The sequence below is a fragment of the Helianthus annuus genome, chromosome 11 (genome assembly GCF_002127325.2).
Source record: "Helianthus annuus cultivar XRQ/B chromosome 11, HanXRQr2.0-SUNRISE, whole genome shotgun sequence".
NCBI classification, from domain to species: domain Eukaryota; kingdom Viridiplantae; phylum Streptophyta; class Magnoliopsida; order Asterales; family Asteraceae; genus Helianthus; species Helianthus annuus.
The window spans coordinates 4,868,611-5,012,789 of NC_035443.2; the positions used below are offsets into that span (position 1 = coordinate 4,868,611).

At 38.6% G+C, this 144,179-nt stretch overlaps 9 protein-coding genes and 6 long non-coding RNA genes across 25 annotated transcripts in view; 9 read left to right on the plus strand and 6 right to left on the minus strand.

Annotated features, from left to right (window-relative positions):
* Positions 1 to 9,183: 9,183 nt before the first annotated feature.
* LOC110891649 lies at positions 9,184 to 16,189 on the plus strand. The gene is made up of 3 exons (XR_002565448.2): positions 9,184 to 9,317; positions 10,101 to 10,185; positions 16,019 to 16,189. It is a non-coding gene; the product is annotated as an uncharacterized LOC110891649 (long non-coding RNA).
* A 174-nt stretch (positions 16,190 to 16,363) lies between these two features.
* Positions 16,364 to 21,588, minus strand: LOC110889266. Its single transcript, XR_002563497.2, has 3 exons — positions 21,175 to 21,588; positions 17,652 to 17,779; positions 16,364 to 17,057 (listed from the first exon to the last, which is right to left on the minus strand). It is a non-coding gene; the product is annotated as an uncharacterized LOC110889266 (long non-coding RNA).
* Positions 21,589 to 26,751: 5,163 nt separating this feature from the next.
* LOC110889265 lies at positions 26,752 to 27,963 on the minus strand. Its single transcript, XR_004871904.1, has 2 exons — positions 27,774 to 27,963; positions 26,752 to 27,678 (listed from the first exon to the last, which is right to left on the minus strand). It is a non-coding gene; the product is annotated as an uncharacterized LOC110889265 (long non-coding RNA).
* A 2,361-nt stretch (positions 27,964 to 30,324) lies between these two features.
* On the minus strand, positions 30,325 to 33,257 carry LOC110889264. 11 transcript variants are annotated; one of them, XR_004871911.1, is made up of 8 exons: positions 33,099 to 33,257; positions 32,802 to 33,005; positions 32,609 to 32,712; positions 32,405 to 32,502; positions 32,156 to 32,341; positions 31,901 to 31,954; positions 31,344 to 31,521; positions 30,325 to 31,031 (listed from the first exon to the last, which is right to left on the minus strand). It is a non-coding gene; the product is annotated as an uncharacterized LOC110889264 (long non-coding RNA). The 11 variants fall into 11 exon arrangements; XR_002563489.2 differs by having other exon boundaries at positions 30,325 to 30,580; positions 30,962 to 31,031; positions 32,156 to 32,496; positions 33,099 to 33,256; XR_004871913.1 differs by having other exon boundaries at positions 32,156 to 32,292; positions 33,099 to 33,256.
* Positions 33,258 to 33,879: 622 nt separating this feature from the next.
* LOC110889263 (BTB/POZ domain-containing protein At3g49900) lies at positions 33,880 to 38,543 on the plus strand. Its single transcript, XM_022136769.2, has 5 exons — positions 33,880 to 34,140; positions 34,739 to 34,808; positions 35,971 to 36,486; positions 37,137 to 37,802; positions 38,399 to 38,543. Exons 1-4 carry the CDS (start codon positions 33,980 to 33,982, stop codon positions 37,779 to 37,781), a joined length of 1,392 nt encoding a protein of 463 aa, XP_021992461.1. The 5' UTR covers positions 33,880 to 33,979; the 3' UTR covers positions 37,782 to 37,802; positions 38,399 to 38,543.
* Positions 38,544 to 41,339: 2,796 nt separating this feature from the next.
* On the plus strand, positions 41,340 to 45,587 carry LOC110889262 (ADP-ribosylation factor-like protein 8a). Its single transcript, XM_022136767.2, has 6 exons — positions 41,340 to 41,647; positions 42,263 to 42,344; positions 43,434 to 43,466; positions 43,843 to 43,964; positions 45,081 to 45,242; positions 45,323 to 45,587. The coding sequence occupies exons 1-6, from the start codon at positions 41,610 to 41,612 to the stop codon at positions 45,438 to 45,440; spliced, it is 555 nt and encodes a 184-aa protein (XP_021992459.1). The 5' UTR covers positions 41,340 to 41,609; the 3' UTR covers positions 45,441 to 45,587.
* A 2,223-nt stretch (positions 45,588 to 47,810) lies between these two features.
* On the plus strand, positions 47,811 to 52,320 carry LOC110889261 (NADH dehydrogenase [ubiquinone] iron-sulfur protein 4, mitochondrial). The gene is made up of 5 exons (XM_022136766.2): positions 47,811 to 48,044; positions 50,417 to 50,505; positions 50,707 to 50,836; positions 51,519 to 51,548; positions 52,043 to 52,320. The coding sequence occupies exons 1-5, from the start codon at positions 47,880 to 47,882 to the stop codon at positions 52,100 to 52,102; spliced, it is 474 nt and encodes a 157-aa protein (XP_021992458.1). The 5' UTR covers positions 47,811 to 47,879; the 3' UTR covers positions 52,103 to 52,320.
* Positions 52,321 to 53,786: 1,466 nt separating this feature from the next.
* On the plus strand, positions 53,787 to 55,279 carry LOC110887594 (putative glycosyltransferase 7). Its single transcript, XM_022135172.2, has one exon. It carries the CDS (start codon positions 53,787 to 53,789, stop codon positions 55,125 to 55,127), a length of 1,341 nt encoding a protein of 446 aa, XP_021990864.1. The 3' UTR covers positions 55,128 to 55,279.
* A 19,240-nt stretch (positions 55,280 to 74,519) lies between these two features.
* Positions 74,520 to 75,296, plus strand: LOC110887593. The gene has a single exon (XM_022135171.1). It carries the CDS (start codon positions 74,520 to 74,522, stop codon positions 75,294 to 75,296), a length of 777 nt encoding a protein of 258 aa, XP_021990863.1.
* Positions 75,297 to 77,450: 2,154 nt separating this feature from the next.
* Positions 77,451 to 78,087, minus strand: LOC110891648. Its single transcript, XM_022139307.2, has one exon. The coding sequence runs from the start codon at positions 78,052 to 78,054 to the stop codon at positions 77,611 to 77,613; it is 444 nt and encodes a 147-aa protein (XP_021994999.1). The 5' UTR covers positions 78,055 to 78,087; the 3' UTR covers positions 77,451 to 77,610.
* An 18,756-nt stretch (positions 78,088 to 96,843) lies between these two features.
* Positions 96,844 to 98,472, minus strand: LOC118483854. The gene is made up of 2 exons (XM_035979500.1): positions 97,175 to 98,472; positions 96,844 to 97,091 (listed from the first exon to the last, which is right to left on the minus strand). The coding sequence occupies exons 1-2, from the start codon at positions 98,384 to 98,386 to the stop codon at positions 96,891 to 96,893; spliced, it is 1,413 nt and encodes a 470-aa protein (XP_035835393.1). The 5' UTR covers positions 98,387 to 98,472; the 3' UTR covers positions 96,844 to 96,890.
* An 85-nt stretch (positions 98,473 to 98,557) lies between these two features.
* Positions 98,558 to 99,768, minus strand: LOC110887592. Its single transcript, XM_035979501.1, has 2 exons — positions 99,105 to 99,768; positions 98,558 to 99,034 (listed from the first exon to the last, which is right to left on the minus strand). Exons 1-2 carry the CDS (start codon positions 99,715 to 99,717, stop codon positions 98,817 to 98,819), a joined length of 831 nt encoding a protein of 276 aa, XP_035835394.1. The 5' UTR covers positions 99,718 to 99,768; the 3' UTR covers positions 98,558 to 98,816.
* Positions 99,769 to 115,900: 16,132 nt separating this feature from the next.
* LOC110889260 (U-box domain-containing protein 30) lies at positions 115,901 to 117,898 on the plus strand. Its single transcript, XM_035979502.1, has 2 exons — positions 115,901 to 116,316; positions 116,390 to 117,898. The coding sequence occupies exon 2, from the start codon at positions 116,402 to 116,404 to the stop codon at positions 117,731 to 117,733; it is 1,332 nt and encodes a 443-aa protein (XP_035835395.1). The 5' UTR covers positions 115,901 to 116,316; positions 116,390 to 116,401; the 3' UTR covers positions 117,734 to 117,898.
* A 17,064-nt stretch (positions 117,899 to 134,962) lies between these two features.
* On the plus strand, positions 134,963 to 136,180 carry LOC110889259. Its single transcript, XR_002563488.2, has 3 exons — positions 134,963 to 135,432; positions 135,517 to 135,635; positions 135,710 to 136,180. It is a non-coding gene; the product is annotated as an uncharacterized LOC110889259 (long non-coding RNA).
* Positions 136,181 to 144,031: 7,851 nt separating this feature from the next.
* The window catches only part of LOC110891647, a 3,688-nt gene continuing 3,540 nt past the window's right edge, over positions 144,032 to 144,179 (plus strand). The window contains exon 1 of the long non-coding RNA XR_004871914.1: positions 144,032 to 144,179. This exon is cut by the window's right edge and continues 274 nt beyond it. This is a non-coding gene — a long non-coding RNA (uncharacterized LOC110891647).

Sequence of the window (144,179 nt, forward strand, 5' to 3'; positions counted from 1 at the left end):
TGTTTGGTCGAACAATGTGAATAGTGGAGGTGAACTATGGTCAAATAAACATGGTCATAGGCATGCTTGTGCCCACCATTGTTTATTCTATGCGGTCAATTGGTAGGTAAACAAAGTCACATGGTATTACATGATAAATAAATGAAGAAGTGTTGTGCATATTAAGCTCACCATTCATAAGATGAAATGAAGCCTTTGATACCAAAACAACAATCCTCAACTTCTGTAATCATAAAAGGTATGATCAATAACTTCACTAACTTGTAACTATCAATATAAAATCACTTACAGTAGCTGGTATGAATTACTACAGATGACAGTCAAAATACAGATTTTGACCCCAAAAAAGCCCAACTACATAAAAATAGGGATTTGGGTCCCATTAAAAAATATTATATGTATAATGTGAAACTACATGTACTTTGAATCATTAACAACACTAATGTGATTGTAGTCTGATGGTAACAATCTTAGAATCCCAGCAGTCTTAAGCTTTTTATTTATACTATGAAAAAGAACATTGGGTTTGGAGGTTACGGGTTCAAGTGCTACAAGAAACACGATTTAAAGAAATTTGCCGTTATGAAAAGCTGCAGATTTAAGGTTTTATTCTTATATTTTAGACACATGTTTATGCATTCATATGGCTTGGGAACCAGAAAATATGGAATTAGCCAAATAACAAAACCAAAAGCATTGTTTTATTCTTATATTTTAGACACATGTTTATGCATTCATATGGCTTGGGGAACCAGAAAAATATGGAATTGCCCAAATAACAAAACCAAAAGCATTGTTTTTAGCAGTGATGTAGTAATCGCTAGTTGCTAGTCAGGCGGAGAGGTGAGGACTCGCGATTAACTGGATTAATCAGAAGTTATTTGAATTAATTGGGATTAATTGTGATTAATCATCGACGCCTAGTCGGTATTTTTACAACCATGGTTTTACAAACATTAATACTTGTGTTGTGTTTAATTTGATATGCATTTTTTACTTTTGCAATTTCCATGCTAAACAGAAACAGAAAATACAAGTAAAAAAAATAAAAATTCGAAAAGCGCTCCCAAATTTTTATTATTTTGCTTTGCCCACCGAAATGATTTAGGGGTTGTTTGTCTAGCTCTTAATGGGGCTCTTAATGGTTCATGATCTCTTACTGGTTCATCACCAGACTGTTTGTTCACGAGCAGGATGTCAGAATGATTCAGACATTTCTCTATATGGTTAAGCATCATACTGACTCTAAATGGTTAAGACCTATAATCTGAATTGGTTAGACATTTGCCTCTGAACGATTAAGCATTATACCGGCTTTTAATGGTTCACCTATTACTGGCTCAAGTGAGTACAAGCAAGCAATTGTCTAATATTGAATTGTTAACCTGATTAGTACGGGCGCATAGCGGCAGCTTCATTCCGCTTCTCAATATTAGCAGTGAAGCGAAACCTTCGTTTTGGGTTCTTCACAAAACCACAGGCGTCTCTCCATCTCTTCAACGCCTCATCCGACGAATGCTTTGGCTTCACTCCACCGAAATTCTCATTAAAATAGTCACTCATCCTTAACGTCTCCTTACAGATACTACTTCACTAAACCAAAACCAAGTACTATAGTATAACACAACTGTTTCTTCTTCTTCTTCTTTGTTTTAGTATTATTATTGATTCTTCTTCTTCAAACACATGAACTGGGTGTGTATATATAATAAATAATCAAATTCAGTAGCCGACAAGATTCAAAAAGTTACATCCTCATATTGATAGATTGATGAACGATCAAGGAAGCTTTGTAGCAATATTGTATAGAAATCACACATCATAGATGATATATCATAAAGAAGTTTTGAAGATGAAAGGGTACCGGATTATCAAGGAAATTGATGCAAAGGATCGGATTGCTGACTTGCGAATATTAAAAGTCATGGGGTCGTGTTAAGCGTGTGGGAGTGAGAGGGAGGTAAAAGACGCGCGAAAACCGTGTGGAATGGCGTGTCTTTTTTGGAATGGTTCCAAGTGTCAAATACTTTAATCAATAAAGTGTTAAAAAGTTTCTAGCACTACTTCAATGTAGGGGCCTTGTAAAAAACTACAAAATTGGCATTGTTTTCAGAACCGGACCGGAGGTCGACCCAGTCGCCTTACGGGGTCGAAGGTCGGACCGGTCCTACTAGTCGAACCGGATCATAGAACCGGATATATATTATATATAATACATACTTAAATCGACCCAGTCGCCTTACGGGGTCGAAGGTCGGACCGGTCCGACCAGTCGAACCGGATCATAGAACCGGATATATATTATATATAATACTACATACTTAAATCGTACTCTCCTTCTCCTTCTGTGATTATACAGCTATAATGCCGTTAGAAATGGATTTATTGCCATTAAAATCGGTTTCAACTATATATATAACTTACACCTTCCAACATAACTTATACCTACTCCAAAAATACTTAACTTACACCTTCTAATATATATCTTCAAAGCTCGTTATGGCGTGCAGCGATGAGGTTGTTATGGTTTTAGAAACCAAGATAAACCCCCAAGTTTGGAAGCACTTTGATTTCTGCTTAATGAGCGATAGCCACGAGATGGCACGGTGCAAAGCTTGTGGCAAGTTCATGAAGGATACGACCAACTCGCCGTTAAAAAAACACACCGATCATTACTGTCTGGTTACAAAGGCGAAGAAAAATGAAGCAGGTGAAGCATCCGGAACCGGTTCTTCGAATGTTTAGTGTGTTATGTAATGTAGGATTTGTAGGATTTAGTGTGTTTTATGTTAAATAAATGTTTAGTGTTATCATGTAATGTAACCGGTTTTAATAAAAACTTAGTGTTGTATGAAAAACTTGGTTGAAACGGCTAGGAATCGATTCCAATGATAACATCATCAAGAATTTAATGCACAGTGTAGGAATTGGTTACGGAGGAACCGGTTCCAGGTAGGAACCGGGTACGGACCAATTTTTTTATAAAAAGTGGAACCAGTTAAGAACCTACGGGTTTTTTAAACTCAGAACCGGTTCTTCAATAAAGCGGGTAGGAACTGAAACCGGTTTCAGGTCGGTCTACCGGGTCTTGTTTGGAACCGGTTATTATGTCCATCTCTAGTTAGTGTAAATCCTATCTCCCCTTAAAATAGTTAAACTCTTGGACTAGTGATTAAGCCCATTATGCTACCTTTGTCTAAGGACCTTAGGTTGGTCCATAAAGTGATACCTAAAGTTTGGTAATACAAATATTTCTCTTTAATTTATATTTATATTAGAATCTTCATCTTCATTCATCTAATTTAGTAAAAGACACTTTAATTTTTAAAAATAGTTACCTTTTGAAATTCTCTCTTATCGTATTTCTCATGTTTATCTTTATTTAATTAAATAATAGTTATTTATTCTATTTTAATATTTTTTTTTCTTTTTCTTTCACTCACCGAAATATAGGTAATAAAATTTAAGAGTTAATAGTAAATCCCAATATATAAAGAATCACTTTTCATTCTCTATTTGAGAGGAATCAAATGGAATGGAGTGTAAATTTGATGAACACCTTGGACATTTTTTTAAATTGTTAGAATGAGATGATACAGGGATATCATTATGAATGCTTTAATCATATTTTTTATTGGACTTATAAAAGAATAAATGATTTTTGAAAGTCAAAACATGCTAATCAGATCAAGGAATAAACGGATAATGAAGCACACTCCTCCCAAAAATAGTGAATCTTGAACACTAATCAGAACATCTGTTTGAAGTTGGCAAAGATCTGTTCGAAGACTTGAAAGCTCTGTTGAATAAGAAAGAACATATGTTTAATGACCAAAGCCCTGCTGAAAACAAAGTACTAATGGAGAAGACCAAACATCTGTTAGACCTAAACAGATGTTTTGAACATATCTACAACGGTTTGAAGAACATACCTTTCAATGTAACAGTGTTAGTCTAGAACATATGTTAACTTTATTAGAATAGCTGTAAATTCTATAGAAACATTTGTGGAACATATGTGGAATCTTTTTTGTTAGAATGTTAGATGTCACTATCAGGGTGACGTCAGCTTGATTGCAAACAGACTTTTTGTACTTAGTATAAATAAATCTCACCTGTTAGAGATCTATTTCATCACGTCACTTAACATCCTTTTTTAAGAACAGGTTGTGAGTGATCAGACTGAGGGGGGGTTTGTATAACCATTATTGTAATTGTAATCTTTTGATTATCAATAGAAAACAGTTTTGATATAACGTTCCACTCTTGTGGGCTCATATAATTCCGCTGAAATTCCATTTTATTATATCATTCATCAATAACTGTTCACCTAAAGCACACAAGTGAAAACGTAGATCCTAACATTTTTCTTAATTTTCATCCTACCTCATTTTTGAAAACATCAAATCAATGAGTTATTTTAGTTTCAAGAACGAAATTTCTTAATATGACAATGTAGCTAAATGCAATTGGGTTGTAATTTTTGTTATTAATTTATTATTATAACATTCTAACTCCTTTTCACATATAAAAATTGGTATTTATAAGGGCGGAAGGGACACACATCTAAGATCTCAATTCCGTTCCACTTCATCAAATAATATGATTATGCCACTTCATTTAATCCAATATAACTCACTCCAGCTTAAATAGGTTGCGGTCGTCCACCCACTACTACCCAAAACTACTCGGCCAACAACTAGTAGACCTAACTCCATTCTCTTTATCCGAGATCACCAACCCGCTCAACATGCTAACACCAACTACCAGGGTAGGTTGCGGTAGTGTACCCGCTCTACCCGGAGCTACTCGCAAGAACTCAGTTACCAACAGATAAGGCGGCCCAACCACGATAATATCAAACATATTTTGAATAGATAATCATATTGAGACGATTAGTTATATTTTGGTTATGAGCAATTGTTAGATTTTCAAGTTTATGTTCCGTCATATGTGTTATTTTACATATATGAATTTTATTTTATTTTGGACATCATAATTTCATTTGATTGGAAATATGACATTGGTCATAAAATAATTGAAAGTATAAAATGTTGGATATTTTAGTGTAATCGGGATTGATTTGGCGACCAAAGTGAATTGTAATACACATTAAACAAGTTAGGATGCACGGGAGTGCATGTTTGTTTGAGTTATTATAATTCAAAATGTTCGTGCGGAGCTCCTAGTCAATGGGGGTTCCAAGGGGCAACGCCCCCTTGGCGGGGTTCAGGGACAGCGCCCCTAGGAGTAGGGTCCAAGGGGCAGCAATCCCTGGCTGGGATCAATTAAACTGCTTTATCAAAAATGCCTTAGAAAAATAATTTTCCGAAATTGCACTTATTTTTTTTTAAATAGGGCATTACTGGAGGCATTTACCAATGTTTTTGCACCCATGATTCGAAATCAGTGTTATTGGTCACATTACTAGTTCTGACGAATTCTCACAAAACATACTAGTTCTTGTTCTCAATAATCTGAGTTGTATCCAATTGGATTTTTCGGGTGAACCGCCAAAATAATTTGACCTGAAAGTGATCACACGCCTCTCAGATCATCCGTTGCAAATCTCTAATTTCCCTAACATAAAGCACCATGCAATAGCAATATTGGTGTTGAATATCTACAAACAGAGAGGTAATACAAGATAACTATTAAAATCTAACAAAAGAACAATAATATGTGTTTTGTCTTACAAGTGACGTCAATCTAGAGTAAAGAAATCCCCAGCGACATGCACCATATACCTCATCCCCGATATGCACCATATACATCCTTCCTCTACGATGGCAAATAACAGGATTGTCACACCCCAACCGATGGCGGAATCATCGGGGCATGGCACTGAGCGAAACAGATTGTCCAGAAGTTTCCATAACAATTATTATTACTATTAAATTTATATAATACGTCCCATGCCGTACCTTAAATAGCAAACAAATTATTACAAATAACATCAAGTCAAATATTCTGTTTCGACAACTCAGATTTCAAATATAAAAATTGTTCAAATGCTTCTAGAGACTCGATCTGCAAGATCTACAGACAACTATGCTCTAGACGCTTATTCTAAGCTCGCCTTCCTAGCAGATAAGCATCCTAATTGCCTGTCACATACGTTAAAATAAAGTCAATACATAAAATGTAAAGGTGAGCATACAAGTTTGATAATAGCATATAGAGTTCGAAATAGTTTACGCATAACCAGCACGTACACTGAGGAAAACAAAGCATGTTAACTATCAACATGGATCTATCGATACCAATGACTGCAGGTTGACTGCCCGAGGCAGTTCGCAATACATGATTACCACCGTAATCCATGCAAGTAATTGTCCTTAACAACCCCCGTGTGAACGGGTGCTGAGTCCAAACTATAGTACTATCGTCGTTAAGGCAGGTAGACAACATTCCACGTGTAAACATAACAACAAGCATTCATTTAGTCACGTAATACATGCGGTAACGGTTAGCGTTTAAAGTAATTGAGTAGTGTGTTCGATTGTGATTTAGAATAAGTAACGTATGTAACACCCAAAAGTGCTGAAAGCAAAAAGGGTTCGAGTATACTCACATTGATTGATGGATTGAAGGGAGCACTTGAGAGTAGGGTTAGCTTGAATAGTTCGATAGCATAACGATAAGCAACGCGTAAAACGTAAACAAGTGTTGGAGGATCAGACAGCCTAGTCGATCGGACGGTAGGTCCGATCGGACGACTTGATCGTTCGGCTAACCTGTCCGTTCGGACAGTCTGTCCAGTTGGTCAGTAGGCCGATCGGATGGACTGTTCGAGTGGATTGTTTCCTCCTTTGGGAATGATGTGTTTGTGTATGATGGTTTGACCTTTTAAGGTTTTCGTTGTAGTATTTGAAAACATTGAAGTATCCTTACCTTTCAAGTCGATCGATCGAACAGACCGTTCGATTGGTCGGCTTAACCGATCGGTTAGGTTCTTCAACAGCAAGTCCTTATCAGGGTGTCACCTGGTCGGACGGCTCCACCGATCGGGTGGCACTCCAACGTGTTGAACAAGCTGAAAATCGATTAAGTGTTGAAGCATAGTATCTCATGATCCGAAGAGTAATTCAAATCAGACCGTAGCCCGATCGATCAGCACTTTGTTCAATACTAGACTTCATGAAACTGTTAAAGTGTGGGGCCATGTGCTAGCCGATCGGTTGGCTTATCCGATCGGCTGGGCTGTCCGTTCGGCAGTCAGCCCGATCGGTCAGCTTCCTGACTTGGTCGACTTGTTCGTCTAACACTTGGTTGTTTTGAGTGTTTGACGTTATATCGAGGTACTTTGACAACGAGTGGAACCATAAAACCCTCGTTCTTACTTGTTTCTCTTGCTCGGACAGGAATCACCCAAATCCGGCCAGTGAGCGATTCGGAACGGAGTTTAACGTTTAACCCGAAGTCGGTGAACCTCGTGGATAGAACCTGAATCTTGAACCGCACAACTACTAGCATGATAAGTGAGTCGGTTCAAACTCCGTTTCTACCGGTTTGAAGGCATTGAGTGTAAAAGAGTTGAAAGAAAGTTGGAAAACATTCTTTCAATCCTTTTCACCGTGTAAATGTTTAGATCTATGATAGATCTTTGTTTATTTACGTGGAAATCGGCTAGATCCAAGTGGTTCTTGATGGATTAAAGCCAAAACAAGAAGTTCTTTAAGAACACCATGATGACATCATCCTTGAACACTTGAATCTTGATGATTTCACGGTTAAAAAGTAAGATTTGAAAGATAGAAAGGTGTAGGAGTGTGTATAAATCAAGAAAGTACAAGATTTAGGATGAAATCTTACCGGAATCGTAAGGAATCTGAGAAAAGGAGGGGAGCACGAGCTGGTCGGTCAGAGGTTTCCAAAAGTAGAAAGTTTGAAAGCGACAAGGGGTATTTATAGGCTTCCAAAAGAGGAAAGGGCCGGCCGATCGGTCAGGCACCCCGACTGGACAGCCTGTCCGATCGGACAGCAGTCCGATCGGCTGGCCTGTTCGATCGGCTGAGAGCCTGATCGTTCAGCTGCCTGATTTCGAACGTTCGGTGCGACGATTTTCGATATTTCGATTTCGATTGCGATTGATGAGAATTACGATAGAGTTTCCTATTCAAATTACTTTTAATCCCAACCACTATATCTAACATACAATCACCTATGTCTCGCGCTGTCTTTTCGCCACCAATTATCATAATTCGATTTTGATTGAGTTTGATTGAGTTTCGAGTTTCGATTTAAGTTTCGATTGATTACCACACATAACATAAAGTAAACATGCACAAGTAACACATAAAGCACACACACACGTATACTAACACCAGAATTCGCATAATTCGAGTCTCGAGTTCGATGATGATTAGATTAGCTCGATTATTGATTAATTGACTTTATCGCATTGTTACTTCCTATTATTCACAGTCGCTTAGCGTTTCGCATCGATTTGAACATTCGATTACTTTGATTAACAACACTTACTCCACATAATACAACTAACGTAATCGCAAACATAAAATAGACTAACTATGGTAAAAGGAGTCAATCTTGACTTTGACTTTGACTTTGACATTCGGTAACACGGGGTGTTACAAGGATCCTTTTCGCTAAACCCTGCACACACCAACACCAATTAGACCCATCACACAGAGTGGGGTCTCTCTGTGACCATCCTCCGGCGTAAGAAGTAACACATGTTCTTTTATAATATACGTGTAATCAGTGAATAAGTGTTCATTATATGTTCATATCTCGGTAACCTATATATGTACCTTGGGATTATGCTGACACAACCTATGGGCCATTATCTGCACTGAATATTGTTACACCATCATTGTTAGTAGGTTAGTTTGTTATTTGTGTTGGTCCAGATAAACAACCTTTGACTTAAAACTATGGCAAGTGTGTAACACCCTGAAAACGGGTTTGGTATTTTAAACCCGGTAAATATAAGGAAACGGGTAAAGTACCGTTAGTGGTAAAAACTAGCCCGTAAGCAAAAAAAAAATAATAATAACTAGGAATATATTTACCTAGTTATTAACATGTAGATAAGTAATAGAATATGGAATTGTAGTCCTAAAAATGTTACAACTAAACTTGAGGGGCCAAAATTGTAACAAAGGAAACTTAATAATTATAAAAAAAAAACAAACACACAACACACACATGGTGTGTGTGTGGGGATCGATCTACAGGCGACCAAAAGGGGGTAAACCCTAGCTCATCAAACATCTTCAAATCTGAAAGGAAATTGGAGCTCAAACTCTTGAATAAACATGAATTAACGATCACCCAAGCTAGGGGATCGTAAGGTATGTCAAATTTTTTATGTTAATGAAGTTGTGAATTTTGGTTTACATTGCCATGTTTCGATTTAGGTATGAATCGTAGAGGCTATGGTCAAATTAGTGAAGTATGATTGCTTAGGAACAAACCCTAAGTAGAAATGAAGTAAATCGTTATGATTTAGGTGTTTGGGTGAATTACCACACCTAGCTAAGTGGGGTTTTGACTATATAGTGAAGATAATGATATATGTGTGCTTAGAATTATCATAATTGGTAGTTTAAGCGAGCAAATTGAATAAATTGTAAGTTCGAGTGAAAGCTCATGCATGACTTGAAATGGGGTTTTGAAAGTTGTGACGAAATTCTTGACATTGAAGTCCTTGCATGAACTGTAAGGATTTAAAGATAGATAAAGATAGAATAGAGATCTAGAATCATCCTATTTGTTATATTCAAGAAGAAAATTCTTGAATAAGTGTTAAGATTGGATTAGTATATGTGTGTGAAATGGGTTTTTAATAAAAGTGTGAACTTTATGGAACTAGATGATTATATGATGTTTATAAACTATGTGGATGAATGTAGTTAGTGGCCTAAAAATAGCGCCTACCGAATAGTCAAAGAAATGCCTAAGTGAGTTCATCGAACTCAATTGTGCATTTCATACATTAAAAAGGGATCGTTGACTTTTGAAAGTGAAACTGACCGTAAAACATGACCGAATGATAATTTGATAGAAAATGCGTAAGGTGGAATAGTCGAGATTAATAATGACTAATCTAACCATCTTACGAATTATGATGATAGTTTGACGCTTGACAAGCTAGGTGGAGCTTGGGAAGGAAGCGGATCATACAAGCTAAGCATGAAGAAAAGCAGAACCGAATGCAAGGTAAGTAAAGCTTACACCTATTTGTAGAATACGTATTTATTTTATAGGTGATAAATACGACAACGGAATATATCCGTAATATGGGTCCGACATGAAACGAAATGAGTCAGAACGAATAAAACAATTAAAACCATGTATAATGGTGAAAAGGGCGGAATGGTAATTTAGTCATGAAATGACATTGGTAAAACGAGTTTTTTAAGGACTAATTTATAAGTAAGCCTAACGAATAAAGGATGTTTAGTAATTTTTATAGATTTTTATAAAGTTGTTTGACGAGGTTTTCGCTGATGTTTTGTCAATAAATTAGTTGTTGACAGCAACAGTTTCGCTACTTGCAGAAATTATTTCGAGGTCTTAACCATCGAGTTTTGACACGATATTTGACCAGAAGTTGGTTTTAGGGCTGGCAATTTTGACACGAACACGATAACACGACACGAACCTACACGAAGTTAACAGGTTTCGTGTTTGACCTTAACAGGTTTCGTGTCTAAACAGGTCGACACGATAAGACCTGTTTAAATTTCGTGTCTAAACAGGTTAAAACCCGCTAACATGTTAAGACCCGTTAGTGACCTGTTTATAATTTTAAATTAAAAAAATATATCAAATATACTATATGTGATGGGGACCTGTTTAACCAATATTTTGAAATCACGCTCCACCATACGACCAAGACCAAACCCTAAATTTTCTTCACTCGCCATCCGCCGCTCATCTCTTCAATCTCGCCTGATTCGCCGCCGGACATCACTTCAATCGCCGGTCAAGTAGTTCCGGCTTCACTTTCAAGTTGTTCCGGCATCGCTTTCAAGTATTTCCGGTATCACTTTCAAGTTCCGGCGCCGCTTTCAAGTCGTTCCCGCATCACGAAGTAAGAAACACATATTAGGTATTTTTTCATGTAGTTCACGAAGTCAGATTAGAATGTATTCATCAAGATGCTAGGTTACAATTATATAATGCAGATTAGAAACACAGATTAGGGCTTAATGGTGTGATTCGAACAAAGGTCCTATTATTCTTTCATCTTTGTTCTATCTACATTGCAAAAATAGGCAAACACTACATTTTGTTTCTTCTGCTAAAAAACACCTCACCTTTGACCTTTCTTTATCATGTGATAAAAACAAGTAAGTTTTAGTAACGATTATAACACATAACTTAAGATTTAAGGAAAAAAAAGCTTGTACTAAATATAAACCACGAAGAGAAGTACCACTCGTGCTGGTTGAACAGCACTTGAAAACTATCTGGCCCTTGATAAGGTGTGCCATGAAAAGAAGATCCATCAGAGATCTCGATAGGATGTGTGGGCGTACCACGAGCAGGTTCTATGGGATCTGTGTCCTCATCCATATGGTCTTCTGAGAAGTGATCCTGTGGTCCTAACGGGACAAAACCTGCAGGTTCCTGAATGTAATCTGCTGGGTTAAACTGACCTCTGAAGTAAGGAGTGGGATCATCAAAAGCACGGTGCGATTCAGATCGCTGTAAAGGTAAAAAGGATGGTTGAGAGTTATTGGGATTATTTTCCGAGTCTGGTCCAAACGAATGGCGGTATGAGGGTGTTGAGCTATGCGAGGTAGAATGTCTCGCAGGTTCAAAAAGGTTTCTTCGTCTCTGTGGTTCTTCACTCCTTGTACTGGAAGGAGCTCGCGTGTTCGAAGGTCCAGCTTCGTGATCATTGTGAGTAATGATCGTTCCTCTGCCTCTTCCTCCTCTTCCTCGTCTGATTGCAGGTGGCATTTTTCCTGCTTTTAAAACTTTAAATAACAATAACAATAAAAAGACAAACTGGAAAAACAAATTCGAATTTGTCCTATGTTCTTGTCTAGACTCAAGTATGTGCAATTGTGTAACTGAGATCAAACACAAAAGGCTAGTGTTTAATTCACTCAGTGTTGGCTCTGATACCAACCTGTCACACCCCGATTTCCACGTGTCTCACCGGTGGGCCCGGTGGGGGATTACCGTGACGTAGTTGGCAACATTATAGTCAAACCACACAATATAAGAATGCACAGCGGAAGCATAAAGATAATATATTTCAACTTTAAGTGTAATATCAATGTATCACCATTGTTGAAATAATAATCCACAGGGGATCAAATAAAAATAACAAAAGTATTGTTCAACAGACTTCAGGCATCTTAAGTTTGCAAGACTTCTAGTGATGCTAAGGAGAAATGTCAGCCAATTTCGCCTAGTACCTGCATTTAGTCTTTTTGGGGAAAATACGTCAGTTTACACTGGTAAATACGTTCAACTGACACTTTTGTAAAAATGTTTAATAAAATTGGTTTAAATGCTCAAGGCACAAACTCTTTATAACTTGGGATAATTTATAATCAAATCTTGTAAAGGATCACATGTTACTATGCGTTCGGTCGCCCGAGTCGTATCGGGTTAAAGTTTAATAGACACACCACATAGTATAAAACCGTGGCGGGTAACCAACGGCTACACTTTTATAAATTATAGACATAATGTCGGGTGTACGCCTACACCGGGATATCAAGGTCGTGGCCATTCGTAAATGCTGCCAAGGATATCCGGGACATGGTCATTAAGCCCCCAAAGGCGTCAAGCCAACAAAACAAGTTTTCAAACGTGTCACATTGATAATACCTAACTACTAATGAGTTGGGGTCAATTGCCCGACCAAGCGGTATTTTAGATACCGTAACCCAAGCCCGTATAACGGAAAATAAGTTAAAAGTATTTACCTTTGCAAGTATAATCCTTAATTGAATAAATCACAGATAGCCTTTACTGGTCTCCTATTCTGGAACGAAGGTTTAAAAATAACCTATTAGAATCCTAACGGGTCTTTATATTTGCCGTAGCTTAGACCGGTCGATTTCAAAGGATAGTTACAGTTTAATCGCGTGAAAGGCGAAAACCGTGAATGGAGTGTGATTTTGACCCAACAAGTTTGAAGACTTGTTTTATATGGGTATAATAATCATACTCTGGATTTTGGGGTCAAAACAATATGGTTTGACCCGTTTCGGCTAATTTATGTAAACTAGTTACATAAGCTGAACCGTGCGCGCAAAAGGCGCAACGGGTAACCGTAAGAGTCCTACACTGTTTTCCTAAGTCAACATGCTTTAAAGAGGTTGTGGTATCAGTAGGATACCTTTCGTATTGCCCGTAACGAGTTTAAGTTCATTATACGCCCCGTAGGGGTTTTTCGGTCATTTTAAAGGCTTTTTAAAGAGCTTTCTGAGTTCTACAGGAAATCTGAGTTTCCCGGACAGTTTATAAAGTCTAAAATACTTTATTTATTATTTAAAATCAGTAGCAACTGGAATCGGGTCAAAAGACCTTGTAGAACTCAAATTGTGGCCAAAAAGGGCATATTCGGTATTTACCGAACCGATGCCATAACCGCAGGTTATGAGTGGGTCAAAAAATAATTAAAAATCTTTAAAAATCCCAAAATATTATTTTACATCAGTGTGTAAAAGGTTTGGTGTCGAAATCTTGGTTTAGATAGGCGTTATGCTAATTGCGCCGTTTATTACAAAAGTTTTCTTTAATTGCGCTATTTAGCATGACTTCTATTCTAGACCTCGGATTGACGTGAAACTTTAGGGACATGCTTAGAATTCAGTAACCAAGGTTATGGTCCTTTCACATGTCCAAAATTCTCGTTTTAATTTGAAAAGGGCGTTACGGTCAACTTTTAAGCACTTAACGGAAAGGTGTAAAAGACTTGGACAAACGACGAACCGGTCACAGAGGGTTATACCATCTTGTAACCTGGTCCTAAGAGAGTCCTAAGGCATATCTACATTACACTAAAACGGGTCAGAACTGAAGTCAAAGCAAAAGTCAAAGTTTTGCGACTTTCGGCTCCGAACCGGGTCAATATAAAAAATGGCCGAATCAAACAAGCTTAGACTTGTTAATATACTTATTATAATGTTTTATGAGTGTTTAAACAGGTTGCATACCGTCTACATTACAGATTATGCATAAATCGCAAAATAGTATTTATGTTGCTTTTTCTAAGCACGTTTGACTCGACACTTGAACTAGTTAGAGTGGTGATCAGGGGGAACCCTTTTAGGGGTTTATTACCCACATAAATACCAACTTATAACTACTTTTGATTCGGTTAATCACTGGACCATTTGTGATTAACCGCTATGTCAACCGTTAATTACGACGGTTTGACTTTTAAGCTAAAACTAAGGAAAAACTAAACCATAAAGGGTTGAACCAACTTACAGAAGTTCTATGCACGAAATGTGAAGCTTAGATAGAAGTCTTGAGCTCCAGGGATGATCAGAGGTGCAAGAGAAGGTGTGAGGAACATTGTTGCATCCTTATGGCCTTTTATAGGCAATGAGGATCACTAAGATCATCACACAAGGGTCTACAAGGCTCCCTTGATGATCAACAACTGTCCCTCAATGCTAAAATATGATTAGGGGTCGCCCATATCTCTGGAAGATCTTGGCATTTAAGTTTTACCGCTTAAAACAGCCAACAGCCAACTTTCTGTCGCTGGGCGTCTCTTACGGACCGTATGGCTTGGGCCTTGCGGTCCGTAAGCTTGTGGCGGAAACACTTTTACCCCTTCACCCCCTTACGATCCGTAAAGCATTACCCTTACGGTCCGTAAGCGATCATCAGTGGCAAAAAAATTAACCTTTCATGATTTGAATGGTCAACTTGAACTTAAATATTTTTGATGGATTGCCTTTAACCCATACTTGCCCAGATGTCTACCCCATTATGCAATATGGGTTTGTAAGAAGGATGGGTTCATGGCTAGTTATTTGTCTTGCATCATTTTCTTAAGACCCAAATTAATATCTTGGATACTTTTAATTATTATTAATGACCCGATTAAGATTAGGTGCTTATAAATTTGCTTGGGGTCTCGGGATTTATAATAACGGAGTCGCTCAGAGGTATAAAATTAACATGTCGACATATCCGAAAATCCTACCGCATATCTTAATTAAATCCGGGTTTATATTATTTTTGTCGTATTTGACACGTGTCATTTATTTATTAGACACAAAAATTCGAGGTGTTACATAAGCCTTTTTGGGTCAAGTGCCTATAAACGGGTCTTTTCCGTAAAACAACCAACCGAAGTGTAGAATCCGGGAAAATCGGTCAAATATACTAAATCCACCACGAGTATAGTTGTGGTGAAATGTAAGTAGATAATTCAAATTTGGGAAAATGATGGGTGAAAAGAATGAGCGAAATTTAAACTTTAAAGTTTAAATTCTTTAAACGGGTCAAAACGAATTACGCGCATAACTTGGGTATTGGTTGCGTAATCCACAAAAGTTAAAAATCTGAAATAAAGATTTTGAATTAAATACTTTGGTGTATGATTTATGATTAACTAGAAACAAGTGTGTGATGTTATAGTCAAACGTGTCGAATAATCATATAAAGGATTTATAAGCTAATAGCTTATAATTCAGATTTTTATGCAAACCGAGGTGATAAACGGATCCGTAATTTAATTACGGACGCATGAGAAAAAAATCACGCAATATGGACTTGTAGATAAAAAGCTATGGCAATTTAAAGATTGTTGTTTTTGTAAAAATGGAGCCGGGCAATTATGCAGGTCCAGAGAATGGACCCGCTGGAAAACAGACTTCCCCGCGACACGTGACAGAATCCCTTAATTTGGGCGCGACACGCGAAAAATTAAAGGACGCCTTCCGCGACACGCGGGAGGCATGAATTTGGACTTTTATTTTTATTCTCATTATTTGATATCGGAACTTGATTATACTTGTTTATATGTTGTCAAAACTAACCTTTAAGTTGGTTTTTATGTTAGGTAATGTTGGCGATACTCCGGACGACGGTCAAGCAACATGTCAAAGAACCAAACACAACACTTTTGAAGCTTCCGCGTTAATATATTTTGTTTTAACTAAATGTGAATATGTAACTCTTGATGTCACTTTTGTACGTTTTAAACTAGTGGGGATGTTAATCCTAAATACTCTAATCGTGTATGAATATTAAGTTAACACTTTATTTTTGTTAACACGTATTTTACGCAAACTAAATGCCTATTTAGTAGTAAATTCATATTAAATTAATATGGGTGTTACAAAGTGATTTCAACATGCATTGAAAATAATGTGCAGAGTCAGAAATCAAACTTTCAAGAAACGAAAGTACGGAATTTTTCAAGTTTATATCTCTTTGAAAAGATTGCAAGGTGATTGGTTACTTATCGGCTAATACAACACAATACTTAAAAGATTTCGAGTGAGAATCAATGAAGGGCGGTGGAGCATGTAAGATATTGATCTTAAATGCTTGGCTCATTTACTCTTCGTTGATTTAGTTCTCTATTTATAGAGAATGTTTGGCATGAATAAACATTTGTTTATTCATGTAGTTGACTTCTGGAAAGTAATCGTTTGGCATATTCATTGAATCCGAAATCTTCCATTTGCCAACTTGAAGTCTGCCATCCTTATCATGTCAGGCAGGTGGGGTCATCAGATATTTGATGATCTGTCTGATCCGGGTCAGATTGTAATCATCATATTATCATCAGATAGATCAGATTTCGTCTTTTCCTAGTCTGTTCTTCTTCCTTTTGTGGAAAGATCTCTTGATCTTTCTCTGATGCAAATAATCGAAGTCGAATCATCTCATTGTCATTTTATCATCATTGGTTTTAACCTTTCTTGACTTGTTATTCATTTGTTCTGATTAAGCATCAGATCTTCTTCATTTTACTTCAACACTTGCAAATTCAAATAAGAGGCCCTAACAATTTGTATTCCCGTATTTGTAATGGGATGATAATTTTACTAATGATGACCTGGACCTGTTCGGAATGTGCCCGTAGTATGCATCTGCATAAAATTTGTTCCATAGTATATACAAACACATATCAGTAATATGCCTCTCAAGCTACATGTTGATTTTGATTTGATATATAGCTCTAAACACATAACATAAATGAAACATAAATTTTAAATTAAAGACTTCCACGTTTATTTTTGCCTTATTGCATATAAGATTTTTTTTCTCTAATTCGATCTTGTACTTTTGACTTCACTCTATATATTTGTTGCAACGTTTACTTACAGTCTAAAATTTCAATGTTAGTGTCCAATTAATAATTTGTTCTGATTTTGACTATTCAGGATCAAAGCCCGATTTGAATTTCTCTTGGTTATTAAAATTCAAGGTTGGTGTCTAATGAATAAAGACCCAGTTCAAATATTCGAAACTTGAATTCAAATTCAATATTTAAATTTAGTTTGGTTGAGCTTAACATGTTAGTGTTTGAGCTTAACATATTTTGTGTCTTACACATGTCAACACATTTAAAACACAATTATATTTGTGTCTAAACTAGTTAAACACCTTAACTTGTTAATTACCTAATTAAAGGTATTTATATTATAATTTGAAAAAAGTAAAATATAAGGCATTTGCCTTACCGCTTACGCCTTGAGCTATACCTCCTAAACCAAACCCTGGTTTTACTTTTGAATCTTCAGCAAATAATTCTTCACGAATCCAGAACCCTAGCCTTCACCTCGTCCTCCAATACCTCTAAATTTTTGGGCTAGCACGAAATGTTTTAGAAGTGTTAAAGCATGACTGAATTTGGAATTGAATAATATAATTGTTTGCATGTTAAAGTTATAGTTCGGATTTGGGAAAAGAACTCATGTGAGTTCGTTACTTTTGTCCAAAGTCTGCTCTAATAAGAAGAAACAAAAAATCATATAAAGTCAATGATAATTTGAATTGATTTTTTTTTTTTTTGTTAAAACTATATGTGATTCTTGTTCTTTCTCTCTTTAGACATTAAAGCTGAATTGGACCCGTAAGTGGTCCAAAAATAAGGATGAACAATTGAACAACATTAAAATTTGAATTGAACCGTAAGTGGTCCACGATTTTTACATAACATGGATTTTTAATGTGTATAGTTTTAAGGACACCAATGTTTTAAAATTCGGTTTTATACCATACTGGATTTGGCTCAGAAACGGTTTATTCAGATGTATCGGGTGGTTTAATCGGTTTTACCGAACGGTTTAAACCGGTTTTTAAAACATTGAATTGGACACTAAAAATTAGTCAAAGAGAGATATCGTATTCGCGTTTAATTGGGTAAAAGACAATGATAATTGATAAAATGGACCCTCATAAGTAAACTATAATTATTATCTATGGATTGCAAAGTAATCATACTTATAAGACCAGACGGTATGGGGTCGGCTGAGGCCTGGCTTGGCCCGGCGCCGGTCCCCCACACCGCCCCCCACTTCTCCGGCTCGTCCCATCCGTCTCCCACCAGTCGTTCACGACGTGCCTCTCTCCTCTCTCCTCACACACACACAACTATACATTACCTTATATCTTAAAACAAAAGTTCGGCTGTTACATACATTGTTAGGAAGTTTGACTTGGTGGTGGTTGTGTTTCAAACTGAAGGAGAGGTTACCTGTTTGACTTTTCCTTCTGTGCTCCTTAAATGGATTTAAAGATTTCCTTTTTTCTACCTTTTCAAATGCACTTTTAATTTCCTTTTTTCTTAATTGAAGTTTAAATTTTTTACTGCAGCTTAAATTTCCTTTTTCTTAAGATTCCTTTTTTCCAGTTACAATTTTTCCCCTTTTCAAATGCAGTTTAAATTTCCTTTTTTTTATTGGAATAAATTTTTTTAAATAGAGTTTAAATTTCCTTTTTCTTAATTGACACCTATAATTTAAACATTTAGTTCTAATTTTGGTAATTGATAACTTTAACCTGTCAACCTTTCTTCTTAATAACTTGGCCTCTCATTTTATTTGAATTGCTTTTACGACTTTACATCGTAGCGTCACACATTAATATGTTTTTTTTTATCTATGCTTAACTATGTGAATGTCTAAATAACTTTTACGATTTTACATGGTTGTCTAAGTTACCATCACAGCTTTACACCGCAACGATGGAGAAATTCTCTTTTTTTTTTTATCTATGTCAAATGACGTTAATCTCACAAACATGTCGTGTGTAACAATGTAAAAACGCGTAATTTCACGTACGGGCATTACACGTGTTTTTCTATGATTAACACACCACATAAAAACATATACATTGTAACCGCAATACTTATATAGGTTACACTGAGGTAGATCGGATACGCCGAAACACATGTTTTTCTATGATTAACACACCACATAACGTACCACCAACTATAAACAACTAAGGTTCCGCAGCCGTAACACACGACGTGTAGCGTACCTGTCGGTTTAAATTCGTCTTTCAATGGAAACGACTAACGTTTGACATAAACTTTTTCCTAAAATAAGCATACTCAGATATAATATGTTTTTATCCTTATTTTGTGACCGAAAGCGAGTCGAGTCAAATATAATAGTTTTTCATTCAACGGTGATGTAATATTTTTCAAATTGGATTAAATATACAGTATAAATTCGAGTTACCTTAACTTTCGACGTCGCCGCAACGCGCGGCGGGTCAAAGTCCTAGTACATACATATATATAAAGGGGTTCATCCCCACCCCCTAGGTCTATCCCCTTCAAGCCCCTCCTACGTGGCGGTGACGTGACGACCCATCCCCTTGGGGATGAGGCTCTCCATACCCTCCAGTCTAAGTAAACTATAATTATTATCTTTGTATTGCAAAGTAATCATACTTAAATTGGTGATTTTAATAAACAAAAGGAACAAAGTATCTGACTTATAATAAAAGATTTCAAATAATATCACATGTCATTCTCTCCTTCAACCTCATAAATTTTATTTATATTTGTTTAATAAATTTCTTTTAATATTAATATTAATTAATAACCAATATATAGATATCACTTATTTTTATATTTATATTTATCTAAAATTAATAAATAATTTCAATTTTGTAATTTAGGCCCTTTGTTTTTTTACTTTTAAACCCAAAGTTTTTCTTCTTTTGCAATTTAATCCTAACTCTTTTTTATTTTCAATTTTCGTCCACCACACTTTTCATCTTTCTCAAGTTTTTCGTTTCGTTCTAAATTTTGTGAGTTAATTCACCGCAACATGCGTGTGGGCTTCAACATTTTTCGTATATTTTTTTCCGTTTGACTGGCCCGTCGCGTCACATCAATTTTTTTTGCGTGTGACAAGTTCGTCCAACACGCGGGTCCTGGATGGACTTAGTTATTTTTTCTATGTTTTATGTTTCGGTTAATTTCTCAGCAACGAGCGTGCGTGATTCAAAGATTTTACGTCTGCTTTTCGCTCGGCGTTATTTTTTCCCGTTTTTATTTATTTTGTTTTTACGAGCTTTTCTGGTGTTGGTGGTCGCTGACAATGGTATAGTATTGCTATTGCTTAACACAGTTTTATGACAACCACTGCAACACAGTGGCTTAATACTAGTGGAATTTTATAAAATCGTTAAACTATGGTCAAAGCAAGTCCACATGGATAACAAGAGAAGATTTATGTCATAGAATGGATATTATTAAGAGTGAAATGTCCATATAAGTCATTGGTTGTGAGATGTTGATCGTATAAAGTATAAACATAGTAATGAATAATTATTGGTGGGTGACTAAGGTGTAGCTGATGAAAACAGCATAAGATATTTATATGTGAGTATGTGACTAAGATGAGTATAAAGATTTATTTTATGAATTATGATCCACACATTAAAATGTGTCCTTATATTATAGTTTGTATAAAATGATCAAAGTGATAAACTTAAATTATTATATAGCTAGCACAAAGTTAAATCCGAGTCGATCAAGCATTTTGGGTGTTTGTAATTTTTTGAGTTGTCACAACTGATCTTGACGATTTCTTTAAATTGAATTTAAACCATAAATTAAGTACTATTCTAGCAAAATAACATTCGGTACGAATTCATCTTACTATACCAACTCTCTTATCCCTAACTGATCTAACTACCAAAGCTTGTAGCCTACCAGTACCAATCTATAAAAAACGGATTGCTAACCTGAGTCGTACACGCATGGCAACAGCTTCGTTGCGCTTCTGGTGTTTAGGGTTTCTTCACAAGACCATACATTTTACGTCTAACAGATCATAACTTTCAACCACTTGAGGGGGAACGTACACATGTACAACACTACTTAATACCGCTCCATATTTGTAACCCCCCACCCGATGAATGCTTCGGCTTCACTCCACCGGAATCTTCCTTCCAATAATCCTCCATACTAACCACAATACTCCACATTCCCCTCCCCAAAAACTATTTCTATAGACCAAATTCAAGTCCTAGAACTAGATGTATATTTATACATCACATGCATAGAAATCACTAAGAAATTACCAAAATTAAGTAGGCCACATGAGTCAGAAATTTACATGCTCAAATTGATAGCTTTTTTTTTATTTGTGTAGGATCAAGGAAGCTTCGTACCATTATTGTCCATATGAAATAGTACCCATTTGGGTCCTTGTCAAAGTGTTCGCTAAAACGCGTGAAAGACCGTGTGGATAAATGAGTTTTTTTTACTTTTTTTAATATAACTAGGAATAAGCCCCGCACGCGTTGCGGCGCGGGTACATCGTAAATATTGAATGGATTAGTTCAAATATCATGTGATGCGTGAATCATATGAAAACGTGCATTTCGACGTATCATAGAAAACCTAAAGGGTATAACAGAAAAGTTGACACGTATAATCAAAAGTGATTAATTAGAACTTTTGAAAAAAGGGAAAAAAACCACAATTTAACTCCACTCGATTCGAAACAAAATTAACGAAACATTTATAAAATAAACACGGAAACATATTATATTTGACCTCATTCATTTCCCAAAAAAGTTTACGTTGAAATATACACCAACTCGAATTATACCGAAACGTACATAGAAGTAAGCACGTAAAGAATGTTTTTTTTAGACAAAAAAAATATTATATTTGATCTGACTCGTTTCCAGAAAAATTTTACATCAAATAGAGCAAATCGAATTTATACCGACACGAAAATAAAAATATGCACGTAAAAATAGTTTATTTTAAGTAAAGATGGAATAGGGGTAAAATCGAAACAAATAATTTTTAGTAAAAAATTTAATAGGTGAAAAACGTTTATAAAATCGTGCCAAGTAGCCCCAATGCCACACCACCAACAACAGAAGAGCTCGTAAAACAAAACAAATAAAAAAGAAAAAATAACACTGACCGAAAAACAGACTTAAAATCGTTGAATCACGCACCCGTTGCGACGTGTTAATGTGAAGAAATTAGACCGAAACGTAAAACGTAGAAATAAGAAACCAAGTCGATTTAGGACCCGCGCATTAGAACGAACTTGTAAAAAGGCGACCGGCATGTCAAACGGGAAAAGAGACAAAAAAACGTTGAACCACATACACACGTTGCGGCGTGTTAACTCATAAAATTTTGAACGAAACGTAAAACTTACGAAAGATGAAAATTATAGGGGACTAAAGTTGAAAATAAAAAAAAAGTTTTAGGGTTAAATTGTAAAACATGAAAAATTTTGGGTTAAAAGTGAAAAAGTTAATAAGGCTAAAATGAAAAGATTAAACTTATATGAAAAATTGAAAACCAAATTTTTTTTGAAAAGCACCCTATGCACATTGTACAACAAACAAAGCAACAAAATGTTTCTTATTTATAATATGAAAATGCTTTTGTTTGGCTGGCCAAAAAAAAGTGTCAAATACTTTATTGGATAACAATATTAAAAACAATAAGATATCATAATTAATAAGGTAACTAAGTTGTTTGATGTTAAATTATTGTAAAAGTGAAGTGGTTACTATTTTCATTGTTTATTTTTTTTAAAATAAACTTTTATATACGAAGTTTAATAAAATTTTGAATATGCTGTTACGACATGCTTTTTATCGACATCTCGATATAAATTATTCCATATATAAATAAGTAACATTTTCATGCATAAACACTTGTAACTTGTGCTTTAGGGATTTTTCAAAAAAAAAAAACTTTATTTTTTAGTTTTAACCCCAAAGGTTTTTACCTTTTTCAATTTTAACCCTACAAAATTTACTTTTTTAACTTTAACTCAAAACTTTTCATTATTTGCAATTTAACTTCCCAACTTTTGTAAATTATACTTTTCGTATTTGGTTTAACGTTTTTACGTTTCGTTACGTATAGTTCTAAATTTTTCGAGTTAATACGACGCAACGTACGAGTGTGGTTCTACTTTTTTATGTTTTGTTTCAAATTTTGCAAGTTAACACGGCGCAACGTTCATATGTGATTCAACGTTTTTACCTTTATTTTTTCATGTTTGACAGGTTCATCGCAACACGCAGATCCTAGGTCGAGTCAGTGTTGGTGGTCGATCACGGTCGTGTGACATCAGTACTATTTGACACCGTTTTATGCCCCGCCGCAACGCGGGGTGTGCTTTGGGGGTTTTTCCAAAGAAAAAATGGTTATGCATATGGTTGTCGTAACCTTGACTTTAGGGGTTTTCCAAAAAAAAATGTTTTTTTCACTTTTCACCAAAAAGTATTTCATAAATTACTTTTAACCAAAAACTATTTATTTTTTTTACTTTTAACACAAAACTTTTTATCTTTTGCAATATATCCTCACAACTTTTTTTACTTTCAACTTTGATCCTTTATAGTTTTCATTTTCCGCAAATTTTCCGCTTTATGCTTGGTTCTAAATTTTGCGACTTAACACATCGCAACGTGCGTCTTTGGTTTAACGTTTTTATGTTTCGTTCTAAATTTTGCGAGTTAACACGACGCAACGTGCGTGTATGGGTGAACGTTTTTACATCGTCTATTTTTCTCCTGTTTGACAGGTTTAACATAACGTGCGGGTCCTAGGTCGACTTAGTTATAACTAAAGAATCCCCGCCGCATTGCGGCGGGTCTCAATTCTAGTTTTACTTAAAATCAAGTTGTAAATAGTATTCTACAAATGACACAGTTTACCATTTTTGTTATATTAACAATGTACATTTGCGCGACGCTTATTTTAATCAAAGTTTTTTCTATTTTTATTTTAAAAAACAAACGTGTCAATTATAATTGATTTTTTTTGTTTGTTGTGACAAAATAAATGGATTCTGACCGAATAACATCGATAGCGATAAAAGAGTTGTTGGTTGCTACTATTCATAACTGGTAAGAAGAAATTGGTTGATATTGGGCCTAACACATAGTTACTAACTGGGCCGACCCAGCATGCTTGGGCTTAATACAGGTTAATTTGCTTTCACTTTGCTATCACAGGATTCTAAACTTGTTCGGTTTATTAAGATTGGCGAATTTATTTTTAGCAAAAAGGGTTTTCATGTTATAACTCGCTTTAGACCAAAAAAATTGATTGAGCCGGCTCTAAATTTACTTAGGCCATGTCTGGTAAAATTAACTAAAACTTTATCTGACTAAAGTTTATTTACTTATTGTGAACGATAGGTTGCACGGCCGGTCATGGGGAGGGGCATAGTGAGCGACTGCATGCTAGGGCCCACTTTCCCGGGCCCAAAAATATATTTTATGTATTTTATATGTAATTATATTAATACAAATAACCTATAATTGAATTAGTATCGGACCAATACTATGGGGAATAAAATATTGTTATTCAAATTTTGATGCAAAAATAATGTTATTGAGTATTGGTTAATTAAATTAGTTTATGCCCAATATTGTGATGAATTAAATTGAGATTGCTAAATGATGGTGGGCTGAACAAGGAATAATGTTAAGGCCCTGGCCCACCTAAACTCATTAAAGTTTTAAATTATTTATTCTTATCACAATTATCATTGTATTACAACTTTTTATATATGTTTATAGTTTTCAGGGTCCATTTTTCCTAAGCGCACAGGACCCTTAAATTTTCAAGGAAAACCGTTATAGTTATAATATAGGTTTGGTTGTGCTATCACTTTGATTCGGCTATCAAATAACATATAACCGAAATTGTTGTTACAACTAAATTCGTGTCAGGTATTGTTGTCGGATTGGACCACATCTTGCACTCGCGTGCTTAGATCTAAGCTATAACATGTTAGCTCATTAGAAATTGGTTGTCATAGAAATATTAAGAGTAAATGAGGATAACCAACTGGGGTAGCCCAGTTGGCCACCGACACCCACCTCTTTCCAGAGGTACCGGGTTCGAGTCTTGGGAGTGACATATGTCGCCCAGGGTAAGAACTCGGCATGGGGAAGTCACCGCGGAGCTAGCTTGGTCGGGTAGCGGCTCCCAGAGTGAGATCACTCCGGCGGTTGGGAGGACCGTGCACTGTCCCCCCCCCCCCCCCCCCACCCCAAAGAGTAAATGAGGATATTATTTAATCATGTAAACCACTTTCCTGTTGTATATGTTGAATTTAATCAATTTATCCTTTGTTGCATGATTCTTGTGTTCTAGTCCGACCATATGTGCATTATTTTGCATGTACTTACATGAATAAAGTAGTTTAAAGAATATGACCATTGGCCAGAGCTCTTTGTCCTACTGGAACATGATAGCAAAGTGATTTATTGTCGAAAATTGTATGATGCGACCTTTCAATATAAGTGAAGTTATATGTGGTTTTTATTATTGTAGTACTGTGTGGGTACATTTGATTTTCCCTAATATGCATTATATGGAGTGTGATAGTAATGATAAAAGGCACGTTGTTTAGGCGCCATCAAGGCATGGGGTGCCCCCTCTCATTATCACTAACATATATTATGGAATGGTCTGATTGGTCTCCCTCACACTCACACTCACCAAAATTGCTTCACTCACGAGTGTCAGGGCAACCACACGTCCACACCCACCCGCTCAACACCACTCAGTTGGGTGTGACGTGATGTTTGTGTGATAGTAATGCATACGTGTTGGCCCACCTCTCACGGACATGTAACATATATATATGTAACATGTGGTATAATATGAACCTTGCATTTTACTTAATTAGTAGTTTCATATATCTTATTATAAAATTTCAACATAAGAAGCTTTGACCCTAGAAAGTAAGGTGAAAGTTAATTTCTTTTTGTCACAAACCACTTATTTAGCATCTTATGGAAACCACTCTGTTAGAAAGAAAAAAATGACAAGAAAGAACTTATATTAACTATTATAAAGATTAAAAAAATAATAAAACAATGACAATACGAATCTGTATAAATTCAATCACCGTGAGTTAAGTTGGATAGGTTTGGTCGGGATCTTTCGAATTTATGTTATTTAACATCAATCTTTTGATGTTACATCATTATAATCATACGATAGTACGATACATTACATTGATGTGCTTTTGCTATCATGTAGGTTTAAGGTGAAATGGTGTTTAAACGCTATGCTTAAAAGCAAATATGAGAGAATATGCAAATAAGGGAGGCAAACCTTAATAATATACGATGATTCGAACAATTTAAGTTTGTTATGTTGATCAATATGATGTAACCATTGGCGGACCTAAGTGAGGTGGTGGGTGGGCATGCGCCCCCCCTTAAAAAATCTTTTTCGTGTATTTTATAGGTAAAATTCTCGATACACCTCTTGAGAGTTTGGTTGAACTCCTCGTGTGCACCCTTAGAAAATAATTTATGGGTCCACCATCATGTAACTAGTATTCAAAACATTCATAGAATTAAGTTAGTTATGTTGATCACATATATAGACATATACATACTATCATCATCCTTACCGGTATTATGTTCCCCATCTTCTTGATTAGTATTAACATCCACATCATTCTCACTTCGATTCACAACCACATCATTCAAGTTCTGTTGAACACTATCACTTTGATTCACAGCCCCATCATTCAAGTTATGTTGCACATTATCACTTTGATTCACAGGATTCTCACCAAAGAATGGGTCAAACTCAAGATCATCAATTGTAACATCAATTTCATAATGAACGCTACTTTTTCCTACTTCATTTTGAGCATGACTATGTCCTGTTTCTAGTTGAACACTATCTTCTATGTCATTGTCATTGTCAGTTCCATTCCCAAAAGGTTGAGCACTACTATGTCCTGTTTCATAATGAACACTACTCTGTCCTACTTCATTCTCATTTCCATTCCATCCTAACAATAACCTATTCTTACTGGCTTGATGTTTTCCATTGCCATGATCTCCTCATCAGTTATTTCTTACACCCTAAGCTTGGTTGGGGAGCAGAAAAACGTATGCATAGTTGTTATAGCATACTGACAATACACATTCATAACCCTAGACTCAGGAACAACTTTGAGAAAAGCTAAAACATCTGCATCACTCCCCAAAGCCCTTAGTCCAAATCAAGATTCTCACCGGGAACAAGAAAGTGATAATACCTTTCAACGTTCTTTAAAAGGCCAAATTTGTCCACGATACAATCCAGTTTATGCACAGAGAACTTATCTTCATCTTGCAAGTCAATAAAATTGCAGTTTTCTTCAACATAAGCCATATCTAGAAATCGGGTGAATCTGCTACTGTGATGAAGCTTAATGGTGAATAGATTAGAGAACCCCACTGCATTAAGCAATGATCATTTACTATTAGTCATAATTTCAATAAACAAAACGTAAAAACATTAGGTTATCAAATCTCAAAACCCTAAAAATTACTGTAGAAGGCAACGACTTCAGCTTGTGATAAGTGTTGTCGGATCATGAATTGTCTAACATTGTTGTATAGATTGATGTTTATCGTGGAATAAAGTGAAGAAATTAGAAGGATGAATGAGGGAAGGAGTGAAATACGAAGGTTAGAATGTGAATGGTGAAGAATACAAAGGGACGACGACTGCAATCAACGGTGTAATACCAATAATACATTTGCCTTAAATAAACCCTAACTGAGTAATTTAACTCAGTTTGGTGTAAAGGATGTAAAGTGTTATATAACATGCGTTTTTTGGACATAAAATGGAATTAAATTATTTAAAGGACACGTTTCAAAATTCAGATAATACATAAAGGACACAAAGTGTAATTTACTCTCTAGTTTTATATAGCCAAACATTCCTCAACCAACATACGTATAGCACAAGAAAACAAGTTAGTATAACAAAAAAAATAATATACTTCCGACGATGGACTCAAAATTTATTTTCTGATGTCAATTGAGTGGTTTAACCAAACTTTTAAGAGGCGATACGTATTTTTTCCTAAAAATTACACTAATTTTACACTTAAAAACTTTTTATGGCAATTTGGAATATTAAAGTATTTGAAAATTTTCTAAACTACACCTACTTGGAAATAATAAAAAAAAAAACATAAGTTCTTAACTTATAAACCACCAAAAATTTAAACAGTGATCCACTGTAAACAACTAGTTTAATACCTGTCCGTTGGACGGGTTACGCTAACAACGTAACAAACAAAGATAATGTATATTGATGGTGTTTCGGTTTGCTTCTCCTTTTCTTCTTTTCCATCTCCTATTTGAAAAAGTTACAACCATCTAACTTTTACTTTTTTTCTTTTTAAACCACTAAAACTCATTCTCAAAACACATTCCGGACTGCCAAGTCGCACATCCTGTCTCCAACATTCACATTCCGAACTGCCAAGGTCGCAACAGTTGGAATGCTCCCGCTGTAGGGCCTCCAAACGAAGTAAACCTTCGGGATTGCGATTTTACTCCATAAAAACGTTGGAGCCTTAAACTCCAAACACCTCTCTTTATGAAAAATTTCAACCTCCTTCATAAACGCACTTGATTAGTCTGGAACAGAGGATTAAATCTCAGCCCTTCAATCATCAATTTTGCAGTGTTAGATTGCAGATGTGGAAGTTATTAGATAAAATATATACATTATCAAGAAGATTGACGAAGCCGATATGGATTTCCGCAAGCAACTGACGAACCAATGAACATGGGTATGTCTCCACTTAAAGAATTTGTGGAGAGGTGAAGATACCTTAATTTAGTCATAGAGCCATTCAACATAGAAATGGTTCCATTAAATGAATTCCAATGAAGGTCTAAATGACTCAAGTAACTTAAGTTAAGCAATGAAGGGCTAATTTTACCTTCAAGATCTCCAGAGCTCAAGTCAAGGCTTGTGACGTGCCCTGGTCGGCTGTTGCAAGTGACTCCACCCCATTTACAACAATCCCTGGTTGTTTCTTCATCAACCGCCATGTAGACAGAAGGTCGTAAGGGTCTAAGGGTCTTGATCAATGTATGATTTGAAATGAAGAAGAGCATTCCTCTCCTTGTCGATGCACTGAGGAGGTGCTCCTTTTGTTGCTGCCACCAGAATGATGGTTGTCGCCTTTAACCATAGCAACAAAAGTAGCAAAACAAACAAAATAAGACGCATAAGCTTATGGAAAATATTATTTCTCATAATGTTCTTTCAAAGTGTGTTGATATCAGTTCCCATAGCAAGCTTTATATAAACTCGAGTTTGAAGCATTAAGCACGCAACCTCAATCGGATGTGTGAAATGTCTTGGTCAATATGTGTGACATTAACTTCCTGGGCCATTGGTCCAATTAGTTAGTAATGTAGTTGGGAGTACATATGAAGAGGAAAATACACACAACTTCTAGTGCTTATGTTAATAGTAAAGTTAAAGCATTATAACCACAATTAATTACTTAAATATTCAATCTTTTTCACTGATCCCTTTACATTATATCAAAACTAAAAAGTGTGGTTTTACCAGAATACATGTAAAATATGGCTGTTTATAGGAAACACAATACTCACACTACTCCACTGTGTAATTAATATCAGTAAAAATGGCAACACAACCAACACTACTAGAAAAAAAAAAAGATGCTTTCAACGCACTTTTCCGTTACAAATTCGTCACAAATTCAAATTTTCTACGGATTTGCAACAAAACCTTGATGTTGGAAAAAGCCTAGTTGCAAATTATTTACTACACATTTACAACACAGTTTTCAACGCATTTCCGACAAAAATATGGTGTTGGAAATTTGTAACGCGTTTCCTACGCATTTTCTAATTATCATTAGTAGAGTTTTGTAACACAATTGCAACGGAATATCCAAAAAAATGCAACTCATTTGTAACGGAATATCTAAAAAAATTGCAACACAATTGTAACGGAATATTAAAAAAAGTTGCAATGCATTTGTGACATAATATTTAAAAAAAAACTGAAAATTCAGATTTTTTGCTTAAAAATTGCAGGAAAAACAGAAAAAAACCACAAAAACTGTTTGAAATTCAACTTGCTTCAAACATTCTAACCTATCCCTTTCAGCAATTAATAAATTAAAAGGCTTCAATATAATTTAAACATGACAACTTAAATCTACAAGGTTGTTCCTATTGCAAATAACAAATAATACTTTCGTCGACAAAACTTTGGTTGACGCCAATATTGCCTGCTTTGCTCCGGTTCCTAGGGTTTCAGAAGTTCACCACAACAACCTTTGGTTGACGTTAACTACAAAAAGATCACAAAAATAAAGATTAGCATAAGAAAAAAACAAAGAAAAGAACTCGCATGAAAAAGTGTCAACATAAGTCTTTGGTGTGTTTACAAGTGTCAACAAAGAAATAAACTTTGCAGAGTTGATGTACAAATCCTTCACGTCACACTTTAGCTCTTGGTGTGTTTTCAAAAAAGTGTCAACATAGGTATAATCAAAACGACTCACTTCGACTCAAAATGCATTTTGACCAATTACCCAACATTCTAGACTAATTTCTGAGCCATATGTAGAACTTGTTGAAGCTAAAAGAGCAGCCTTTATAACACATTTACACATGGGCAATAACACAATTAGAAAAAAAAAACTGTAAATAAATTAAGATCCACTCAAACCCGATCACGGAGTAGATGATGACACTGTAAACCACTGTTTGCGGCAACACGTTGGGATTTCCACTAAAACCTGAGCAAAAGCATATGATTTCAATTATTTTGAACAATATGATTTATGAGATTTTATGCATTGAAACTACACATTGGGTGGTTTCAAACGGTTTGAGCAATTTGACTTGTTACTTTCAAGCTATTGTATTTTTTTCACCCTTTTGATCCGTTTTGAAAGAAAAATAAAGATGACCTGAATCAACCCATTCATTAGTTAATGGGTCGAGATAACGTCTTATAGTCGAGATAAACTCAACTCAAATGATCAACCGCCTACTTTTTTTCAAAAAAAAAAAAAAAATTAAAGCCATTAGTTAGAATGGAAGCAGACCTTGGAACACTCCACCCCTTTGCGTTTTAAGGCACAATATGGTGATCTCTCACGCGTATGTGTCAGCACACACTCACATCCACAGCTTCATCTTGACCGCAAACTCGTTCTTTTAACCGTTCATCAAGTCCCACCAATAGCATTCTTTCATAAACAATCAACTGCTGAATTGGAATTCCTGACCATAACGAAGCAACTTCTGTTATTTCACCAGCCAGGGGCGGACCTTTAGTTATGTGGGGCGTAGCCCGGGCTACGGCTCAAGTTTTTACTAGTAGTGTTAATTTTTTAATTTTTTTCGATTTTTATGCATATGACACCCCTGAACAAGTACGAGGAACCCCTCAAAATTTTTTTTACAAAATAATAAGATGTTGGTAAGCCCAAATAAGTAAATAATAACACATTAGGTAAGCCCAAATAAGTAAATAATACACATTTGCTAAGCCCAAATAAGTAAATAATAGCCCAAAATTGAATGATTATTGATTTGGGCAATTGGGCGGCATGTTTTTTTAATATTGTATGATTGCACGATAAAAAAAAATTTGGGATACCCCTGAATTGATGTTCTAGTTCCGCCACTGTCACCAGCTCCCACTATTGTAGGCCTAAATGTAAAACAACAATTATTTATTATAAAAAAAATCCAAGATGAAATTGGTGTAATAATTAAGTATAAGCATAAAAAATACCCTTTTGGTAGCTATTGAATTGACTGGTTTCCTTTTAAGATCTTTTTTTTTTTTTTACATTTTATACTTTCAATAGAACATGATCAGGCACTTAAAAATAACAAAATTTGTGCTTACCCGACTCTTTAACCTCCCTAATTAGGGAAGTTACACGTCCCTCTAATTCACCCCTCTTTTGCACCAGAAATTAAATCTCCATGAAACTTTGGAGGCTTAAACTCCAAACTCCTCTCTTTATGAAAAATTTCAACCTCCTTCATAAACGCACTTGATTAGTCTGGAACAGAGGATTAAATCTCAGCCCTTCAATCATCAATTTTGCAGTGTTAGATTGCAGATGTGGAAGTTATTAGATAAAATATATACATTATCAAGAAGATTGACGAAGCCGATATGGATTTCCGCAAGCGACTGACGACCAACTTAGGAAAGAGCACGAAAGTGGGGGTGTAAAACATCTGCAACTTGAAAGGGATTAGGAATTTAGGGACAAATCAAATCGGGTGGGTTAGTAACACAAATACAAAATTTATAATCATAAGAAACCCTAACTAAAATCTAGATGCTTACCAGGATGTGATTGAATGAAGGTTTAGATAGCCATTGATGAAAGCTATGTTATGTGTATGTGTATATACCAGATGTGTACAAGGGGAAGGGTGTATGAAGGCTACCTGCGACGTGAGGAGGAAGGGTGTATATCAGATGTCCCCTAATCGTGATTTATGCTACCAATGACTGTTTTGAATCAAGAATTGCGTACCTTGTGATCAATTTCAGAAATTTTGTGGCGTCAGTGTGTGTTAAGCAACGAAAGGGTGTAGAACGGAGGCGGCGCTGGTGTCAGACTCAAACAACAGCGGCGACGAGTAGAGGAGAAAGGCTTACCGACGGCAATTGTGTGAAGCAAACCATTAATACTGTCATTTAACTTCAATAACCACCCACCACTGTCAATGAAAACGCCCTGTATATAAAAGATTAAAAGGAGGAGTTATGAGGTGTAAAGCAAACATTTGTTTAAACAGATATAAATAGAGGAAGGGTATATTACAGTTACCTGCAACAACGTGGGGAGGAAAAAAAGGAGACATGGAGGTTTACCGGAACCTGTGCAAAAAAAGTGGAGCTGCTGAAAACTTAAATGAACCGCCCTAAACTGCTAGAGTAGCAGTTATTTTGGTGAGTTTAAGTGGCTGAGATTTAATCTCAGCATGATCCGACGGTGGAGATTGATTTCAAAGGTAACTTCCACTTAATGGGTTCCATATATATATATATATATATATATAATATAGTTCTATGTTTATCATATAATATTTTTTTTAACGACAAATATTTTTTATTGTTGTCTATAGGACTTGAACCTAAGACCTCCCACTTCCAATGTGTTTAAATGTTTTGTCTGTATCAATAGACCACCACCTCATTGGTTATCATATATTATTGTAAAAATTGATATTCAATGCGGTCGAAAACAATTAAGAGGGGTTGCAAAAAAAATTACATGACATATTTATAAATATAAATATGGCAAGTTAGCCTCAAATATCTTATAACTGTGCTAGTAACCGACATTTTTTCTTCATGTTATAGATCTTGTGTATATACCACGATATTAGATAGACTTTTTGTACGAAACACATATTGTTTTAAATTTTAACTGCACTAAAAATATATAATCTAACTCCATTTTCACTTCCAAAATTATAATAAATATACCGCCCAAAATCAAACTACCGAAATTCAAAAAAACAAAAACTTAAAGGACAAAAAACGGTACAGTAGGAAGGTGTAAGGGCATTTAAGATTCATCACATGCAACGCCATGAATGGGCCAAACCTGTAGCTTATCAACCCCCCCAAATATCCAAAGAGTTAATATTAAATCTCATTTATAAATGCAAATAAATTAATACTTGTATTCTATTTCTCTCCACCATGAAGTCCATCGTTTCTCAATCGGAGGATTGGCAGAATCTTAGGGTGGTGGAAACAATCTATGAGGAGGATTCGGGCGAAGACTCGTCTACCGCACCGTCTTCGCCGCTGCCTCCCTCCTCCCCGTCCGCCACCTCTCTTTTCTCCCGAGTTAAACAATGGTAAGTTATTCGGTTCAAAAGTTCAAATTCAGAAAAAGGTTGCGACACAGCTTGTTGCCTATTTGCCTGTCATTTTATTGTAAAATTTGTAGTATTTTTATATGAAAGTTATGCTAGATAAGTGTAGTCTAATTTAATAATTCTATATCTTAGTCTATGAAATGCTCGTCTAGCAATATGGTGTTTGCCCGTGAGTTTAAATTTTTGCAAATACAAGGTTAAGTCGTATTTAGAGATGTAAAAAATTGGCATATTTTAGTCTATGATCAGCTAGTCTAGCAGTATGGTGTTTACCTATTAAAAATAGTGTGAGTTTAAATCTTTGCAAATACAAGGTTAAGTCGTTTTTTTTTAAATCTTAGTATGTTAGAATTGTTTGTTTTTATATCAATTCCTTGAGAAAATTTTAATTTTTTTTGAAAGATTGGAAAGATTTTGAAGTTAGAAAGTAACGTATATGAAAGTTGAAACCAACAATTAAGTTGAAATTAAATTTTAATTAAGCGTTATTTTAAAGATTTTGATAAATAATTAACTGTTTATAAAATTTTAAGAGACATATACAGTTTATTCTAACATTTTTATGTCATATGTTTAGGTCCCAAAATAATGGAGTTGAAACCGATGTGATCATACATGTTCAAGGTTCTAGTTTTCGTTTACACAAGGTATGTATGTATGTATGTTTTTTTTTTTTTTTTTAGAAATTGAAAAAAGAACACTTATTAATCTTGAATTGTAATCAGTAGATAATTATATTTTTATTTATTCTTTTGTTTGTTGATAAAGTTCAAATTAATATATCCTTTTATTTGTTGGTATATGTTTATAAAAAGGTTTAGGTTACTTTTATAAAATTATCAACGTTCACAACATGTTTTATATAAAACACTTCTAACTTTTTCAACCTCTATGCTTAAAAGGTTAGAAGTTAAAAAGTTAAGAAACTTGATATTAAATTACATATGAAACTGTAGTTACGTTTTATTTCTCTGAATGCTATAAACATGTACACAAAAAGATCTTCAAAATCACTTTTCAAAAATCGTAACAAAACTTGAAAATTTTAAAAGAAAATTTGAAGTCTTTGAATGTGTTGATTTTAAATGAATTGTTTTCATGTATTATATATAAGGGTCCTAATAATCTCACACCTTAAAATCTTAATTTCACACTTGTATACGGGCCGTATAACGTTATACGACCCGTATAAAATAATGTAACATGACAAATATTTGGCCGTATAATGTTATACGGGTCGTATACATAGAAAAAATTTTAGGTCGTATAACATTCTATACGGGTCGTATAATGTTATAAGGTCCGTATACATGGACAAAAAACCATTCCCTGATTTTTTTTATTTGTGCAACAATCAGTTATGTGGCCCGTATAACTTTATACAGGCTGTATACATGTTGGGGTGTGAAAATAAGATTTTAGGGATATGAGAATAGTGAGACCCATTATATAAAGCGCGTTACTTGCATTATTTTAAACTATGAAAACTACATAATCATTTTTTTTTAAATTATATTCTGTCAAATTTAATTACATTTGATTTTAGGATTTTTGTACTTCTGTAATTAAAATTAATAAAAGAAATATTCCAACCTAAGAAGCTAAAAAGATATAAACAAATTAATTGCTATAGCTTGGAACACTACGCTTTTGCCAATCTCATTCACGAATTAAATGATGAAAATTAATAACCTAACAAACACATTATTCCAAATTTATTAGACTACACAAAAAGTCAGTACAAAAAATCAATACAAACCACATTAAATGATTATAACAACATTAAATTAAATCTTATGTTCCACCTAGGATCCTCTAGCACGATGCAGCGGATATCTCAAACGGCAGTTAACAGAAACTACCAACGTTACAATCTCTCCACCGTTAAACATAACGGCCCACACATTCACTCTAGTAGTTGATCATTGTTATGGAGGCCACTTGTTCATAACACCTTTCAATGTGGCTTCTTTATTGCTAGCAGCCGAGTTGCTAGAATTAACGCGCGATTCAAATGTTTGCGTAAGTCTAAGGGAAAAGGCGGATGCGTACTTGTGTCGTACGGTTTTGGGGGACAGGAATTATGCCGCGGTGGTGCTAAAGTCGTGTATGGGGCTTTTGCCTGATGTGGAGACGCGAACGGGTGTTGTGAGTAGGTGTATAGAGGCTATGAAGTTGAATTGTGATGTTGGGGATGATATGGCTTTGTTTGATGGTGTTCAAGAGGTTTCGGGTGAGGAGTTTCGGTTGGTGATCGAGTGTTTGCATCGGCGGTTGAATGGTAGTCATGATTTACTCTATAGAATCATTGACTTCTATTTCAAGGTAATTGTTGTAAAATTATTGAGTAAAATTAGGGTGTGTATGAGTCAGTTTTAGCTGTATTAAAAACGAAAAATCTAGTTTTTGAATTCTGGTTAAAATTAGGGTGTGTATGAGTCGGTTTTAGCTTTATTAAAAGTTAATAACCAAAAATTAGGTTTTTGGATTTTTAAAAATTGTTCGTCTTCGGTATTTTTGGTTTTCACTATTAGTTCACCTTTTGATATTTTTGATTTTATAATTTTGGTTTAGACAATGAAACTGTTTTTTAAGCTTCAAACTAATGAATTGAATATTCAATCTATTTGAAATCTTGGGTCTAAATTTTTTTTGTTAGTCTTTTTAACGAATTTTTTACACCTAAATACGTAATTATAAGTATTTTAACTTACATCTTGTATGAGACAATCACGGTATCATTAGATTGCTAGGTTATAATTAGGGTCCTAATAATCCCACACCCTAAAATCTTAATCTCACACACTGTATACGGGCCGTATAACGTTATACGGCCCGTATGGAATAATTTAACATGACAAATATTTGACCGTATAATGTTATATGGCTCATATACAGAGAGAAAATATTAGGCAGTATAATATTCTGTACGGGTCGTATAACATTATATGTCAATTAATTAATTTTACGTACAGGCAGAAAGCGGGAAGATGACAGAAGAAGAAGGAAGCAAAATATGCAACTACATCGACTGTTCGAATCTCTCCCCTCAAACGCTAATGCACGCAGTTCAAAACCCCAGGATGCCACTAAGATTCGTGGTACAAGCCATGTTCATTGAGCAACTCAACACTCGTCGATCCATTTTCAGCGCCGCACAAACCTTTAAAACCACCAACCACCGCCCGACCAAACAACCCGCCGCCGCCACCTCCGTCACCCTCGGAGCAATCCTCCAACGTGACGCCGCGCTCCGCCAAGTGGCACACCTAAGAGACACCATGGACTACACGAGCTCACGGATACAAAGTTTGGAAGATGAGATAAATGGGCTTAGAAAGATTTTGAACAAATCGGATTCGGGTCAAGTTACGGGTCAGGTTAAGTCCGAGAGTTTTCGGCTTAGTTCGGAGAGGCGGGTTGAGAGGGGGCAAAGAGGGTCGGTTTCTTCGGGTAGTTTGCGGACCGCGGATATGGGAAACGAGTCGGACTATTTGGGTGATCAAGGGAGTCCGAAACGGTTCGGGAAGCGGGTCATGAATGGGTTAAAAAGTGTGTTTCGTAAATCGGGTTTGGGTCGTAATAGGGGTGAGGTTAAATTGGAAAAAGGGACCAATTAGTGGTTTGAGTGTATTTTTGTGTTTTGACTAGGGCTGTTCATTTTTATCTAAAACCCGAAACCCGACCCGAATTCAAAGCCACCCGAACCCGAATTAGCGAATACCCGAGAAACCCAAACCCGAGAAACCCGACCCCGACCAACCCGAACTTTAAATGGTTCGGTTATCGGGTCACTTTTTTCCAGGCCAAAAACCCGAACAACCCGACCCGAAAAACCCGAATCACGAAACCCGAAAAAAACCCGAACATTTATTGTTTTTTTCGTATAAAAGTGTTTAGATTTTGAGTCTTTAATAGATGGAACACTAAGTTTTGGGTTTTTTAAATATTATAATAGCAAGTTGTCAATTTATCTTTGAACTTTGATGATATTTATAAAATAACAATATGAATTTTGATGATATTATGTAAGAAAAAAACATTTATTTTCATTTTACATCTAAACCCGAAAACCGAATAAACCGACCCGAACTAACCCGAACCCGAATAACCCAAACCCGACTAATCCGAACTTTAAATGGATTGGTTATCGGGTCAAATTTTCCCAGAGAAAAACCCGAACAACCCGACCCGAAAAACCCGAAACCCGAAGAAAAAACACGATGAACACCCCTAGTTTTGACCATTTTGTTGATGAAATTGGCTGCCAGTTTTGTAAAATGTTTATGTTTTGTAGATGAGGGTGACAAGTGGTTTGTGGTCATTTGGAGATTAAAATGGATAATTTTATATAATTTGTAATTTTATAGATGGATTATGGTGACCTATATTACCTACCAACATTGTTTGAACTTTTTAAATAGCTATAAAAGTAATAATTGAGCAAAATGTTTTTTGTTAATTTTAAAAGAGTTTAAAATCAAATTAATCTATTAGAATTGGTTATATTTATAAAAAGTTAAAAGAGTTTAAAAACAAATTAGTTTATTAGAATTGGTTATATTTATAAAAAGTTAAAAGAGTTTAAAAACAAATTAGTCTATTAGAATTGGTTATATTTATAAAAAGTAGTTTTGAAAACCGACTCTATAAGTTTAAGCGCTTATGATATTATCCTTCTTTTATCTGATTACTATAAGACCATAGGAGATGTTACATGTATCTAAAAACTGAAGGAGACAATGTCCGCTACTACCAACCAGAGCCGGTTCAAAATATTGTAGGCCCAAAGCGGATTAAAAAATTGAGACCCTTTTCATAAAAAATAAAAAATAAAATTTGTTTTAGATCCTATTATTCATATATCATCTCTGTGTATACATAATTATAGATGATAAATCTTAATATCAACAATCTTAAATCCAAAATCACCTACACATAATATGGTATTTTTAGAATTTGAGGCCCTATGGAAATGGTGGCCCAAAGCGCTTGCTTTATTTCACTCCCTCTTGAGCGCCCGACCTTGCTACCAACTAGAAGGAGTACAACAAACGTAAAGTACTCCATTGTCATTATTACATTAGAGAACCAGACTAAACCTATCAGTTATTATTCCTTTAACGTAAGATGACGCTACTATAACCCAACCTTTGGTTGTCATGTATGATTCTTAATCAATATTTGCATGCTATATGATGATGTTTCTAATCATTATCACCACTCTTCACGTCATTCTCACATCACTCCATCTTCTACCACCATACTCCATCACCACCCTATATGGTGTGGTGATGGTCCTCCCCATCAACCACCAACCTATCACATGCCTCAAATTTGGGAAAGGTGGACTATGGTGAGCGTGGATATATCCATGCTTTCTACACAAGGAGGAGGAAGGGAGTGGTGTACCATCATCACGATGGCATTCCATGACCCCCACACCTATTAGCCTAAGTAGTTACAAGCTCATAAACACCACACACAATGCATCACTGACCTAGTGTAGAGCGTTAACAACTCACACTTTAATACATTTTAGTTATTATCTTTGGGATATCTTTTAGTAAGAGCACTCACCTTGGAGTCTAAGGAGAACCACATGAGACTCTAGTTAAGACTACCTATTGTGGTCTAGGTGAGCACCCGGATTTATCCTCTAATATTGCGACACATTGCGCTGACTAGACGCCTACTCATCACCTTGCCCAGTCACGCCCCTCACTTGAGCCTGTTGTGGTAAGTTCACCAATAGCGCCCCAAAACACCCCCATTTTTTTCCCATCCGTGCCAGCTACCATACTCACTTCGGCTCGCATGACACCGTTGTGGTGTTCGCGAGCCAGGTTGGCAGCCGCGTGGCTAGCGCCACCCGGTCGCTTGACCACAACGGCCAGTCTAGGTAATAGTAGTAAATATTAAGACAAATGGGTAAATGTGACCTAAGTGGATGGTAGCATAGGTGATAGTAAGGGGTTGGATAAAATGATACAAAGTTCAATAGTAGGGACCCATCACCATCTAGCCTAAAATAAATTAAGTGACATAAAACAAACCAGAAACAATTGTCTGAAAGATATTTACAATGAATCCGGCCCATGCTCATGATGCTAATCAAACAAGAGTTACATTTAAGCTGACATGGATCATGATAAGTTGCTTTCATTGTCTAACACAATCATAATTCGCATGTTGCTGGTTACTCCTACAACAAAAGCCAAAGACGTCTAGGTGATGTGCCGCTAACCTAAACCAATAAGTATTTGAATTTCCACACGTGTGGAAACTGCCACGTGTTCCCACACAGTCTTCATTGCTTCTCCACCTTAGGGAGGCGTGGAACAACGCCAAATCATCTTCTCACCAAGTTTCATGCGAGCAAGCGTAGTGGAATGACTAAAAACTGCAAAAGTAACTATCACGTCACTGCCGCAGAGGCAGTGCGGATTTAAACCAACCCACCATTTTCCAAGGGTGTATTGCTTTAACTAAAAATAAATAAAAAAAGAGGTGATTGGTTAGTATGTAACGAGTAGTGGACTCCACCCCTTGCATCTTTCACACACGTTATTCTCTTGGCTTTGGTTGTATTTGAGGTAGGGATGAGCTCGGTACCGTCCGGTTCCGAACAGGTACCGAAAAAACCGGTATCGAAAATCCCCAAAAGTGGGTACCGGTACCGAATATACCCGGTTCGGTACTGGTACGGTACCGGTATTTGAGTGTAAAAATCGGTAAATACGGGTACCGAACCGGTACCGAAAATGTCAAAAGTCGGTACCGAATCGGTACCAAAAAAGTACCGGTTCGGTAAATTCGGTACGAGTACCGGGTCTGATTTGCTCATCCCTATTTTGAGGTCAGTGGTGGACCCAAGATTCTTTTTTTTTTGTCATCAGAGGTAGGGCTGTAAACGAACCAAACCTTCAGCAAACAGTTCGTCAACCGTTTGACGTGAAGTTCGTTTATGTTTTTTCGTTCATTTAGTTAATAAACGAACACGAACAAAATATCCCGTTCGATTAACTACATAAACGAACACGAACAAAAGTCACGTTTTTTCAACTTCGTAAACGTTCGGTAACATGTTCGTTTGTTTATGTTAGCTTGTTAAATGTTTCAATGTTTTTTTTTTAAATTTAACGAATAAAAGAATTTTAACCCTTGAAACATAGAACTGAGAACACAAAAGAGTTACCGGCACCAATCATTTTGGATGAAACCACATCCGTCGATAACAAATCGCAGTGAAATCAATCAATTCTTTGTTTCCGCATTCCCAATTTCAAAACCGGATTCCCTTAATTTCGATTCAACATTCTTTGGATACAGAGAAAGGAGAAACATACATAACTCTTCATTACCAATCAAACCCATCTCTTCCAATCAACAGATCTCATAATATTTTATTCCAATTCATTTTCTTTCAATTTTTTGTTCGAATCGTTATGGGCATATGGGAAGTTTTCCTCAATTGGCTGCGAAGGTACGTTATCTTTTCATTTCTGCATCCAATTCGATTTAATATTGTTTGATTTTTTTCTTTTTGGATGTGGGTTTGGATTCATGTTAATGGATGTGAAACAAAATTTGAGATTTTCAGGGTTTGAAACAAGAATGTCTATATATATATATATATATATATATATATAGGGAGCCGCTAGAATGAGAACCACCCCGAGTAGTAAGAACCGCGAGAACTACACCCCATGGAGCGCCGTTCGCCGCGATTTTTTTTTACAAGTAGATGTGTGCATTATAAACACGGCCGTAAAAAATCACGGCGAACGGCGCTCCGTGGGGTGTACCCTTTTACACCTCAAGTTTGGTGAAAAAAAAAGAAAAAAGAAAAAAAATTAAAAAACACCAAACTTGAGGTGTAAAAAAGTACACCCCACGGAGCGCCGTTCGCCGTGATTTTTTACGGCCGTGTTTATAATGCACACATCTACTTGTAAAAAAAAAATCGCGGCGAACGGCGCTCCGTGGGGTGTAGTTCTCGCGGTTCTTACAACTCGGGGTGGTTCTCATTCTAGCAGCCCCTATATATATATATATATATGAATGTATAAACTAATATTGAAATGACATGTTGATACAGCCTCTTTTTTAAGCAAGAAATGGAGCTTTCTTTGATTGGTCTTCAGAATGCTGGCAAAACTTCACTTGTTAATGTTGTTGCTGTAAGTAATTTAAGACAGATGTTCAATACAGAACCAATTATACATAGAGACAGTGGCGGATCTTGTCCGTTGAACGTGCCAGGGCCGGAAGACACGGGCACTAAAAAAAACCCGAGGAAGCCCGTGCCAAACATAGTATATATAAAAAAATTTGATCGAAATGCGGAAAAATTAGCACTACGGCCGAAAAACTTGCCTGGGTCGTGGCCCTGCCAGAGCCCTTCTGAGAACCGCCCCTGCATAGAGATACGTAGAGAATTGCGAGAACCAGATACACACTTGTACCCGTAGTTGTCAATAGCGAGCGTAGCGTAGCGTATAGGTCTAGGCTCGCTATTAGGGTTGTAGCGATAGATAGCGATAATTTATTTATTTATTTTAATATAAATAGCAATTAAATATAGCTATAAAAGCTGTATTTTAGGTTTTTGTTAAATATACATGTAAAATAGCATATATACCAGGGTATTTTGATATAATCTACAAGGTTTCAAAAAATGGAAACGAGTTTCGAGGCGTTTTCCCTTCACCTCACGAGGAAGCCTCGAGGCGAACCGAGGCGGAATAAAAAAATAAATACAAAAATTATATATCTTATAAAAATAATAATACTAACTAAATTCATCATCAAAAACACACATAAAAAGACATAAATTGTTTGAAATTGACACAAAAAGTCAAAAACAAATATCAAAAACCCCTGAGGCGCACCTGAGGCACAGCCTTTTTAGCGCCTCAGCCCCTCTGAGGTGCACGTACAATAGAAACCCCCTGAGGCGCGCCTCGGAATCGTTTTTGGGTGTTTCGCCTCGAGGCGCATGCCTCAACCGTTTTTTAAAACCACGATAATATACATATAAATTTTTATTTTTTTTTCTAGTGTATCTCTATCTATAAAATAGCCGCCCGCTATTTATTGTTATTCGCTATGTAGCATACTAGCATATAGGTACCTTATCGCTATTTGTCGCTATTCGCCATTAACAACTATGCTTGTACCTATTGCGCATTTCTATCGTATGATCAGATCCTAGTTTGGTTTCTTTAAAATCATCTACTAACTTGATTAAAACCGTCTTTTGTTTGTAGACCGGTGGATACAGTGAAGACATGATCCCGACAGTGAGTTCTCTTCAAATATTACACCATTTATCTCTAGAAACTTTCTAATTATACATTTTGCATCTTACAAACATTTTTGAGTAAATTACGTTTTTGGCCCCTGTGGTTATATCACTTTTACTATATTAGCCCAAAATAAGAATTTTTAACATATCTGCCCCCATGGTCTCTTTAACTAACCATTTTGGCCCCTAAGTCTAGAGATCATGGGGGCCAAAATGGTTAGTTATAGAGACCATGGGGGCCAAAATGGTTAGTTATAGAGACCATAGGGGCAGATATGTTAAAAATTTCTTATTTTGGGCTTATATAGTAAAAGTGATATAAACACAGGGGCCAAAAACGTAATTTACTCAACATTTTTTCTTGTTTCCAGGTGGGATTCAATATGCGCAAGGTCACCAAAGGAAATGTAACGATAAAGCTATGGGATCTTGGAGGTCAACCGCGTTTTCGCAGCATGTGGGAGCGATACTGCCGAGCAGTTTCAGCCATTGTGTATGCAACTTTGACTAAAACACTTATTTTGAACGCATTTGACTTGTGATCTATGCCGTTAATATCGCCATATATCGGTTATCGCCCCCCTATTGAGATATCGGTGAAAAATATCGGTCAGAATATCGGTACCGATATTATCGGCGATATTGACCGATATATCACCGATTTTTCAAATTTCAGTACCTTTCTTTCTAGTTTTACCATTCGTCTTTCTTGTTTTTGCTGCTATTGGTGTTTTAAGTCTTAACTGTTAATTGTTAGTGTTTTATGTAGGGATGGCAATCGAACCCGAACCCTATGGGTAAACCCGAAACCCGACACATCTGGGACGGGTTTGGGGTCGGTTAATCGGGTTTGGGACGGGTTTGGAACTAGTTTTTATTTTTTTCGTGGGTTTGGGATGGGTTTGGGATTTGGTGATATACCCGTTTACCCGACCCAATTACCCGATAAAGTAAACCCGTTTACCCGATTGTATACCCGATATAATTTCTTTTATATTTTTAAATATGTAAATATATAATACATCCTTTATTCTATACACATAGGTATTTTGTCTCGTATACATTATAGTTATTTGATATATTTCTTTAGTGATAATACTAAATGTAACTGATTAGTAGTTACCCGATAGGTTTTGGGTCGGGTATACCCAACGAGTAAACTTTTTAAAATTAATGGGTTACCCGAAACCCGTGGGTATACCCGATACCCGATGGGTATTTACCTGCTAGAAACCCGACGGGTTTTGGGACGGGTTTGGGACAAACTTATCTGATCGGGTTTGGGGTTGGGATTACATAAACCCGTCCCAAACCCGACCCATTGCTATGTTGGTGTTTTAAGTCTTAATCAGTTCATACTTGCTACAATTGTTAGTGTTTTGCAAGTCCCGAAAGGTTAATTTGTTAGTGGTAGGAGAGTATACTGAATTGTTAGTGTTAAATGGCTATATATATATTAATTCTGCATGATATTAAAACTACCGATATCCCACCGCGATGACCAATATCTCAAATATCGGTGACCAATATCCGATTTTTTACCGCATTAATTGCTTAGCTTGTGATTTTGATTGTCTTGATGTTTTAAACATAACGTGTGCGGGCGCAGTTACGTTGTGGACGCTGCAGATCATGATAACTTGAGCATCTCAAAGGGTGAACTTCATGACCTTCTGAGCAAACCAGCGTTGACCGGTATTCCTTTGCTCGTTTTGGGCAACAAAATTGACAAAGCCGGGGCCCTCTCTAAGCAAGCTTTGACCGATCAAATGTAAGACTATTCCGATCATAATCATTTTTTGTATAATTGCTATATCCTTTAATTTGTGTTTTGTTGATAATCGTGTGTAGGGATTTGAAGTCTATCGAAGATAGAGAAGTGTGTTGCTTTATGATCTCGTGCAAGAACTCGACAAACATTGATTCGGTCATCAATTGGCTTGTGAAGCATTCGAAATCGCAAAGTTAAGAACATGACCGAACCAAATTAGCAAGAACCATGATCGCCATTTTTGTGTGCTTATTCTTTTTGTCGAGTTTGTCAAACTTTATGCAGACTATAGGGCTGTTTCGAGTGAATTTCCATATTGTTTTGTGTCATGCATTTTTTCTGCTTGTTGTGTTGTATATTCCTTTTCGGTTAGGCTGACATTTAAGCTCCACATAACGTAGCGATTTAGAGGGTCGTTCAATACATAACGAATCAAGGAGAATATTGTAAGACTGTAGAAAAAAACACTTACTATAATGATACTAATATTGTAAATAGACAAAATACAAATTGTATGTGGCTCTTACCGTCACCGAAGGTGAAGACCTTTATTGTCCCGACGCCTCGATTTCCTTTGATGGTCTCGACGGACTTGATATACTGAGGGTTTACCTTTGGTACGATATGGTCTAAATCGACTAGAAGGTTGAAAAGTTTATCGGCGGGTTAATGAGAAGCAACTCTAACTTTGAGTGTAACGGATGTCATGATGAATTAATTTGAAAGAAGTTACATAACAAACTGAGGTATTGTTCGTCTCACATAATGAAATGGAATCTTGATGGAATTGGAATGTTGATTTCACTCTTTATTTTGTTGGTTTCAACAAGAACATGAATTGTAATTGAACAACATAAGGAAAAGAATCTACATTCCAATTCCATCCAAATTTCATTGTATTTTCCAAATCAAATTTCAATTTCTACGCGAATTCTCATTCTAATTCCATTACAATCCATGAAACGAACACTAATTATAGAGATGATTTTTGTTACAATGAAATGTGCATCAACTTATTTATAGATATATAGGTTGAAAAGAAAGCCATCAACTTTGAGCAACAACTCTTGGGAAGATATTATATACTTTTGTAACCTTTCGATTCTTTGAGCAACCCGTATTTATTAATAAAGTTAGTTATGCCAACGTGGCTTAATGGATAAAAAAATATATCTAGCTTGAATAAGAGATATCGATACCCTTAACTAATGCAAAGATGAAGCATTGTGATCTCCAAGTTACAAGGAAAATGGAAACCAAAATTCCTCACCTCAATATTTAAATTCTTATTCGCTCTTAAATAGACGATACTAATTCTCACGCCAAATAGTGGTCATAGTGAGAACCCCCTTCTTGTGGCGAGGCTGACAATGTTTGTTTGGCAGAAATCGTTCGCTTAGAAATCAAGAAAAACATGTTTGCAACCCATTCATGTATTTGTTTCTTTATTGGCTCCTCCATCACTGACACCCAAAAGCTAGAATTGTAACTACTATTTGAATCATCCATGGGTGACACTTGTGTCGTTACTACCAGTGTCACTAATACAACGGCTACCGTTACAAGCAACCCAATAGCCACCACCATAACGGAGTACCAAAGATTTGTTGAAGGCCCTATTTTCATGATGACGTCGCCAATCATAACCATGGGGCACATCATAGGGTTCGGGACTAAAGAAGTTGACCATGATAATTCGAGTCTTTTTGGGATTGCTTATTTTGGTGACGTATTACCTTATTGACTTTTTGAAAAATTAAAAAGTGTTTGGGTGAAACTATTTTGTGAAGGGAAACGTCAATAAGTCACTCCATTGTGACTTAATAACTTTTCCAAAAAGTTATAAGTTGTTTTGAAAAGCCAAGCCAAATGGCCTTAGAGTGGGGACAAAGACCTTCCGCGTTGGGGGGGGGGGACTCGGTTGTGAGCCAAACCACCACTACACTTCCCTTCATACCTCATATATCAAGTCAACGCCACCAACAACCATACCACCTGTTTCGACTTACTTGTACACCCCAACACACCAGACACTCTAATGTATGGCTGCATCCCACCACCACCAGTTCCAAGACAAGTGTACCCTTACCCGTATTCGTTCCAACCACCGTATGCCTCATCCGTGCCAGTAACGGGACCGAATGATTGATGGACAAAGCAACAAATGGCTTGCAACCAATAGCACCAAGAATCATGATGAGAGGCGCTACAGACTCATTTAACATATGACCTTCACTTCAAAGAATTACTAACACATAAAAACAAAACAAAATCTTCGTAATTAGTTGTTTTTTCGTTGCTATGTAATTATTTTTACCGACATACCTACATTATTTTTTAGTAGTCTAACCAACGCATGGATTGGCCACGGTTTTGTTTAAATTTGTATATAAAGTTTTGAATGTTATCAACAAAATAATGGTTTCATTTTTCTTATATATTAACTTACATATGTTTAATAATGTGTGGCCTTCGGTAACGTTTCAATGTCATTAATTTTTATCACAATTTTACGCCTCCGCCGAAGCACGGGTGGATTCCCACTAGTTTAAAAACAATTACCTTGTGTTTTCACTTTTCAGGGTATAATTTCCTCATATCTCCATCACGCCCCCAAACCTTAAACGGAGAACAAAAATGGCGACTTCTCTCCGTCGTATCGGAATCCACACAACCAATGTTCACCGATCACTGATTCCTCAACTCATCAATCGATTCTCCACAGATGCTTTATCCGTCGAGTACAAAGCCGGAGAAATCGGCACCGTTTCCGGCATTCCAGACGAACATCTTCAACGGAGAGTAAGATCCGATCTATCCTTCAATTCATTCAATTCGTTCGATTATCACTTACTTTCTCTAATTGATTCCATTCAGAACTTGAATTATTACTCGTTTTTGTTACTCGATTGACCGGATTTCGAATCTAGGGTTTCGTTATTCACGTTTTCATTTTATATTACTCTAGGTATGCATATCGGTTATAAAATGGCCTTATTATTACTCAGCTTGTGTATATTGAGTTGATTGTTAATTGTATGCGATTGTAGGCTGTATGTATTGTTGATTTTCTGTTTTCTGGTTGATCTGTTTTGATCCTATTGTTTATTAATATGTGCATTGGAGTTGAAGTTGTGGTTCGTTAAGTGTTTAAGCTTATTTTAACTGAACATGAGTTAAACATTTGATATTCTAAGGGTGAGCGGAGTGGTGCGGTAAACACCATCGGTAAGCGGTTTACCAATCGGTAACACCGCCGCCGATGGTGTTTACCGATCGGTGAGGGGAAGGAAGCGGTGAAGGTTTACCGATGAGGGGAAGGTGAAGGTTTACCGATGATTGGATGGTTTCATTTGTTATGTTTTTTTTTTGTTTTTAAAATAATAGTTTACCTAATCCAAGATAGGTAAACCACCGCCAACGTCTTTGAGCATTAGGTAAATTGACGTGGCACTGTCTGATTGGGTGAATGGGGAGTTTACCTATTCCAAATAGGTAACCACTCCCTTCACCCTAATGGAGGAGTTTTCATGATGTTTGAAACTATTTTTATTTTTTATGAGAGAAAGTCGTTTGAGTTATATAATGTGATGCTGGATTAAAAAAGTTAGTCACAAGTTAAAGTGACACTCTGAATTTGGATGTGATTGTCTTGGTTCTAAAAAGCGTGCCTTAAGCGCGCTTAAGCGCAAAGCGACCCTAGGCGCAAAGAGCTGCGCCTTATGTGACATAAGGCGAGCTCTGTACAAAAAGCGCACAAAAAGCGAGCTTTTTTGGAAAAAAATCCCACTGAGGCACACGCGTCTTGTACAGAAGGTGTTTTTGTGCTTTAAACTGTTATACATGTAGCTAAAATGGTTGTACATTTAAGTGATTTATACAATAAATCATATTTAAACCTTTTTTATTACTGTATTTTGGGTAAGGGATGCTAAAAACCTATAGGACATATAAAAAAATATATAACCACCTTGCGCCTCTCGTACAAAAGCCCTCCATTTTTGTGATTTACGTTTTGATTTTAGACCTTGCCGCTTTTGTGCGCTTCACACTTTTTAAACCAAGGTGATAGTTTGAATATTCTATGCTAGCTTATCATGTTTGTGACTAGTGGCTTGGTGTTTTGTTACCTTGTTATGAAGTATTTAAAATCATATTGATATTTGTTTCAATAGTATGAAACTCATTGAGGAATAATGGTTGGAATAATGTTGTTTTTTAAGATTGATATCAACGTCTATTTAGTTTGTAGTTTATACATTGTTTTGAGCATGCTGTTCATGGTGTAAAGTGTGTCGTATTGAGATTGATGGCACTTTACTAACATATGGTAGATGTTAAGTTTATGTTTTAATTCATGGGTGACGGTGTTAGTCTTGAAGGTTGAGATTTGTGAGTGTAGTATACTAGTATATAGAGTGTTGATAAAACTCAACGAACTAGTTGTTCTTTCGAGCATTAGTAGTGTTAGTTGTGTTGAATGTCAGGAATATAAGCAGCGACATAGTTGTAGCCTGTAGGAACATTGATGCTTGGTTTTAAATTGCGTGATGCGCTTCTATGCGTTTAGTCCAAAAATCTGACGCGTGATGCGTGATGCATGATGCGAGCGCATCACATAGCGCATCACGTATGTGATGCGTTCTTTATAAAAAAATAGTTAAAAATTATTTATACATAAAAACTTATAAAAACATACTTAAAGTAAAACAACTGACGTAATTAGAAGATAAGAGTTGTGTTTTTTGGTTCAAATCAAGCATACTAAGATGTTAATTATGGAAAAAACCGAACACAGTTCATAAAATCTGGAAAAAAAGCATAAGAAACAATGTTGCGTGCATCAGAGCGCATTATGCGAAATGCGCGCAATATTCTCGCATCACGTAAACGCATCGCATCAGCTGTTGGGATGCGCTCTCATTAGTGCATCAGGCGCATCACGCATTATGCGCGCATTTTATAACCAAGCATTGATATACTAAGTCTTGAAGTGTATTTACGTGTAATTATTCAGCCTTTGCTGTCCTATTTGTTTCATGTGCTATATTATAGTTTTTTAGCTAGATAGATTCAGATTTGTTCGCTTTTGGGGAAAAAAATTTGAATTGACGTAACATGTTTAATTTGCGTTGATAAAATACTAATAATAATATAACCTCCATGAATGTCAGGTTATTATCTATTCGCCTGCTCGAACAGCTTCACAGCAAGGAGCCGGAAAAGTCGGAAAGTGGAAAATCAATTTTATGTCCACACAGAAGTATAATCCGTTCTTCTCTACTTATTATTCTCGCATACACTTCAAGTCTATGAAGTAGCTTCATTCGTTCAGATATCTATCTGCTTGAACAAGCATGTCGATAGCAGAATTGTTCATCAGATCGATACAAAAATATTTCACAGTTGTCATTTTACAATTCCGAATTGATTTAAATGCTTATTGTTGTTCTGTTTTATGTAGATGGGAAAATCCCTTGATGGGTTGGACATCCACAGGGGATCCGTATGCCAATGTTGGTGACTCAGCGCTTAGTTTCAAAAGCGAAGCAGATGCAAAAGCGTTTGCGGAAAGGCATGGTTGGAACTATACGGTGAGAACTATATTGTTATATTGTTATAATTCCATGTTTGTTATTATATATGTTCAAGTCTGTTAAGCAGATTTAATTAGTTTCATATGTAAATATTTAGATCGTCTTTTTCTATGGTTTTTAAAAGTTTCATCCTTCATATTCTTGCTTTTGGATGTATCTCGGTTAACTGTTGTTCTATGCAGTTAAAGCGGTCCAAAATCGAATAGCGGTCAAGGTCTGCTATATGATATATAGGTTATTGCGGTGATATAGCGGTAATTTTTATACCATGCATAATTTATGTATTTATATATATATACATATATATATATATATATAAATATATCTTTGAAAAATATTAATAGTAGTATCAAAATTCATAGTAATATCATTCCATTATCAAAAACCTGTTGCAAATCAAATACTAATAGTAACTTTGAAGTATTTAATTTAAGAATTAACACAATCAAACACCGTTACTGCTATAACTGCTATAGGCCACCGCTATAGTACCGCTATAGCGGTATTTAGCGCCGCTAATAGCGGAACCGCTATAGGCCACCGCTATTTGGACCGCTACACACCCTTAGGTCTGCTAACCGCTATAGCACCGCTATTGACTGCTTAGCTGTTGTTTTATTCTCGTAAAATCATTCAATGTTGTTTGTTACTTAATTGTTTAAGTGGCTCTTATGTGCAGGTCAAGAAGCACCAGACACCCCTATTGAAGGTTTGTCGGTCAACACTAAGTCTATGTACTTGTTTAGTTATTTCACATGTAAAAGAGTTGATTTGTTTTTTTATGCATAATTAGTTACATGGTATCCTTAATACAAAAACGCGTAAAACAGAAAAAAACTTAGGGGCTGTTTGGCAACATCTGAATGGTTAAGCGCTGAACCAGTAAGAGGTCTGAACCATTAAGAGCCTGTATAATGCTTAACCATTCAGAGGCAAATGTCTGACCAATTCAGATTAGAGGTCTTAACCATCCAGACTCTGTATAAATCTTAACCATTCAGATGCAAATGTCTGAACCATTCAGACATCTGCTCGTGAAACAAACAGTCTGACGCATTAAGTGCTGAACCAGTAAGAGGTCTGAACCGTTAAGAGGTAAACAAACAGCCCCTTAGCTGTAAAGAAAATTAGACCAAAAATATGTATTTATATTCATATTTAATGCATCAATTATTTTTATTTATAGCCCGTTTCAAAATGCAGGCAAAGGCATATGCAGACAACTTCAAATGGAAGGGGCTTCCGAAAACAACCGAGAATTAGTGGATAAATCAAATCTGAAGCTGTTGTTTTTTTTTTGTTTGAATAAATCAGAGTGTTTGGTGTTCTCTCTCATTTATTTCCGCTGCTTTGTATGATTAACCGCACCCTCGGGTGTTTCTACTTCCAAAATTGGCTCTCCAAGCCTTTGAAGAAAATATTTGTGGTGCGTCACCCGCAAAACCTAATGTTTTTAAAGCTCCAGGGTCGGTTATTTATCGTTTGCTAATTTTGATTTTGCCATCAACATGGCATAATGCAGACGTGAACCCCAACAAGTAGCGTAGTGATCTGATTCTTGCAACTGGTTTGAGTCTTGCATGCTTCGTCATACATGCCCGTATGTAATGTGACTGTGAGTGCGGCATGACTAGTGAAATTGCGACGGATCATGAGTTTAAAAAAAAACCGTTGTATTTAAGATTTAAAAAAAAAATGCATGATAAAGTTTTTGCATAGAAAATTAAATTAAGAGTAAATTACAAAAATCGTCCTTTATGTGTGTCACTTATTGCAAGCTGTCCTTTATCTTCAATAATGGCAGAAAATGTATTCGATGTTTGCAAACCCTTGCAAGTTATGTCCTTTAGCCCCAACTCAGTTAATTTTTTGTGCTTAAATGTGACCAAATGGACCCTACATGAGGGTATTTTGGTCATTTTGATCTCATGTGGAGTCCATTTAGTCAGATTTAACCACAAAAATACCCTCATGTGGGGTCAATTTGGTCAAATTTAACCACAAAAATTAACTGAGTTGGTTCAAAGAAAAGAATACTAACAAACAATCTGCAAATTTTGATCAGTCGATGTTGGTTCGAATTTTGATCAGTTTTGCGACTGCACTGCTGCTTCTACTTGTTTGAAAATCAAAATTATGATCAGTTCTGCGTGACTGCTTGTTCGATTTTTTATCAGTCTCATACAGGTTGCACTTTGTCGAATTTTGATCAGTTTCTGCACTTTGTCGCTGCTGATGTTATAAAGTTCAGATGCTTGTGCCTTATACGACGTTTGGTTTCCACAAATCTGTTGTCGCGCCCCTGCCCCATATTCAAAGGGTTATTATTTGTTTGGGCTAAAATATTAGTTGGGTTGGGATTTGGGCTTACATAACAATTGGGTTTACATTCAAAAGTTTATTATTTCTTTTAGGTTAAAGTATCTTTTTTTTTTTTTTTTTTTTTTGTCATGGGTATTTTCGTAGTTATTTAGGGGTATCCTCTGTATAAAACCGACAAAAAACAAAAATACACTACGGATACGAAGTTGAGCCATAGCCCGTGCTATGGCTCGTTGAATGCTAGTTCCGCCCCTGATTTGGGGCATACTATACTGATATACTCACACCCTCGCTTTATAATCTCACACCGTTCCATGTAATACTGGCCAGCTATATGCCAACGTCACCATGCAATCAACCTTCTAAAAACAGTATTGAGTACATGACCATGCACACACAAAGGACCCCAAAAGCTTTAAAGTCACAAGTCCACAACTACAAATGTATATCACCACCGTCGCTATTAATATCATCAATCACCGTATCCAGCCGATCACTCCTTAATTTAGTAAATTCACACCCTTGTGTTCAGATTTTCTTCAAAGCTGACCTCATACTCCTTAATATAGAAAGCCCTTACAATAAAAATGCCACCCATTAACAATTTTCAACTCAAATCACCACCATGCAGAACCACCACCGGAAATCGTCATCGTTCGTCTCCACCGGAATCCCCATCGTCGGCGGAGCCATTGTAGCCCTCTCACTTCTTTGGGCTTTTTGGCCCATGATCAGTTTCAGTTTCACTTCCCCAAACCCCAATAATTTCAAAACTGGAGTAGACAGTGCTACTCCAGGTGGACTGAGTGGGCCAGGTGGGTCAGGTAGGTCAGGTGGTCAGGGTTTTAACTTTAACCTGACCCACGACCCACCCGAGTCCACATTCTACGACGACCCAAATCTGACCTACACGATCGAAAAGCCCATAACAAATTGGGACCAAAAACGGCGGGAATGGCTATGGCTACACCCGTCTTTCATACCCGGGTTAGAAACCCGGGTCTTGTTAGTAACCGGGTCACAATCTACCCCATGCCAGAACCCGATAGGGGATCATCTACTACTAAGGTTCTTCAAAAACAAAGTGGACTATTGTCGTATCCACGGGTACGATATTTTCTACAATAACGTACTCCTCCACCCGGAAATGTTTACCTACTGGGCCAAGATTCCCGCGGTACGCGCGGCAATGTTGGCCCACCCGGAAGCCGAGTGGATCTGGTGGGTCGACTCGGATGCCGCGTTTACCGATATGGATTTTAAATTACCGTTACACCGGTATAAAAATTACAATTTTGTTGTACATGGGTGGCCCGAGTTGATTTATAAAAAGAAAAGTTGGACCAGTTTAAATGCTGGGGTTTTCTTGATTAGAAATAGTCAATGGGCTCTTGATTTTATGGATGTTTGGGCCGGTATGGGCCCCCAAACTCCGAATTATGAAAAATGGGGCGAGTTGTTGAGAAAAACATGTAAAGACAAGTTTTTCCCTGAATCCGATGATCAAACGGGTTTGGTTTATTTATTATTAAAAGAAAAGGAAAAATGGGGGAATAAAATCTATGTGGAAGATGGGTATTATTTTGAAGGGTATTGGATGGAAATAGTGGGGAGGTTGGAGAACATAACGGAGAAATATAACGGCGTTGAGAAGAGGGTGAGTAAGTTAAGGAGGCGACACGCGGAGAAGGTGAGAGGGGCGTATGTTACGACGTGGGAGGAGTATTTGAAAGGCGCGGGATATGGGAGGGAGGGGTGGAGACGACCGTTTATGACGCATTTTACTGGGTGTCAGCCGTGTAGTGGTACGCATAATGAGGAGTATTCTAGGCAAGGTTGTTGGGACGCTATGCAGAAGGTGTTGAACTTTGGGGATAATCAGGTGTTGCGTAATTATGGGTTCGTGCACCCGAGTTTAGGGGATTCGGGCTCGGTTGTGCCTCTACCGTTTGATTATCCTGCTTGAGTAGTAAATTTAGTGGTTGTTACATGCATAGAGTTTTAATTAAAAGGGGTATGATTGAAAGTGTAATTGGTGAAATTTACTATATATGTTATAGTGTTTTTTATGGTGATATTTAGTTTAAAATAAAAAACTCAGGAAGATGATATGTATCATATTGTTTGTTTATTAAAAGTCTATTAAATAAATTAAAAAAATAACCAAAAACAAATAAGAAAATTAGTCCTTAAAAACATTTTGAAGAAAATAAATAAATGTTAAGAAAAAAGTAAAATGCAATTTATAAAAGTTCTTGAAAATTGATATTGAGGCCCAGTGAAAGTTGGGTACTCCTTTGCCTTCTTCATAAGGGTATTCTTACGGGTGATGAGCCAACTGTGTTAGAAAAAAACTATTGAAAATGTGATTTTTACCAACTTTAAATAGAAAAAATTATGTGTAATTATTGTTAATGTAGTTATTAATTACCGGGTTTGTGATCTACTAAATAAGAGTTTCGCGACAAACCAAACACCGTCTAAAATAAACGAGATATTAATTCTCGAAGTAGCGAGCTCAATGTGTATGCACCTCAAGGAGTTGTAGCTAAACAAGCATTGTGGGAGGATATTAAGGTTATTACGGTTGTAAATAGGGGAGGTTGGGTTGCTTTTGGAGATTTTAACGCAGTAAGAAAAATAGAGGAAAGGCGAAATGCTAAGTTTGATCACACAAGCGCTAAAGACATTAATGATTTTATTTACTTGGCGGGTCACTCCGAATTTGTTATGAAAGGTAAAATTTTCACATTTTGTAAAGGTAAAAGTGCCAAAGTTAAATTAAGCAAAATAGATAGCTTCCTTGTAGGCAATAGTTTTGTTGAACCTTTTGTAGCCACTGAACCTTTTGATTTCGGATCGATTACCAATATGTCTTTTTGAAGGGGAGAAATATTATCGATGGCCCGTTGATTATAAATGAGTTAATTTCGTGGGTGGGTGAAGAAAAAAATTGAATAAAAACTTACTTTTTAAATTAGATTTTGAGAAGGCGTTTGATCATCTCAATTGGGGTTTCATTGACTCGATTATGTATCAAATGAATTTTCCGGTTAAATGGCATGGTTGGATTCACGGTGTTCTAAGTTCGGCAAGATCCTCTATATTGGTAAATGGGTCTCTATCATTTGAATTCCAATTTCATAGAGGGATTAGTCAAGGCGATCCTATTTCGGTGGTTATTTTTATTACTAGAATAAAGGCTTTGTCATATATGATTTCAAAGGTGGTTGAATTAGATATTTTCAAAGGACTGCGCACTCCAAACTCCAGGCCTATTGTTTCGCATTTTGTATGAGGATGACGCTCTCTTGGTGGGGGAATGGTCAGAAGAAAACATTCTTAATATGACAATAATCTTAAGGTGCTTTCATTTAGTGTCGGGCCTTCAAATAAATTATACAAAATCAATTTTTTTTCTAGAGTGGGAGTTGAAACGAATGAAGCTTCAATGTTGGCTAAGGCTATTGGTTGTAAGTTGGGATCTCTTCCGTGTCAATATTTGGGTCTCATCATTGGGGCTAACATGAATAGGGCGACGTATTGGAGTTTGATATTTGAGTTATTTGATAAAAGGCTTACTTTATGAGAAGCGTCGACCTTATTTATAGGGGGCGTTTGACATTATTAAAGTCGGTAATGGAAACGTTACCAACATATTTTTTCGCACTCTTTAAAGCGCTAGTAAGATAATTGATTACCTTGAAGCTAGGAGGTTTTTTTTGGGGGTGGAAATGAAGATAAACATAAAATCAATTGGGCGTGTTGGAGCAAAATAACATCTCACATTGAAGAGGGAGGTCTCGGCCTCACGCCTCTTCGTGATGCAAATATTGTGGTGGGCGATAAGATACGTTTTTGGCTTGATTCTTGGGTTTTGAATCAACCTCTAAGGCGGTTAATGAATTTTTTTTAGACTAGAAGGGTAAAAGTGATATAACCACAGGGTCAAAATCGTAATTTACTCTATTGCTAAATTTTATGAACTTTGAAACATAGCAACTCAGAATATTATTAGAAAGGACTAAGGAGTGTCCTATTTTTTTCACAGACAAATAAAATACCAAAAAGCGTGGTACTATATCCCGCTTAAAAGGAGTTATAAACTTTTCATAAGATTCTATAATAACAAAACTATACTAAAAAGCGCGGTACTATATCATGCTTAAAAGAGTTATAAACTTTTCATAAGATCCTATATTTGAACTTTTCATAAGGCTCAAACTACCTACACACCAAGTGTGTAGATAGCCAACCTAAAAAGGTGTTTTTTGTCCTATGTGCATACGCTACAGTGTCGAGCTGTGACCAAAGTGTGGCGTTTTGGTCCGGTCAACCAGACAAAGACTGACGGGTGTCTGACGGGTCTGTTGACCGGACCATCCGACAAAGTCAATACAGAATCCGGCTGGGTCGGAGAATGGAAACAACGAAGACGAAAAGGTTGGAAGCCAAAACGACAAAGGTGACGAAGTCTCGGTGGGAAACGATCAGTCAAACGAAGCATTTATTTTCTGTGAGAATTGGGAAAGTCATTTTGAAAACAGAAAAGAGTACACGAATGCAAACAAGAATGTCGGCTTGGGCCATGCTGACAAGGAGCCCATAGATGTGGAAAATATTGGGTCAATTAATGAAGAACAAAGCTAGGATTAATAAAAAGAGTAAGCCCACAAATAAGTCAAAAGATATATTGGGCCAGGCATTTAGTAAAATAAAAATACCAGACCTGAATATGGGTGTAACTGATCCATCGGATCCTTTTCAATTAGAAGACCTAATTTGGAAAATAAACCCATTAACAAAGTCAATCAAAAGGAGGATTGAGAGTGTCGAGGTAGAGAGCATCAAAAGACATAAAGGGGAAAAATACAAAGTTCCGGATCTGAATACAGTAAGAGGTATCGATCAACAGATAAATACAATAGAGAAGCAGGTTCGGGAGGGTCAGACACATGAAGATGAAGCTAATCGAGAACGGGAAGAAACAAATAACCAGGATGAAATAAAGAAAGAGACGGAAGAAACAATAAAAATAAGGGAGATCCTAAAAATCAAGGTAAGTGATTTCCAGACTCAGCTAAGAAGGGTAGTGGAGGGGGAAAGGGTGTCAGAAGATAACCAATGAATATCTTGTCAATAAATATTAGAAGGGTGGGTGGGGAGGATAAGGCAGTTTGGATTAGGAATTTAGTAAAAAAACATGAAGTCGGTTGTGTTTGTATACAAGAAACGCAAGTAGCAGATATAGACGAAGACATGGCCAAAAGATTCTGGCCTTTTGAAGAAATGAGTATGGAATCGGTAAACGCACAGGGGAGATCAGGCGGGTTGTTAATTATGTGGGATCCAAAGATCTTTAAGTTAAGTGAGAAAGTAAAAAGTGAGAATTGCTTATTGATATCAGGGTATTTAGAAGGGGTAGAGGAAATGTTAAACGTATATAACATTTATGCACCAAACGATGTACAGAAGAAAAGAAGGCTGTGGGGGGAACTAATGTCTATGAAACAGAGTTTACAAGGAATATGTTTAATGGCTGGGGATTTCAATGAAGTAAGGGTAGAGGAAGAGAGAATGTTTTCAAAATTTGATGCGAATAGTGCAATGGTATTTAACAAGTTTATTGCCGAGGCGGGGTTATTGGAATATCATATGAATGGATCAAGATTCACGTTTATGACTGATGTGGAAAAAGTAGTTCAACTAAATAAACTAAATTACCCTAAATTAAGACTCAAGTAATAAAAATCTAGACTCTTTAACCTGACTAAACTACTCACCGGCAAGTGTACCGGTCGACTCTAGCACAGAAAAGTAAGTCCGGATGTCGAACCCACAAGGACTCTAATGAATTACGTTAACGATTAAACTTAGACTAGACACTGACACGACTAAACAAAAATTGTGTTTGAGGGGGTTTTACTAAAATCCTAAAATTATGATTAAATTGAAATTAACTAAAACACGAACGAAAACTAAGGTTTTGTTTCAGATGCGATTAAGGGCTACCTAGACTTAAATCCAGTTTAACTACGAATGGACTTCTAACGGTTTTATTGTTGTATGGAGCCGGGATCGTTAAATACTAAACCTTAAGGTATTTCAATGCTAAGACTTCCCGACCCTTCTCAGGAAGAAACCTAGGAAACCCTACAAGGCTGTTATGATTACCGACTGTTAGATTTCCTCTCAGTCCTCTAACGTCTCTAAAAGTGCCCTAATATGACTATCTACCTCTCAGCGCGATAATCTAAGGCAATTCTAGGTTCTGATTTGGTTTACTAGACACAACTGCAATTAGGGAACTAACTTCGACTTCTCTCAAAATCTAAATTGGCTATAAATTGCACCGCGACCTAATAACTAACCCGAGCCTCTCAGCGACAAGTTAAGCAGAATATTTACTTCTAATTGTATTTTAATTACTGTTTCTAAGGCTATCGGCCGATTTACCCAACGATCACCCGAACCCGCAAGGATGCAAATAATCAACACAGATCTATTATGTGATAAAGACCGTCACTAAAATCTATGTGAAACAGCAAACAATCCACAATCAAAAGTAAATACGCATATGCACCAAATCAGAAAATCTAGAACACTTTACTTTCAAAGTCAATCCATAATCAAACAATAAAAACCGTTAAAAGATCCAAACATAAATTAAACCTTCATCAAATCTAGGTAGTATCTAAGTTTAGCCAAGAAACATGTTGTTCAAATCAAACAAAACAAGTTCAAAACAAGAATTCATCATAAAGTATTGAAAACACGAAAATAAGGAACACCGGGAGATAAAACCCGAAAGATCTTCACTCTCACGATCCAAGCTTCAACCGGATGATTCCCTTTAGCCAAAATACTCCGAAAAGCTCAAAATCTCCTCTGAAATTCGTCCTAGGGTTTCTTGGTTCGCAATTAGGGTTTTCAGTTAAGTTTTTTGGTAATATTAAGTCAAACCCTAAACCCAGAAACCAAAATCATCCAAATAGGGACCCTCGCGTGGCGCGAGGGTGGCTAGGCGTCACGCGGCGCCTCTAAACTCAATTTCTTGATTTTTTAATTCTTTTCCGAATTCCAGCTTCTCCGACGCGCGTACAAATCCCGTTTTTCTTCCGAACTGCTCGTTTTTACTCGTTTTTCAACACTTTAAGCAACGGGACCTGAAATCAAAGCTTAACGTCAGCAGTATCATAGTTCTAACCTAAAACAGACTCAAAACGACTGAAAACTGACCAAAATATACACTATAAACATATGTATTTTTCAGTACATCAAACATCCCCACACTTACTCTTTTTTCGTCCTCGAAAAAGAATTATGCAACGGAATCAGAAACGAACAATTACTCGGGTCAAAAGTATAGGTACAATTAATTAAAACCAAAGCTTGCGTTAGCTGCGATTGCGAATATACTTTATCCACTCTAAACCCGAATCCAATCCCAAACCCTTATCATGTGAATTTAATTTAAGTGCGGTCAATCCACCTAGGGTCTCACACTAGAATCAACAGTCCACCTACTCCCAACTCAAGCTTATAGGACTAAAAGAACGATCATTTGACCAATTCCTAACCGTTTTATACCAAGATAAAGAGAGTTTGAAATCAAATCTATATATATTTTTTTCTTTTTTTTTTTCAGCTTGCTCTTTTTTTTTTTCAAGTTTATATTCGTGAGACTAGACGATGCTTTCCCTAACCCAGCGGTATTTGGACTGTAGAGTCGCTATCCCCAATCACAGATTACATAGGTTTCGGTACTTTTATTCGGCAAGTCGATTTCACACATCCCAGAGGCATTCCGGCTGTAGAGTCGCTATCCCCAACCACAGATTACATAGGCCTGTGTTACTTTCATTTAGTTTCTAGCTCACTTTTATTTATTTTTTTTTCTTTTTTCAGCGAGATATGATAAAAAACTCTAACTATCTTAGCTTATAACGGCATCCCTTATACTATTTTTGCCAGTTTTAGTTTCCCATATTTCCCAGGCGAGAACCCACTAGCAGACCGACAATTAAGGTATATTAACTCAAAGGGACTTAGAACCAAACCCGGGCCTATCCACATATCCCAAACTAGACGCAAACTTGGTTTATTTAGATCTCATATTATAATTATTTGAACCCGAGCAAAAATTCATTTTTTCTATCATTTTCCGCTTTATTTTGCAAACTTCTTTTTATTTCGAAAGACATTTTCTGATTTTTCATTTTTTTTTAAATTCATAATAAAGACTCAATATTTACATGTATCCCATCCCCACACTTAGAGATTTGCATTGTCCCTAATGCAAGAACGAAAATACGACTCAACAACTACCTAAAAAAAATAAAAACTAAATAACGAACTAACGAACTAGACTCGACGACGAAATAAAAATACAACAACAACAAAAAGAAGGAAAACGACTTAACTCAATATGTGAGACTGTCAAAGTGCCAGTCGTTTCCACATAGCCCTCCAATACCGAACGTGCTCAGCAAACAGTACCACACTCCCTCACACACGAACGGAAAGCGGCTCCAAATCATCAACCTAAAACCAACATAGCATACCAAACCAACTACTACAAACGTTCAACGTACCAACATCCCAAGTTCAAACAGAAAATAAAAATAAGTCAGCTAGTACAACCATATCGAATCTACCAAAACAGCATAAACAAAAAAAAAATTAAAGATATCAAAGGATATATGTTGCTTCAGTCCATCTGCTCCATCACTCCTCATCATCCCCAGAATCCTCCTCCATCTGCTGAATACCTGAACCGCCGGCCTGCTGCCAACCGAACTGACCACTGTAGGCATATCCACTCTGACCTCCCCACTGGTCATACCCCGGGTACTGACCATACACATACGGGGCCTGCTGGTCGCCTCCGTAAACCGGTGGAGGTAATAGTCCGGCAAAAGGCTGTGGTACCGGTGCATTAAGTGCCATACCTGACATCATGTATCGGAGCATATCATCCTGCCTATGGTGGCTCTGCATCACCCACTGCTGGTCCACCCGCATCCTACTGTCCATCTGATCCAACCTCTCCTGTGTGTAGTCAAAAGCAGCCTCGGGAGTGAACGGGTTGGGTCTCGGCGGTCTAACCGGCCGTGGTGGAGGGACCGCACGCCTCTCTCGAGGTACCGGCTGTCTCTGTGGGGGAGCTCCAACCTCATGGTTCCACTCTGGTGGATCAGATTGGGTAAGAATACCCGCCAACTGAAGGTCCAAAACACCCCAACGAACTGTAGGCATACCCACATTCATCTCAGTAAGTTTGTACTTTGTGAGGGCCCGAATGTTCCTTGCCAACCCAGTGATGTAAGGGCCCATATCCAAAGCAGCCCTTTTACCTCCCCGACGAGGCCTATTGAATGACCACGCGAAGAAGCTAGCCAAATTCCAGTTCCGCTTCTCCACCATACACATCAAGGCGAAGATATCTAGCCAATTTGCCTTGTTCTCCCCCGACTTTCTTGCCACCACAGTCGTCGCTAACATCTTTAAAATATACCTGTAAATCGGGTCACGAACCGATGAGATAAGGTTCGTGTGCGCGAACGACTGTGTCGAGATCGAACCCCAAAATTCACCCAACTCTGTCGGGCCCAAACTCTTCGGCCTATTATAGTTAAACACACCCCGAAGCCCATTCACGAACTCTTCCGTCACTACCTCTTCCGACGAATACAAACCCAGTGCCACCCCAAATTGGGGTATAGTCATCTCGTACAAATTCCTCCCCAACGAAAATGATACCGCATTAGCTTTAGAAAATGCACCCTCCTTGTGACGGAAGGTACAATGGAACTCTATAGTAAGCTCGGTATATTGCGTCTCTTCACACGCATCCATAACCATCCGCAACCTTGGTCCTAGCAACTCATTGACCCGTTCACTCGCCCCCATACTCTCCAACCATTCCCAATCTATGATCCGATGTTCCAAAGTTTGGGTTACCACATACTTTTTCATCTTAACCCTTTCTTCAGTGTCTTCATCAAAGTCCAACATCGGATGATCACTCAACTTGTCAATCTTGGCGTACACTCTCCTATCGTTCCCACGATACTTGATTCTTCTCTTCCTTGGGTTGGACGAGGATCCTGCACCTGACATGATCTGCAAAACAAGACATATTTGACAAGAAAACAATGCAGATTATTAGTACCACGAGCTATTTTTGGTCTTTTTAATTTTTTTAATTTTTTTTATATTTTTTAAAGAAAAAGAAAAACAATAAAGAACTAGCCGTATAGCATTTCGTTCGCGGCTAATTTCGAAAAAAGAATGGGTTACCGTTTACAAAGGCGTAAGTTACACATCCTTTCGCCCGAATGGAGATTGAGTACGGGCAAAAAGTTGTGAACTTGTACATGCATATAAGTAAACCCGACACTAGACTCAAACTACTATCCTAAAAACACTTCTAGACTCACGACTCGAACGAACTACGACTCAATGTACACTATCTCCTCCCGGCACTTTAATTGTCCTCAATTAAGCATAAGTGCCAAAATATCCCCACACTTGAGGCGAAAACACGTGAGAGTTGGACATTTTAAGCCCTAACATAACATTTGAAGCAACAAAATCTGTTAAGGAAACTAAATTCGTTTGCAAAAATCAGTTCAAAAACTTATTTTTTTTTGCAAAAATCCATAGTTACACCCAAACAAACCCGCAAAGCTTAAACATGATGCATAGTGGTCCAAACATACCCCAAACGTGCCAAACAACCTCAAGCAAACCAACCCGAACCATCCGCAGACCCGATTTGTATGTAACATCCAAACCTTACCACCTACATACCACTAACATGACAAAGAGGAGCAAAAATTCTAACTTTAAGACCCTACACAAACCCTAACACCAAGACAAGACTGACCCGACACTAAACAAGGCAATAAAGCTACCTACTAGTGAGAAATTACAAGAAACATACCTTGGAATCGGATTGAACAAAAAAATTGAGGTCTTGAACTTTTTGCACACGGATTTGCCCAAAATCGTGAAAATGGGGTGAGAAATCGGGTGAAATAGATGGCTAAGATTGTGGGGAACGTGATTGTGGTGATTTTGGAAGAAAAATGGAGCGATTTGGTGAAAAAACGAGTGAGATATGGTGAAAATGGCGAAATTCGCGTTTTAGGGTTTGGAAAGGGGAAAGGAAGGGTTTCAGCGAACAGGTTCAAGTTAAAACTGATTTTAAAAGGGCCAAGGGGGCGTCGCGTGACGCGACAGGGGGTCACCCAGGCCTCACGTAACGCGGCGGTTCTGAAAACAATTAATTTGAACCCTTAAACCATCGCGTGACGCGAAGGAGCTAGGCGTCGCGCGAGGGTCTGTTTTTGGCAGAATGTTGCGTGAAAAAATCTTGTTCATGCCTTAGAAAAATTTTCAACTCTTTCCCAACCCAACCAAAAACCTCAAAATTTTTTCTAAGTGTTTAAAACACTTACCTGGGATCTCTTTTCTCGTGCATTCTCCGTTCCGTAGCGATGATGAAACCTGCAAAATTCTCAACGACACAAAACACAGACCGAAAAACTACAAAAAACACGAAAAAATAAAGAAATTTACAAACGGTACATACTCTACACGCGAAGCTTTTCGCGCTCACTGTTCGGCAAAGGTAGGTGGGTCCTCTAGAGGAATTTCTTCCTCTTCAGTAGTATCAATAGGACCTCCCAAGTAATGTTTCAGTCTATGGCCGTTTACCTTCCACACACCTTTGTCGACCTCATCGTATAGCTCAACCGTGCCATATGGAAACACTTCTTTCACCACATACGGCCCACTCCACCTCGATTTCAATTTTCCTGCTATCAATTTCAACCGTGAGTTGAACAAAAGTACTTTATCACCTACCTTAAAATCTTTCAAACCTCTCAACCGCCTATCATGCAATGCCTTAGTTTTCTCCTTGATACTCCATGATCTTTCATAAGCGGCATCTCTCAATGCTTCCAACTCATGAATCTGGAAGAATCTCCTCCTTGCGGCTTCGGTAAGGTCAAGGTTTACGGTTTTTAATGCCCACAACGCCCTATGCTCTAATTCTACCGGAAGATGGCAAGCTTTGCCATACACGATCATAAAGGGTGTTGTGCCTAACGGTGTCTTATAGGCGGTACGGAATGCCCACAAAGCGTCGTCGAACTTTTCCGACCAATCCTTTCTACTTTTTCCTACCGTTTTCTCTAAGATTCTCTTCACCCCTCGGTTAGCATTCTCTACTTGGCCACTAGTTTGCGGGTGGTACGCGGTAGAAAGACGATGAGTGACACCGTAGCGTGCAAGTGCCTTTTCCATGGCGGAATTGCAAAAATGCGTGCCACGGTCACTTATGATAGCTTTAGGGACTCCGAAACGCGTAAACAACTTCTTAAGGAATCTCACCACCACTCGGGCATCATTGGTGGGCAAAGGTTGAGCTTCGACCCACTTCGAAACGTAGTCAATGGCCACGAGGATGTACCTATTCCCACTAGAGGATGGGAAAGGTCCCATGAAGTCAATGCCCCATACGTCAAAAATTTCTAAGACTTGGATGGGATTTTGAGGCATTTCATCCTTGGATGAGATGTTGCCGGTACGTTGGCAACGGTCACAAGTCCTAACAAACTCTACGGCATCCTTAACTACCGTTGGCCAATAAAACCCACTATCGAAAACCTTTTGTGCTGTCACATTCGCTCCGTGATGGCCCCCCGTTAAACCCTCGTGCACATGTCTAAGGATGTCTAAACCATCCTCCTTTGAAACGCATCTCCTAAGCACTCTATCTCCACCTATCCTAAAGAGGTAAGGGTCGTCCCAAATATACTTCCTAGCCTCCCTAAGAAGCTTTTTCTTTTGTTGGTAAGACATACCCCTCACAAGATCTCCGGTTGCCAAATAGTTTGCCAAATCCGAAAACCATGGCAAACCCTCTACCTCGGCACTTACAAAATCTATGGTTTCGTGGGGAAAGGTATCTCCTATGGAATCCTCACGAACCTCCTCTCTCTTTGGATCCTCTAATCGTGACAAGTGGTCGGCGGCCACGTTTTCTGCTCCCTTTTTATCCTTAATTTCTATATCGAACTCGGAGAGCAAAAGAATCCATGTAATAAGACGCGGCTTTGCGTCTTTCTTTTGAAACAGAAATCGCAAAGCGGAATGGTCGGTGAACACGGTGGTTTTAGAAAGCACGAGATATGAGCGAAACTTGTCAAACGCAAACACTACGGCTAAGAGTTCCTTTTCCGTCGTGGTATAGTTCTCTTGAGCATCGTTTAGAGTTTTGCTCGCGTAGTAGATCGGATGAAAGTGTTTATCGACTCTTTGACCTAGGACCGCACCTACGGCATAATCGCTTGCGTCACACATGAGCTCGAAAGGTAAGCTCCAATTGGGCGAAACAAGTATCGGGGCACTAACAAGTTTTTCTTTCAAGAAGTCGAACGCCTTGATGCACTCCTTGTCGAAGAAAAAAGGTACATCCTTCTCTAAAAGCCTAGTCATCGGGCGTGTGATTTTGGAAAAATCCTTTATAAAACGCCTATAAAAGCCCGCATGACCCAAAAAGCTCCTAACGGACTTAACACTAGTAGGTGGAGGCAATCTACTTATTGTATCTATCTTGGCCCTATCCACCTCTATGCCTTCTCTCGACACCTTGTGTCCTAACACTATCCCCTCCGTCACCATAAAGTGACACTTCTCCCAATTCAACATAAGATTTGTCTCTATGCACCTCTTAAGCATCCTATTAAGATTAGAAAGACATTGGTCGAAAGTGGTGCCATAAACCGAGAAGTCATCCATGAAAACCTCCATGGAAGTCTCGAGCATGTCTTGGAATATGGCTACCATGCACCTTTGGAAAGTTGCCGGAGCGTTGCATAACCCGAAAGGCATGCGGCGATACGCATAAGTGCCGTAAGGGCATGTGAATGTCGTTTTATCTTGATCCTCCGGGGCGATGGGGATCTGAAAATAACCCGAAAATCCATCGAGAAAACAATAGAATTGTTGACCCGCTAGACGCTCCAACATTTGGTCAATGAATGGTAAGGGGAAGTGGTCTTTCCGGGTGGCGTCGTTTAACTTTCGATAATCTATGCATACACGCCAACCGGTAACGGTACGGGAAGGGATTAACTCGTTCTTTTCATTCATGATCACCGTCATCCCACCCTTTTTTGGGACGACTTGGGTCGGGCTAACCCATGGTGAATCGGAAATGGGGTAAATTACCCCGACATCTAACAACTTAAGAACCTCTTTCTTAACAACCTCTTGCATGTTCGGATTAAGGCGCCTTTGAGGTTGCACCACCGGCTTATAGTCATCTTCCATGAGTATTCGGTGGGTACAATAGGCGGGGCTTATGCCCTTGATATCCGAAAGGCGCCATGCAATAGCTTCCCTATTCACTCTCAACACCTCTAATAACCTACCCTTCTCTCCCTCCTCTAACTTAGACGAAATAATGACGGGATTCTCGGAACCCTCACCTAAAAAAAGCATACTCTAAGTGGGATGGGAGGACCTTGAGTTCTAAAGGGGCGGGTTTCTCTATAGGAGTACTTTCACTCTCACTCTTAATTTCACTTAATTCTAGCACTTCGGGGACCCACTCGTCCTCGTCTAACTCTTCACTCTCACTAGCTACCTCTTCTACCTTATCAACTACTTCCTCGATCCTACTCTCGACTAGGTCGGCTCCACTAATGTAGTCAAAGCAATGGTCAACACAAGATAAGAAAGACTCTATGAAATAGACCGAATGACAAGGACTACTGAGATCGTCGGAACCACTAGGGTGTTCCATGGAGCGTGCTATCTTGAAAGTCACCCTCTTCTCGCCGACTTGAAGTGTGATTTTCCCGTCGAAGACATCGATGATGGCCTTGGCGGTACACAAGAATGGGCGTCCTAGAATGATGGGAACCTTTTCGTCGGCTTCCATATCAAGAACGACAAAGTCTACGGGGAAGACGAACTTATCCACTTTGACTAGAAGGTTTTCAATAATGCCTCGTGGATACTTAACGGACCTATCGGCTAGCGACAAAGACATGCGTGTAGGTGACAACTCTCCTAGACCTAACCTCTCATACAAAGAATATGGCATTAGGTTTATACTCGCTCCTAGGTCGGCTAGGGCCCTACACTCGGTATCGCACCCAAACAAGCACGGGATGGTAAAAAGGCCCGGATCCGTCAATTTTTCCGGAACCTTGTTCAACACTACGGCGGAACATCCTCCACTAAGGGGGATGTTAGAAACCTCTCCTAACCTATCCTTGCGTTTTAGAAGGTCTTTTAGGAATTTTGCATATTTCGGCATTGATTGAAGAGCTTCTATAAAAGGAAGGTTGATCCTAAGCTGCTTAAAGATCTCTAAAAATTTCCCGTACTCTTTGGAATAAGTTTGATTTTTAAGGCGGGAAGGAAACGGAGCACGGGAAGTATCAACATTGGGTGAAGGAACAACCTGAACGGGTTTCTTTCCTACACTCTTCTCACTCGAAGGCCCCCCGGTGTGTGCGGTACTTTCTAGGATTAACCTAGGTTGCACTTTACCGGGCGCCTCCATTTCAATCTCCTCATCTACGGGGTCCTCATCTTCTATCTCAACACTCTCGGGTCTCACTACCTCTCCTAAGGTCCTACCACTACGGGTCGAAATTGCCTTCAAAGAGCCAGATGGGTTGGGCCTTGTGTTGCCCGAAAATTAACCGGGAGGTCGTTCTTGCAACTGGCGTGCAATATCCCCAACTTGCCTTTGAAGGTCTAAGAAGCTTGAATGATTATTCTTTAGGAGCGTAGCATGATCCTCTAAGGTACGTTGGGTAGCCTGATCCTTAACCAATAATTGGGAAAGAAGGTCCTCTGTCCTAGACAAACTACCACCTGACCCCTCACTCTTAGGTTGAACCTCTTGGTTTGACCCCTCACCTCTAAACTGCCCCCCTGAACCTGAACTAGCAAATTGACCTGTTTGACCCGACCCCCCACTAGAATAAAAACCTGGCCCCCTACTTTGGTATTGACCTGACGGAAAACCAGGGGGGTTACCTGAGGAGCGATAATTATTAGCACGCCAATTAGAGTTACTATTGTTGAACGGGTTAGTTGGACCCCTATTTTGACCTGCTAAATACTCGACCTGCTCTAGGGTGATGGTTGGGCAATCTATGGTGTCATGTCCCCCTCTACAAACCTCACATCTATCTACCTTCTTCTTAATTTCTAGCAACTCTTTGGTGATATAGTCAAGCTGAGTTATTACCTTTGAGTCTGAAACGACTTGATTCACTCCTCGAGAGGATGAGGAGGTAATCACAGGATTGGAATTCCTGCCGGTAGCACTATGATCTATATCAGCATGAGCGAAGCTCTCAAAGAGGTCGTTCCAGTCAGCCACAGTTTTCTTTCCCATTAGGTGGCCTCCTGCGGATGTGTCGAATCGGGCCTTGCACTCAGGGGTAAGACCATTATAAAATTTTTCTACTAAGGCCCAATCCGACAGTCCATGTTGGGAACAACGCGAGAGCAATGTTTGAAACCTCTCCCATGCTAAGTGATAAGGTTCGTCAGGCTCCATTCTGAAGGAATGGATCTGATCTCGAAGACGGGATGCCTTCGCAGGTGGGAAATACTTAGCAAGGAAGGCATCTCTAAGTCCAGCCCAAGTGGTGTAAGTACCTGCCGGCTGCGAATCAAGCCAGGTGGCTGCGCGGCCAGCAAGCGAAAAGGGGAAGACTTGGAGATAGCGGGCATCAAGATTCACACCTTCGATACCGAAGGTGCTACACAGACGGGTGAGACGGTTGATATGTGCTGGCGCGTCTTCATCATCACGACCGTGAAACTGACAAGAGTTGTTAATGGCAGTCATGATGTATGAAGGAATTTGCCAAGACTTATCATTGGTGATTTCAGGGAGGGTGATGGGTGAGTTTGCGGTAAAACCCGCGGTGGAACGCTGGTGGACAGTTTGATTTTCGGCTATTTGGTGAACTGGTGGTGGACTAGGGTGACGGGAGGGTGGTGGGGAATTGTGGGGTGATGACTTAGGGGTAAAGTCGAAGTTCGGCGGTTTAGATGGAAGTGTAGAGTCAGAAAGGGCTGAAGATGAAGTTGGGGGTTTTCGAACCTGAGGGATTGGTGTGGAGAGGGAAGACTTGTCAATTGGTGGCTTCACTGGTCCCTGCGAACGCGTGTGGGGCATGAACTGCAAAACCAAGAATAAAACAAGTAAGTCAACTCCAATAAAAGACTCAAAGAAATACGAAAAAGACACTAAAATTACTTGGACTCCTACGACTCACAAACACACAAAAAGCACGTAACGATATCAGTTGAAATCCAAACAAAGCAGTTAACGCAATTGCCAAGAGTCCCCGGCAACGGCGCCAAAAACTTGATGTGGAAAAAGTAGTTCAACTAAATAAACTAAATTACCCTAAATTAAGACTCAAGTAATAAAAATCTAGACTCTTTAACCTGACTAAACTACTCACCGGCAAGTGTACCGGTCGACTCTAGCACAGAAAAGTAAGTCCGGATGTCGAACCCACAAGGACTCTAATGAATTACGTTAACGATTAAACTTAGACTAGACACTGACACGACTAAACAAAAATTGTGTTTGAGGGGGTTTTACTAAAATCCTAAAATTATGATTAAATTGAAATTAACTAAAACACGAACGAAAACTAAGGTTTTGTTTCAGATGAGATTAAGGGCTACCTAGACTTAAATCCAGTTTAACTACGAATGGACTTCTAACGGTTTTATTGTTGTATGGAGCCGGGATCGTTAAATACTAAACCTTAAGGTATTTCAATGCTAAGACTTCCCGACCCTTCTCAGGAAGAAACCTAGGAAACCCTACAAGGCTGTTATGATTACCGACTGTTAGATTTCCTCTCAGTCCTCTAACGTCTCTAAAAGTGCCCTAATATGACTATCTACCTCTCAGCGCGATAATCTAAGGCAATTCTAGGTTCTGATTTGGTTTACTAGACACAACTGCAATTAGGGAACTAACTTCGACTTCTCTCAAAATCTAAATTGGCTATAAATTGCACCGCGACCTAATAACTAACCCGAGCCTCTCAGCGACAAGTTAAGCAGAATATTTACTTCTAATTGTATTTTAATTACTGTTTCTAAGGCTATCGGCCGATTTACCCAACGATCACCCGAACCCGCAAGGATGCAAATAATCAACACAGATCTATTATGTGATAAAGACCGTCACTAAAATCTATGTGAAACAGCAAACAATCCACAATCAAAAGTAAATACGCATATGCACCAAATCAGAAAATCTAGAACACTTTACTTTCAAAGTCAATCCATAATCAAACAATAAAAACCGTTAAAAGATCCAAACATAAATTAAACCTTCATCAAATCTAGGTAGTATCTAAGTTTAGCCAAGAAACATGTTGTTCAAATCAAACAAAACAAGTTCAAAACAAGAATTCATCATAAAGTATTGAAAACGCGAAAATAAGGAACACCGGGAGATAAAACCCGAAAGATCTTCACTCTCACGATCCAAGCTTCAACCGGATGATTCCCGTTAGCCAAAATACTCCGAAAAGCTCAAAATCTCCTCTGAAATTCGTCCTAGGGTTTCTTGGTTCGCAATTAGGGTTTTCAGTTAAGTTTTTTGGTAATATTAAGTCAAACCCTAAACCCAGAAACCAAAATCATCCAAATAGGGACCCTCGCGTGGCGCGAGGGTGGCTAGGCGTCACGCGGCGCCTCTAAACTCAATTTCTTGATTTTTTAATTCTTTTCCGAATTCCAGCTTCTCCGACGCGCGTACGAATCCCGTTTTTCTTCCGAACTGCTCGTTTTTACTCGTTTTTCAACACTTTAAGCAACGGGACCTGAAATCAAAGCTTAACGTCAGCAGTATCATAGTTCTAACCTAAAACAGACTCAAAACGACTGAAAACTGACCAAAATATACACTATAAACATATGTACTTTTCAGTACATCAATGACTGAAAGTGGATCTAGTATGAGCAAGATAGACAAGATTTTTGTGTGCGATGATTTTATGAATAGATGGCCGAGTGCAAAGTTGGAAACTTTATCGAGACATTTGTCAGATCATAATCCGTTGCTGTTGTCGTGCTCAATAAAAGACTATGGACCTATCCCTTTCAGGTTCTACAACTCATGGTTGCCGATAGAAGGTTGTGAAGAAATAGTCATTAATACCATAGAAAAGCAAGTAAAGTAAATGGGGAGGATTGGATAAAAAATATGGGAGCTGTACTGAAGAATTTAAAAGCTAAAATAAAGGAGTGGAGGAAAACAACAAAAGAAAAGGAGGAAAAAGATGTCCTTAAAGCAAAGAGGAGGGTGGAAGAGATAGAGCAAATGGCGGAAAAGCGAAAACTAAAAGAAAAGGAAAAGGAAGAAAGAATCAAAGGGAGGTTGACTATAAGGAATCACGAAAAAAAAGATAAAAGACCTAAAGCAAAAAGCGAAAGTAAACTGCGCGAAGTTGGGGGACGAAAATTATGGATTTTTCCATAGAATGATCAACTGCCGCAAGTCAAGAAATCGGATAAATAAAGTGCAGATAGAAGGAAGGATATTCGGTGATCCGAAAGAAGTTAAAGAAGGATTAAGGATGGCTTTTAAAAAAATGTTTGAAGAACCGATGAAGAAAATGCCATCAATGGATTGGAGAGGTTTCAAAAGACTAACAGAGGTACAAGCTAAGCAATTGGTAGGAGAATTCACAAGTAAGGAGGTGAAGGAAGCGATGTGGGCATGTGGTGAAGATAAGACGCCGGGACCAGACGGGTTAACGTTCAAGTTTTGAAAAAATATTGGAAACAATTAGAAACTCATGTGATGAAGATGGTGAAGCAATTTCATGATCAGCCAAATATACCAACGGGATGCAATGCGTCCTTCATAGCATTGATTCCTAAGGTACGTGATCCGATTTCTTTGAAGCACTTTAGACCTATTTCTTTAATAGGTATGATCTATAAAATTATTGCGAAGGTTCTTGCTAGAAGGATTAAACCGGCCATACCGGACTTAGTAAGTAATATTCAAACGAGGTTCATAGAAGGTAGGTCCATTTTGGATGGACCGCTAATTGTTAATGAAGTATTAGCCTGTGCCAAAAGTTGCAAAAAGAAGATTTTTATTTTCAAAGTGGACTTTGAAAAGGCCTATGATTCTATAAATTGGAAATTTATTTTGTCAAATCTAAAAGCCGTGAACTTTCCACTATTATGGAGAAAATGGATCGGGGCAGGGTTAAAATCGGGAAGAGCATCGGTTTTGGTACATGGGTCACCCTCATCAGAATTTGGGTTGTCTCGTGGATTGAGACAAGGAGATCCATTGTCACCATTTCTATTTATTCTAGCATTAGAGGCTTTAGATGTTATTATGAAGAGGGCAATAGAGAAAGGATTGTTTAAAGGGGTGAAATTACCAAAGGATGGGCCGACAATTTCACACTTATGTTATGCGGATGATGCAATCTTCTTAGGAGAGTGGTCGGAGGCAAATATTAAGAACTTGAATAGAATATTGAGATGTTTTTATTTGTGTTCGGGTTTGAAAGTCAATTTAGGAAAATGTAACCTTTTTGGGGTAGGGGTACAAGACGATGAAATAGAAGACATGGCAAAAAATCTGAATTGTAAAGCGGGGAAGACGCCTTTTAATTTCTTGGGTATCCCAATCGGTGCCAATATGAAAAGGGTTAAAAATTGGAAACCGATTGTGGATAAATTCAATTCAAAACTCTCGTCGTGGAAGGCTAGATGGTTATCAATGGCAGGAAGAATTGTCTTAGCAAAGGTTGTGCTAGGTGCACTACCAAACTATTTTTTCTCTATTTTCTTAGCACCAAAGAAAGTCTTCGCGGAACTAGAAACAATAAGAAGGGATTTCGTATGGGGTAAAAAGAATGGAAGAAGTAAAATGAGATGGGTAGCTTGGGAAAAAATTGTAAAGGCGAGAGGATATGGGGGGTTAGGGATCGGAGACATTCGGAGTGCTAATTTAGCACTTATAGCAAAATGGTGGTGGAAATACAAAGAAAATCCTGGAGCATTGTGGGTCAAAGTGGTAGACAGTATTCATTGGAAGCAGAACTCAACTTCGGTCATTCCTACAAAAAATAATTTTGCTGGAACTTGGAAAGACATATGCAGTATCGAAAAAGAATTGACGGCAATGAACTTATCTCTGAATAATAACCTGGTGGCGGCAATAGGCAACGGGAAATGAACGAGGTTTTGGCTGGACATTTGGATCGGAGAACAGCCTTTGAAGGTCCGATTCCCTGCTTTGTACACAATGGCAAAAGACAAAGAAGTAAAAGTAAGTCAATGTTTAAAAGAGGATAGAAGCAGCAGGACTTGGACATGGGAATGGAACCGAGAAAAGAGAAACGAACAGGAGCAGCAACAACACTTGGAACTGGAAAGAATTTTGGCTGATTGCAAGACAGAAAATAAGGAAGACACATGGAGATGGAGGACGAGACGGAGTGAAGAGATCTCAGTGGCATTATTAAGAGACGAAATTAGTAAAAACTCCTTAGACGAAAGAGATACTCCATGGAAACATTGGAACAAGTGGGTACCCCCAAAAGTTAAGCTTTTTATTTGGAGAGCGATAAAACGTGGTATAGTGGTTAAAGTGGAACTTGCACGTAGGGGAATACAATTGGAAGATCGGTTATGTGCACGGTGTAAAAGTGAAGAGGAGTCGGTCGACCATTTGTTAATAAATTGTTTAAAGACCCGGGCAGTGTGGTGGAGTATCATGATATGGCTAAAATTACCAATACTAGAAAATATAACTTCAAGTGAAGAAATATTTGATAAGATAGAAGCATACAGTGGGTCGAAGGAATGGAAGAAGTTAATAAAGGCTATCGCAATGACAACTTTGTGGCAAATTTGGAAATCTAGAAATGACGTTGAGTTCAATAGAAAGGAAGGAATGGTAACAAACTTGGTAGATGAAGTAAAAGAACTGTCGTTCCTTTGGATCAAAGAACGATCAAAATTGAAGACTTTGGTTTGGGAAAGGTGGAAGGATTTCAATATTAGAGATGTCACAAAGTGAGTGTGTTTTCTTGTTTAGCTTAGTCTCTTTTTTCTTATTTGTATCTTGTACTTTCGGGTTTTACAGCTTGCTGACCCTCGTTCTATAATCATAGAATTCTCGCCGTTCAAAAAATTTTTTTGGCCCCCATGATCTCTAGACTTAGGAGCCAAAATGGTTAGTTATAGAAACCATGGGGGCAGATATGTTAAAAATTCTTATTTTAGGCTAATATTGTAAAAGTAATATAACCACAAGGGCCAAAAACGTAATTTACTCTAACTTTAACGTATATGTTGTACTTAGTGAAAAAAAGGTTATATATTCTCTACATATACCAAAAGGAAGTGGGGGAATAGTCCCACGCAGCTGCGTGACACTCCCCTATTGGACCAACAGTTTTATTGTTTTATATTCGTTTTAAAATTGTTTTATATTCGTTTTAAAATTACGGTTTTGTCTTTAGTGGGGGAATAGTGCCACGCAGCTGCGTGGCACTCCCCTATTGGACCAACAGTTTTATTGTTTTATATTCGTTTTAAAATTGTTTTATATTCGTTTTAAAATTACTGTTTTGTCTTTAATTTAAAATAAAATTACGTTTTTGCCTCCAGCTAAAAATAAAATTATGTTTTATCACTCGCTCAAAATTACGATTTTGCCCTCGGTTCAAAATTATGATTTTTTCCCCATATTACAATTACAATTTTGGTCCCAGTTCAAAATAATTTTTGCTTTTGCCCCAAACTAAAAATAACGACTTTGCATTTTCGCCCCGTTTCAAAAATTATGATTTCACCTCCAGTTTAAAATTATGTTTTTACCCGGTTCAAAATAAAACTATGCTTTTGCCCCTATTCAAAATTACGAATTTGCCCTCAGTTCAAAATTTTGATTTTGCCCCAACTCAAATTAAAAATATAGTTTTGTCCCCAGCTTGAAATTACGATTTTGTCCTTAGTGCAAAGTTATATTACGATTTTGTCTCCGGTTCAAATTTATAGTATTGCCATCACTTTAACTTTTGCCAAATTAAGATTTTACCCAACTCAACAAATACAACTTTACCCTCAGTTCAAATTACAGTATTGCTATCGTTTTAGTTTTTTTAGCAAAACTATAAAAGTGTTTTTTTATTAGTTGACTGGATTTAATTTTTTCCATGTCAAGGAGCTTCCTAAAACTCGCTCATTAATCCTTACAAACTACAGTTTTGCCCTGAGCTCAGAACTACGATCTTGTCATTGTTTAGTTTTTTTTTTCCCTAAGAAAGCTATAATAGTGTTTTTTTAATTGATTGAGAATTATTCGGCCATCGCCCCGCAACGCGGGCGGTGGCATTAACTAGTTTTCATACATACCCCACAAAAAATATATTGAAATTCAAACAAATTGGTTTTAAATTCCTACTTGCCCACAATTTCCCTAGTCCCACCATCATATTTTACTAATTACATGTTACATCAACATTTAATACAAGCTTTTAATGCCAAAAGTTTAAAGAGTTAAGACCAAGTCCAATAACATTTCAATTATAAAATTATGATTAGTTGTATAAACGTACCTACTCTCAAAATTTTAATCGCAATCTTTAGTTAAAACATCAAATCAATTAGGGTTTTTTTGTCGTGTAAAATTGAAAATATTACTAATATAGTAAGTTGAAAGAGAATATACAACAAATAAAAAAAAACAAAAAGAAAAAAACCGAAGGCGTTTAATTTTTTTTTGACAAAGCAGGGGTGTTAAACGGGTCGTATTCGCAGGTTGGTGGGTTCAACTTGACCCGAACCCAAAAAATTTTTAGGAACCCGAACGCGACCCATTCAACCCGATTCCCCCCCCCCCCCCCCCGGGCAAATTAGTATATTAAAAGTAAAATTTACCAAAAAAACACAAATGTATATAATACAATTACATTTAAATTATAAAATCTTATGTGATTTTCTCTTTTTAAGTTATAATTACGGCATAAAATACACACACAACCCGTCAACCCAACCGGGTTAACCCGACCCGTTTAGCTAAACGGGTTCATGAGTTCAATTTGAACCTAACCCGAACCCGTTTAAACTAAACCCAAACCCACAAATTTCGTGTTAGGTTCGTTTTGGATTCTTGGGTCGTGTCAGATGTTTACACCTATGAAAATAGGCATATATTAGCCGGTAAACATAGAAAAAACCGATTTTTGTTATGTATTGAATCAAAAACCGATTACAATCAATTATCTTTGATATATACAATGAAATTAAAAACACAACAAGGGTTCATTAAAATTCAAATTAAAATCAGCAATTAGACAAAAGAAAAATAAAATTAAACCTACATATTCTCATGCATGTACTCTTGAAACTGCATGACTTTTGCTCCTAAGAAACATCGGATCACTACTTAATCTAAAATCATCCGTGTAATGAAAACTCCCCTCTTCATCGATCCGACCGATCGCCACGCTTTGACTACGTGGCACTTGCGTAGTCGTTGACTGTTGGGTCTGTTGCCGGCCAATACGATCAGGAATATGATCCAACTTATTACCCAAACTTTTGGTGGAAGCAATCCTCACCAGCTCGGCGTAATCCTCGCTGGCTCTTGACGAAGTCGTGCTGTAGCTTTTCGGCAGGGCCGACGTGTAAGGGCCCGTCGAGCCGCTCATGCCGGATGCACATGAGTACATGCCAGAGATGTACAAGTCTCGGATCTTGTACACAACTTTTACTGGTGCCTTTAGAACCCTAATTGCAATTGAGGGTTTTTGGGTCTTTTTTGTATCCATTAATTTTTGATGAAAAATAAGATGAAGGAGGTGATGATTAATGTGGAAGAACGCTTTTTTATAGATGTTTGAAACTCTTGCATATTAAAAAATAAAAAAAAAGGTAATTTAATTTATTCATTGCCGTGATCATGGAGTATATATGGAAAAGGTCAAACAAATGAATTATTGATGAAAAAAAGACTTATATAATTCTAAAGGCATGCATAATTTTTTTTAGATGTCATTGTATAATGTATGCAGATGATTTAATTATTTGGTGAGAAGATTATACAATCTAATTATGAATATATTTTTTTTGTCGCCATTCAATCCAAGTTTATGTAGGTTTTGTTTTGTCTTACAATTTAATTGTTTCATAATGTTTCATAATACTATTATGTGACATTCCGGCCGACTTTATTTGTCCATTCAAGTTACAAATAAGATAAAACTTGTAATACGCATCTTGGTTGTAAGACTGTTGTGTGGAGGTGGTTTATCAGTTGGTGATGGTCTGCTATGTAAGTAGTTACGTCATCGGGGGTCTATCACCTCATTATGTAACGAGAACGCTTTTAAATATTGTTGTTCTTTGCTTGCCGGAACATAATTATCGTTAACCTCATCTTCGTCATAATTACATTGTTTGATTTTTTTAAAGAGTTTGTGATCTTTTAGAGAGTGTGGGTGAGTATATTTTAAAAAAATGAGGGTTTGATTGGTTAATATAATAAATAACTTTTTTTTTTTTTTTTGTAAAATAGTCGTTGTAACGGCTAAATTGACCAAGAGGGGCTCGTCCAGTGGCGGAACTAGAAGAAATATTCAGGGGTATCCCAAATTTTTTTACCATACATTTATAGAACCGAATTTTTTTTTACCTGCATTACGGGGCGGGGCCGATCCTGAAAATTTAAGTGCCCTGGTGAAGGGGTATGGTCCCAGATCTCGCGTCAGCATCGACCGCGAGTGACCATTACCCTTATCAAAACCCCCACTAGCTAACAACCCACTTGTGCCCATGCGGTAACGCATCAACACAAGGGTTGAATCCAATCTATCTAGTAGCAAAGGAGGACTTACATGGAACAGGAGAACGGTAGAGTGATGCGACATAGCATCACATCTGGTGTACGAAAACGGAAGTATTCACAGCGACGCGACATCGCACCACGTCCAGTGAACACTTCTATCAATACAGGAAAGCCTTACCTTAGGCATAGAAGAAGATGAACGTAGTGGTACGGCTGACACCGCACCATACGGACATTTTCGTCACGACAAGGGATGCAGGCAAGACGACGATGCGGCTAGCACCGCATCTCGCGTATTCCTTGATCACAAGTAAGAGACGCGGTAACTTCAGATGTTACCGCACGTAGCGATGCGGCTTGCACCGCATCCTATGTACTCAAGCAAGTGGTACTGACACCACAGTGCAAGTGGCACCAATGACAGTTACCTGTCAGAGCTACGTAAGCAATGGACTGACGTGGCGTAACCTCCATAACCGACGAGCCTGACACACCTGAAAAGGGGCAGCACGTCGTCAGTCCATCCATCATCATCCTCCTCCACTCCTCGGCTATAAATACCAACCCCAAACCAGGTTTGAGGTATCTTCTCACAACTCTCTCACTATTACTACTATCTTACTTTGCTTCCCAAGCAAACTACTGATTCTCACGCCGGAGAGTGGTAACAAGGAGCACCCCCCACCCCATCCTCCTTGTTACGAGTCACGGCTTGTTTCCTTGTGCAGGAGATCAACCACCGGTGATCCAGCCAGCGATCCTCGAGAGGAAGGGATTAACCCTTCTTGACGAGACCAGTGAGTTAACCCTGCCCGGTTAACCATTGTTTCATCATTGGCGCCCACCGCTACTCTTAGCATTTTCTAAATCATCCTTTTTCCTCTCTCACGATCATGACTGATCACCAAAACAACACTGCGGATAACCAAAATCCTCCAATCCCAAACCCGGTAGGGGTCAATGCCTCGACCTCCCAACCCGGACACATTGGCACGTCCACACAAAGGAGCCCCTCCTTTATGTTCGGACATGACTTATCACAGTTCCCATCTGTGATCCCACCAGGCACGACAATTCATGCCTGGTACGAGCAGCAGGCAGCTACGCTGACTGCAGCATACAACCGCGCTTGTACTGAAGCGAATATACGAGCTGGGCTTCCCCCAGCACCGCACACCCCTGTTGAGCGTATTTTACAATACGACGGCAGGATCCATTCACGCCCGGCTTCAAGAAGCCGGCGTGAAGAAAGGGGATCGTCTTACTGTTCGGTCCACACCCTCAACGAGAATGATTCCTCATACGGGTCCCACACCAGAGGACCGGTACACACCCGCCTTGGCCCCCATGGCGAGGACAGGAGGCGATCAACCTCCAGACGCAGCCCCGGCATTCAGAGCCGATTGGGCCCGCAACCATACACCGAAGGGTACGGTCATACCGACCCTGACGACCATAGCTACCGCGGTGATTCGCATGACACCAGTAGCAGACCGGGAGGACGCAACTATGTTCCTCCCAGTCACCCCCGCAACACATACCTTAGGGCGGCAAAGCGCCCTGCGAACGAACCATACAGGCCAAAGGCAGCGGCCGAAAATTCCAAGTTCGGCACGCGGATTGCCAACGCCCAGGTCACCACGACAAAGTTCCCATTCAACGTTGGGAAATACAATGGTTCGACCGACCCGGACGACCACATGAACGTTTTCATAGGCGCGGGCATCAACGGCCAGTGGGACGAACCCACTTGGTGCAATTTTTTCCCCCAGACCCTTACGGGCCTGGCCAGGGCATGGTTCGATTCTTTGCCAGTGGGATCACTGGATTCATTCGAGGACTTGCGTACCAAGTTCCTCGCACATTTTTGCCAGCAGCGACGCCACGAACGAGATTCGTGTGACGTCATGAACATCTGGCGAAGGAACGACGAATCGCTCGAAGCATTCGTCGTCCGTTATAATAAAGAATGCCTGGAGATAGGTGACGTGGCAGACCAGATGGCACGAAACCACTTCATCCGGGCCGTCAAAGACAGAGAGATGATCATGACCATCTCTGGCAAGGAGGGCTTGCCCAAAAAATGGGAAGATGTCATGACTGCGGTCAAGAAATACGCCCAGACACAGCGGTCACTCGAACCGCATGTAGCAAAGGCAAAGCCCCAAGCCGAAACATCCCAACAAGGGTCCAAGCGTAACAATAAACGCAACCGGGACGTTGGAAATCGCGATATTTCCAAACCATACTTCCCGCAAACCAACACGTTCGACCCAAAGAACTACAACCCCGCCCGAGACAATCGGGCGTCCAAGAAAGAATCTCGGGACCGCAACTGGACCGAGATCACCATGTCGCCAAGTGAGGTCCTCCTTGCGGACCCACAGTTCTTGCGACCGGCCCAACCAATGAAGTCCAAGAAAAATCAGGACCTCACACTCTACTGTGAGTACCACAAGGACTCGGGCCACACCACCAACAGCTGCATCAGTCTCCGACTGGAGATTGAGCGCGCCTTAAAGGAGGGGAAACTGCAACATCTTTTGCCAGGTGGGCAAAAACCCACCAAGCGCATTACCCCTCACGGCGAAGGTACCTCCTCCGGGAAACGAACCATGCACGTGGCTTCCACCCACATGATCCACGGAGGCAAGGGCAGGCCGCGGAAAGCGGCAAGAAGGCCGGAATGTGATTGGAAGGACGAACAAGTCGTCTTTCCAAAAGTCCGAGGCGGACCGCGCGATAGGCGCGCCGTCGTCATTTCAGGCCAACTGGCACACTACTGCACCGAGCGTCTATTCATCGACCCGGGCAGTACATCTGATATAATCTACGAACAATGCTTTAATCAGTTCGACCAGGAGGACAAAGATCGGTTGCAAGCAGTAGATTACCCGTTAACCGGGTTCGCAGGGGAAACTGTCTTTCCCCTAGGCCAGATTACTTTTCCTGTGCGTCTTTCCAGCGGAAACCGCACAAGGACAGAAGAGGTGAACTTCATGGTTTTACCTCACACCTCCAGATATGACGTACTCCTCGGGAGAGAATCCCAAGGAGATTTCAATATGATTACGTCGGTCCCCCACTCTGCGGTTGGTTTCCCAACCGAATCGGGGGTCGCGATAATCTATGCCCGCAGAGACGTCATGATGTCGGACGAAGTACGTCCGACCAAGGTCGCAAGGCCCACCCCCAATGACCAGCCAGAAAAATGGGTTCTCAACGCGAGATACCCAGAACAAAAGGTCACATTGGGTCACGCCTAAGGCTGGCAATAGGTAACCTGTAGGTAACCTGCTAAGACACGATAACAAAAAAGTACACCATGTGATATTTTACGTTTTTAAAAATAATCAAAATTTGAAAGTTAGGATCCATTATTTCTCCTTCAAGGTGTATAAGATATACATCTGTCTTATAGACATTGGATATAAAGTAGTTAAACGAGTCGTGTTCATGTTTAAAATTTTTGTTGTTCGCGTTATCAGATACCTGTTAAACCTGCTAAGACACGATTTGCCAGCCATGGTCACGCCTTGTCCCCGACCGCCAAAGCGCAACTGAAGCAGCTCCTCTTCAGGAACCAAGACATCTTCGCGTGGACACCCGCAGACATGACCGGGGTCCCACGTGATATTGCGCAACATCACTTGAATACCATGCCAGGTATCAAGCCAGTGATCCAAGGCCAACGCCACCTTGGGTCAGCTAAAAATCAGGCGATGCAAGAGCAGATCGAAGAACTGCTCTCCGCAGGCATCCTGCGGGAAGTTAAATACCAGACTTGGTTGTCCAACCCAGTCATGGTAGAAAAACCGTCCGGGGGCTGGCGCATGTGCGTCGATTACAAAGACCTTAACAAAGCCTGCCCCAAGGATTGTTACGCGCTTCCAGAAATCGACGAAAAGGTCGATAATCTCGCACCATTCAGGTGGAAGTGTTTCCTCGATTGCTACAAAGGATACCATCAGGTACAAATGGCAATCGAGGATGAAGACAAAACGGCATTCCGGACTCCCACCGGAAATTACTGCTATACAAAAATGCCGTTTGGGTTGCGCAACGCGGGCTCAACCTACCAAAAGTTGATGAACGACACTTTCCGCGGCCAAATAAGCAAAAGTGTCGAAATCTACATGGACGACCTGGTCGTCATGAGCATGGAAGAAGATACCATGCTCACAGATATCGAAAGAACATTCCAAACTCTGCGAAGCGTTAACATAAAGCTCAATCCAGGGAAATGCTCGTTTGGAATGGAAGAAGGCAAATTCCTTGGGTTCATCGTGACTAAAGATAGATTCAAGGTAAACCCGGAGAAGGTCCAGGCGATCGAGCGCATGCCATCGCCTTCATCAATGAAGGATATGCAACGGCTAGCCGGCAGGCTAGCGGCACTTAACAGATTCTTAGCCAACCACGCAGCTAAGTCTTATCCGTTCATCAAGACCCTGCGGAGCTGTTCAAAGAAAGAACAATTCCAGTGGACCGCAGAGGCCGAACAGGCCTTCCGGGAAATGAAGGAGTGTTTGATACAACTCCCAACTTTAACCGCACCACGCAAGGATGAGCCACTCATACTATACCTATCCGCCGCGGACAACGCGGTGGTGCGGTACTAATTGTGGAGCGAAAGGGGGTTCAAACACCCATCTACTACATCAGCAAGATGCTCAACGACCCAGAGACGAGGTACTCAATAATGGAGAAATTGGTGCTAGCATTAGTGCACGCTTCAAGATGGTTGCGACGCTACTTCGTAAACCATGTCACACCCCCAAAATCCCACCTGCGGAGTACTACCGCTTGGAGGCGTGACTGACCAGGATCCAGCCACCAATCATACTGAACGAGCATATAAATAGTTATAAAAGTTTAACCATCATGATTGGTGTTTCAAAACAACAAGATTAAGTTGCAAGCGGAAGCATAAGTTTAAAGTTATAACATAAGTTCCAAAAGTTTCAAGTTTAACATAGTCTTGTAGCAATCCCTGTCCCACAACGATCCTCCTCCATGCAAGCTCCCACTGAGTACCTATGGTCCTGCAAAGCATGTAGTAACGAGTCAACAACTAGTTGAGTGAGTTCACGGGTGGGCGTTCGTTTTAGTTGTTTCGAAAACAGTTTACTTTATCTGGCATCCTGCCGTGGGGGTTACCCCATAGTTTAAAAAGACGTGACCAGTTCATTCCCAGTTACTCCGGCACTCCGGCCGTGGGGGCTACCCCATGTAGTTATCAGGCATTTCGGCCGTGGGGGCTACCCCATGTACATCATCTGGCTCTCCAGCCGTGGGGGCTACCCCATGTGTATACTAGACTCGTTACCGTATCGATTGCTGACTGTAGTCATGTTTATGTGCCCTGAAAACATCAATGTCTATCATCATTGACGTGCCCCAGATCCATTAGTTCACGCCCGTCCTCTGCGGCACGGTGTGAGGCTTGTCAGACCTAAATAGCGCTATCTAACTAATGACCCGCTCGCCATTGGCCCGGCGATTAGTCGATACAAAAAGGAGGGACTTCGTGATAGAGTTTTAGTCTAGTACGTTTATCCGTCCATCCGGACGAGGAATCACATTCCTGAACCACTGACGTCCTACCCAAAGGTAGACGAGGAACCCACGTTCCTGAATCCCGTTCCCAACCCAGGGAATCCCATGCTTTGTAAAGGGTGTGAACTCACCTCGGTTTGCTCGGCAGTTAATCACAGAAAGTCAATCAAGTCGCAAGTAGTCAATAACGTCCTAACACGGATATCACGTATAATCAGATTCGAACCAAGTAGTGTACAAATGTTCAACACGCATGGAAATCACGTATAATCAGTAACAGTTCACAGTTAACATTCAAACACAATCCACAGTCCAAACAGTTGGGCTCGTGATAACAGGCCCAAATAACCAATCAACCGTAGCACAGAAGTTCATAAGTCCGGCCCACTAACTAAGGCCCAAAGTGTGGTCTCGAGTCGCAACCGGACTCGCAAGCATGGTCTCGAGTCATGCTGTGTGTTGATCATGGATGGTTGCGAGTCGCAACTGGTGTCGCAACCATGATTTCGGTTCATCATGCTGAGGTCTCGAGTCGCAACGGGACTCGTATCCTGTGGTTTCGGCTTGTCCTGTTATGGTTGCGAGTCGCAACCGCGTGGTCTCGAGTCATCACGCTGTGGTTGCGAGTCGCAACGGGTGATTGCGAGTCGGTAAGCTGTCGTTTTCAAGTTCACGTGTTGATGCAGGTGTAGTCAGATTAGTGGTACAATATAATCAGGCCCAAATCCGGAAATAACCAATAGCATTCCACTAACAGTTTTCCTAATCAGGTTACTAGTCAAATGTGGATCAAAATCACAAGGGTTTTCATATTCTTAACTATCATTCAAAGTGTTCTTCACATATTCAAAGCATATTCATCAAGTTCATAACATTTTCAACACTTATATCAACCACAACTATGAATAATCATCAAGACACTTAGCATAACATACAACTCGGTTTCCCTATAGGTCCGATTTCATCACAAGTGCAACCCAATTTCATCATTCATTTTTAACATACAATGAATCTATTTTTTTTTTTTTCAACATCAACATTTATGCATAGTTCCACACATAACAAGATCATTCATGAACCGATTTCTTTTCAAATATCATGCATAACTCAACTACCATATTATCACATAATCTTGTCATACATTTATAAACACATCATGAACATTTTTAACACTAAGCATACAACAATAACCAACAAGAAATGCTAACCGGTTGATGGGGTGTGTGTGTGTGTCGATCCAAAGTCCAAATCCGAGAGTTTCTTGTGTCAACCGAGTGGATCCGAGAGTCTTGGAGGTGTGTTAGTGTTCTTAAGGCTTAGAGAGAAAAGTAGGAGAGTGTGTGGGTGTAATGTTCAACAAATGGTAAAAACTAACTAAGGCATGGTATATATAGTCAAGTTCCAAGAGTGTGCACCCTTAGTGGGTTTCGAGTGGGGGTTCACGGCCCAATGGCCCAACCGGCCACAAGGTTCTCGGCCCAAAGGCCTATTCGGTCACTATTCACTCGAGACCTCTTGGTCTCGAGTCGGGTCCGTTGTTTCGTGTCGGGTTCTCGGTTCACATATAACACGTACACACATATATATATATACAATACACACATAACAAAGCACTTATCACATAAAAAGGTTCACGTTATCATTTAACTAGTCACATAACGTACAAGCAAGTTACAACGAAAGGTTCTAAATTTCGAGTTGTCACATCATCCCCAAGTTGAAAGAAATTTCGTCCCGAAATTTGACGGCACTCACTGAGGAAGCTAGTCAAGTTGTAAGGTTTTCCCGGTTTTCCTGGGGTGTCACATCCACCCCCCGTTGATCTGGAATTTCGTCCCGAAATTCCGTAGCTTCAGCCTCAGTAGCGTTTGTACTGTTCTCAAACAGTTGGGGATACTTTTGTTTCATCCGATCTTCGCGCTCCCAGGTAAACTCTGGGCCGCGACGTGAGTTCCAACGAACTCGAACAAGAGGTATTCTAGAGCTCTTGAGGACCTTAACATCCCGGTCCGTGATCTCGACAGGTTCTTCGACGAATTTCAACTGTTCGTCGATCGTGAGTTCCTTCAGAGGAACTACGTGCGTCTCATCTGACAGACACTTCTTCAGATTCGACACATGGAAAACGTTGTGAACTGCACCGAGTTCTGCTGGTAATTTCAGTCTGTAGGCCACCTTGCCTATTTTCTCAAGGATTTCAAAAGGTCCAACGTATCGTGGGTTGAGTTTGCCGCGTTTACCAAAACGAACCACACCCTTCCAGGGTGAAACTTTGAGTAATACCCGCTCCCCAACCTGGAGCTCAAGTGGTTTCCTGCCCTTATCGGCGTAGGCCTTCTGACGGTCACGAGCCGCCGCCATGCGTTGTCGTATCTGAGCAATCCGCTCAGTAGTGTCTACCACATGTTCTGGACCAGTGATTTGACTATCCCCCACCTCTGCCCAACAGAGGGGTGACCGGCATTTACGTCCGTACAATGCCTCAAACGGAGCAGCTTTAATGCTGGTGTGGTAGCTGTTATTATACGAAAATTCCACGAGTGGCAGATGCCTTTCCCAGCTGTTGCCAAAGTCGATTACACAAGCGCGAAGCATGTCTTCTAAAGTCTGAATAGTTCGCTCGGACTGCCCGTCCGTCTGTGGGTGATACGCTGTGCTCATATCAAGACGTGAGCCAAAAGACTTGTGCATTGCCTGCCACAGTTCCGAAGTAAAACGTGCATCTCGATCAGAGATGATAGAAGTGGGCACCCCGTGCCTCGAAACAACTTCCTTGAGGTATATTTCCGCCAGAGTGGAGAACTTATCCGTTTCCTTGATTGCCAAAAAGTGTGCGGATTTTGTGAGTCGATCCACGATCACCCAGATAGTATCGTTTCCGCGCTGTGATCTAGGTAGGCCAGTAACGAAATCCATGGAAATTTGCTCCCATTTCCATTGTGGTATCTCTGGTTGCTGAAGTAGGCCTGAAGGTTTCTGATATTCCGTCTTGACTCGCGCACAAGTCAAACACTTGCTGACATAAGTTGCTATGTGGGCCTTCATGCTAGGCCACCAATACGTGGTTTTAATATCGTGGTACATCTTGTCCGAACCAGGGTGTACCGAGTAGCGAGATTTGTGCGCTTCATCCATCACAAGTTCTCGTAAGTCGCCATAGAGTGGGACCCAAATGCGTCCTGTTACATAATAAGCACCGTCTTCCTTCTGTTCTAAACGTTGTCTTGACCCGCGTAGAGCTTCTGCTCTAACGTTTTCTGGTTTCAGTGCTTCTATCTGAGCAGCTCGTATTTGCGAAGGTAGACTAGAATGGATCGTGAGTTGTAGAGCTCTTACACGTTTAGGCGTAGTGTCCTTTCGACTCAGGGCGTCCGCCACTACATTGGCCTTGCCCGGGTGATACCTGATAGAGCACTCGTAATCATTCAGCAGCTCGACCCATCGTCGCTGCCGCATATTCAGTTCCTTCTGCTTGAATATGTGTTCTAAACTTCTGTGGTCGGTGTAGATGGCGCACTTGGTTCCGTACAGGTAATGCCGCCATAGTTTAAGTGCGAAAACAACAGCTCCCAGCTCTAAATCATGTGTCGTGTAGTTCTTCTCGTGAACTTTAAGTTGTCGTGAGGCGTAAGCTATGACTTTATCTCGTTGCATCAATACACAACCAAGACCTTGAATTGATGCATCACAGTAAACCACAAAATCTTCTGTGCCCTCTGGCAGTGAAAGAATAGGTGCACTACAAAGTCTATCCTTTAGATGCTGAAAAGCTAACTCTTGTGCATTTCCCCAATGGTAAACAACGCCTTTCTGTGTTAACAAAGTGAGAGGCTGCGCGATCTTAGAAAAATCCTTAATGAATCTCCTGTAGTAACCTGCCAATCCCAAGAATTGGCGAATCTCCTTTGGTGTGCGAGGCGCAGGCCAGTTCTTAATAGAGTCCACTTTGGATGGATCAACGTGAATCCCATCCTTGTTCACCACATGCCCTAGGAAATGGACTTCACGAAGCCAGAAGTCGCACTTCGAGAACTTTGCGTAAAGCTGTTCCTTCCGGAGGAGTTCCAAAATAAGTCGTAGATGCTGTTCATGCTCTTCTTTGCTCTTAGAATAGATCAGGATGTCGTCGATAAAGACTATAACAAACTTGTCCAGATACGGTTTGCACACTCGATTCATCAAATCCATAAAAACTGCCGGTGCGTTCGTCAGCCCAAACGGCATGACCAGAAACTCATAGTGCCCATATCGAGTCCTAAAGGCCGTCTTAGAGACATCCTCTTCTCGAACTCTCAACTGGTGATATCCCGATCTCAGATCAATCTTTGAGTAGTAGCTCGACCCCTGCAACTGGTCGAACAAGTCGTCAATACGCGGTAGAGGATAACGATTCTTCACAGTCACCTTGTTGAGTTCGCGATAGTCGATACACATTCTGAAGGTACCATCCTTCTTTTTCACAAATAACACTGGAGCTCCCCAAGGCGATGAGCTAGGACGAATAAAACCCTTATCCAAGAGTTCTTGTAGTTGTGTGGAGAGTTCTTCCAACTCTGATGGCGCTAAACGATAAGGTGCACGGGCTACAGGCGCGGCTCCAGGAGCTAGATCAATCTGAAACTCGACTTGGCGATGGGGCGGAAGACCAGGTAATTCCTCAGGGAATACCTCAGGATAATCGCGTACAACGGGAAAATCTTCTAATTTCTTCTCTTTCTCTGTGGTGTCAGTAACTAGAGCCAAAATCGCAGTGTGGCCCTTTCGTAAGCATTTCTGGGCTTTAAGAAGAGAGATAATGTTCTCAACAGCACTTCTCTTGTCGCCACGAATCATGAGAGGTTCACTACCAAAACCAGGAATACGAACGATCTTCTCGTTGCAAAGAATCTCTGCTCGGTGTTGGGATAACCAATCCATCCCAATGACAACGTCGAAACTACCCAAGACAATAGGAATAAGATCGATGGCGAAGGTCTGGTTAGCGAGAATAAGCTGGCAACCCTTGACTACGTGTGAGGCTTCCAAATTCTTACCATTAGCTAGCTCTACAGTGTGCTTGTCGCTCAGGGGTGTAGGAATACGCTTAAGCATCTTACTAACTTCTAGTGACACATAGCTAGTATCGGCACCCGAATCAAATAAGACTGTAACATAAAAGTCGTCGAGAAGGAACTTACCCGTCACCACGTTGGGATCATTCCTTGCTTCTCCTTGACCAATCACGAACACTCGTCCCCTAGCACCATTGTTGTTCCCATTGTTACCATTCCCCTGATTATTGTTGTTCTGGTTCAGTTGGGGACAATCCTTCTTGAAATGACCTTCAGCTCCACACTGAAAGCACCCTTTGTTGTTGCCCTGCTGCTGTCGCTGGTTTTGCTGAGGTTGCTGACGATTCTGGTTGACGGGATATGCGCTCCTGCAATCCTTTGCAACATGACCAGGCTTGTTGCACCGATGACAGTTGCCCCTGGTGCATGGCCCACTGTGGTGTAGGCTACAACGATTGCACTTGGGGTGATTTCCTTTGTATCCACCATGACTTTGACCACTAGATGACTGCTGACCGGGGCTCTTGTGATCATCCGTCTTTCTCTGCTGAGACTGGGTTTGCACTGAAGTTGAACCCCTGCTTGAAGTTCCATCCCATTTCCGTTTATCCCCACTAGAAGCACCAGAAGTAGTTGCAGCACCTATACGCTTCGGTAACTTGTTCTGCTCCACCGCTTGATCAGTAAGACGGTGAGCCAACTGTACAACCTGCTGGATAGTAGTCAACCTCGCTGAAGTCACATGACTTTGGATCTCTGGCACCAAGCCCTTGAGATAGAGTTCAATTCGCTTATACGGAGGATCCACCATAGTAGGACACAACAAGGCAAGCTCATGCGATCTCTTAGTGTATGCCTCAATTTCTGATCCTGACATCTTGAGATTGTAAAACTCATCCTCCAGTTTGTGAATGTCGTCACGACTGCAGTATTCCTCCCTGATCATTTCCTTGAAGTTTTCCCATGGGGTGGCGTTGGCAGCAACCAACCCTAACATCTGCACTTGGGCATTCCACCACGTGAGAGCCAAACCCTCGAGAGTACCAGTAGCATACTTCACCCTGCGCGCTTCAGGGCATTCACACATTTCGAACACAGACTCCAGTTTCTCAAACCAGTGTAGGAGACCTACTGCTCCTTCAGTTCCGCTAAAAGTCGTGGGTCGACAGTCCATAAAGGTCTTAAAAGTGCACACCGGTGCCTGACCTAAGGTAGGTGAAAGAAAAGACAGAGTTTAACACAAAGGTTGGTTCACGAGAGTAGGATCCAAATGATCCTAGAACATTTCGGACTGCAGGATATACCTCCTGCGTTTGCAGCTGCGAGCGCTGCGGCAACTCGCTCGTTGATCAAAGCCGTCAACTGGGCTTGTGTCATGTTAACGCGTCCAGACATGTTTCTTCATAACAAGAGTAATACGTGTGAGAGAGGTTCGCGAAGGCACGATAGTAGGACAGAGTAAGCACGCACGTGTTCAAACAACAGTAGTTATACTAATCAAGCATACCATGAGCAATGTACTACGCAACTAACAAGTAGGCAATATACATACATCATATTACCTAGAACGTCGAGCCTTGCATGAGGAGCGAAGTGTCGTTGTGGACCGTTGAGCACTAAACCGGTTATAGTCTGGTTTTAACAAAAACGTTTCTCCTTTATTAAAACCAAGTTCACTATAACCAATGGCTCTGATACCAATCTGTCACACCCCCAAAATCCCACCTGCGGAGTACTACCGCTTGGAGGCGTGACTGACCAGGATCCAGCCACCAATCATACTGAACGAGCATATAAATAGTTATAAAAGTTTAACCATCATGATTGGTGTTTCAAAACAACAAGATTAAGTTGCAAGCGGAAGCATAAGTTTAAAGTTATAACATAAGTTCCAAAAGTTTCAAGTTTAACATAGTCTTGTAGCAATCCCTGTCCCACAACGATCCTCCTCCATGCAAGCTCCCACTGAGTACCTATGGTCCTGCAAAGCATGTAGTAACGAGTCAACAACTAGTTGAGTGAGTTCACGGGTGGGCGTTCGTTTTAGTTGTTTCGAAAACAGTTTACTTTATCTGGCATCCTGCCGTGGGGGTTACCCCATAGTTTAAAAAGACGTGACCAGTTCATTCCCAGTTACTCCGGCACTCCGGCCGTGGGGGCTACCCCATGTAGTTATCAGGCATTTCGGCCGTGGGGGCTACCCCATGTACATCATCTGGCTCTCCAGCCGTGGGGGCTACCCCATGTGTATACTAGACTCGTTACCGTATCGATTGCTGACTGTAGTCATGTTTATGTGCCCTGAAAACATCAATGTCTATCATCATTGACGTGCCCCAGATCCATTAGTTCACGCCCGTCCTCTGCGGCACGGTGTGAGGCTTGTCAGACCTAAATAGCGCTATCTAACTAATGACCCGCTCGCCATTGGCCCGGCGATTAGTCGATACAAAAAGGAGGGACTTCGTGATAGAGTTTTAGTCTAGTACGTTTATCCGTCCATCCGGACGAGGAATCACATTCCTGAACCACTGACGTCCTACCCAAAGGTAGACGAGGAACCCACGTTCCTGAATCCCGTTCCCAACCCAGGGAATCCCATGCTTTGTAAAGGGTGTGAACTCACCTCGGTTTGCTCGGCAGTTAATCACAGAAAGTCAATCAAGTCGCAAGTAGTCAATAACGTCCTAACACGGATATCACGTATAATCAGATTCGAACCAAGTAGTGTACAAATGTTCAACACGCATGGAAATCACGTATAATCAGTAACAGTTCACAGTTAACATTCAAACACAATCCACAGTCCAAACAGTTGGGCTCGTGATAACAGGCCCAAATAACCAATCAACCGTAGCACAGAAGTTCATAAGTCCGGCCCACTAACTAAGGCCCAAAGTGTGGTCTCGAGTCGCAACCGGACTCGCAAGCATGGTCTCGAGTCATGCTGTGTGTTGATCATGGATGGTTGCGAGTCGCAACTGGTGTCGCAACCATGATTTCGGTTCATCATGCTGAGGTCTCGAGTCGCAACGGGACTCGTATCCTGTGGTTTCGGCTTGTCCTGTTATGGTTGCGAGTCGCAACCGCGTGGTCTCGAGTCATCACGCTGTGGTTGCGAGTCGCAACGGGTGATTGCGAGTCGGTAAGCTGTCGTTTTCAAGTTCACGTGTTGATGCAGGTGTAGTCAGATTAGTGGTACAATATAATCAGGCCCAAATCCGGAAATAACCAATAGCATTCCACTAACAGTTTTCCTAATCAGGTTACTAGTCAAATGTGGATCAAAATCACAAGGGTTTTCATATTCTTAACTATCATTCAAAGTGTTCTTCACATATTCAAAGCATATTCATCAAGTTCATAACATTTTCAACACTTATATCAACCACAACTATGAATAATCATCAAGACACTTAGCATAACATACAACTCGGTTTCCCTATAGGTCCGATTTCATCACAAGTGCAACCCAATTTCATCATTCATTTTTAACATACAATGAATCTATTTTTTTTTTCAACATCAACATTTATGCATAGTTCCACACATAACAAGATCATTCATGAACCGATTTCTTTTCAAATATCATGCATAACTCAACTACCATATTATCACATAATCTTGTCATACATTTATAAACACATCATGAACATTTTTAACACTAAGCATACAACAATAACCAACAAGAAATGCTAACCGGTTGATGGGGTGTGTGTGTGTGTCGATCCAAAGTCCAAATCCGAGAGTTTCTTGTGTCAACCGAGTGGATCCGAGAGTCTTGGAGGTGTGTTAGTGTTCTTAAGGCTTAGAGAGAAAAGTAGGAGAGTGTGTGGGTGTAATGTTCAACAAATGGTAAAAACTAACTAAGGCATGGTATATATAGTCAAGTTCCAAGAGTGTGCACCCTTAGTGGGTTTCGAGTGGGGGTTCACGGCCCAATGGCCCAACCGGCCACAAGGTTCTCGGCCCAAAGGCCTATTCGGTCACTATTCACTCGAGACCTCTTGGTCTCGAGTCGGGTCCGTTGTTTCGTGTCGGGTTCTCGGTTCACATATAACACGTACACACATATATATATATACAATACACACATAACAAAGCACTTATCACATAAAAAGGTTCACGTTATCATTTAACTAGTCACATAACGTACAAGCAAGTTACAACGAAAGGTTCTAAATTTCGAGTTGTCACAAACCACGTCATCACAGTGCTAACCAATTACAGGATCGGCCCGATCCTCTCCAAACCCGACATCTCTGGGCGATTAGCGAAATGGGCCATTGAGCTGGGCGCGCACACGATACATTATAAACCGCGCCCCGCGATTAAAGGCCAGATCTTAGCTGATTTCGCCGCCGAAGTACCGGCGAATCGCATCCAAGAATGCGAAGAAGCACAAACTCCTGCACCAACGCCACCCTCCTCAGAGACATGGGCACTCTTCACAGATGGTGCCTCCAACGATGAAGGAGCGGGTGCAGGTCTGCGACTCGTCAGCCCCGACGGCCAAGAACTCACATATGCAATCCGCCTCGAATTCAAAAGCACAAACAACGAGGCAGAATATGAGGCTCTGTTAGCAGGGCTACGTTTAGCAGTCAAAATCGGCGTGCAACATCTGGAAGCCCACGTCGACTCTTTGTTAGTTGCAGGCCAAGTACGCGGCGACTATGCCGCAAAGGGGGATATCATGATCCTCTACCTCGAACAAGTCCTGCAACTAAAATCCAAATTCGCTTCATTCAATATTCGCCATATTAATCGAAGCGAAAACAAGTCCGCAGATGCACTATCAAAACTTGCATCTACCAGCTTCCAACACTTGGCAAAGGAGATACGCATCGAAATCCTGCAAAATCCTTCGGTACCCCTGCGCCAAGTCAACGTCATTCAATACGGTTCAACATCATGGATGACACCTATTATCGCATATCTACAATCCGGTGTGACTCCCGAAAGCAAATCAGAAGCACGCAAACTACAATACAAAGCGTGCCACTATCAGATGGGAGACGGTATCTTATACCGTAAATCATACCTCGGGCCACTACTACGATGCCTCAACCCCCAGGATGCCACATACCTCATTCGAGAGATACACGAGGGCATATGTGGCATACACGCTGGACCACGCATGGTAGTGGCCAAAATCATGAATGCCGGGTATTACTGGCCCGGCATGCACCTGGACGCCGTCAAAGAGTTGCGCAAGTGCATCGACTGTCAACGTCATGCTCCAAAAACCTTGCGGCCAAAAAACAACTTAGTCCCCGTCACAACCGCATGGCCCTTTCAGAAATGGGCAATTGACGTTGTGGGACCTTTCCCTGACGCTCCAGGTGCGGTTAAATTTATCATAGTGGCGGTCGACTACTTCACCAAATGGGTAGAAGCAAAACCACTGGCCTCAACCACTGCTATGATAACAAGAAAATTTATTTGGGAACACATCATCTGCCGTTTCGGATTACCAATGTGCATTGTCACCGATAACGGCACCAACTTCGCTGCCGACGAATTTCAAAAATGGCTAGAGGAACTACACATTGAGCACATATTCTCCTCAGTCGCACACCCGCAAGGGAACGGCCAAGTCGAGAGTATCAATAAAAGCCTAGTCGAAGGGATCAAGGCACGGTTGGGAACGGCCAGGCGTGGCTGGGTCGATGAACTCCCAAGTATCTTATGGGCTCACCGCACAAGCCCAAAAACAAGCAATGGGGAAACACCCTTCAGCCTAGTCTACGGTTCAGAAGCGGTGATCCCCGCAGAAGTAGGTCTCCCCTCTCCTAGAATGTTGGCTATTGAAAAACTAGACAACAACATGGAACGCAGGATCGATTTGGACCTCTTGGAAGAAAGGCGTGAAAACGCTGCCATCAACGAGGCCAAATATAAATCCAAACTTGAAAAGTACTACAACGCGCGCGTCCGCGTTTGTACTTTCAACCCAGGAGACTACGTCCTACGCGACAATGAGGCATCTAATGCCGAGCGCCCAGGCAAACTTGCCCCCAAGTGGGAAGGACCCTACCTCATCAACGAGGTCTTAGGGAAAGGCGCATACAGATTGCAAACACTTGAAGGCGAACCTATCGCACGCACATGGAATGCACAACAGCTTCGACGCTGTTATATGTAAGCCATGTTCTTACATTTCTCTATGTAACCTATTGGGCCGCAGGCCATTTGCAGATCAATAAATAAGCAATTTTCTACATTATTGTTTGTTATTACTATTACAAATGCGTGTTCCACTTTGCGGTATCCCAAAAACAGATTGGCAAAATCTTCATTCGCGATACCCATACAAAGTGGTAACCACACACAAATATTGTAATAGGCCAGCAAAAGGCAAAAAGACTTGCATGTTTTATCCGGCCGGATACACAAGTTTTTGTTAAACACTTAACACAATTCCTGAGCCCAAAAAGGCAAACAATGGAATTGACGCGGACTCATACGACAAAGGTATGGAGTACACTCGACCCCATTCACAAATGGGTAGAGTTCCGGTAATATAAGCTTTTACAAAGCTTAAGCAATTCTAAAACCCTCACACGGTACATAACAGAATTGATGCATACCCATACAACAAAAGTATGGAGTGTACTTGACCCCGTTCATAAATGGGTAAAGATTACGCATACACACGTTCATACATGCAAGAATTAAAAACACTTGTACAAACTGAACAAAGAAACTTTATATTCAAAAAATTCAAGTATCCACATGATGCTTACTGAATTTACATAAAGTTCCTATTCTATACAAGAGGAATACAAAAAGGAGGCACACTCGCCAACCTAAACCCTATTTTGTACCGCTGGTACCCGCGTCTCCTCCGGCACCACTAGCGGGTTCTTCCTCTTCCACATCAGGATAAAGCATCCGCAAGCGGTCAACATAGTCCGCAACCTCCAAACACTCGTCCAGCTCCCATACACAGGCAAGGGGCGTGTCATAAAAGGAGGCTACAGCCGCTTTCAGACGACCTTCGGTATCCACATCACGGAACCCGGATGCCTGATCAGTATAACCGCCTGCGGATAATACATTGATATGCCCAATGCAGCGGTTATAACCAGCCTTGAAGCCAGCATCGCGCGCACGCTCCTTAACCAGGTCCAAACCAGATGAGGTCTCAGGGGCATTCATTATAGCCTCGACAATCTGCAATACAAGGATCATAAGTCTTAACATACTAATCCAAGCCAATGTAAAGGCAATGGATACTTACACGCGCGATGCCGTGAGTCCGCAACCACTCACGGTCAGCTTCCAGTTGGTTAAAAGAGGACACCAAGGCATCCTTGGCCTCAGCAGCAGCGTCGGCCCGCTTCTCCGCAGCAGACACGCGGGCAGTAAGGTCTGTAACTGCGACCTCCCGGGCCTGAACCTCAGCCTGTTACAAGAACAGCAAACAGTTCACTCGGTGAATATTTTCAAAACAATAAAGACGAAAGCAACAACGTTAAAGAAACGTACCTGCAGGCTTTCAACAACTTTGCCTAAACGAATGCGCTCCGCATTCGCCTCTTCAAGAGCCTTAGAAGCACGGCTCTCCTTCTCTGCGGCCTCTTCATGGGCCTTTGAGGCACGAGCCCCGGCTTCTTTGGCCTCTTCAAGGGCCTTCAAGGCGTCGGCCTTCGCCTGCAGTGCCTTCACAGAAATGGCCTCAGCCGCAGCCTTCTCTTGGCTCAAGGTAGCATTCGCTGCCTTGGCATTTGTCAGCTCCTGCCGAGCATGAAACAGAATGTCATTCTGCTTAGCCCATGATGCATTCCACTTCTTGCGCTCATTGGACATTTTTTCATTCCAACTTTTGCGCTCATCAGCAAGAAGTTTAGCAAGGGTACGCACCTGTTTCAGCTGGGCAGCGGCAGCCCATTCAGAAGTCTGTTTCTGCTTTTCAAAAGCAGCCTTGTCTTTCTCGAGCTGCTCCGCACCCACACGAGCAGCCTCGACTAACTTCTCTGCTTCCGCCCGCATACGAGTGGCCTCCTCCTCGCGGCGGCCCAGCACCTTATAATCTTCCAAAATGGCATTAGCCACAATGGAAGTCCCCACCAGCATCGATGAAAGTTGGTTAATACGCAGCTCTCGGGGCGCGGCACGGGCACGCTCGACTTCAAACGGGGTCCCCAGACCACCCAAAATCTCCCTACATGCCGCAGGGTCGTTAGAAATATCATCCCCCTGCATAACAGTCCAGGGGGGTCGGTGATACACCATACTGCGACCCGGGCAGTAGGTGCGGTAATAATACTCCAATTCAGACTCCCCAGGCTGAAATGGAGGCCCGTCATAACCAGCAGACGAGCCGCTACCTTTCTCCCCAGCAGGAGACTTCTGCGGCTCAGCATCCTGCTGCCGCACCTCAGCATCAGACTTCTGCTTACCGGCATCTGAAAACCTCAAGTTCAATCCGTCACCCTCATCAGGAGAGATCAGATTGTCCGAGGAGTCCACAGTGTCAAAAATCCGGTCAGCAGTCGCCTCCACCGTCTTCTGCAAAGGGGGATCACGAACTGGCCCAGCAAAAGGGGCCGCAGGCTCCTTAGGCGCGACCTTCTCCTTCAAAACACCCGCACCCGCGGCAGCAGTGTGCGGAGGAGACGCAGGGATGTCGAAAAAAGAATACCCCGCATCTCGGGATTCTGCAATACAAAGAGTATTCAATGAGTATTTCCCACCCATTGTACATACAACACAAAGAAAAGGGATATACTTACCAGCAGTAGCTACAGGTTTCTTCTGCACCGGAGCAACTCTCCTGGTCTGCAGTCTCCGCCTCTTCGGTTCACCACCACCAGCAGCTTTCTGCTCTGGTCCCCTTTTCTCTCCAACAACAGGGGGAACCACAGCAGTTCCACCCGCGGCCGCACCACTACCTATAACACCCAAACCCTCAAGGGTGTCAGATACTACGACGTAATCGGTATATCCCCGAGAACAAGATTGATAGGTACCTGCGGCTTCGAAAACGGAAGAAGGGGCAGCTGAGCCTTCAACACTCCCCTTGCCACGACCCCGCACGGTCTTTTTTACCGTTTTCTTCTCCACAGTCTTTTTGGGGACGCGTTTCTCAAACTTCCCCAAATCCGCAAGGACACCTGGATTCACACAATCAACAGAACCAGTCAAAAAGATAAACTGAAAAAACTAATGCCACGTAAGACGTACCTCTTGCGTCTCCCGGAACCGGGGCTTCCAGCACCGCTTTCGACGGTACGCGGAAGTTCTTCAGAATTTCAAGGTTGAAACCCTTCTTCAGCTCAACCGCAATCAGTTCAACCTGGCCCTTGAAATCAGGCTCGAACATCCTCCACAAGCCAACCGCATCCGCTGATACATGCATGCAAGTTATTACAAAGGCTTAGAAGATAAGGAAGATAACAAAGGGTAACGAGCTTACCACCACCCTGTTCCCGCAACACGGGCCTTTCCTTCCTATCCGGTCTAGAGAGCATCATCCGCAATATCCACAGTTGGTCATTATCCAACTTCTTGAGTTCAATAGGCCGCAGCCTAGAAAACCAGTCCGCGGTCTTCGCGGAAGCAACAGGAATATCTTCATCGGAAACTCCAACATCGACATTCCTGAAAGACATGCTAGCGTAGACCGCACAGGCTTTCACGTAGAAGAACCTCTTCTTCCAGCCTGTCACACCCTTAGGGGGTGTCATCAACTTCAGACTCCCATGCCTTTGAGTAAACGAGAAAAAACCGGTGTTCACCGTCAACTGGTAGAACCGCCGGAAATTCTCTACTGTAATGGGCAGGCCATGGGCACGGAATGTGTACTCAAAATTCCGAATTCGGAACATTCCGAAAGGACTAAGCTGGGAGATATGGAGGTGATAATACTCCAATACCTCCGCCACAAACACCGTCACCGGCAACCTAAGGTTGCCGTGGTTGAAAAAATCCGCCCACAAGGTTATATAACCGGCCGGAGCATCGGCACCGGTGTCCCCCACTTGTGGGTAAGTAGCATTCCAGTCTTTGGCCATCTGAACAGTGGCCATCAGGGTTTTAAAACTACCTTTTGTCCACTTCAACACCGGTAACCCACCACCGGGAACGTCAACATCATCATCTTCGTCTTCTTCTTCAGCCATTACCGGCTGTTCAGGGTTTTCACCCTCCACATTGTGTGGATTCGATGGTTCAGCCATCAAAAATATTCAAGAAAGAAAAGATGGTGAACGGAAACACCAGCAACCTCACCGGAATTTCAGAAAAAATAGTCGGAGAAGACAGATAACCGTTTCTCTCTCAAACGGCAAATTTTTTGAATTTTCGAACAAGTGAGGGGAAACCACGAACGGTTTCCCCTTATATACCCATCGCAATTAATGCGGAGGGAGAAAACAAATGATCACGTTCAAAAAGAGCGAATCATAAGACACCACGTGTCGAGCGCCGTTTCCGCTGACGGTTATCACGCGCGCGTGGCCGCCTACGCGCTTGACACAAGAGACGTTTACACTCTTCGCTACAGTGCATTTAATGCCTCGGGCAGTGCAAACGTCCTTTCATTTCAGCACATGCCAGGAAGATCTCACCAACTTCCACCAACTCACACGTGCGTCCAGCCACGTATGCAACAAAAAGCGACTACATTATCCAATTATAAGCGGCATGCGGTTTCTCTGGTATACCGCACCATAACCCATACCGCATGTCGTTTTTTAACATACCCCTAAAAATAGGTAAAAACATATATCTTTACACTATAAGGGGGTATAATACCTATCCGCACTACCCACGAGCACACGTGGAATATGCGGACTTCCCACACACGCGCCCGTTCAGGTGTGTCAGCTGCTCAGAACCAGCGCTGGCCGTTGGACTGAACCGCATCTCAGACATAGGGGAACTGCATTGCCTTCATTTTCTTCAAGCTTCAAATCCCTCCTGCCCGGTTCACAACCGCAGAGGGTACATGAACACCTTCTTTAACAAAAGGAAGGAAAGGTATGCACGCGAACGCACATCAGCAACCCTGTCTCCTGAACCTTAAAGAGCTACATCCGACCCGCACCCACTTCGAGCAAATGTGGTAATGCAAAACCACAGACATTCACGAGGAGCTACGGACATAACCATAGCTTCCGCAGAGTGGTTGCTACGGAAGAGCCAACCTCACTCCACATCACCGAACAATGCTACTACAAAGCAAACTCGGTATTGGAGCGGGAAGGTAAGTGGCTCCAAAACGAACGCAGAACAGCGCTCTAAATAAACCCGCGTCGAACAACAAGCGTCCGAACAGCGGTAACAAGTCTGCTTATGACTTTGTTAGCCCAACTATGGGCCGCATAGAATAAACAATGGTGGGCATACCCTTGCCTATGACCATGTTTATTTACCCATAGTAGGAATATACATTGTTCGACCAAACATGGCCAACAATGACGCAACGAGGTAACCGCAAAGAACGTGCGGTTACTAGAGAGCTATGACGATAAACACGAAAACCCCACAAAAAAGGGATCGTCGTCTCATAACTCAATACTGAACATAGAGCTCGAGCAAAGCACTTGCAAGCATCAACAACTTTTGATCCCAGTCTCAAAGATTGGTCCAAAAGTTTTCTTTTCTTCTTCATGCACCAATTCAACAATTGGTATGAAGAAAAGCCCACCTTTAAAGGATGGGAAACCTCCACACACCTTCGAAACACCATCTCAGAGGTTGGTTCGAAGTTTGTGCAGCATTACTAACAAGGTCTCCAAGAGACCTTCGGCACAACAACAGGTGGCAGACCACCTGGTGACATAAATCGGCTGAGAATCTCGCATCAGACGAGTTTCCTTCACCGATACGGAAGAGGCGTCAGATGACCCTTCCGGACCTCCAGCTTCATTTACATACAGAAAAGACCACACATGGTCTAGGATCTTCTCCAGACTCCAAACTACCTTCCAAACACCATAGTCCAGTACTCCTCCCACATACACCTTGTATGTGGCAGCAACACTAGACTGGGGGGACTTGAAGGGGTATGGTCCCAGATCTCGCGTCAGCATCGACCGCGAGTGACCATTACCCTTATCAAAACCCCCACTAGCTAACAACCCACTTGTGCCCATGCGGTAACGCATCAACACAAGGGTTGAATCCAATCTATCTAGTAGCAAAGGAGGACTTACATGGAACAGGAGAACGGTAGAGTGATGCGACATAGCATCACATCTGGTGTACGAAAACGGAAGTATTCACAGCGACGCGGCATCGCACCAGGTCCAGTGAACACTTCTATCAATACAGGAAAGCCTTACCTTAGGCATAGAAGAAGATGAACGTAGTGGTACGGCTGACACCGCACCATACGGACATTTTCGTCACGACAAGGGATGCAGGCAAGACGACGATGCGGCTAGCACCGCATCTCGCGTATTCCTTGATCACAAGTAAGAGACGCGGTAACTTCAGATGTTACCGCACGTAGCGATGCGGCTTGCACCGCATCCTATGTACTCAAGCAAGTGGTACTGACACCACAGTGCAAGTGGCACCAATGACAGTTACCTGTCAGAGCTACGTAAGCAATGGACTGACGTGGCGTAACCTCCATAACCGACGAGCCTGACACACCTGAAAAGGGGCAGCACGTCGTCAGTCCATCCATCATCATCCTCCTCCACTCCTCGGCTATAAATACCAACCCCAAACCAGGTTTGAGGTATCTTCTCACAACTCTCTCACTATTACTACTATCTTACTTTGCTTCCCAAGCAAACTACTGATTCTCACGCCGGAGAGTGGTAACAAGGAGCACCCCCCACCCCATCCTCCTTGTTACGAGTCACGGCTTGTTTCCTTGTGCAGGAGATCAACCACCGGTGATCCAGCCAGCGATCCTCGAGAGGAAGGGATTAACCCTTCTTGACGAGACCAGTGAGTTAACCCTGCCCGGTTAACCATTGTTTCATCACCTGGGTGAGCCAAAAAAAGGCCCTTAGGCCTTACCGAATTAAATTTTATAAACTAGTTTTTTTTTAAGTTATTAGTATTTAGGTTAACGAATCAATATTGAGCATATCACATTTGGGCTAGGCTTTATGAATTAATATTGGCAATAAGTTTTTAGATATTAGATTGGGCTAGGTTTATTTTTAATTTTTAGATCGAAATTAAACAATTCAAGAACTCAAGAAGAAAAGAAATAAAGAATACTCACAATCACAATTAGCACAACAATCTAATAAACTATTGGGTTATTATTTGGTTATTTGGGCTAATTACTATTGGGCTATCATTTGTTTTTTTGGGCTAATATAATCAGTATTATTTGAGCTTGATTTCAGTTTGTAATTTTTTTTTCAGGGGTGTCCTAGTACTTGTTGAGGGGTGTCATTAGTATAAAAATCGAAAAAAAAAATAAAATTTTACACTACCGGAAAAAAGTTGAGCCGTAGCCCATGCTACGCCCCAACCTACATTAGGTCCGCCCCTGGGCTCGTCACATTCGTGGGTGAGGCAACGGGGGATGAAACCGGGGGAGGAGGTGTAGCCGATCCTCGACAGGCTATCACAACCCGGGGACGGCCCCATACCCACAAGCCTAACTCATAAGGTTAGTCGTCTTTCTACTTTTCAACTCTCATAAAGTTCCTTTTAACATTTTTTTTTTTTGGATTTTGGTTCGGCAATTCAAATAATCAAACAGTAATTAAATGATATCTAAATGCATAAAAGTTATACATTTTAAATTTTTAATATGATATTTTCGAATAATATTTGATGTGTTAGTATAAAGTTGAATATTTGACATGTCAGGATTCTCTCCGCTCACATTTTAAGACCAAGCGAAACCGTTATTATAAGCCCCCCCCCCCCCCCCCCCCCCCTCTTCTATTTTTGTCCCTTTCTATTTGTTTTCTTAGTTTTGAACATACTATTTGTAGTTGTTTTCTCTTTGTTTTGAACATATATTAGTAGTCGTGGAATTGGTACAAACGTGTTTGATTTTAAAGAAAAAAAAATATCTTCTTTATAAATTAATATTTGGATGATGTAAGCCACCATATAAAATGATGAAATTTTCATATTTAGGTATGCATTTTATGAAAAAAGTGTTCATAGGCTCAAGGAGAGAATATTAGTTTGTCAACACTCACAATTCTTATTCGCTAATTGTTGTATTTATATGTTTATTAACGACAAGGAATACAAACTTATAGTAAATGATTTTTCGTGTACAAACTATTCATCAAATAATAATAATAATAATAATAATAATAATAATAATAATAATAATAATAATAATAATTGTATTTATATTGTGGTGTTTTAGAACTGAGTTTTTGATGAAACAATGGTTAATCGGGCATGGTTAACACACTGGTCTCGCCAAGAAGGGTTAATCCCTTCCTCTCGAGGATCGCTGGCTGGATCGCCTGCCGGTTGATCTCCTGCACAAGGAAACAAACCGTGACTCGTAACAAGGAGGATGGGGTGGGGGGGTGCTCCTTGTTACCACTCTCCGGCGTGAGAATCAGTAGTCTGCTTGGAAAGCAAAGTATGATAGTAGTAGTAGTGAGAGAGTTGTGAAGAGATAACTCAAACCTGGTTTGGGGTTGGTATTTATAGCCGAGGAGTGAAGGAGGAGGTGGATGGATAGACTGACGGCATTCTGCACCTTTGCAGGTGTGTCAGACATGTCGGCCGGCGAGACGACGCCACGTCAGTCTGTCGCTTACGTAGACCTGACAGACGACTGCCATTGGTGCTACTTGCTCTGTGATGTCAGTCCCACTTGATGAGTAGACAGGAGGCGGTGCAGGCCGCATCGCTGTTCGTGATAACTGTAGATGTTCCCGCGTCTCACTCTTTGATCAAGAAATACGCGAGATGCGGTGCCAGGCCGCATCGTCGTCTGTGGTGACTGTTGCTGTTATCCAGCTTCCCTGTATTGATAGAAGTGTTCACTCGATGCGGTGCTAGGCCGCATCGCTGTGAATACTTCCGTTTTCATACACCAGATGCAGTGCCAGCCGCATCACTATACCGTTCTCATATTCCAGGTAAGTCCTCCTCCTTCATTGGGCAGATTGGATTCAACCACTGTGTCGGCGCGTTCCCGCACGGACACAGGTAGGTTATTAGCTAGTGGGGGTTTGATAAGGGTAATGGTCACTCGCGGTCGATGCTGACGCGAGATCTGGGACCACACCCCTTCAGTTTTTATTGTGTTTTAAAACTTCATTTTTCATAGGTATTTTTATGGCTTTTTTGAAAGTGGACAACCGATTTACGGTGTTTTAGAACTTGTAGGTTTATAGCGTTTTTAAACTTGAAAGGTTTGTGATGTTTAGAACTACAGATTTAAGGTGTTTTGGTTATAAAATTGAGTAGAATCAGGGTTGGAACCTTAAAGGTCCGTCTCGTAGAGTAGTGTGTGGGTGGGTGGAGTGATTAGTAGAAGTGGGTGGAGTGATTGGTAGAAGCGGGTGGAGGTGGATGATCAGGGTTTTCTTCGAAAATCTTCGAAAATTGTAGGCCATGTATGAAGATAAAACATTGGCCCCTAAGTTATAAACTTTTTAAAAAGAATATACAAAAAAGTTCTAAAAATATGAAAATGAATTAAAAATTTGTGGAATCACCCGCATGTTGCGGCAGACTGCTTTTTTACATGGAAACATAGATAAAAAGCACATCACAAGCGTATTTGGACAACAAAACATAGAAAGAAAACACGTTGTAAGGGTAAAATCAGAAAAGACAAGATAGTTACGTCGTAATTTTAAAACTCATTATTTACGATCATGTAAAATTAGTCAATTAATGCCATTTGCATTTAATGGATAGATAACAAACATAAAGAAAAAAAATCAAATGAAAATGAAGCTATCAAGATTAGAACCCAAAGTCTACTTGCTAATAAAGTGACATGAGTGTGACAGCCCAGCGTAACCGCACCATGATATTGTCCGCTATGGCCGGGACGAACCACCATCGCCTCACGGATTTAAAACGCGTCATGATGGTAAAGGTAATCAAGCCCCTTATAAGGAAGCCTTCGTTCTCCTTCACAACCAATGTAGGATGTTACAATCCATAGATAACACAAAATTAGTCAATTAATGATTCTCATATGAGAAGTAATTATGATCCAATGAGAAGTAATTATGATTTAATGTAACACAATCCAATGAGAAGTAATTTTGTGTTATCTATGAATTGTAACATCCCACATTGGTTATGAAGGAAAACGAAGGCTTCCTTATAAGGGCTTGATTACCTTCACCATCATGACGCGTTTTAAATCCATGAGGCGATGGTGGTTCGTCTCGGCCATAGCGGACAATATCATGGTGCGGTTATGCTGGACTGTTACAATGAGAACCACCAAATCATGAGCCTCATTATGTCATTTTCCAATTCAATACTTATATATTATAAGTTCTAAGATGTAACTTTATTAAAAAAAATAAATATGCGGACCCTGGAAGGATTTGAGCCCTGAGTCGTGGTCCACACGCAACCCTCCAGGCCGGCTCTGTGGTTGACTGAAGTGTGATGGAAGCTTCCTACACAACTGTGCATATGGACGCATGGTCGTGTCATTTTACTTTGAACTAATTTTTTTACTTTGGCAAATAATAAATATTAATCCTTTTTTACTTTGGTTTATTTTTTATTAAATCTAGACTTAAACGACACATATTTTGAAATGTTGATAAATAACTTGCATAAACATATATAAATTATTTTATTGATTTACAATTTAACTTATTTGCGTAACTATTGCTAAAAGTTGATTTATTTTCATGCTAAATTTAATTATTTATCAACCATCTTTATGTATTAATTTATTTTTTAATTGCTCAATTTAATGCTTTTTTTGGACGGTCAACGAATCATTCAAATGGTCTATTGTCGAAATTCACCATATCGGGATACACTCACCTCTGAACCGGGAAAAACCCTTAGGGACGAAGCCCGTAAACACTTGCCCGAAGGCACGGCAATGCGAACTTGCCCGAAGGCACGGCAATGCGATGAGGTAAAAACCGCTCAGTTCAAGCATCGAACTAGTAATCGCCGACTACTCGCCTAGTCTTCTATCATCACCAGGTGCCGCCAAAATTAAATAGTGGAGGTAGGACTTTGAACACCAGGTTTCTCACTTATCACTCCACCACCAGCTCATTGACAATTCATATGTCTTTCTTTTAATTATTATTTACTTAACACAAAAAAATTGTAAATATAAGAAATTCAAAGGTTTTACTGTTTTAGTTATTATTATTATTATTATTAGGTGAATTGGCCTATAATAATTCTACCTAAACCTTATTGGCCATTAATAATCTCACCTTAGAATATTCCCCCACCAGTCCCACCTTTCACCAATTTTTCCTACAATGGTCCCCCGTTAAAAAAACTTAACTCCGTTAAGTTTTTTTCCAAATTACAAACAGATTTTTTAGGGCTTTTGACCAGAATGAGGATACGAGTCCATTGATGTAAAACTTACTTCGAAATGGTGCTCCAAGTGACTTGATTTTGTTTAATTGAAAATTTAAACACCCGAATTGAAGCGCCGTTTTCACCGTTTGGAGCACCGTTTCGAGGCAAGTTTTACATCAACGGACTCGTATCGTCGTTCTAATCAGAAGCCCTAAAAAATCTGTTTGTAATTTGGAAAAAAGCTTAACTCCGTTAAGTTTTTTTAACGGGGGACCATTGTAGGAAAAATAGATAAAAGGTGGGACTAGTGGAGGGAATATTCAGAGTTGGGATTATTAATGGCCAATAAGGTCTAGGTGGTATTATTACAGGCCAATTTCCCTTATTATTATTATTATTATTTATTTGCTGTTACTGTTTAAATAATTCATTTTTAGTCCGAAACACACCGCCGATTTATGACAATTTCAGGTATCTGTTGGGCCTTAATAGATGGGCCGAGACTGTCGGAGTGTTGGACACGTTTTCCTTTTGAAAGTTGGAAAAAATAAGAGTTTTATTGTTACTTGATATTTTTATTGTTTTTTTTTTTCTTTTTAACTAAGTTTATATATATTTTTTAATTTCCGTAATTATTTGTTATAGTATTTTTTTTTCTTTTTAACTAAGTTTATATATATTTTTTAATTTCCGTAATTATTTATTATATAATTTTGAAACTGTTTCTCATTTAGTAGTCTTCTTCATTTGTGAAAGATAAGAGTTTTAGCAAGCTTAACCAAACTTTCTAGTTTATCCTCCACAATTTTAAAATTTGAATCACTCATCTAACAAATATTATTTATAAAAAGAGTTAAATACTATTTTCGTCCTTTTGGTTTGTTTAAAACATCTATTTCAGTTCAAAAGATTTTTGTAACTTTTTTAATCAAATAGTTTGTCTTTCATATCAATTTAGATCCACTCCACTAACTCAATCCAAATTTTCTGTTAATTTATCATAAAAGACCAAAATACCTTTAGCCCATCGTTAACCTTATATATTTTTGTCCTTTTGGATTGTTTTACATTATATGATTACCAGATTCATGTTTATAACCTTTTAATCCTTTGGATTGTTTTACATTATATAATTACGAAGTTCATGTTTGCAACTTTTTAGTATACGGTTCAGCACGACCCATTCTAAAAACGGGTTGGGTTCGGATTAATCGTTTTAAAAACATGCTGGGTTCGTGCTGACCCGTATAGAAAACGGGTTGGCTCGTTAAACCATTTAAGTTTTTTTAAAAATCTTTTATAGTGTCTTTTTCTTCGTCCATTTGTCTGAAGATAACTACTTGTCACACTTATACTAGCCTTTTAAACACGTTAACGATAAGCTACTTACAACCCAACAACTTGCTATTAGCTCATCAACAAGTATGACTCATTTAAAAAATGTGTTAAACAGGTCGTGTTCGAGTTAACCCGAATTATATGTGTGTTGGTTAGAGTTGAACTCTTTAACACAGATAATAATAATATGCGTTGGGTTTTGGTTTCACATTTCAACCCATCAACCCATAACCCGTAAACCCGACATGATTGACACCCCTACCTATAACTAATAAATCAAACTACAATCAACCAACATGTTATAACTAAAAAATCAAACTACAATCAACCAACATGTAATAAGTAATCAACCTAAGCAATCCAAGCAAGTTTCATCTAAATGTCTAAATTGGTAATTAAGTTTCAAGTAATTAACCTAAACATCAAGTAATTAATCAATACAGTTTCAAATTTTAACTATATGATCATCAATCTAAACATGCAAGTAAAATAATCAACATTCAAGTCATATTTAAGCATGTAATGAAGTTGTTTGGGCTTTTCGTGGGCTGGAAAGGGGCGGCCCAAAGTGAGATAGTTGCAGAGGCCTGATGGGAAGCTGAGAGTGTGGGTTCTATGACTTCAATAATGATTATTCGTAAATATGGATCATACATGTTTTTGTTGTATGTTGAGTGTAAATTCGTGGTGTAAACAAGTCAAGCAGAGCTCGACTAAGCTCAAACTCAATAAGTGAAGTTAGATTCGGACCTGTTTATTAAACAAATTTACTTTTAAACTTGGACTCGTTTAAGATTGGTTGTATTCAAGCTTTTAATAAGCTGATCCCGAATAAGTGATGAAAATAGAGTGCGGAATTCATATTCCCCTTTATCTTAATCTATATTTGATATAAAATAAGTTATACAAATGTTTCATTTAGGCAATGAAAGATTTGAGGTAGGGCTTGTGCGAGGTTGTCGGTTCAAATCTCGAGCTCACTCGGGTTTTCGTCTCACCATGTGTTACGTCAAAGAGTTGTGCTTTTGTGGTGGTAGCACAATGACTGTCAAGTGGCAGCCGACAGTATGGTATCCCAGGGGAACGCCCAAGCCAAACTCTAAAGCCAGTGTGCGCTCGGTTAAAACAACATAGTTTGGCCTCAGTAGGGCAACGAGGTTCTCCAATTTGGGAAGTGTGGTGGCTAAACACAAGAAAGTCGACGTTTCAAAAAAAATAACACATTTATAACTGCAGTGACCTATCATTACTTCTGAAGTTATGTTTTTTTAATGGCGATGTTTGCTCCTACTTTATCACGCCAATAATTTTAAATTATTCACTCTAGCCCAGCAATCCTGAGACTTCTCCTCTAAAAGACATATACATCTAACAAGTGGCTAGCCACACGACGTTATATTTTTAAAAATAACATTTTACCCGTTTACTTAAAAAAACAAACGTAAAATTAAGGGTGGAGGGTATGGTCAATCACCCTAGGGTGTTTGAGTGAAATCCTACCCAATAATATTATGCCATGTTAACTCCCCATTTTGCACTTAATCAGGGGGTATGGTCAATCACCCTAGGGTGTTTGAGTAGGTTAAAAAATAAAAAAATTATGATTGGTTGAAAGGGGTTGGGATCCACCATTAAACCTCCCTCCCTCCTCCTTTCCTCCTCTTCCCGCATCGGTGAATACAATGTTTTAAAAAACGGTTTTTAAATCAAACCGAATTAGGCTAAAAATGGTTCAACCGGTTGAACCAGGTTGTACCAAGCGGTTCAACCGGGTTGACTAGCTAACTCTATAATTTCATAAATTACAACATCAACTCAAAAGTTAATCAAAAAATGCATGATTACATATTAAAAGATGATCTAAAAGTAAATTCATAATAAAAAATAATCTAAAAGATAATCGAAAATCATTCAATTTTTCAACAAGCTCTTTTAAATGAAAGTGTACGATATGTTTAAGCCATTTGAGTGTTAAATACATCAAGTTCACGATCGTATAAAAGATGAAATTCACTATTATCGCCATCTTCATCAACCAGAGGATAACTGTTTTCGTTTCATACAATATTAAATAAGAACTTTTAGTTACGAATAATTATAATATATAAAAGTTACGTAAGATAAGTAACATATATAATAAAAATAAGTAACAATCCAAACTAAAATAACTCTGGGCCGGTACCGGTATTACGTTTCAAACCGGTATACCGGATTTTACCGCCGGTACAAACCTTATGTCGTTTCACTTATTTACCGGGGTGTTTCGTACCGGATTTACACCTGGAAACGATAATACCGGTATAACCGGCCGCTATTTACCGGTTTTTAAAACATTGGGTGAATATACACCGAAAAAGTGCAAACCTTCGGTGACTTAAACAATAGGGGGTGGTCACCGCTCGGTAAGTGTGAGTCACCGAATGAGTCCCCGCAGTCTATACCCTCTGCCCTAAGAGGCTAAGAGTTGCGTAGTTTTTAATCTTTTTGTCTTTTTGTTCGATTGACCTGTAACCACCTCCAACCACCTCAGGTGTCGCTGCCTGCAATGACAACTCAACCAGCACAGGTTCCATTTCACTCGAACCACCTTTGGGTTCGACATTTGAAATGATCTTTAAAAATAAAATTAAGAATATATATATATTTTTTGAAAGGTAATTAAGAATATATATATATATATATATATAATAAATTAATTAAGCATCTTGGAACAGGCAAAAGTCCACCGGTCAAACCAAAAACCCAGATAAGGCAGAGTCAAACCAGACACTGTCATGGTCCATCTGATTTCCATTATTTTAATCTTGTGTCTTAACCCAAAACTTTAATTATATTAAAATTAGGAGATGCATTTGGCATTCATATTTTAGTTTTCTGTCAAAGAACTTCATATCAAAACTTTTCAAAGGCAGAAATATTATATTTATTCTAAGTGAAAGTGTAAAATATACTATTTTTTTAATTTTAATCGTACGATAGGAAATTATAAAGTACGTAATTATTTTTATAACATGCATGATTTCTGATTTTGTTTATGCGTGATTAGGCCGGAGGGTGGGAGGGCGCCACCCAGGCCACATCACCATCTATAGCGCCCCTAGGCACTATACATCCACATCGCGAGATTTAAGAGGGGGCGCTATACAAGGGGCTCCATCATGTTAACACAAAAAATGAAAGGTTCAGGTGGGGCCCACTAGATTTAATCCAATTAAATCTTTTTTTTTTAATTTTGTTTAACAGGGGACTCCATCCACACCATGGATCCTATGTGTCACTTACGTGGCCTGATAAAGCCCCTAGAGGGCTCCAACCACACCCTCCAGCCTTATGTGTAACTCTTCGTGTATGATTAGGATTTGATTTTTATAACATACGTGATTTAATATCGTAAGCATCACACTTTAAATAATATTGTACGTTATCTTCACCTTATTCTATAATACTAAAACGTTACATGTATTTTTGGGACATAAGTGTGTAACAATTTCTTTTACCAAAGATACGATCCAATTTTAGCTACTTTTGAAAACTTATTTTAAACAATTAACAACTTAGAAAGTAAATACAAACTAGGATTAAGACCCGCCCGCGTTGCGGCGCGAATACATCGTAAACATTGAATGGATTAGTCCAAACATTATATGATGCATTAACCATATGAAACCACGTATTTCGACGTAACCAGTTGAACTCAATGTAACTTGTATAAACATTGTGATTGGATCAAACGTAAAGTAAATCAAATTCATATCGAACAATCATAACGTATCATGTGTGACCCAACTCATATATAAAAAATGTAACAGGTATAAAGGAAAATATGACACATGTAATCGAATGGGATTAATTAGAGGTTTCGAATAAAAAAGGAAAAAAAGAAACCATAATTTGACTCCACTCGGTTCGAAACAAACTTTACCAAACATACATAAAATAAACACATAAACATATTATATTTGACCTGAATCATTTCCAAAAAAAGTTACGTCAAAACGTAGAACAACTTAAATTTATACCGAAACGTACATAAAAATATGCACGTAAAAATGGTTTCTTTAAACGAAAACGTATTATATTTGACCTAGAGTTGTTTATAAAAAAAAAGTTTACGTCGAAATGTATAACAAATCATATTTATACCTACCCGTACATAAAATATGCACCTAAAAAATAGTTTTTAAGTAAAGAAAGTATAAGGGTAAACCGAAACAAAATATTAGTAAAAAATTTAAAAGGTTAAAAACGTTCGTAAAACCATGCCAAGTAGCACCAATGCCACACCGGCATCGACTCCCAATATCGGAAAAACTCGTAAAAATAAAATAGATAAAATGAAAAAAATTACACCGAACGAAAAGCAAACTTAAAATCGTTGAACCACGCATACCCATTACAGTGTGTTAATGCGAAGAAATTAAACAGAAATGTAAAACGTAGAAAATAATAACTTAGTCGATCAAGGACCCGCCCGTTGCGACGAACTTGTCAAAAGGGGAAAAATGGACACGTTGCGACGGGCCTATCAAATTCAAAAAAAATAGAGCAAAAAACGTTGAACCTCACATGCACGCTACAACGTGTTAACTCGCAAAATTTAGAACGAAACGTAAAACGAAAAACTTGCGAAAGATAAAAAGTATGAGGGGCCAAAGTTGTATATAATAAAGTGTTGGGTTAAATTATAAAAGATGAAAAACTTTGTGTTAAAAGTAAAAAAAACTAAAAGGGGTTAAAACACAAAATATGAAAATAATTGGGTTAAAAGTGAAAAAGCAATTTTTTTTTGAAACACACCCTAAGCTAGAAGTACACCTCCTAATGCACAAAATAGTTGCTAATTTATATTGTATAAATTCTGAGATCAGAAGAAATATTCACATATATATTGACTGGGCAGGCTCAACCATTTTGGTGACCTAAAGCGAAGTAAAATCTTGTGGCCTTTTTCCCAAAAAATGTATGTAATTGAAAGTTAAACTTGAAAGGCCCAAGTGTAATTATTTGAAAGATTGTGTTAAAATTTAAAAACAAGAAAAAAAAATGCTAAACCAGAGATTCAAACCCGGGTCTCACCAACATCCATACATACACAAAACCACTACACTACCAACCATCAATCAATTGATAACTCACACCTTAAATCTTTTATAAATGGACTGTAGTTTCAACAAATTATGGAGGCCCTATAATTTTGATGGCCCAAGGCCCAAGCCTCATTTGGTTTACCCTTGGACCGGTCCTGTATCCGAGCTCATTATTATTATTATTATTATTATTATTATGAAAGTTGAATGAATAAATTAACTATGCATCTCAATGATTGTTACTCTTGCTTGAGATGTCATAAATTGATATTAGTGGAATTGTATTTTCTTTAAAGAGAATGTGAGTTGACAACGAATCTTGTACTCATTTATGGTTTTCTTATAATTTAATAAAGTTACGTGACAATTTGGGTGAGTTTGGCAAGAAAAAAAATATTTAAACAGCTATAATATTAACATTCCTAGAAAACATACCGTTCAGGGTTCATGATTAACCGTATTTCGTTTTTTAATGTTATTTTCACGAAATTAGTAAAATTATGTGAAAATTAATGCACTTTCACTTTTGCCCACCGAGGAGCCACACATATACATTATATATGCATCTCGCAAGCGGGTAGTAATTATTATTATTATTTTTTTTTTTGTGATTATCCTTATTATATTTATATAAATAGTTAAGGAACAATACAAAATACATTACAAGATTTTTGTTATTCTATAAGAATTAGACAATATCATACTAGTACATGATGGTTTTCATACATGACACAATAATGTAGCCTAACCTTACATGGTCATGGGAGTCTACCAAACTTCACGTCTTTTGTGTAAAGAAAATGAAGGATTCCCATGGTTTTGTAGTCTTATATAGACATGTGATCACAAGGTAATCTAGTTATAACACTTGCCCCTAGGGCCTAGGCTACAAATATTCATCTTTTTAGTGTCAAAATTCTCCAACTAAACTATTTTCCTCTTAGACCATGTGTAGTATGTGTAGTGGTTAAACAAAATAATGTCCTCATCATGGGGCATTATTCGACAAGTGACAGTCCAGTCAGCATGGACGTTATTGCAAAAGTGGTGTAGTGAGAATAATGCCTAATAATGCCCCTTCCAATCATTAAACAAAAAAAAAAGCAAACTATTTATCATTGGCCAGTCAAACCTTGGACCACCCCCATTGGCCACATGCAATTCTCTTTTAGCGTTATTATAAAAACGCCAGATTCAATTTTTTGAATTTTTTTTTAAAAAACGCCCATGTAATGGGGGGCAGGGGGGGCGTTTTTGAGCGTTTTTTTTTTTCAATTTTTTTAAAAATACCGCCCCACTACGGGTGGTCTTATCATTCGGATCCTTTTTTATTTTAATTTTTTAAGCGGCAAATACCTGACTAAACCTGTGAAGAACAACGGGGTGTTTTTCACAGGCTTTAAACCATAAATTGGCACTTACCGGCTAAAGTCAGTCGTATTTGAAAACACATCACCCTAACTTGGGTAGAATTTGAAAAACAACAGTTTTCATATACTCATGTTGATATTTTAAAGTGCAATGCAAGAAATTGTGCAATTCGCAAGATCAAGGGGTAAGAGGACCTCAAGCGAAAGCCTAGAAGACACATAGAATATTAAAACGAGATAACGTGCGGTTAAAATTTAGAAATGACTAATCAGGCTATTCCTTTTAGTTTATGTGTTGTGGAAGAAAGTTGGCGCACAAAAGAAGGCCACAACGGCTTGGTGGGGCACTCCACACCGCAACACAAAGGGTGCGGAGGGGCACTAGGGCGTCCCCTGTGAAGATCTTTGTGGCCGTGAGGACAGTACATAGGTATTTTTATATTTTTTTCAGCCTTTTATTACTCACCCACTCCATTTCACATTATCACGAAGCACTTTAATGTAAGGTGAAATGTGAAAGGTGAAATCACACCGTTTATACTATAGTTATCAATTTGGGTGTGAATAGTGATTTGGCTTTTTTTGTCCTGTTGTATTTTTTTACTTTCACCCCTCAACTTTTAGCATTGACAGTTACAATAACTTAACTTTCTAACGACTCTATAATCGTGTTTTACGTGTTTATTTTTATGTACATATGAGTATAAATTCAAGTTGATTTACGTTTCGACGTAAATTTTTTCCTGAAAATGAGTCAGTCAAATCTAATATGTTCTTATACTTATTATTATGTATGTTTTCAGTTGGTCTACGTTTTAACGTACATTTTATTTACGTAATTTTTTTCGAAACGCTATAACATGAGTTATGACACCGATATAGTATTCCATTTCATCAGTTTAATCAAACAAAAAAATGTCTAGCACGTGTGAACCGGGCCCACTGAGTTCACAACTGGACCCACTTCTCATCGTTTCCATCAAAACAAAAACACAAAACACCCAAAAACACTTCAACAAAATTAAACTCTTCATCTCAATTTCACTTTCCCCTGTTCCTTCACTCAATTTCATCATCATCTTTCAACATTCAAATGCAAAGTTCACCTTTTTAATTCTTTTATATCCGGAAAAAAGGTGCATAGATCTTTGTGCAGTCCAGTGACTGTTCTTGTTCTGTTTCTGGGTTGCTGATGATTCCACCCTTTTGAATGAATGCTTTGATTTTTGGGTCGTGGGTCTGCTTATTATCATGATGTTTGTTATGATTGTGATGAGTCTTTTACTCTTTTTGACCGTAGAAAGAAGAAAAATCAGTTAAAAAAAGTGATAATGACTCCTTAACAGAGGAGAGAGAAACAAGAGAGAGAGAGAGAAAGAAGAAACATCGTTAAAGGTTTCTCGAGGTAATGTACGGTTGAATTCGATGTGGGTTTTGTTTGTCTCCTTTGTTTAAGGTGTTTTGTTTGTGCACACCAGGTGTTTGTGAAAATGCCTGAGTGTAAAAAGTTGTTATTAAACAGAGAAGGGGTTGATGGGCAGGTGTTGGATCTGGATACAGCTGTTAAAGATGGGGTTTTGGGCGGTGGTGGAGTGGGATTTGGTGGTGGGTTTGCTGAGAAACTTGATCTGAAAAACATGATTCAAGAGTTGGATTTATCCGAGATCCCATCGGTCTTCATTTGTCCGATTTCGCTTGAACCGATGGAAGACCCGGTGACCCTTTGCACCGGGCAGACATACGAGCGGTCCAACATCTTGAAATGGTTCGGTTTAGGCCATTTCATATGCCCCACTACAATGCAGGAACTTTGGGATGATAATCTTACCCCAAACAACACTTTACAGAAACTAATTCACACTTGGTTCTCCCAAATGTACTTCCGAATGAAGAAGCGATCCGAAGATGTACAAGGGACCGCGTGTGAGATTCTCGACACCCTTAAATCCGTCAAGGGCCAGGCGCGTGTGCAATCGCTTAAAGACCTTCGACGAGTCGTTACAAACCATGTCATCGCACGGAAAACGGTTGTCGATAAAGGCGGAGTGAGTCTTTTATCATCCTTATTAGGTCCTTACACATCGCACGCGATTGGTTCCGAAGTGGTTTCGATTCTTGTTCAATTGGAACTAGATTCGTCTTCGAGGTTGAACCTAACGCAGCCCGCGAAGATATCGTTAATGGTCGACATGTTAAACGAAGGTTCGATCGAAACAAAGATCAATTGTACACTATTGATTCGACTTTTGATGGACGAAAACGATTTTCGAGTCGAGATAGTGTCGAGCCGGAGTTTACTCGTCGCGTTAATGCGACTAGTGAAAGATAAACGACACCCAAGCGGAAACATACACGGGTTAAACTTAATCAAATCGATATGCTCGCACGAACGAGTTCGAAGCTTGATCGTTAGCACGAACGCAGTCCCGCAATTAGTCGAATTGTTACCGGGTTTCAAACACGAGTGTTTAGAACAAGCCCTTTTCATTTTGGATGAATTATCGAGTGTCCCCGAAGGTAAACTCGCGTTAAGCGAGTGTTCAACCACCATACCGAATATGGTGCGAGTGTTGATGAGGGTTTCGGAAAGGTGCACGCAACATGCGTTGTCGATCTTATGGTCTATATGCAAGCTTTCACCGCACGAGTGTTCGTCGGTGGCTGTGGATGTCGGTCTTGCAGCGAAGTTATTGCTTGTTATACAGAGCGGTTGTGATCCGTCGTTGAAGCAACAATCGGCAGAGCTTTTGAAGCTGTGCAGCTTGAATTATTCCGATTCGAGTTTCTTCTCCAAATGCAAGCTTACGAGAACTATTCAGTGATGAATGGAGGCGATAGCGCGTGTATAGTCGATCGATTAGCTTCGATCCGGTTCCGGATTTGGGTAGAAGAACAGATGTTTTTTTTTTTTTTTTTACAGAGGTTTTTTAATCCATTGAGTTTCATGTTTCTGTTTTTATAGTAGTATCATCTTATGTTAAAGTCTCTGATTTTGCTTTGCTCATAAGCTCTTGTTTTGATTGTAGTGTCATACTTCACAAATCACAAAATAATGCATTTTGACATAGGCTTTTGCAAAATAATTATATAGTTTGTTACAATGTTTTAAAATCCGGTTTTTATACCGTACCGGATTTGGCTCAGAAACGGTTTAACTGGATGTATTGGACGATTTAGCCAGGTGTATATAGTTTGTTAAAATGTTTTCAAATCCGGTTTTTATACCGTACCGGATTTGGCTAAAAAACGGGTTAACCGGATGTATCGGGAGGTTTAACCAGGTGTACCAGACGGTTTAACCGGTTCTACCGGACGGTTCAACTGGTACAATCGGCCGGTTTGAACTGGTTTTTAAAACATTGGTTTGTTATTTATTCAACTATTAAAGACGAACTGTTAAAAAATCTGATGATAAACTAGGGGTGTCAATTATGTCGGGTTATGAGTTAAAGGATTTCATGTAGATGCGTTGAATATGTATTAAAGACATGAACGAAAAAATAAAATAAAATGGATGATGACTCTCTTGGGTTTTGAAAGAATATTTTGTCCATTTTGTCCATTATGACTTATTTGCTTTTCAAATAAGTAAATAAGTCATTCCAATAAGCTTAGCCAAACAGCCCCTTTGTATAGGGTTGATATACAAGTATACGGGTCGTATTCATTCTAACCACACAATCAAATTGACATTCTCTGACACGCATACGACTCATACATGTGTATACCAATCGTTAGGGTCTTGCTATATACAATTTGTATACGGTTCATATCCAAGTATACGGGTCGTAGTCATTCACATCAAACGACCAAATTGACATTCCATGACACGTATACGACCCATACAGGTGTATACCGATTATATAAATGTATGTCGTTCGTATAGTGGACATTCCTTTGAAATACACGATTCGTATAAGTGTATACATGCGGTTGTATAAGACATTCTCTGACATCTAATTTGACTCGTATGCACCTATACAGGTCGTATATATGTCAGAGTGTCAAAATAAGCTTTAAGGTGTATGAATAGCTTAGATAATTTTTTTTTCCAAAATGCATGTTCATTTTAATAAGATTTTTCTTGGGTTTTAAAAGAATATGTTATGTCCATTTCTTTCAAAAACCATTTTTTTTTTCAAAGTGCATGGTTTAATTTGAGATGATTTATTGGGTTTTGAAAGAATATGTTATGTCAATTTTTTACAGAGTAATCTTGTACCGGAAACAGTTATGGGATGTTGGAAATGTAATGATCTTAATTTTGTTGTGATATTGGTTTGATATAGTAAATGTGAGTTATAAATTCATGTCAAGAAACTTCTGAGGAGCATTAAAGGCCCATGGAATATGAGAATTTCATGCACAAATTAATTTTAGACCAGTTTTAATGTGCATGAGGGCCCATGTTGGAAAATAAATATTGTCCTTATTTTTATATTTTATAATAAGGTTTTTTCTCTTGAGAGGCGCAGGTTCAACTCCCACTTGGTGCAGAGTAAGGCACTAGTGGACAATAATAGGAGTCCCAGGGAAACCTGAGTTTGATTCTTGAGACAGACGAGTTTTACCGGTAATTTCACTGTCGTGTCTACAGGTGGGTTACCGGGTTTTCCCTGGAATTGGTGGTGGACTCGGGTTACTCTCAGATTACTCTGTTTCGTCCAGTTGATGCCCCGAGAGTGCCCGTGATTGATTCCGTTGGCTGTTAAAAAAAATAAGGTTTTACCGTTCTTAAAAAAGAAAAAGAAAAAATGTGATGTATATGATAAATCTCAATATATAATCATATTAATGTTCGAATGAATAATTTCTTTTAATCTTAATTTAAACTTTAAATTAATAAAAAGTACATATGTTTATTTCTTACTCCCCTTTCCTGTAACAAGTTTTCGATAACAAGATAAATATTTTATTAATACGTCTAAGCTAAATACATGGTTTGCATATGTGTAAAACAACAATATGCAATTGTACATTTCGGGTGTTTATACATAGATAGTCTAACAAATTCCCTAAAATACTTGAGGTCATACAAGGTCTTGAGATATACATTCATACATCGAAAGGGTTTTTTGGTAGAGTGGAGAAGGTTTCCTAGATAGAGTGCAGAAGGTCATGTATAGCAACTTCCTAACGTCGAATAACCAGAGTTTTGTTTTTGGTAGAATTGGATTTTCTATTCAAAAAAAGGGTTGTGGCGCAACTTGTTCCCCAAACCCCCAAATTCAACCCAAAAAGAGAGAGAATCTGAAGTGACAAAATGATTATTGCCAAAATTGATGAATGATCATCCAAATTACATGTGAGGGATTTAAATAAGAACCAAAATTCGAAACGGGCCATAAAAGGCCATGGGCCAAACACAAGCCCAAAAACAAAATACATAAAACACGAAATCCGATTTGACTGGACAAACGCCTAAAACGGAGACCCGTAGCCAAAGTTATGGTCGTTTTCATAAATCACCCTTGATAGCTCGATCATAGACCTCCATAAATGCCATGACTCGATTATCCACACTTAGGCCTGCATCAATTCCTCATCACGTTCACTATCTAATGACAATGATATCAATACATGCACGTGAAAGTTGTTAAAATGTTAAATAATAATATCAAAACCCTAATTCGTGATGGGTGGTGCAAAAAACGCAAAAAAATACAAAAAATACAGACAAATCCTCTAAAAAAGCATCATAGCTACTTTTGGGGCTATATCTTTTTTTTATTTTTCACCCAAATCCTAAAGAAACATAGAAACAAGTTGGAGATCTTTTAATAAAATCTAGGAGAAAAGCTTCAAACTTTATAAACAATTATCACAAAGGACGAAAAAACTGCTTTCGTACAATGGTAGAGGGTTCCAATCGATGTAAAAACAAAGATTTGATACAAAATATTACAAAAACTAAAACTTGGGTAACCTAAGGGGTCGATCTTGTCGATAACAAAACAACTAAGAGCATATAGTTTGAAATCAAAATTTAAGAGAAATAACTTTGATAATCATAACCGGACAATATGACATGAACTTGCCAACGACTCATATACATGGTTACATAGACAGGCTAGGGGTTGTCTGGCAATTTCTGAATGGTTAAGTGCTGAACCAGTAAGAGGTTTGAACCATTAAGTGCTGAACCATTAAGAGTCAGTAAAATGCTTAACCGTTCAGAGGCAAATGTCTGACCAATTCAGATTATAGGTCTTAACCATGCAGACTTAGTATAATGCTTAACCATTTAGACACAAATGTGTGAACCTTTCAGACATCTACTTGCGAAACAAACAGTTTAAACCATTAAGTGTTGAATCAACAAGAGGTCTGAATCATTAAGAGCTAAACAAACAGTCCTTAAAGCTAGTATAGCTTGAACCTTAGGGTGTAAGGGGCACTCCCCTAAGAGGGGAGTCCCCTCTCTTACGCATAACCAAACCTCGTGTGCCACGTCAACTCCCCTCTTAAACTCCCCTAACACCCTAAATTGATGGCGGCACTCCCCTCTTAGGTGACTTGGTTTTTTATTAAAAAAAAAAAGAAAATTTTTCATTGGTCCACTCCTCCCTCTCTCCTCCCTCTCTTCGGTGACTTCCCACCGATTTCATTCCCCCAAACCACTCACCTAAGTGATGGCGGCGGTGTTCCCCTTAGGTGACTTGGGTCACCGAATGAGGTCATCGAAGGTGCCCCTTACACATGTAACTTGTATATATTAATATTAAATATGTTTTATTATTGTCTCATAAATGAAACTGGGTGAAAACAAAATAACAATATGGGATGGCCCAGTGTCGGCCACATGTATTTCCGGTCGGAATAGCAAAATACTACTACATCAGTAAGTTAATGTGAAAACAATGAAACGTAACATATCAGTAAGTTAATGTGAAAATAATGAAACGTAACATTGTTTGGTCCCCAACTGCAATGTCAATGCTAAGGTTTACATACATATACAATCAGCATATATATACATGTTCAATTCCTAAAATATATATATTAACCTAAAACATTACATATTATAATATGAATAAGGTGCAGTGGTTATGTTATTTGTAGGCTCATATATTTAATTTCGTATGTAGTTGTAAAATACCTTGATTAATCATGTGAAAGTTTATATGGATTATAACTCAATAACATCTTTTTATTCTAAATGAGTAATCTCTTAGAATAATTTTATACTGGTAAAACTTTTTTTAATATAAATATATAAAAACGTGTATTTTGAAAGACTTTATGTCCGCTTATTATGAGTGTAAATTAGCCGAGTCAAATTAACTTCAACGAAGTTAAACGAGTCAACTCGACTATCTTAATAAGTTGAAATTTTAAGCTCGAACTTTGTTATAAAAAGCTCAAGCCACATTTAAATTAAAATTATAACGTACTATTTAAAGTTAAAACATTTTCATTTTAACGGCCCCTATATATATATATATTAAAATTTACATTAAGGTAGTCTATCTCGACTCATAAACCATACAAAACCATACAATGTGAGTATATTTATATATGCTATTAAGCTATAATAATTTTGCTTTTAACTTAACTAAATGAGTCAAACAAGCAAGTTTATTTTGGCTCAAGCTCGGCTCCTTTATAAACGAGCCGATTTTAAAGAAACCACGAGCCACAAGTTTCTTTAATAGTCCCACCGCTCATAGGAGTGCCATTACAGTGAAAAAAAATTTATTAAAACCAAACTGAATTAGAATAAGTAAATTTAATTTGGTTTTTTTTCAAACCAGGTTAGCTTTTGAACCAAATTTGTATGTGCGATTTCTGGATCGATTAACCCAGAAAATCAAATCATAGTTATATATACACATTTTTATTTCTTTATAAATACATATATATTATTTATCTTGTATGTATAATTTAAGTTTTTAAATTTTCTCATAACTCAGTTTATTCTAATAAACATGAATTCAAAAAATAAAATAAAAATCGAAATTTTGAATTCAAAACAGTTTTTGATATTTAATTCGAATTGGTTTTGAATTTGAATTTGATTCACTTTCAAAATGTTAAAATTGCAATAATGAAACATCTGATTCAACCAACACTCCTATGTGCTTGAACTAATTTTTAGCTTTTTTATGCATATATGGTGTGGTAAATCTATACTGTATAATAAAAGAAACCATTTTTAGGACACTTGTTATCATATTAGGCTATATTTTATAGATAAGTATTATTATTTTATTTTAATCTTTTCTAATTAATTATAGATAATCCTCATACTAAATATTATTTAGTTTAATTTCTTATGAATAATTATTTAGTTTAATCTCCTTCTCATTTACAATATTATTTATTTAACTAATAGAGTAAATTACAATTTTGGCTCATGTGGTTATATCACTTTTACTCTTTTAGCCCAAAAAGAATTTTTAACATATGAGTCTCCAACGTTTTTATTTTCTAATCTTTTTGGCCCATAACGTCTTTTTGTCTAACCCTTTTGCCCCCTAACATCTAATGGATGGGGTTAGTGTTAGGGGCCAAAAGGGTTAGAAAAAAAACGTTAGGGGCTCAGATGTTAAAAATTTCTTTTTCAAAAAAGGTTGATCACAACGGAAAATAAAAATAAAAAAAATTATTTTTGAGGTTTCGTTATTTCCTTGGTTTTCTGCTAAATTTCATGGATTCGGTTGCTAAATTATGCTACGACAAATAAAAAAAAATGTTACAAGAAAAATGGCCGTGACTCAAAGACGTAGCGCAATAAAAGCAAACACGTAGAATACATATAGTGAAATACAATTAAACGAGCAAATGACAAAAATCATAGCGAATTAAAATGTAGCATCAGGGGTCATATAAAATAGGCTACACACGCGTACGTACGCACGCACACACATACACATACATACATACATACATACATACATACATACATACATACATACATACATACATACATACATACATACATACATACATACATACATACATACATACATACATACATACATACATACATACATACATACATACATACATACATACATACATACATACATACATACATACATACATACATACATACATACATACATACATACATACATACATACATACATACATACATACATACATACATACATACATACATACATACATACATACATACATACATACATACATACATACATACATACATACATACATACATACATACATACATACATACATACATACATACATACATACATACATACATACATACATACATACATACATACATACACACACAGGTATGAATTAGTATATCTTCATTAGGCATAGTGCAAAAGTATATGAATACATATCAATTAAACATATGAGAAACTAATAAACTGGATACATATTAAACTTGAAGCAGATGCAGGAACAAAAAGGTGGATTTTGAGGTGCATTTGATGGTGTAAAAGATTATGTACTTAGACACATATACATGGTTAAGCTGAGGCTCGGCTAATACGTATATTCAAATTAATAAAAGTTTAGTTTAAAACATCATAATCTAATTTTTCCTACCACTCAAAACTTTTTCCTAGAAAACCAATCAAGTGGCATGAGAAGGGGAAGAACAGTCAGTCCCAGTAACGAGTTCTTCGGATTAAACCGAAAGTCAATTGTTGGCAACCCATGATGCATAAATGTATATTTTATTATTATTAGATTAGATACAACTTGTTATAAATCTTGACTATGTGTCATGTCTGACTAAAAATTAACTTCTTCAATTGTGCAGAAATTGAATTTATTTATTGTATGTTATATGGGCATAGAAGATCATATAATAATATCACATTATTGGAGTCGAAACGTTTTGTTGAATATTCTCATAGATATATCAAGATTGTTGTTTTCATCATCAATTAATTAATTATAAGATAGAAACATATGAACAAATGGTAGGGATGGAGACAACTGTGGCGGTAGTCGATGGTAGCGATGTGTATGCTTGGTTTTAAATTGTGTGATGCGCTCCGATGCGTTTGGTCTAAAAATCTGATGCACGATGCGTGATACGCGATGCGAGCGCATCATGTTTGTGTTGTGCGTTTTATACAAAAATATTAAAAAATTATTTATACATAAAAACTTATTAAAACATACTTAAAGTAAAACAAATGACGTAATAAAAAGATATGAGTTGTGCTTTTCGGTTTAAATCAAGCATACTAAGATATTTATTATTGAAAAAACTGAAACCAGTTCATAAAATCTGGAAAAAAAAAACATAAGAAACAATGTTGCGCCGTGCATTAGAGCGCATTATGAGACAAGTGCATTATGCGAAATGCGCGCAATTTTCTCGCATCACGTAAACGCAACGCATCAGATGTGGCGATGTGCTCTCATCAGCGCATCACGCATTATGCACGCGTTTTAGAACCAAGCGTGTATGGCGGTGATTTTGAGGATGGCGGCGACAACAGCGACAGAGGCAGATGTGTTGGCGGTGACAACTGACAATGATAAGGTAGTGTAAGATTCAAATTTCTTTGGTAGAAACGATTGTTGAATGCCTTTACTTGAAGGAAATTTTTAAAAGGAATTCATTCCAATTCACTTATGTTAGATTTTAAACGAAACATGTTATCATTTTAATTAATATTTCTGTTTCCACGAATATTGCAAACTAAACAATATTGAAATGGAATTTAGATTCCAATTTTGTTGAATTTAAAGGAAATAAACACTCTTTAATATTAGAAAACATTAAAGAAGACGGCTAGCTGCAACAATTGGCTAGGGTTAATGAATAGCATGCATCAAATCTGAATCATATTATAACTGAACAAGTATGTTACCCAATGTCAAGGTCCTTCTGCTAAATAGAAATTGCATGCATGGAAAATTGATCTCAATGCACATTTTTTTCATAGTAACAAAAGATAATGCGTGAGCTAGAGGTTTTATCACAGTGGGTCCAGGGGCGGACCTAATTAGTGTTGTGGGTGGGTGGGCACACCCCTTGAAAAAAAAATTAGTGTATTTTTTAGGCAAGAAAATCCAACCGCACCTCTTGAAAATGTGGTTAGACCCCTCATCCGTACCTCCACCAAATAATTCATGAGTCCGCAAATGAGTGGGTCTTCGGATGATCGGAAGCACTAAGTTACTAACAATGTGTTACGTTTGGTTTCTCTTTTGAAAGTAATGAAATTTAAATACCCAAGTAAATTCTTAGATAGTTAGATGTTAAAAATATTTCTCAATTTATAGAAAAAATTACAAATAAATATGGTCGTTACCATTGTAGAGTATAAATGACTAACATGATCTACTAAAAATTAGTATGAACGTAAGGGCAATTAAATAAATATAGTTTACAACATTCATGCTAGAAAACATTAACCAACAACCATGTTTGTTTGACTTTACTATTCGAAAGTAGCAATCTTTGACATACAAAAGTCAAATACAACTTTAACTTTTTGTTGAAACAATGATAGTAAAAACATGAGAGCCAGCCAGCAATATTTGTTCAGCAATATTAGTAATCTTAAAAAGATATGACTAAAATACCCAAACAACATGAAGCTAGAGGATGGGGCTTTGAGAGAACCCAGAAATGTTGGTGGGACTAAGAAGCACCGAAGAACACCATGCTAATGATGATGGTGACAGAAACCCTAACGGGCTCATGATCGCAACCCCGAAGGGATCATAAGACCGCGCTACAGGCGAGAAAGTTGAACCCAACGGACTTAGGCTCTCAAAATAGTCCATCATGGTTCCTCCAGCAGCTGGTGAAGGTGGTGGTGGCAGTTGTGGTTTCAAAACTATTGGTTTTGGTAGCATAAGAGGCGGTGGAGCGACGTCTTTCAGGCGGCGGATAGATGGAGATTGAAACTCTGGACTGCTGGTGAGCATAAGAACGGCTTGCTTGAACTTGGAACAACTGACTTTGTATACTTTTTGTGGGGTTGGTGGCAATGGTGCAATGAATTGCTTGGTGATAGGTTTTTGGGTTGGTTTACGGACCGAATGGAGAGAATCGGTGTATGATGGTCGACTCGGTTTTGTTTTTTTTGGTGGTTGATTGTTTGAAGAAGAAGAAGAAGATGAGGATGATGATGAAGAAGAGTATGAGAAGGTAATTTGGTCCATATTTTTTTTATGTTTTAGAGTTATGTGTTTTGTGGTGTTGGACTGTTGGGGTGTGTGTATATATAGATATATCGAATGTCCCAAGTCAATTATTGTGTTGTTTCATGTTTTACTTGAATTCTTTATTGTTTTGACTGAGTTTTGGTTGTGTTAATTAACACAGTCCAACTTATTAATCTATTTTAGATCAAGTTACATAAATAGTATTTGTGATTAATCATAACACCTGATATTAGTTATGACTTAGCTATGAACCAAGACCTAATTATATATACTTCTAAAACCACAAGGGACATCTACATGATTAACTCTTTTTGTTATATATACTTCTAAAACCTCTTTGATTTTAACATGTTGTCATTTATCTTCACATTCTATAACATCCATTTCATTTATCTTCACATTATATGTTCGTCATCATGGACCTATCGATGAAATTGACATCAATGATCATTTTATCTATTGATATGTATCGTTACTTTGACAGTGTAGCAATTGTTAGTTATTCTTCGGTTAAGTATGCATCGGTGAAAGTCTTCAGTCTTGCTCAGCTTCCCCACGAACCATCACCAACGAATTAATGATAAACCTTATTATAGTTTATTAGTGGATATTCCAAAAATTCTTGTTTTAATGTTTTTATAACGTAAATAATAATAACAAGATAAATTACTTTTTATATAAAATATAAATAAAATACAAATTCTTTAAAATAAAGTTATTGTATATCCATAATATTTTTATAAGTATATATAATTATTACAGATGTTTTAAAACTACTCAAACTAAAAAGTATTTTTTTATGTATATGTAAGTATGTGTTTATAAAAACAAAATATTAAATAAATTTATATTGAAATATTAAAACAAAATATTAAATAAATTTATAAAAACAAAATATTAAATAAATTTAAAAATAAAATATTTAAAAAAAATTGATAAAAGAAACTAATAAATTAATTTGATGTTAAAAAATCATTAATAAACTTTAGTAAACATATTCTAAATATATAATATGTAAATAATACAAATGCAATATAAAGAACAAAGTGTTAATTTTTAAATTGAAAGTTTCCTAGGTTAATTTCCAGTACTTAAATAAAGGCAATTTTAGAAGTCCACTAAACTAATGAGAACAATAGTAAAATTTACTCTTATAAAATCTTTTATAATTGTTTAACTCTCAAAACGACTTTTTCTAATTTATAAATTAATATCAAACCATAATCAATATTAGGAATTAGACTTCATTAATCTGACCATATTCGTTGTTAATATAATCATATAAATTAATCAATGTTAGCTCGTTATCTATGTCAGCTAACTAATCAAATATATAGTGACTGTAATGTATGGTCAAGTGTGTTATTTTGACCAAGTTAATTATATTTTTCTGTCGTTAACCTAAATCTTATCGTATATTTTATAATATTGTTTTATGATTTTATGTGACGTCTGATGATGTTTTAAAAGATGGCTTTCGGTGTAGGGGATGTTGAATTAATTGCAACAATAAATTGAGATAAACCAATTAATCTAAAACAAATTAATCCAATGATGTAACTATACTTACTTTTGGCTCTTATGATAGAGATGATAATTGTATTTTGGGCAATTGGATTTTAACACCTCAAACTTTGAAGAATTGGCCGATAACACCTGCAACTAACACTTTGATCTGTGACACCCCAAACTTTTAATTTTGTTTGTCATTTCACCACTCAGTTAAAAAATGAGTAACTGAGTTAGTCTTCCATCCTAGCTGGCATCCTACGTGGACTATTTTTGACAATATTAAAAAAAACCAATAACAAATCCTAAATTCTAATTTCATCATTTTGAAGATTTGGGACTATGTTCATATCAGTTTCATCATTTTAATAGCAAGAACATCTTCAAACATTCAAGATGTTCATGGCATAAGTTTACTGAGTTGGAGATGATTACGTGTCAAGCCTCTTCATACCCTTCCTTTTTTATCACAACAAATGATAACAACTAACATCACTGCAAAATCCACCGTCTTCATCAACCATAAAGCCGCAGGTATCCTCAACGAAGCCATAATCCACCGCCCCACCCAATTCCTCACTGCAAAATCACTCTCTGACACTCAAAAACTCCTCGGAATCACCATCCCCACCCTCTGTTTCATCCGCCGTTACCCCACCCTCTTCATCAACCACCCACCCTCCACAACCATTATCATCGCCGTCATGAGGTACCGGAAAAACAAACCCATCTGAAAAATCGAGCACTCAAACAAACGCCTCCTCTATAGAGAAATCGATATACCTGTTAGATCTATGAATAAAATGATCACCGGAAACCCGATCTTTGTCTCCGATTTCAACCAAAATGTCGCCTCTGTACAAAAACTAGGGTTTCACCTTCGCCGAACCCTTGTTAGTCGGAAGAGAATGAAATTAACTCTCATCGCTGGATCAGTCAGTCGGAATCGAACCCAAAGAACTCTCATCGGTGGATGTGTTCGTCGAAATCGAACCACAACTCTACAACCTTCCTCGTCGGGGTACATCTCTCACCGGTTGGGGTTGTTTGAACATTAACTGGAAAACGAGTGATAAGAGTTGGGGTTGTTTGAAGATGTGATGGTGGCGGGGGTGGAGGTATGCCGGCGACGGTGAAGGTGATGTGATGCTGTTGTGGTGGTAGTATTTAAGAGAGAGAGAGAGAGAGAGAGAGATGAACATGGGGATGGGTGGCTGTGTTGGTGGTGAAAGGTGGTGAAACTGGTGGTGGTTGGTGTTTCTGATGTAAAGAGAGACAGGCAAGGTGTAACTGAGTGTTTCATATGTTAAAGGGGAGATGAAATGAGCTTTGCCACGTAACTTCCATGTCATTAAGTCCACGTAGGATAAGTCTTGACACATAGGCGTAAACACTAACAAACTTCCATGTGTTTGCCACGTCATGGGTGCCATGTAGGATTAATGATGCCAGCTAGGATGGAAGACTAACTCAGTTACTCATTTTTTAACTGAGTGGTGAAATGGCAAACAAAATTAAAAGTTTGGGGTGTCACAGATCAAAGTGTTAGTTGCGGGTGTTATCGGCCAATTCTTCAAAGTTTGAGGTGTTAAAATCCAATTACCCTTGTATTTTATATTGAATACTTTTTTTTTCACCAGCCTTATAATATCGACATTCAATATAAACAAAAGGTTACAAAACCAATTATTCTATAAGAAACGGAATATTCAAATATTTTACCAGCATTTAATAATATTAATCCAGCTTTTCAATCTAAGTACTTTACTATTATATATCCAAACCCAATATATTAATATCTCTATCACTCAAGTATGGTTGTGGATTGAATCTGACCGAATATACACCCGAATTATAGCAATACCTTTATGCAAGAATGATTCATAAAAACTTGACCATTTAAAACATTAATTTGAAGTTGTTTGAAATTCTTCTAACAAAATCAAACTAGTTAGAAAAAAAAAAATTTCTTTCGGACATAAAATAGTAATGTTACAACTAGAAATTTCCCTAAAATATTTCTATGTTTGTTAAGACCCTTTAATTGTGGCGACTGCATTATTAAACATGAGGAGATGCTTACATTCTAGCCGCCAGAAATGGACCCAGAACTACTTTGTCCACCTTGGTGATAACTCCTGATATGAAGTTGATACCTAAATTATCATATTTTGAGTCTTCAGTTGAGTTTATTTGTTTAACATTTAATTGAATTTCGTATTTAGGTATTTAGGTTGTAATGAATATTAAGGAGTTGATATGTTAACTCGATCAAAGTTAAAATATGATTTATTTATGAGTTTAACTCGTTAAGAACTTCTTACAATTCATTTAGAACTTAATTATCAACTTGTTTAGGTAAACGGATAATTAACGTAGTACTACTTAAGTTACATTACTTTAGATGCGTTATGCTTAAGTTATAGTTTAGGTCTATAGCACAAACATATTATGTCGAGAGTTCCACCAACCCGCCAATCAAACAAGAGTTCCATCCCTAAGACCATGTGTAGTGGAAGGGGAAGATAATGCCCCCACCCTAGGGCATTTTACGTCATGTGGCGGTGCAGTCAGCAAATAGGCATTATTAGGCGTTTTCTAAAATGGGTGTAGTGGGGATGGGGCATTATTGGGGCATTAAATAAACTAAAGAAAAAACACAGAAAAAATCTTATTGGATAAGGAGAAGGGGGCTGAAAGATGATTGGACAAGGGAGGAGGGGGAAGGCGTTTTATATAAAACGCCAAATTCATTTTTTTTTCAAAAAAAAAAAAGCCAAAAAACGCCCTATATAATGGGAGGGGGGCGTTTTTGGGCGTTATTTTTGAAATTAAAAAAAAAAACGCCCCACTACACATGGTCTAAATGCTAAAAAGATAAGAAATTTTGTGGGTGGGTATATATTGGGTATAGTTGTTTGCGAGTGACGGTTCTAGTGCATATAGTCTTTATGTTAATAAATTCCGGCCCCTACTACCTTGCACAGGTTGATATGGCAATCGAGTTAAAATACTGTGTTTTTGTAAAAAAAAAAAAAAAGAAGAAGAGAAAAAAAACTTTTTATACAGATTCTCCGCTCCAACACATGAAGTGACCCTCATCTAATTTTTCTTTAGAGGGTTCTAATCAGGTATATAAACAATAATAGTAGTTTTAGAGGTTCTTAGTTTATCAACAATTTTGAATCTGGTTTAGAGGTTTTAGTTTAGAGATTAAAATATGTATCAACCATTCTTAGTAGGTTTTTCAATCACCGTGAGTATTTAGCTCAAATCACCATTGGTAAATTTTGTTCAATCTTTTAAAAACTTATTACATATCATCCATCATCTATATCTTATGCATAAAGATATCTTATGCGTAACGTACAATTCCCATCCACGTGGTTTACACCCGATTGCATGTTCAGTCCCTGAGTGCCAAAATTGAGCATTTACGTACCTGTGGCTGTCGATTTGAATCAATAACATCCCTGCTAACAGAATTTGTTGGTCAACCGTTAGTTGACCAATGAAATGTCTAAATATACTCTCATAAATTATATTCAAACTTAAAAATATTTAAATTTTGTACTTCATCTTCTTAACACTATTTTCCCTGTTTGACATTCGCCATCATCTTTTGATGGACGCAGTTCTAATCGAAATCTCGTAAACCTCCTAGATTCAATCGATAAGGTGCACCGGGTGATTTATCCGCACTAGAACCTAAGCATCGCCATTTTCTGCTTGTTTGATGAGTTCTTGACAACTAGGTGATGATGTATCCGCATTTGCTACTACAATTTGAAAATCGCTTGATTATTGAATAGGTGATAAGGGGAGTGGGGGTGGTCATTAGTGATAGAATTCCATCACTCACAAGCATCCAATCAACTCCTGCCATGTCATCAGCCACTATTCTATCACTCACAAGCATTTTGTAGTGGCGATGGTCACTAGTGATAGAATTCCATCACTCACAATTTTTTAAAATTTTTATTTTAAAATTAGAAATTAACAATAAAACACTAAATTATAAATTTCATTAAAATTAAAAAATAGATTACATAGCAAAATAAAAAACAACTAAACATTGGAAAAAAAACTTAAATTAAACGGGTGGCATCTCCCAACCCCACCTTTCGCAAATCTCGCGCTTTTGTTGAATTACAACCGACTTAAACGGTTCGTCAAGATGGGTGTGCGGCTCACACAACCGAATTAAACGGTTCCGCAAATCTCGCGCTTTTGAGTGGGGGAATGATTTATATAAAAAACCTCTCAAAAAATTAAACCCCAAACGGTAATATTGTGCCAAACGGTCAAAAAATCAAATGGTCATCTCTTTCTCCACATGTGATGGTTTCCACGCGTTGAAATGTTCACGCGTTACATAAGGTGGTGGCGGCGGTGTACAAATGTGTTCCACGCGTGATGGGGTGGCCATCACAGACCACCCCCACTCCCCTAAGAAAAGGGAGAAATTTGTTGACCTGTTTGGCCCGAAAGCACTTTTATGATCAACAACGCTTCAATCACTGGTCGCGTTCTTACTTTTCGTGGAGATGGAAGGAGAGTGTCGCCATTGGTCAAAGACAACATGCTAGTTGTAAGGCCGGTGGGTATGGGAGGGCGCCACCCGCCACATCAGCCATTTATGGCGCCCTTGTCTGCCATCGACCACCCCCTTGTTGTTAAAAGGGGGGGCACCACCGTTTGTCCGCCATCGTGATAACGAGGAAGATGGTGTGTGCAGGGGGGGGGGGCACATCATTTCATCCAATAAAATCTTTTTTTTTTTTGTTTAATAGGGGGCTTTATACCATACAATACAAGTTAAAAGGGAGAGGCTTTAAAGCCCCCATATGACGTGGATCTGACGTGGCGTGATAAAGGCCCTAAGGGCTTTATACCACACCCTCCAGCCTAATATGGATTACAACTAAAGATGAACCATTTGATAGCAACCCCTGTCTAAAGGTTTCTTACTTCCAACTGTTCCTCTACACACATTCTTCAAAATATCACGAATTAACTGATTGTGCAGTTGGATACCAACTTTCCTGATAATCCTGAAACATATTTAATTAAACTCATATTTGCTTAATATTAAGCTCAAAAACAGATTCATGTAATCAAAATAGTGTTCCGACCTCTCCAACTCAAGCTTCTTGATTAACTGATCCTTAACTTCCACAAGATTGATCCTAGAATGTTGCTTTAATTGTTTCATTTCTCAATACGAAAATTCCATATAACACTCATACATGAATCGGTTCGATTAAGAACTATCAAGAGTTGTGAGAACCATGAGAACTCCTACTTATTGCGCGAGTTGGGCCATCAATTTTTGCACAAACGTAGATGGAAATGTTATAAAACATCTGTAAAATAAAAAAAAAACAAAAAAAATTGTCGAGTCAATAGTTACGCCTGATGTAAAATTTGTTTACGGCGATGTAATTTTTTTTACATCACCAACAAAAAAAAATTACACCTGATGTAAATTTTTGCATGAGGTATTTTTTAAATTTTTTCGCTAGAATAAATGATTTTTTTCCTAAGATTTTTGAAAATTTTTTTTTTTTGAATTTTCTTATGATTCTCGTAACTCAAAGCAGTTCTTATTTTACTTTTACTCTTCAATAATAGCTAATAAATAATATTAATAAATAATATTTGTCTAAGAAAGATGGTATGGTTTCAATATCCCTTCATTTTATCAAAAAGTGTATGGTTCAAATTTTAGGAAGTACACATATAGACGTGTCTAAAATAATGTTAGTTTGCTTAAAAAGGGGAATTTTACGTATTTCTTTCCTCCTAAAGACCATATGTAGTAGAGGTGGGTAAAACAAATGCCCCATTCTTGAGCATTATAATATGTGAAGTACTGAAGTGTAAAAGAGGTGTAGTGGTATAATGCCTCAAACCCTTCCCCCCCCCCCCCCCCCCAACCCCATTCAATCATTACCCATTACTATTCTCTACTTTCTTATTGGCCCATTAAATAAGGTTTTTGATCAGTATGCGTTTTAAATGAAATGCCCGACAAAAAAGTGCAAAAAACGCCCATGGGGCGGTTATAATGTCGTGTAGGGGCCTTTTTTAGGGAAAAAACACCCAAAACCCCCTTCACGACACATGGTCTAAGAAGTCTTATTACATAATTCGTCAACCCCTAAATTTAATTACATATTTCTCCTTCCTAAAGAAGTCTTCTTACATATTTTTCTAATCTCTAAATTTAATTACGGGTAAATTACACTTTTCGTCCTTTATGTTTGTACCAGATTGCAACGGATAGCCTTTAACTTCAATAATTACAGTCACAATCCTTTATTTGCAATACTTGTTACACCCTAGGTCCTTTAACACTAACCCAGTTAAAAATTTCAGTTAACTCTATGCACAGGAGGGCAACTTGGTCATTTTACGCGTTAAAAATACATCATAATAAATAAACAAAAACAATTAAAACAATTCATTAATTTCTTAATATGTGTATATGTAAAATAACCTGCACACACCAAGTTCCTAAACCACTGTCATCTCCATCTCCATCTCCATCTCCACCATCACCACAACCACCATCCCACCACCACCTCAACCCTCCGGCAACCACGTGCACCACCACCATCTTTACAACAATCACAATCAACCATCAGCATTATAACAAACCCCAATTTCAAATTAGGGCTTCAAAAAAAAAAAAAAAAAAAAAAAAAAAAACCTTATCCAAAATTAGGGCTTTGCAAATAAAGGAAATTGATGGTGGTGGTGCTTGTGTTTAGGTCTACAGAAACAATCTGCTGACGCTCGAGCCTCCTCTTTCCTTAGAATTCTCGAAATCATATCAGAATTGATGCAACCTCCAGTCATGATCTTTGTTGAGAACGTTGTCGGATTTGAGGTTCGGAACCAGTTTGAACTCAATTTGTAAAATTTACGTTCAATTGATGAATTATTCACTTACTAAGCTATTGTTTCGTTTCAGACTTCCGATACACACCAAAAGATGATTCAGATACTCAATGAAAGCCAATTTGTGACACAAGAATTCATATTCCCTTGCAATTCGGAGTATCGTACTCGCGTCCCCGTTACTTTTGCCTGGTACGCAACACTAGTGAACTGATGGATGCAATTAAAGAATTTTTTTAAAGTGTTAGTATATGTTATCTTTATAGGCGAAAAGAAAACCGTCATCTTTCTACAACCCGGAATTCAACGGACAGCTTATCACAAACCCCAATTTCAAAACTAGGGGCTTCAAAAAAAACACAACCTTACCCAAAATTGGGACTTTGCAAATAAAGGAAACTGATGGTGGTGGTGCACGTGATTGCCGGAGGGTTGAGGTGGTGGTGGGATGGTGGTGGTGGTGATGGTGGAGATGGAGATGGAGATGACAGTGGTTTAGGAACTTGGTGTGTACAGGTTATTTTAGGCCCATTCTATACACACCCCCCTCCTTCCTGATTACACCCCCTATTGTGAGAGGAAAACTGTCGGTCCCACGCAGGCCCCACCTGTAAGTATGTGAGAGGAGGGGGGTGAAAAAAGTAAATAGGGGGGGGTGTAGAAAGTAGCACCCATATTACACATATTAAGAAATTAATGAATTGTTTTAATTGTTTTCGTTTATTTATTTTAATGTATTTTTAACGCGTAAAATGACCAAGTTGCCCTCATGTGCATAGAGTTAACTGAAATTTTTAACTGCGTTAGTGTTAAAGGACCCAGGGTGTAACAGGTTTTTGCAAAGAAAGGATTGTGACTGTAATTATTGAAGTTAAAGGCTATCCGTTGCAATTCGGTACAAACATAAAGGACGAAAAGTGTAATTTACCCTTTAATTACATATTTCACCTTCTTAAACACCATATATTACACATTTATCATCATCATCATACTCAGTAAATCCCACCAACAGCAAAGCTAAGGTAGGGTCTGAGGAGGATAGATGTAGACAGCCTTACCTCTACCATGTAGGAATAGAGAAACTGCTTCCAGTGAGACCCCCCGACTCGATTGTAGTTTTGTATCAAGCGTTGGACCTAAGACACATAACACTCAAACAATCGGCACAGAGACTGATTGGTGCATGTACCCCCGTGTCTTTCAGCTATCAACGTCACCACATGATGCATGATTAACCATCCGTCGCTTTTAACGTTATTTTCACGAGATTAGTAAAATAACGTTAAAGTTTGTACCATTTCACTTTTGCCCCCTGAGCGCCCACACATATATACATTATATGTGCACACCGCAAATGGGGCATTATATTACATATTTATCAATTTCATTAAAATACCTTTTATAGAATTACTATTTTACCCTTAATGAGTTTATTAAATGATTAATTACATATTTCTCATTCTAATAAAATCAATTATATAATAAATATAACATTAAAAATATTTTAGTGTTTTTTTTTTTTTTTTTGTTGCGTTTTTAATTATAATATAAGTGATCTACTAATGGGAAAATTTATATATTAGTTATAATACTTAAATGTTAAAAATAGCTTTGTAACATAGATGAATCGTGCCAATGACTCTTTTATTACTTGTATTGAAAACAGAATTTGACATTAAGATCACGGGGTGTGGGCTTGAGTTGGGTTGGGTTGTGGATAGCCAAGCAACACCACCCAAGCCACACCCGGCCAGTGTAGGTAGTGGCGTTGCCCTGTTTGCGTAGCTATGAAGCCTCGCATGGGACGGGTTAAAAAGATGATGTGGATGGCTAAGTTCATGGGACCGTTGGCTAGCTGTTGGGCCAACGAATATTTAAAAAAATTCTATACGTGTACTAATTTTATGATTCTAACTCGACACATAAAGAATGTGTATACTATAATTCTAATAAAAGCAAAATAATTAATATAATACACATCTTTTAAATTGGTTGTATTTATGTACGGGTAGACGAACCCGATATGAACGCTAAAAGGGTGGCATACACATGAACCAGGTCGTGATATTAGTTTTCGCGGATAGACACAAACATAACAAGTTAACCTGGAATTTTGTTATGTAATTTTGCAAATCATGCTTTAAATTTACAAATATACAATAAAAAAAAAAAAATGATATATAAATATTACATTTAAACTATGAAACGTGTTCATTTGTGTTTTATCTTTGTTAACTTTTTAATACAATACTTAGTCTCTCGTGAGTTTACTACACTTGTCATATGTGTATTTTTGCTTCTCAACGTTTAACCCAACGTGATTTTCTTAAAGTTTTGTAACATGTGTTATATATAGTTTAATAAAGCACAACAATTTATATAAAACAACCCCACAACAATTTAATGAAAACTAAAATTCATTAAAAAATAAAAAGAGTTTTTTTCTTTGAAAATCAACTATATATAAAACAAGCACCCAACAAATGTCTGGTAAAGAAAAGGTTTCTACTTATAGAAAGTGGGTCTTTAAAACCTTAATAGGAAAGCTTTAAAATCATGTGAAGATGAGTTGATAACATTCTGATGGGTACAACTAACAACATAACCCATGTTCATTTCCTTTTTTTTTATCTTAGGTAGTGTTTGGTATGCAGGAATAAGATGTGGAATGGAATGAGTGATTACGAGGGAATGAAGAAAAGAGTGTTTGGTTGGTCAATGGAATGGAATCACCCATTCCAAAAGGCATTCCATTCCCTCAAAATCATTCCTTCCACCCCCCATGTTTTTTTTCCATTCCATCCCCTCTTGCACCATTCATCAACAACACAACCCACGACCTTCACCACAACCCACCACCACCACCACCACCTACCACCGACGCCATCGCCGCCACCCGCCACCACCTCACCCCGACAGCCACCAGCGCCGCCGCCACCAGCGCTGTCGCCACCCACTCGCCACCGTTATCACCCACAACTGCGACCAACCGCCAATGCCACTCGCCGCCGCCGCCCACCACCATCGTCGACCCCACCACCACCGCCACCATCAACCGCCGCCTCTGCCACCAACCGCCACCTTTGCTGCCACCCACCACCAACGACCACCTTGTCGCCACCACCACTACACGTCACCGCCGCACCGCCACTCGCCGCCATCACCACCACCCATTGCCGCCGCCGACAACCACCACCGCCACCTATAATCACCCACAATCACTACCACCGACCACCACCACCACTCACCGCTAATTTTATTACTCCGCTTTTCTTGCCTACCGAACAATACACAATAATAATTCATTCCATTCACATGGTAACCAAACAAGACATGGAATGGTAATGATCCATTGCATTCCCTCGTCCATTCCATTACCTCGTCCATTCCATTCCTTTGTCAATTCCATTACCCCATACCAAACAGACCCTTAGTTTTCATTATTTTTTTTTTTTTTGTATAAAAACTAATTTTCAAAAGATTTAATCAAATGATTAATTTCATATATATCCTTACAAACTTGAAAATTTTTATATATACCCGATAAACATTAAAATTATTTTTAGTGTTATGTTTTTTTATGTAATTGATTTTATAAGAATGGGAAGTATATAATTATCCATTTAATAAACTCATTAAGGGTAAAATAGTAATTATATAACAGTTTTTTTAATGAAATGGGTTAATATGTAATTAGGGGTGCAAACGAGCCGAGATGAGTCCGAGCTGGATTAACTTATGAGAGCTCGATTCGAGCTCGGCTCGATTCAAGCTTTGTTTTCAAAGCTCGAGCTCGGCTCGTTTGTATTTTCTTAAGCTCGGCTCGGGCTCGGCTCGTTTATTATCTATTAATTAATATATTAAATAAAAATAATATAAATAATATACTCTTTAGGCCCCCGAGCTCGATAAGTGAAGCTTGGGTTCGGGCTCGTTTACTAAATAATCTTATTTTTAGGTTCGAGGTCTGCTTGTAAATAAGTTTAAATAAGCTCAGCTCGACTCGGCTCATTTACACTAAGGCTCGATGAGCCTAACGAGGTTCACATGCGAGGCTCGAGCTCGGGCTCGATAAACAAACTAGCTTTTATTTTAGGCTCAAGCTCGGCTCAGACTCGGTAAGGCTCGGCTCGTTTCAAGCTTTTTCTCGAGCCGATCTCGATTAGCTCGCGAGCCACTCGGCTCGTTTACTGCCGGCTCCGAAAATCACAAAAAAAGTTTTGACCCTGTTCGAGATAAAAAAAAATTGGGCCCTATTCGCAAATCTTCATATAACATAAACTCCATTCAATGGCCGGATAGCTGTTTATATTTAGGAACGGGAGACGTAATTTCTACATATTAACGGAAAACATCCATTCAATCACAATTCACACGAAGTCTAATAATACATTTAAAGTATAATTAATAAACAACACTTAAAGAAACAGACAATTTAGTCATAAAGGTATGATTTTTTTAATAAAAACATAAATAATTATTATTATCATATCTCATGTACTGGCTCCATACACAAACCATCATATTAATCATGTCTCATATAACAGATGACTGCTCTTGATTACTTGTCCTTTTAAGGATAAGAATCAAAGACTGGAAAAACAATTAATGTTTAAAGCAAATATACCAAAATTGAGGAAGAACAGAGAACTTACATGATGGGGATAATCACAAAATTTAGAGCCAAAGAAGAAGCTAGTGCTACAATAACCAATAGAGTGTCATCTGAGCTCTGAAAAGGAACCAACGTAAACTTGAATATAAAATACTAACATGGAAATAGAACATGGTTCGGAATGTTGACAGTATGTATGCATAGTTGTTAATAGCGAATAGCAGACAATAGCAACAAATTACATATAAACTACGTAGCGATAGCGATGAAATAGCGGGCGCTGTTTTATGACGCAACTAGCAACATAGAGATGATTAACAATTGCATAACCTCAAATCAGGTCAAATTCTTAGCCAAACCTATTCCTGTTGCCTAAAGGATCTTTTTATAAACTTGAAAGACATCTTAAAACATAAAACAGGTTCCTTTACTATCATGGTTGCGACTCGAAACCGTAACTAGGAACCGTGGCTGCGACTCGTAACAGACAACAACAAACAAAAATCAACAAACAAATACCTCCTGGCTCCTACTGCGAATCTGCGGATGATGATGATGATGATTATTAACTGCGAATCGCGATGATGATGAATCCCTGCCGCGACGTTGTGTACTTTTGTTCGTAATCGTCTGTTCGTAGTTCGATTAGAAATCCCTGCCGGTATACTAGTATTGATTTAATGATTTGGGGCCTTGTACGGTTATAAGATTGAGGTTTTTTTTTTTTTACAAACTTTGGGCCTGTACAGATTTGGGCTACATATATATAAAGAAAATTTAAAAATTTTTGGGCCCCTTAATGATTTGGGCCCTGTTCTCAAGCCCATGCTGCACATGGGGATAGTCGGCCCTGCGTTTACACCCCTATACAGGGCCGGCTATTGGGCCGGCCAAACCGGGCGACGGCTCGAGGCCCAAACTGTTAAAGGGCCCGAAAAGTTTATAAACAAGTTTTATATATTATAAATACTATAAACATTTCTTATTATGAACCGCTCTAGTTCAGTTGGTAAAAGCATTTCTATTTTAACTTCGAAGTCTCCGGTTCGATTCTGTAAACTCCCTTTTTTTATTCAGCGTGTAAAAGAAATATTTATCTTCATACAAAATTTACACCAGCGTGTAAAAAAAACTTGCATCAGTCACAACTACCGACGGGACAATTTTTTTTTTACTTTTTTTTTACAGATGTGTTTATAATATTTTTATATACGTTTGTGCAGAAGAAATTGGCACAACTCGTACGGGAAGAAAAAGTTTTCTCACGATTCTCACAACTCGTAGTGGTTCTCATTTGAACCGAGCCCTAGTTGTATATTGTTATAACTTAGCCATAGGCATACCTTTCATCTAAATGTGACTTTTATTATAAAATGTAGGAGTAAAATATAATGACTTTTATTATAAAATGTATGAGTAAAATATAAGAATGTTATATGAGGTAATGCAATATTACGACTTTAGTATATTACATTTTACTTATGCTTATAAAAACCACTTGGAAATAAAATTTATTATTTATATTGAGTGCCCGTATCGTATCACATCGAACGGAACTAAAATTCAATCAATACCAATTATAGGGATGGGGCCCAAATTTTTTGTCTCGCACGAGACCCAAGTTTTTTTTTATCATTCTCGGGGACGGCTCTGCCCCTATATGTAATATATATGAGGTTTAGAAAGGTGAAATATGTAATTAAATTTAGGGATTGAGGAAATATGTAATTAAATTTAGAGATTAGAGAAATATGTAATAAGACTTCTTAGGAGGGGACAAATATGTAAAAATCCCTTAAAAAGCAATAAAAATAGCTGATAAATATTGTTATGAGTTATAGGAGAAACTATTTTACGTGATACGAAAAATCAAATACGAATTAAAACAAATGAGGATTATTAAACTTAGTCAAAGTATTGGTGTATTTTTTTAATAAAGTTTTTCGTATACTCGACCTAATTTTTAAACTTGGCGAGAAGATATCAAATAATAAAGAATAACTAGAGGTTGTATACACGTCTTTTGTGGTACAACAAAAACATTAGTAAATTAATAATTTTGTAACATGTCATTCCATTCTTCAAATCAAAAGCCCATTGAAGAGGTATGGTCCCAATTCCCTGCCTACATGGTAGGGACCACACCACTTTTGTGCACACAAGGCACCCATGTCACCAGAACCTTCTAGAATCTTCCAGAAGACATCTAGGCGGTTCACAGCTGGCATCAAAGATGCTTCGCCCAACATAAAGGACAACACGTGTCACCATTGACAGAAGGCCACATAGGCCTGCGACAATCCAGGGAGCAGGGCTGACGCGACCAGTACGAGGTACCCAGCACAAGCAAATACAAAGACGCCACGTGTACCACTACACCCTTCGCGACAGAGCAGACCAAGAGGATATTCCCCTTGGTCGGACAGCTGGCGCGCACCCACAGCTGGCACAGCTGCCTCCTCCTTCTTCACCCTCCGGCTATAAATAGGACCCTTCATCATTCAGGTTGATCATCTTGGCTCTCTTTACTCACTCTATACACACACTGTTTTATTCCTCTCAGAGCAGTACTTATTCTCACGCCGGAGCCTGGTTAAGAGGGAAAACTCCCTTCCCCCCTCTTAACGAGACTAACGGCGTTTACTGTTTTGCAGATCTCAGGCCACCGTTACGAGCAAGAGAAGAGGTTGAACCCCATAAGTGAAACGACCCTCTTGGTTATCCTTGTGTTAACCATTGTTTCAACACCCATACAATCGGTTCACTCGTACCATTGAAAGCATTAACATAATTCGTATTTATTCATAATAGTTACATTACACATAAACAGAGTTTTTTCCCAAAAGGGTGTTGTGGAAAAACTTATTTACCAAAATGGGTACTTTGAGAAATATTTACCAAAATGGGTGTTTTTTAAATAGTTACTTTTTCTCTCTCCTAATTTTATTGGATAAAAATAATTTCTTTTTAAAATCTATCTCTTATACTAAAGCAAAATAATGGTTGACTTTTTGACCATGATGTGGCTATTCTCTTTGGCTAGAGAATTCATATATTTGAGCGCCATTTTGCTTCTTCCTACCTACTCTTCTTCAATTTTGGTAACCTAATCAATTCTCTCAATCAGTGGAAGGCAAATTGATTTGTCTTTAAATCTTAGAACCTAATCAAATTGATTTCTTTCATCCACATTCAATTTTACAAACCCTAAATCTCATCTACGGCTTCAAGGCTGAAACCTCACGGCGATTGTAACCTTCATCGCCCCTCTTTCATTCTACAATTCTCATGCAGGTTAGTTTTAATTTGAAGTTTGATTTGATTTTCTTGGTCTCCATCTCTTCTACTTTCTCCGATTACTTTGACTTGTGGCAACATTAACTATTATGGCGATGAATGTTGATGCCGGAATTGGTAGAAGGAAATCTGGATTCATATTCGAATCTCTTACATCTATCCCTACCGGCGCCGGAATACGGCGAGACGAGACATGTTTCCTTGAGGAAGATATGGATTGAGAGACAAGGAGACGAATCTGTATATGGATGTCTTTGGTAGCAACGTCATCGGTAAACGAAGGGGTTGCAGCAACGATCGTCTATTCGATACGTGATGCAACGCTAAATATTTCACAGTAATGGCAATTTTGTCACACACACTTTATTAGAAACACATATCAAGATCTTTAATACCGAGTCAAAGTAAATCTGGGTTCCATGTTGAGAATATGAATGGATTTGCAGGTTTGTGAGAGCATATACAGTCTAATTTAGGTTAATATCAATTATCATATTATCAGTATTCGGTTTCTTTCAATGGACCTGTCATTTATTTAGTTTCTAATAATATTGCATTTCTTTTAATTGATTTATATGAACCGTTTTATTTTTATGATTGCTTGAATTTGAATATGAATTTTGATTAAAATGTGTTGTTTTGAAGTAGCGTGCATGAGGTTCTTCCACCCGCGTTGGATTCCACTTCTTAGCCACTACCTCTAATTGACAAAACCAGTAGGTATTCGTCATGTGATCAATTAGTCTAATTTAGCTTAATTTCACCTTTAGTGCGTATTTTAGTGCTTATTTTTGGTTCAGCGACCGCAATGATGATATATGAAT

What these genes read in the sequence shown, in the direction of transcription:
- LOC110889263 (XM_022136769.2), top strand. Translation starts at nt 33,980, where the DNA reads ATGAAGTCCATCGTTTCTCAATCGGAGGATTGGCAGAATCTTAGGGTG. An exon ending in TTCTCCCGAGTTAAACAATG is followed by an intron (nt 34,141 to 34,738) that starts GTAAGTTATTCG and finishes TCATATGTTTAG; the next exon opens with GTCCCAAAATAATGGAGTTG. An exon ending in TCATTGACTTCTATTTCAAG is followed by an intron (nt 36,487 to 37,136) that starts GTAATTGTTGTA and finishes TTTTACGTACAG; the next exon opens with GCAGAAAGCGGGAAGATGAC.
- LOC110889262 (XM_022136767.2), top strand. Translation starts at nt 41,610, where the DNA reads ATGGGCATATGGGAAGTTTTCCTCAATTGGCTGCGAAG. An exon ending in TTCCTCAATTGGCTGCGAAG is followed by an intron (nt 41,648 to 42,262) that starts GTACGTTATCTT and finishes ATGTTGATACAG; the next exon opens with CCTCTTTTTTAAGCAAGAAA. An exon ending in CGAGCAGTTTCAGCCATTGT is followed by an intron (nt 43,965 to 45,080) that starts GTATGCAACTTT and finishes GTGCGGGCGCAG; the next exon opens with TTACGTTGTGGACGCTGCAG.
- LOC110889261 (XM_022136766.2), top strand. Translation starts at nt 47,880, where the DNA reads ATGGCGACTTCTCTCCGTCGTATCGGAATCCACACAACCAATGTTCAC. An exon ending in ACGAACATCTTCAACGGAGA is followed by an intron (nt 48,045 to 50,416) that starts GTAAGATCCGAT and finishes CATGAATGTCAG; the next exon opens with GTTATTATCTATTCGCCTGC. An exon ending in GGCATGGTTGGAACTATACG is followed by an intron (nt 50,837 to 51,518) that starts GTGAGAACTATA and finishes TCTTATGTGCAG; the next exon opens with GTCAAGAAGCACCAGACACC.
- LOC110887594 (XM_022135172.2), top strand. Translation starts at nt 53,787, where the DNA reads ATGCAGAACCACCACCGGAAATCGTCATCGTTCGTCTCCACCGGAATC.
- LOC110887593 (XM_022135171.1), top strand. Translation starts at nt 74,520, where the DNA reads ATGGCAAAAGACAAAGAAGTAAAAGTAAGTCAATGTTTAAAAGAGGAT.
- LOC110891648 (XM_022139307.2), bottom strand. Translation starts at nt 78,054, where the DNA reads ATGGATACAAAAAAGACCCAAAAACCCTCAATTGCAATTAGGGTTCTA.
- LOC118483854 (XM_035979500.1), bottom strand. Translation starts at nt 98,386, where the DNA reads ATGGGTGGGAAATACTCATTGAATACTCTTTGTATTGCAGAATCCCGA. An exon ending in AAGTTGTTGAAAGCCTGCAG is followed by an intron (nt 97,092 to 97,174) that starts GTACGTTTCTTT and finishes TTCTTGTAACAG; the next exon opens with GCTGAGGTTCAGGCCCGGGA.
- LOC110887592 (XM_035979501.1), bottom strand. Translation starts at nt 99,717, where the DNA reads ATGGCCACTGTTCAGATGGCCAAAGACTGGAATGCTACTTACCCACAA. An exon ending in GTTGCGGGAACAGGGTGGTG is followed by an intron (nt 99,035 to 99,104) that starts GTAAGCTCGTTA and finishes TGCATGTATCAG; the next exon opens with CGGATGCGGTTGGCTTGTGG.
- LOC110889260 (XM_035979502.1), top strand. Translation starts at nt 116,402, where the DNA reads ATGCCTGAGTGTAAAAAGTTGTTATTAAACAGAGAAGGGGTTGATGGG.